Genomic DNA, 144,179 nt, shown 5'->3' with positions numbered 1-144,179 from the left:
GTCACTGGAGAGGTTTCCTGGGATACGTGTTAAGCGAAGGTCATTGCAGTCCACAGTGATAGCCTCTCTGTAGGTGGACTGGGGGGTAAACCACGGCCGGATCTCGCATACACACAGCTGGGGGCACTCATTGCTCTGGAAAGATAGTCCTATTGATACCAGCATCAGGCCAGCAAACACCTGGCCCGGAAGTAAGCAGTCTAACCTCCGTGTAGCCATGCTGGCGTTTGACAGGACGACTGCCCGATGAATTTGGGAGCAAGGACGTTGCAGTCATCAACCAGACCTTCTGCTGATTAGGTTGGTCAGTCCAGCGGCGGAGTTGAAAGGGGGTAAAAATTTACCACAAGACCTTGGAGCCCAAGAGTGATCTGGAAAAGAAAGACAACGCAGATATATGTCATTGTAAAGGAAACAGGGTCTGATCTTATTTTCATAAGTATGTTTTCAGCAACGCTAGAAGCATAGCTCAGTAATAGCAGAGGGCTCTGTCACTGTTTGGTCCAGACTGATGCACGTCAACATCTATCGGATGGATAGTCTGAAATTCTGTACATACATGTATTGTTTTCAGACAACTGATAAAAAACATCATTTGGTGGTGTCTCTTACTCAGCTTTGGTTGAGCATTTGCAGTTTTGAATGAAAGATCTCAGCAACCTTTGAATGTATTGCTAATTTAGCAGCAGCTATTAAAATCAGCAAGTTAACAGTGTTAAGACTAGAACGCTTTATTAATCCTGTGTGGAGAAACTCAAACACACATTAATAAAAAGGAGGTTTCCTCGGTGCACAACATTGAAAACACACTACAACAAAAGAGATAACATCAAAAATATGCTATTTCTGAAAACCACATCTAAAATGTATTATCATTTATTTACATGCTCACTTATTGCAAACATGTTTGGATCAAAGTACATGAGTGTACACTTAGTACTGGATTAGAACGTAATCTTTTATGTTTCTTGAAAATGAAGCAATTACATAAGACAACCAACTGAATAAGAACAACAATTGCATCTCCATTATGAGACCGACTTATGTGCAGCCTCAACAACTTTAAGAAAAGGCAAGTTCAGCTCGTTACAATGCCCGCACAAAACCCTGCAATGAGCGACTTGGAAACAAATCAGACCTCATCGAGGGCTTTCATCTATCCAACAGGCCCAAAAGGACTTGATCATTAGCTTCTCCGAACATCATTAAAACCTGAGATATGTGTATGCGCCAGGCCTCAGAGAAAGCAAAGAAAAAAAGATGTCTTCATTTTTAATACGTCTTCCGCATGCTGAATTTAGGGCAAACATGAAAAAGAAGTTTTCAGCAGGGCTGCGATTCTTTCTGGGATGATTGGGTACAGAAGGAACACGCTCAAAACTTTGAGTAGCATTTTCAAACTCTAATACTTGCAACCACAAAACAGGAGTGGACTGTGTGAGGACGAGCTCAGTGGCTTTGTTCATCCAACACAAATACATCTGCTACACCCTCACAGCAGGAGATCCAGCGTTTGTTCCAGGGAATAAAATGAAGACAGGTTGTACTCATGAATACTGCGTTCGAAAACTCTGCCTGTAAACACATGGGAATCACTGTCATATATTTTGTTTAATGAGGGACGGCAGTACAGGTCGGTCAAGACATTTATGGCTATTTTAATGTTTCATTTAATGTTCCTTTCAAGTCTTTTTAATATATTTGCAATGTTCTGGTATACCCGTTACTTATTTACTATTGTCGCGTGCTGCCACGCGTTGGGATTTCAGTGTTTTTTAGAGGGTTCGCTTTGTGTACTTTCCTTTCCAATTATTTGGGGATATTTATTGGGTTGCACACTCACCTGACATTGTATTGCTTGTGACTATTCAGAAACATGTTGATTGGATGGAGATGGAGATATTTCAATGTGGGGTTTGCAGAAAGTGTGCATCTAGTTCTCTAAAATGATATTTCCCTGACATCTCAGAATGAATTATTATATATTTTTTTAATGCCTAAAATCAAATTCTTACCTTGTCCACTTTGGATAAGGGCCAATGCCATTTGCCTCAGCTGTCTCTGTGTTTGGTGATAATGTATTAATGTTGGCATGCTTACATTTCAAGAGGAGGAACATGGTAACCATGAAACATCAGCATGATGGCACGGTGAAGCATTCTAACACGCTTACAGCAGCCTTAGGCTCTGAGAATCACTGATACAGTGACACTGATACGCTCCGTCTTGTTTGGGGGATTTGGAGAAAACGATGCGTGTCAAATGTCTTTATCTCTTTCATACGAGATATGCGTCAGTCATTCGATTAATCTGTTCACATGCAAATATTGTGTACAGACGTATTGTTTCCATGAAACCGTTTTATCCCTCATCATTGTTTGTTAACAGGATTAAGTTGCCGCCACATCTTGAACAACGGTGTGCATATGCAGTATCCAAAGTCCCGATGCTCAATTCGGTCCTTGAGGAGAAACCCGTCCGGTGCAAACGGCGGCAGCGCGGCGCCACAGCCGTCTCCACCACCGCTTCATGGTCAACACCAGCTTAAGGACATAGCACTTAAGAGGCTTTCAAACAAGAGAGCTGACTAACTCATCTGAAAGCAAACTGCCTGACAACAGCAGCAGGGGGACCGGAGCGGTTTCTGCTCCTCCCGTCCTGGGCGCTCCCTCTGGGGGAAACGGGGGTAGCACAGAATCTTTTCTTTAAGCTGAAGCGCTGTACATTGTGCCAGTCAGGATTAGTGGATGCAGATCCTGAAGTGCAGATAAGCTTGAGGCGGCGTACTGGATTCCAACCCGCAGGACAAAAACAGGTCACGTAAATTAAAAGCAACATATCAGTGCAATCCCAAACACATATATAACGGACCGTTTATTTATTGGAAATCTTAGTACGAAAATCATTTTTGTTGTACTTTTTATCAGTGATTATCTCCAATTTCCAATTAGAAAATATAGAATAATTAATATTATTGACAGTTTTTGAAGTATGTTTGTCAGTGCACCACAGTCATCCTAATCAATTAAAGTTTCTGACATTATTTTCTCCAAAAACAATGTATTTACAGTTACATTTTGTTGGACTGATGAGCGACTGCATTTTCATTGATGATAATTTTCCAAAAGGTCAAACAAAAAGGAAGGACAGAGAATTGAAAATATACAAAATGCAATGGAGCACATTTCTACTCACCATTACATTGTTGGTTCCATTTGCTTTAAAACTAAACAATGCGTTAAGATAAGATGATTTATATTTGTCTTGTTTAGCAAAATAATCTTCACACCACGTCTATAACGTTTGAAGCACAAATGTAACCAAAAGAAGTAAAACGCTAATCTTTTAGGGTTAGAACTCAACGCCGCTCACGTGACTAAAGAACGACTGGTGTTGATGTTTGATGCTCTCGTTGAGCTAATTGTTAGTTAAAACCAGAGGGGTATTTACTGACATTGCAGATAAAAGCAATGAAATCTCTTAAGCTTGTGTTGGCCTCAGACATTATTTCAGGCATCTGACCAAAAACGCGTCGCCAGTGCCGACTGGTATGCGCCGCGCTTTAGGGCTCCTTCCTGCAGCGCACTGTGAACACAAACGAGGTCAATCGTAGATTCTCCCCATTCGGTAAATGCTAACAGCTTTGTCTCTGCTCCTCTTAGTGCACTGTAAGAAGTTTCTGATCCCATTTAATACTCAACGCACAAACTATGACACAATAAATGGGTTAGCTGAAAGAAAAAAAGAAAGCTGCTGTGATGTAACTATGAGCACTAAAAAAACCCCTGACAACATCCTGTTGATGTTTCATCAACAACCGACAGCCGCCTGAGGTCCACTGTGAGCTTCAAACACCAAAGACAGCAAACAGGAATAAAGTCAGAGTTTGTCAGCCGGCGACCTTTGAACCTGTCAAGAGGACCCGTGGAATGACAAACAGCGACCGCTCCACTATGTTTCCATTGGAAAACCATCGGTTAATACGTGTTTCTAAAACAATGCAGTTGGTGAACCAACGGTGCGGCAGACGGCAGGCAGAATAAGTTCGGAGGACTTTGCAGCGTGATGGAAACCAACTGAGAATACGCTTCGTAGTCATTTACAAGCGAGGCATCATTAGCTATTGATCAGAGCTTTTGTATAACGCAGCACAAGGCTTTCAGGAGACCATCGTTTACGGAATTATAGTTGCAAACAATTTGTTGTAAAATGTCTTTTATCTTTTTCTCTGGAAGCAACAGAACAAAAACAGCCTGGGAACAGGCGTTAGTTTTCTGTGCTATTTTGAAAAGTATTTGGCCGGCATTGCTAGTAACTACAGCGATAACTATCAGCAGGTTGCCATTTCAGCACTGAACAGACCTGGCAGCCGTGTGACTGCCCGCTTTCATTGCATGCCTGATTCCTACTGTCGCTCATAGTGGTCCAGCTTGTTAATTAAGTTCAAAGGCATCGCTTCACAAAGATTTGGCCTAAAAATATCAGGTTGCTGATACAGTGTCAACCATTTTCTATGATGATGGTTTACCACAAGGAGCGGGATGAACACAGTTTTCTTATTAAAACAGAGAAAATATCCGGGACAAGTACCAACAAAAAGATATATTTTTAATAATCCAGGTCGTTATGTGTAGGAGGCGCCTGTAAGTCTCCATCTGAACCGCTGTGAACCAAGTACTCTACTGTCCCAGTCTGAGGACACGCCGGCTCAAATCCTTCTTTGACTGCGATAATAACCGAGTGTGACATGAGAAGATGAACATGTGATTTCCACTGGATAACAGGAGTCTTGCATTTGGGATCCCTCGGGCGGTGTAACCCTGACGGTCCCGGTCTGCCTTCAAGCCTCAGTTTACCAAAAATAGCAAAAGCAAATTACAGGTGGAGCAAGTGAGATAAACGACCCCAGGGAGCTCAGGAACACGTCTTGTCACAAACTGAACAAAATAGAGGTGGTAAAAACACTCCAGGATTAGATGGCAGATCAACAACTCAACGAGGGGGAAAACAAGGAGGTTAAATGAAGAGAAAACTCAACCGTTGCTCCTTTATCCGTCTGCATCAACAGCAGAATAAGAAACATTAACTCACATTACAGCCTCCTGGGAGACCGACAGACCGATGAGTCTACAAGTCTACCTTTCCTGTCTGCGTGTGTGTGTGTGTGTGTGTGTGTGTGTGGCTAGATTTACATTAGATGATTGACGTTAGGCTTCTCCTGTAGGTGGAAATGGCTCATTTGGTCATCTGGGTTGTTGAATATACAGCTGCTTGTTTGCCACGATTCTCAAAGTTCACGTTTAACCAACAAGAAGTCTCAGCAGAATTGTACCAATTGTACCAAATTCACCAGATTAAATAAGAACAATATAGATTGCTGGAGCACTTCAGGGTCCAGCACCACGTGCTCTGATGCTGCTTCTGGACCAGATTTGGCTTCACGCTGATACAGCCTCCCTCGTACATTATACGTTTGTCTTCCTACTGCTACAACTTCAAGGTACCAACATACCTGAAGCATTAGCATATAAACTTGCTGATTTGATGGTAAGTGAGACGAATGTCCATCTCATGGAATGCTCCTTGTCCCCAAACAGCTCCTGCTGTCCAACCTCACACAAACTGTCTTTTTCCCAGAACCAAAAAGGTACGGCACAGATGTGCTTCTGAAACATCTGTCTGGGGAAGAAGGCTGAGCAAAGCTGTGGCTTTCCTCCGTGTGGAAGCCAACAGAGGACAAAGGGTTAATGCCTCAGCCCTTCTTGGAGGAATAATGGTGTGAGGCCCAAGGCTGAATAACCCACCCGCCCCCTCGGGACCTAGATGTTGGTGCTGGGGGTGAATCCATTTACCCCCCTCCCCCTTTTCCATGAGCCCTGCTGTCTCCTGACAAACACACACGCCGACACGCCTTTTGTCACAGAGTTTTAATGGACGTGTTGTGTGCCTCGTGTGCAGTGTGTATGTAGACCTACAAACTAGAAACCGCTCAGGTGATCGATCCTTTCATCTGCCTTCACTTTGAGAGAGATTTAGTCTGCTGCTTGTGCTTTCTGAGAAGACAGTTCGACAGACAAGTTTGAGAGAATCTAACAGCCTTTGATCCAATGAGACGGATGAGACGGGTTTGGATCTGGATAAACCTCAAGACGATGAGAAGCAGCCGCACGCAGTGAGATGTTTCCTACTGGGATGCATCTTCTCTGACCCAGAGGTCCACAGCGGAAAGAGGTGTCTCAGCACTTCTTCAAAAGGAGGTCCAAAAAGACTCAGAGTACAAACAACTCCCTTCATCATCCCAACCCTTCCACGGTGTGTCCGCTGGGCCTGAATCTGTCTCCCACCACAAAGGCGCAACAGCTGCAGCGTCGGGGAACCACAATGGACCCCGCGCCCCCCCGCAGAGGGCCCTGCGTCTCAAGAACCCGGCGACTTTCTGCTCGTGCAGGACGGAGGCGACGCGACATCCGCCGAAACGCCTCAACGTGCGACGCGCACGTCGCGCCGCGGCAGATGAACCGCAGCGGATCAAACTTTGTTTCATGTGCAATTCCGTTTTGACGCATTGAAACGGTTCGATGCATTTTGATCAAACGGGTGGAATGTTGTTCTGGGGATTCAGAAGACATTTAAACCAGACCCGAAACAACAACAACAACAACAACAAAAAACAGAGCATGCCCTTGAGTCTGTGCATCTTAATGTATTATCCATGGGGACATATTCACGAAGTGGGACAACCAAATATGCAGCTTATAAAGAAACTTTGGGGGGGGGGACACACGCCTTTCCTCCCCTCAGGTCTCTCACCTTGTTGACATTCCGGTCCGACGTTCCCAAGGTTCGGGTCCTTTATCCAGACATCCACGCCGTGAACACGATCACCGCTAACGGGGCCGTTGGTCTCCTCTCCGATCAGCCGCAGGGCGCCTCGTAGAGACGCATGATCTCGGTGTCGTAGCGCCGCTGTGTCCCACCGCCGTCCTGCTGCTCCTTGTGACGGATGGAGGAGAAAAAATGATGACAAAAAAACACCTGGCGCTGTGCAGACCAGTCAGCTGATCGGCCGGCAGGCGATTGGCTGGGAGCGCCTGTCAGTCACCGGCCACGCAGAGCACCATCTGCTGCGGGCTTGTTGTGATGTGAACAAAGGCAGTGGAGGGCGGAGGGGCGTGGGGAGGAACGGGGGTGGGGGTGGGGAGACTAGGGGGTGGTGCATGGCATCATTGCTCCTACGCGAACCTTAAAGATAATATATTACTTTTCTGATTTGTATTTATGTTTAAAACCAGATAACACAAACCAGAGAAATCTCGTGTGTTATCACGTTTTATTATCCCTCTAGTTATTCTCCTTTAATTTTGCTGCTCATTGAAATTAGCTGTTCAACTTGACACATAGTTTTAGCAAACTGCCAAATAAACACCTACAACAAACCAATTCATGTTGGACCGCCCGACGATCCCATTTCAAATTGTAATTGATCAAAAGAGATGATTTAAACATTCACGGATGAATTGCAGGGCAGTGAGTTTGAAATCAGGAGTCATGCTCATTGTTCATCAATGATTTAATACTATGCGATGCTCTATTGTCTTTCTCCCGTTGCCGGTTGAATAAAAGAAGATATCAGCAAACATCAGTTTCGTGGCCTTGTTAAAAGCTACAGGTAGCATATACAATTAATGCGATGATAGTGGTATTTATACGCTGGAGAAGTATACTCGGTCCATTATAATAAGCAATATAATGCGGTGACCTTTAAATATAATTGCAGCTGTATAGGATCACATTAAACTGGAGCTCCCGCTGAAACGCTACCGGGACCCATTAGCATTCATGCGACCATGTAGGATGACATCTGGAGAGCATTAGTGCTATTTGAAGAATCCATTTGCTCACGGTTGCGTTGAGACAAGGAGATTATGAACCCGGTGATTGGCAGCATAGCACTTGCATCAGCCGAATGCGCTGCCCCTGTTGCTTGTTGCTGCGTCCCAAAGTGCATAGCAACTGCAGCAAAGTGAAAATGAGATGGGGAGTAGAGACCCCTAATGAATATTTGTACTCCAACCCACATCCTCTGGACCTAATCCTGCCTTCAAATCCACCTTCTATTGAACCTTCCTTAACATGTAGTGGAACATCTGCTTTTCTCTTGGCGAAGCCCCATTAGAAAGCTGCATTCACTGCCCTGCAGAATCTGCTTGTCCCAGGAGTGTCTTACACATGGAGACGCCCTCCCCTTACTGCATGTTGTTGAAATGCTGGGAAACTGTCGGCGACTAACACTCTAATTTTACACACATTGTACATTTGAGACATTTGAAAAGGCAGCGACAGGCCAATTTACAGCTGGTTATAGTGGACCCTCGAGCTGTCACAGGCGGCAGCTGTAGGAATGGCTTTTAATTGGTAACGATCGGCGGGGGAAAGGGAGTCAGATGATGTGTGGAGGAACGGGCTGGTGTGTGGAAGGGTGGAGGGTGAATGGAGGTGAGGAGGTGAGGCGGCGTGCGTGGCGGTGGCAGGGCGCAGGATGTATGCAGGTAACTGCACATCAGCATGTATGCAGGTAACTGCTCATCACCATGTATGCAGGTAACTGCATGTATGCAGGTAACTGCGCATCAGCATGTATGCAGGTAACTGCATGTATGCAGGTAACTGCGCATCAGCATGTGTGCAGGTAACTACACATCAGGATGTATGCAGGTAACTGCACATCAGCATGTGTGCAGGTAACTGCGCATCAGCATGTATGCAGGTAACTGCTCAACAGCATGTATGCAGGTAACTGCATGTATGCAGGTAACTGCATGTATGCAGGTAACTGCTCATCAGCATGTATGCAGGTAACTGCTCATCAGCATGTATGCAGGTAACTGCACATCAGCATGTATGCAGGTAACTGCGAATCAGCATATATGCAGGTAACTACACATCAGCATGTATGCAGGTAACTGCGCATCAGCATATATGCAGGTAACTACACATCAGCATGTATGCAGGTAACTGCGAATCAGCATATATGCAGGTAACTACACATCAGCATGTATGCAGGTAACTGCGCATCAGCATATATGCAGGTAACTACACATCAGCATGTATGCAGGTAACTACATACATGCTGGGTTTTGTGATTTTAGAAGTTCCTTATGTCTACATAAATGACAGCACAATGTCAGCTGCAATTCAGCACCACGGACAGCCGCTCACCTGCAGCAGTGTTAGTTTACAGCGCAGCTGAGGGACAACTGATGTCCATTCAAACGCCGAATAGTACACTTGTTTTCCTCATGCACAACCTGGTAAGCACGATATCTTTGTCTTGAATTTGTAGAATAGAATCTTTGACGTCTGATTCCTCTGCCACACCCTTGATCGTGGAGAAACAAACTAACATATCTGTCCACTATACTCAGAAGTCCAAGATCTGAAAATATCCAAGAAACTCAATGGTCCCACAGGGGTTGTGTTTGGGTTTTTAATTTTGAGTCAACACCACATACACCAAAGTGTATTGATACAATAAACACACAATTTAGTCCTGTTTGAGTAACGTCGGCTAAAAACTACACCCAACATTCTCAGGAAATTAAGAATATTTCCACAAATATAGAACAAATCCTCTGCACACTTCCACCTATTATTACAGTTACTGGTCCTTTTTCTCTCTGTTCTCTTCCAGTGGTTTGATCTACTCCTCTTGAGAGGTGCATGCTGGGAAAACAGGAGCCTGCATAACATCTCAAGAGTGTCAGAGAATACTTTTGAATTAGCAGGCAGTGACACATGGCCAGGCGGCGTGCTCGCATCATCACGTGTTCGCCCCCCTTAATCTTCAAAAAGTTACCCTGCTTTGAGTTTTACCTCAGGACTCCAATGGTGGCAAATGAAAACTAAAAACAGCACGGCGTCAGTCAGCCACGGCTTCTTTAAGTCCCTCACACACTCCGTCTTCCACAGAAATCGTCCGTGATGTGAAATCGGTGCTCTTTCTATGTTGCATCTTCTCTTTGAAGTTTGGCAACAACAGTAGCGAACGCGCTAAAACCATTTTGGAGAATCAGTGACTTTGAATCGATTGTGAATGATTCCCTAACCGGGTGTACGGTGCATCACACGACACCCTCTTGTTGTAACAGCTAGCGGATGTCAGGGGGACAGAGGTGGACAATATCTGTGTCCTCATCGATACGTCCTTTGTAGGTGGTGACCTGTCTGATCTCATTTTTTAGTTTGAAAAACCTTTTAATTTTCTTGGCAGTTTATTCGGGTGCTTTCTTTATTGTTCATGTCTCTCCTCTCGTCCCCCCAGGTACGCAGACAATCTGTCCTCAGAGCATTTTGATTGCCTCTGTTAACCTGAGAAGTAAATACTGTGGATTATCAGTTTTTCGGGCATGTCATCTGCTCACCTGATCAGACCGTGTGCACGCTAAGCCTTGAATAACAAAACCAGCTTCAAAAGAGGCTCAGAGTGCCACAAACAAACACATGTTGTGCTCCAAGTGTGTGTGTGTGTGTGTCTCAGTGGAGCGGCAAACTATAATCTCTCCGGAGCTGGATCATGACATGCCAGGTGCAATCAAATGATAGCTTTGTTTTATGGCTCCTCATCGATCAAATGATCCCGTGTGATGGGAACTCTAACGCCGGCTGTGCAAGTTCTCGTTTCAAGGGGAATAAAAAATAAGGATCATATCCCAGTGGAGGCCGGGTGTAAAACAATGGCAGCGTATTGTTTAATATTAGCATTTTCATCCCTAGTCCCCCCCAGCCTCCTGCAGGAGCACAGATGGCTATAAATAGACGGCACCAATCAAATGCTTCTCTTTTTCAGGTGGTGTCGCCTGGGAAACAAGTCGGGGGTGTTGTGTGAGGGTGTGTGAGGGCAGACGCGGGCGAAGCCCAGTCTGATGTGATGTGGCATTTGGCTGGCGAGCCTCCGGCAGGTCAGGCTGTCAGAAGAGCTGATGGTGCCAGGTGATGGTGCTGGTAGGAGACGGGAGCAGACGGAGACGCTTGCCAGCCAGGCCGCCCCCCGCAATTAAATAAATAAGTGCAGATTCCTTCCTCTGATTCGTGTGTACGCTCTGCAGCTTATTAGGAATATTTCTTTCCAATTGCAGGTTCAAATGCACCTCACCAACCAACGTTTCTGTCTTGGGATTTGACTGTTAGACGACGCCGAGGGAGGAGACAGGATGACACGCAGGGACCAATTAGTCCTCTGAGGCCGGGCTGCTGCCACGTGTTACTTTCCCCTGCTGATAATAATCCATCAATGATTGGTTTCATTTATGCTCCAGTAACTTCTGTTTCTTTTACCAGTCCGGTCACATGTTTCTCAATCCCTGCTTAATGTGCCTGTGGTCAGGTGTTCACCTGGAGGAGCCTCCAGAGGAATCAGGTGATGTCACCAAACAACACAGACGTCATTTGAGGCCAATTGCACACAGATGCTTATTATTAATATTATCCTGAGTGAAAACACCTTTTGCAGTGTGAAAGTGAAATAAAAATATCTGATTACCTGCATCTTTTGAGGGTCATGCGTGAAATTAAAGAAACAGAATTAGAAATTGATAATAAATATAAGTTTCAATGTTCAATGACCAAGGGGAAGAATCCACAACGCTGCAATTGGCAAATCTGTGTTAATTTACATCAGAAAAAAATGACAATAAAGCAAAATACAGTTTGAGAAAAGAAGGCAAAACGTTTGCAGTATTAGTGGACCAATTAGTTCAGGACATTTTAAAGTCTCATATGAGGGTTGAAATCCTCTAAATATTCAGTGATAACACTGGAAATCTTTGCCTCCGTGACATACTGGAAGTAATCTAGTGATCTATTTATCTTAATACATCTACACAAGTGATGTCACTTACACACAGTCTGTTTACATCCATCAAGCCAAGACATCATCTTGACCTCAAGAAGCATCGTGGTCGCTGACATCACAGATTGAGAGTGAGAAGGTCAGAGGGAGGATCTGCTGTCAGCTGCCACTCACTCAGCTAATGGTTGCTAAACTAACTGTGGTTGCCAGGCAGATTTGGCAGCTTCCAAATGGTTAAACTCCCTGATCACTTTCACACTTTATCTTTTTTTGTCTTGTTTTCCCCACACCTCCTTCGCCTCCCTCGTAGCAGCATTCTGTAACAGATTTGCGAGGTGTTTCATTCCTCAGTCACATCCCTTTCTGGCGTTCAGTCACGCATCCCAGGCCATAAGTTATGCATATGCACCCATCTACACCTGCATGTAAATACCCACACAGACGTCTACAAACATTGGAAAGAAACCCCGCTCAAGATGAAGAAGCTGAAGAATATCCTTCTCTATCTGCTTGAGGATTTGTGAGCTTTGCAATATGAATAAGCAAACACATAGTAAGAGGGTTTCTCTGGACTCTGTCGACCGTGTGTGACAGCGGCGGGGGAACAATCCAGAATCCGGAGGACTTCCCTCGCTTATCCCCAGAGAGCGTGCAGCCTTTGCATCACTGCAGAAGTGAGTTTACACTACAACATGCGAAAGAACACTGTCGTTGAATATTAATGACATCTGCCTAGCAACCAATCGTGAGTCCTGTGAGGGATGCTGAGCCGAGTTCATCCATTAAATGTCTTTATTCTCACCAATAACGTTCAATCTGCTCTTCTCTCCTGGTGTGTGGCGGAGTGGATGTTCTCATGGGATCGGAGCTCCTGCAGGGTAAAGCTAGGAGTGAAGGTGGCGTGTAACATCCCAGGACGCTCTGGTGGAAACGCTATAAGACTCATATCACGGATCCAGAGCAGAGCTGCAGCCTGAAAGTTTGGAATTGTTCCCACTCGAAATATCCTCTGATTTGTTTTGGTTTCTTTCGTATTATTTCCACTAGATGTTACATAGATCTTCTGCAGCTACGTGTGTGTGCTCATGTGTCTTAGACTTATTGTGTTGTGATTCAAACTGAAATCCTCTTTTGAAACAAATCACGTCCTTAATCCGAGTAATCTGATATCGTGCTAAATGTGATATTCACGCTGCTCAGACTGCAGTTGCTTTGTTTGACACTATTGTGTGACGGTCTTTATACTTTGTTGAACGTGACAATAGATCAACAATCAGCAAGTGAAGAAAAAAATCAAGTTTGAATGCGGAGAACAAGCCTGATCTCATCTTATTGTAAAGAATCTAAAGGCAATAAAATGGCTCCATGAAGTAAATGTCAGATCATGATTTTATTCCAATAATAGACCTGTTCATTTGTTATATCAGAATGATATCACTGCGCGGTGAATAAACGTTTATAATCAATCATTATACTGATATGCTAAATACAGAGAGGACAAAGTCATAGGAAGAGAATCCGAGTGGAGCAAACGTTCCCATTCAAGTCAGTGCAGCGTGACGGTCAGCAACTGAAAACAGCATTTCATTCATATCAGTCAAATAACAGCAGAAAACCGTTCAGTATCTGTTGTACTTCTAGAGTTTCACCCAAACTGTGTACGTCAAGCCTGTAAATACTGTCTGCAGAAGACTACGTTTTAAAAACAGCTTATCAAGTCTCCCTCCAGTTGTCCTTCGCCGCCTGGACATCAGCGTCCTGAGTCTGTGGTCATCAAATGCAGACGGCGTTCATTCTCCCCACGGAGATTTATTCATGTTGTCATTACCGAATCGCCTTCGATGAAAAGATCTTTGGATTAAGACCGAATCGTGACTTCCCTCCTCCTCAGCTCAACAGGACGAGTTAACGGCGTAATGCGAAGGCTGCGTGTTGTATTCGATACACAGCACCTTCTGCCGCCGAGGACGCGTTAAAGGCCACACAAAGGTGGTGATTACACCTGCTGGCCTTGGTGGGGCAGCGCCATGCGCCTCTTTTAAATACATTTGTAAAAGAGGATTGAACGTGTGCTCAGCCCCCCCCCCCCCCCCCACGAGGGGCGCAGACAGCAGGAGCTTAAGGCCGACCTCCCGCGGGTCAAACATGGCGTCTACGGGCCGCGTGGCAGCCGGGTTCACAGCGTGACGTCTCACCACGACTCACTGCTCATTAACAACGGATCATTCTCATGCTCCCAAATACACACTCAGATTTACCCTTTCTGGCTCCTTTTGGGGGTTCACATACTTAATGTAATTAATAATATGATGACCTGCTGATTATCAATGCTGATCCGCTAACTGAGGTCTGCTTACAAAAGCATGAAAAAAGAAGATGTAACAGTCAGCTGTGATTAATTCCTTAAGACATCCTAAAACTCTAATTCTGTAATCATCCATTAACAACCAGGCAATGAGTAATAACTCGCCGCAGAGCTAAACGGTAAAAAGGGGACTTCAATATGTTTTATTCCAGCTGTAATTGATTTGTCTGTTTCACCTATTTTCTCTTTGCTGTTTTTACTTCGTCTCAAACAATCGAAAAGAAACTATGTATACATGAACTTATAATTGCATCAATGTGGTTTATATTCATTTATTTATGTATCAACTGGACTCACAGGCTGTAGCGTGTTGAGCTAGAAGCTAACGGCAGCATGCTAGTGTTTAACACACAAAAACAATGTTCAGCATCAGCTTAGTTAAGTGTGATAATCCTACTGAATTATTACATTTTACTAGATGAAGCCTTTATTCAGTTCATAATGACTGTCTGACATCAGTAATGACATTAGCAGTAACGGTTGTCGCAGACACAAATGGTAAGAAAGGAACACAAAAGCCATAAATGAGCTAAACAGTGAACACACTAACAACGTCTGCTGAGAAATGCATTCATGGAAATGTGTCACGCTTGTGGATGATGAAAACAATGTGTCCCCTCATTCGTGGTTCTACACAGAATTCAAACAGAATCGATTTCTTTCTCCGGGGAACGTTCTTGACTATGAAATTCACACGACGCTGCTTCATAGCAGCCATTGTTTTTATTCACTCGCCATGGAGCAAGGCACTCAACCTAAACTCCTCCAGCGTAGCTGCTCAGTGGCAAACAGATCGGATACTGGGCGGACTGGGCAGCTGCCAGGAGTACGTGTGGAGCACAGCGTCTCCTGAAAAGAGCATTTGTGCTCCGACCACATAACAATGAGCAGCAGCGTTCAGCAGGCCGAGGGTTAAGCTGTGCTGTCGTGAGCTTTCCCAGATGTCGGCACAGAGAAAAACGAAATGGGCTTCATGGGGCAGGAAGGTCTGAGAGTCGGCTGTGGGGTCCAGCTGGGGACTTGTGCAATGGTTTTGCATAAATCGCCACTCTGCGACCAACAAGTGGAACTGATTCCATGTAAAGTCTGGCAGAGTTGAGGCAGAAAAGAGAGGGAGGGGGAGCCGAGAAAGAGGCTCGTGCATTTGCATTCTCCGGCGGAACAGATGGAGCGTCTGTCATCCATATGCATGAGGCCGATCACCTTGACCCTTGTGTGGGACTGTGACCTTGGGCTCAAAGGAGGAGGACGGGACCCGTCTGAGCTGTTTGTGAGCTCTGTGGCTCCAGTATTCCGATGCTGCGACCGACACTGTGGAGGAACGCCGCTGCGCTCCACGCCGGCTGCTTGGTAACGGGGGGGGTCACCGTCACAAAGACACCTCTGTATCCCAACTATCTGTTCTCCAAAAAACAAAATTCTTTACCGAACAAAGATACAGATATTCACTAAGTGTTCTTATGTATTCTACGCCAGCTTTACCAAAACCCCAATGACACCGGTGGTGGAATACTTTTCCATAATTTGGACTCTCTTCGGACATGCCAACAAAGGACAAGGCAGTAGCATCCACTCAATTATACAATTAACCTTTACACCATTGCAGGGAAATTGAAAACAATCACAGTGACAAATGGAACAGAAATGAGTGCAATCCATAATTTAAATGAACCTCCCACAGGGTTCTGCCTTGTTTGCTTCTTCAGTACAAAACGATTTCTCTCTCATGGTGATTGGAATTTAATTTGCACTTTCCAAAGGCCCTTCTGCCTCAGAATGCCAATGAAGGTGACCTTTGCACAAAAAAGATGGGGAGGGAACAGTGACAACGACGCGGTGGAAGGAATGATGAATATCAAAACAGAACATATCGTTTATTCAGTTTATACCTTTTAGGAATGCGTTTAAGATTCTGTTTTCTTCACTTTAGCTTAAGTGTAAAACACACACACACACACACACACACACACACACACACACAACACGAGTCACGTCCATGGACACTCATGTTGGTATTCTTCAGAGTCCTTCACAGATAAAGACCTATAGCGTAGCTCAGAGCGGTTCATCTACCTGCTGCAGTACATCACTGATATTCCAGCCAGGCACCAACACCACATGAGTCCCTGCAGGGATCCACGTGGGGGACGAAACGAACGGACGAAAGCTGGCTGTAAAAACGAGGCCGTGGTGTCGTTGTGAAGAGACGCAGAGCAGGACAGTTTGTCTCCTGCTGAGGCAGCAAACACAAGCTGGCCGATGTGTGTGAGATGGGCTGTCTGGGATATGTTCTTTTGTGGCTTTTCATATGGTCAAAACGTTTGGTAGATATCCGGGATACAAAAATGAGTTTGAAACTAAATTCTTCTGCAGATGTTTGTCGATTAAAAAGTTCCAATTTATAATGTATTTACTCGTCCATTTCTTTCATGGAATATTGTAATGATCTTTTTCTCCTTATATATACTTATTAATGCTACTGTGACAAATAGGATTTTCAATATCTGAATTCAACATACGTGTGTGTGTGTGTGTGAACTCACAGTGTTATTTCTCTTTCAGGTCGTTGTTGATTCGCATCACATCCCCAGAAAGGAGCAAACCACTGACTGACATCCCGTCCTGTCACAGTCACAGGTGCTAAATATCTCCGGCTCGCACGCCGCCATAATCACACAAGTAACGGCCGTAGGAGATGCAAATGGCCTCCTTCAGCACAGGTGGCCTGGGAGAGATACAGCGTGTCCAAGGAAACAAACGGCGATCAGCTTCCTGCAGACAGCAACGTCCTTCTCACTTGTCTTTTGAGGAAGTTGAACATTTCAAACTGTCCCATTAGATTCACTCCTCTCCAAATGAACACTGGCTCTCCACCTGTCATATTCACGTTGGAATCGAAAGCTTCATCTGGTGACTGTTCATTGTATTTGCACATGAAAAAAGAAAGATTGCATTGATGGAAGTAGCTCAAATATACTCAAAATAAGACAAAATACAACCAGCGATTCACAAACTAATGAAATGCTGACATGACGTTATGTACTACAAAAGGACACCACGACGTGCTCAAAATAGCATAAATTAATTAATATGCATACAATATGTCTTTGGAAATTTGAATATCAAAGGGGTCATTTGCATATGAAATGAGAGTGTTTCCTTTACTGATATTAAACCAAAGACGACTGAGGCCCAACTGCACTGTGACTGTGATACAGAATGAAGACGCTGCCGTCCGGCGCCATAACATTGTACACAGAACCAGAACAGGTTTGCATTCTACGGGTCATTTCATTTGATGTGGTTGTGAAAGGTACAAACGATAAGATATGAGTGAAATGTGTTTTGTGCCAAAGGTCTCCATGACATGAGACATGGACTCATGGTGTGTGAAGTACTCAGCAGTGACTGATGCAAACTGCTCTGTATTGTTTGCTGTCTGTTATTATCAGAACACAATGAAATCGATCCGTGAGGGATACATTCCACTAGAGAAGGATCAGGCTGTTTCATGTGAGTTTGCCTCAATAAGCCAGGCGTCTGTTTTCAGGCTCGGGCCGCTCTGGTTGGCTGCTGTGTGTGTTGATTCCCGTGGAGGCATCTCTCTGTAGAATGCTGTCATGGAGGGCGACGTCAGTCCGACGGGAAACGCACAGCGTGGGTCTGTGGCCCGTTGGAGATCCACACAGCTGCTGCTCATTTAGCATTCAGCTGGAGTGCTGCTGGCATCAAGGAGACGTGATGTGTGATTACAGCACATGGTGCTTCACGAGAAGTACATGAACCTTATTTTAACCCCTTGGTGGGCAACATGAAAACGCCACGTGTGAAGATGCTTTCCAGCGAACAAAATGAGTAAACAGAGGAGGCCGAGGCTCGTATGTGAAGCCCCTCACGTCCAGGGTGGAGATGTTAAAAGATGAATTATCGTCCCCCAGCCGCCCCCCATGTGTGAAGAGCGCCGGGCAACCCAGGTGAGCGCGATAGAAGCTGAGGAAAGGAGGTAAACAGACATGTGAGAATCTCAGTCGGTGTTTTGTGCGTGAAGACAACGTTCTGTGCGAGGTGTAATCGTCGGGGGGCGGCCCGGTTTCTCTACGTATTTCATTCACATTTGAATCCAGCTTTCATCCTTGACTGGTCCAGTAATATGTTGGATTCAACATGTGCACTCAGCTTATGATGTGCGAGTGCCGCCCCTGAACACGTCATCACATGTGCGCTTCATCTGTCAGATGACGAGTGTCGTTCACACAGGACTCTCCTCCAGGACGGACCGCTGATACTCAGCAGCCATAACTGCTTCTTCAGGACCCACAATGGTCTGTTAAAACCGGCATCGTCTCCATGGAGACGTGATGGGACAGGCGCTGTAAATCAACGTGAGTAAAAGCTGATCCACATTCGGGATGCTAATTAGCTCTGTCATGACCCGGCTCGAAGGGGATGACAAAACACGGGAGAGACACAATGCAAAGGTGATTTCCAAATATATTTATTTAAGTAAAGTAACTAATCCAAAAGTAAAACAACTATGAGGTGTGTACGTCAGTAGTTTCAGTCATGTCAGTGTGGGTGCTTGATCATGTCGGAGGAATGTTGTGAACCTAAATTAAACGTCAAAAGACACAAAACAAAGGTGCGGACGCTGGCCAGGGAAAACCAGCGACCCTGGCAGGCAGGAACCATGAGCTCTTATACTGCCAGAACGCCCCAGCTGCTCCCAATCCAGTTGATGGCATTACCTCTGGGAAAGACAGTGACGTCATGACATGAGCCAATAGGCAGGGCCGTCACACCCCCCCCCATAAGATCGGTGTCCCAAAGGGAACACCGACACACTACAACAAATAAAGCAGGACTAGTCCCCCTAGAAAAACACTAAAACGAAACTTAAACAATGCTAATAAAAAATAAGCAACTGACCAGAAAAACAAAAATAACCGAATTACTACAAAAAATTTATAAACAAGAAACCCATCACCCTGCCCATGTTCCGCCCCTTCCCCACCTGTCCTCAGCAACTCTGGTACCTGAGAAGCAATTTAAGACAACAGGCACAGCAAGAACAAGTCACGAGCAACATGAAATGGCATAACTCAAATGTAGACCTCCCTTTTCCGAAATACTAATTCAAGGCAACGGAGCACGTGACAACGCATCTGCAATTGTATTATCGGACCCTTTGATATGCCGAATGTCAAGATCATATCCCTGCAGAAACAGAGCCCATCTCATCAATCTCTGATTCGGACATCGCAATGAACGAAGAAAGGTCAGAGGATTATGATCTGTATACACAACAAGTGGTGCACAACCCCCCACATACACTTCAAAATGTTGCAACGCCCAAACCAACGCTAATGCTTCCTTCTCGATAACAGAATAATTAAACTGGTAACCATTGAATTTCCTAGAAAAGAAGCTCACTGGTCTCATTACCCCCTGGTCATCTCCTTGCATCAAGACGGCGCCTGCTCCCACCTGGCTGGCATCAACCTGGAGCAAAAAGGTCCGATCAAAACGCGGTGCTGCCAGAACAGGAGAAGAGCATAGCACAGTTTTAACGTTATCAAAGGCCTGTTGACACTCCACAGACCACACAAACTTTACTCTGGTCTTCAGCAGCTCAGTAAGAGGAAACACCACAGTGGAAAAATTTCTACAAAAAATCCTATAGTATCCCACCAGACCCAGAAACCGCTGCAGCTCTTTTTTGGTGGTGGGCCGTGGAAATTTTTCGATGGCCATAACCTTAACCTGGACTGGGGCTACACGACCTTGCCCAACTACCCGCCCCAGATAAGTAACAGTGGCCCTAGCAAACTCGCACTTTGCTAAATTAATGGTGAGTCGCGCTTCTTCCAAGCGCTCAAACAGCGCCCGAATGCGCTGCAAATGGGAGTGCCACGTGTCACTATAAATCACCAGATCATCCAAATAAACCGAACATCCCTCCAGCCCGGACACAACTCTGTTCATTAATCGCTGGAACGTAGCGGGAGCGTTTCTTAGTCCGAATGGCATGACAGTATACGAATACAGACCCGTTGGTGTAATAAATGCCGAGATCTCCTGAGCCCGCTTGGACAGAGGTACCTGCCAATATCCCTTGAGCAGATCAAATTTACTCACAAACTTGGCGGCACCAACACTGTCAACACAGTCCTCCATTCGCGGCAAAGGGAAAGAATCTGGCTTTGTAACCGAATTTACCTTTCTCATATCTGTACAAAACCGCGGCGTTTTATCCTGCTTCGGTACCAAAATACACGGAGATGCCCAACTGGCATTGGACGGTACAGCAATATTGTTTTCGACCATGTATTTTACTTCAGAGTCCAGATGTTGACGCTTCTCTGGTGACATACGATAGAAACGTTGTTTTATCGGCTGTGCATCTCCCACCTCAATATCGTGCTCCACCCAATCGGTGCGCGAAGGGACATCGCCGAACAGACAGGGAAACTTGCGCACCAAATTAGTGAGCTCACAACGTTTAGACTCCGGTAAATGAGAGAGCAGCCTATCCAAGTTACTCAGAGATTCTGAATTTTTTAAGCGACCACACAGCAGACTGTCATCCGGCTCAGGCACCCCATCCTCATGTATCAGAGCCATTGAACCCACGGCCAGAGCTGGACAAACCCCTTCCTCGGTCTGTCCTGACCCCATACCACGGCTGTAAAACGGTTTCAACAAATTCACGTGACAAAGCTGTTTGGACTTCCTCCGCCCCGGTGTCGCAATAAAGTAGTTCAAATCCGTGATTTTCTCAATTACCGTATATGGACCAGTGTACTTGGCCTGGAAGGGCGAACCTACAATAGGCATCAATGCCAGGACTTGGTCCCCCGGACTGAACTCGCGCCGCTCTGTATGGCGGTCATAATTCCCCTTCATTTTGCTCTGAGACATTTGCAATTTATCGCGTGCTCTACCACCTGCCACGAACAATCGATGCCGAAACCCGTTCACAAAATCGATCAAGTTCTTGGGCGGCTCAGCATCGACCCAATCATCTTTTAACACCGCCAAAGGGCCCCGCACCACATGCCCAAAAACTAGGTCATTTGGACTGAAACCAGTGCCCTCTTGTACGGCCTCCCTCGCAGCCAACATAAGCCATGGGAGCCCCTCTTCCCAGTCTCGATCCAGCTCAGTGCAATAAGCACGCAGGAGAGATTTGAGAGTCTGATGAAATCTCTCCAACGCACCCTGACTCTGCGCATGATAAGCAGATGACTGATTGTGTTTGATGCGCAAACATTTCAACACTTGACCAAACATATGAGAGGAAAAATTTGACCCTTGGTCACTTTGGATAATCTTCGGGATACCGAAAACCGAAATAAACTGAGTCAGAGCCCGCACCACTGCTTTAGTTGTAATGGACCTTAGCGGGTATGCAGCCGGATACCTGGTACTTTGGCACATCACTGTCAATAAATACTTACTGCCAGATTTAGCACACGGCAACGGGCCGACGCAGTCCACAATCAAATATTCAAAAGGTTGGCTTATGGCAGGGATCGGTTGTAGAGGAGCAGACTTCACACGCTGATTTGGTTTTCCCGTCAATTGACACACCTGACATGTTTTAATATATACAGCAACATCTCTTTTCACGCGCGGCCAAAAGAAATGTTTCAAGATGTTTAGATATGTCTTCCTGACCCCAAAATGCCCACTCTCGTCGTGCGCTATTTTAAGCACCAAAGGACGAAATTTAGCCGGCACGACCAACTGGAAAATAGCATCCCCTACACAGTCACTATTCACCCCAATCCATTTCCTAAACAGCAGGCCGTTGCGCAGAAAATAGCCGCTGGCTGCACTTTTTATCTCCGCAGCCGACAACACACGTTCGAACAATTCTTTTAGGGAGAGATCACCGATTTGCTCCTGCAACAACTCGCTCTGTGGCACCGACAGTGGAAAATTGGACAAGGACAGAGTCTCAAAATCCGCATCACCACGCTCCTCATCGGTTAACCCAGGCTCAGCCTTACTCATTGCGCGTGTAACCACACAGGCTGGAAAATCCTCAGGTATCTCAATGGAGCTACAGTCAGGCGTAGTACTAACTGGACAGTGTGTAACAACAGGTGCGGGAGGAACATCATCCCAGATGCGGCCGCCAGCCAAGCCATTTCCCAAAATGAACTGAACCCCCTCGATAGGAAACGCCGGCCGCACTCCCACAGCTACCTCCCCCTGTATTAGCTCACAATCCAGAACCACCCTATGCACAGGCACAGGTAACACAGTCAACCCCATCCCCCGACTGAGGATACGGTCCCCGCTGTCAGTTTCTACGGACAACGGCAGGACGGACTCGATCATATAGGAATCATATGCCCCCGTGTCCCTCAATATCGTAACCGGGACTTTAACATCGCTACCCCCAAGCGACACAAAACCACTTCTGATAAAAGGAGCATATGCCTCCAGAACATCCGGCTCAGAACATCCGACTGACGCACAGCCGGTAACTACCGGAACAGCAGCCGCAGCCGGCTTAACATTAGGATGGCCCCCTCTATGTTTAGACAACCCTGGACAATCCGCCTTCCAATGACCCTTTTCATGACAGTAATTACAGCTTCTACTGCTGTCAAAATTTCTCCGTGAGTGAGACTCGAATCTAACAAAGCCAGGCTTCCTCGAACGCATCTGGTCAGCCGCTACGGTGCTTCGACTGTGTTCACCCCAGCCAGCATCATCGCGGTTGGGCGTGCGCTCTCTCACACCATCCTTATGAAGCAGCACATACTCATCTGCTGACACAGCAGCCTCTGCAGCGGAGGCAACCTTATGTTCATTAATGTAGGTTGCAATCCGACCAGGCAACCTGTTTTTAAACTGCTCCAAAATGACTAATTCACACAAATCATCAAAAGTAGTGATCTCAAGCGCAGCCAGCCAACGTTTAAAATGAGTTGTTAAATCGCGAACAAATTCAACATACGTTTGGCCACTTCTCTTCTCCCAAGCCCGGAACCGTTGGCGATACGCCTCCGGCACCAACTCATAAGCCTTCAGCACGGCAGATTTTATTTTAACATAGCTACCGCTATCAGCCGTGCTCAAAGACGAGTATGCCCCCTGCGCCTTACCGGTGAGTACGCACTGGAGCAGCAGAGCACAGTCTCCATCCGACCAGCCCCTCGCCGTGGAAACACGCTCAAACATCACAAAAAACGAGTCAGGATCCTTCTCATTGAATGGTGGCAACAACCGCAAGTTGTTTATGTCGAAGGGCCGCGCACCGACCCCAGACAGCTGCCGACCTTCACTCTCACCAGCCCACTTATTGTCCTTACCTAGGGACAGACGATAGCTCTCCAGCTCCATCCTTGCCTTCTCGGTCTGCTGGTGGATCATCTCCAGCTCAATTTGTTTTTTAGCGTCCAACTCACACTTGAGTTTTTCATGCTCCATCTGCAACAGGAGAAGCTCTTTCTGTTGCTCAAAAGTCAACCCCTGAGTTTGTGCAGGAACGCATACGACCGGTGGAGACCGGCCAGACGTAAGAACTCCCAGTTCACAAAGTTTTAATTTCAAAGCAGCTTTAATATCGTCTTTACGCCTCCTATCCATCCCAACTACTGAATAATGCTCAGCCAATTCCAATAACTGCTTCTTAGTACAGCTCTCCAAGGCCTCTTCTGACGGGGCTGCCGTGAACGCCTCATATTCAGCCATCGCAACATCAATAGTTTACCCAGAACAGGCAAACAACACCAATCTATGCCAAACAGGACCAGCAAGACAGCGAGGTATCCCCGTGCGCACCAAGATCTCGGTTTGGAGTTTCCCCTCTATCTAACATTAACCCCCTTATCTAAGCTCCCGGCTAGTCTTCATGCAGCGGGCAGTGGTGGGTATTTATGCACCAGAGACCGCTGCCCCGGGGGAGCAACTAGCAAGCCAGCAACTCTCCCAAAGACACGGATATGCTCCCAAGCCAAAGCTTTAACCACTATGCCACCACAACACTACCACGAACCCACGCAACGATCCTAAAAGAGGAACGCTACCAAACCTACAAGGGAAAACTCCGCTCCAGACTTTGATCTCCAGGTACGCTAAGAACACTCACACTTGTCTCCCCGGACGTTGGCATAAACTTAAACAACCGAACCCAAAATAAAACAAGCTCCTCCTGACCCCGCTGAAGGTAAAGGAATCCACACAAACCGATATATAGACAGACTGTGCCAAATCCGATGCTCTCCCTGATCAGTCAGCCCACATGCACTGTAAACTCTCCCCTAATTTACTACGAATACAACCAAATGTTTTACACTCTAGGCAAACTAACCAACGCAACAAGCACGCTCTATCGCAACTTTCCACGTGTGCGCAACCACCGGCACCGACTACAAAAAATCCGTACTTAAAACACCATTGCAGCCAGGCCTACCAAATCACAAGCTCAAGTAACTAAATTTAAACACACTCGACTAAATTGCGCAGACGAACGGCCGGACGAGCCCCCATTTTGTCATGACCCGGCTCGAAGGGGATGACAAAACACGGGAGAGACACAATGCAAAGGTGATTTCCAAATATATTTATTTAAGTAAAGTAACTAATCCAAAAGTAAAACAACTATGAGGTGTGTACGTCAGTAGTTTCAGTCATGTCAGTGTGGGTGCTTGATCATGTCGGAGGAATGTTGTGAACCTAAATTAAACGTCAAAAGACACAAAACAAAGGTGCGGACGCTGGCCAGGGAAAACCAGCGACCCTGGCAGGCAGGAACCATGAGCTCTTATACTGCCAGAACGCCCCAGCTGCTCCCAATCCAGTTGATGGCATTACCTCTGGGAAAGACAGTGACGTCATGACATGAGCCAATAGGCAGGGCCGTCACAGCTCGTAGCAATGAAGCTGCCTGCTGCTGGCTGGGGCCGTATGTCTCCCCACGAGACCTCAGGAGGCTCAGGAGGAGCTCCAGCTTTCTGCTTTCATGGGTCATTTGGCATTTCCCCGGCGGTGTGAGTGAAGAGCACACAGAGGAGGAAGATGACCTCGTGCTGTTTCTCCCATAAGAACACACAAACACAAACACAAGAGTTGGAGGCCTTCAGCTCTCTCATCAGATCCGACCACGACTCTGCGCGTTCTCAAACCACCTTCTCGGCTTCTCGCCAGCAGAGGAAGCAGCTTCGTTCTGATCTCCTCTATCATCTACTTCACTGATAGAGGAGATGTGTTCTGTTAGGCCTTTGATGTCTTCCACTTTGTGTCCCGCTGACGGCTTTGAAAGTCCTCATAGGAGGAAAGAAACAGAGATGAAGCCGACACGATCTGAAGAAGAGCCCAAAAGCAAAAATAGAAAACAGCACTTAACCGAAAAGACGCAAATAGAAAATCAAAAAGCTACGAGACTAAAGTGTGTATAAGGTGTATTTTAGACCATGACGTGTTTTCGCTGTACATGTACTAGTGTCCTTATGAGCCGAAGGAAAAAGAGTCCTCGGTCATGTCGCAGTAGTCATGTGGTGGTGAGGCTGCACTTAAATGCTAAGTGGTAGTTACTCATTTACTTTAGTAGCACTCAGCACAAAGAGCAGCTGCTCATGATGGGAATGTGTGTGGCTGGTGTTTAGTTACATCGATGTCACTTGACACAAGGTTGAGGGATCTTATCGGAGCTCCTCCTCATAACGAATATGGAAAAAATAGATGTTGCCTCACTGTGAAGTGTCTGGTTGTCCCTGTTGAGTTGGCAGAGTTGGACAAGCTTCTCTTGCTGTCTTCTCCTCATTAACCTGGAGATGTTCAGCTCCATTTGATGCTGTAAATGGCGGCTGAGTTAAAGTCATAGATTTCCTGTCAAATGTTGTCTTTGTTCTTTATTCTTCACATGAACGAAGGTGAATACAAGCTTCCTAAACTCAACATCATGCTGAAATGAGATGGTTGCTTCCCGTTTGATTGATTCAATCAAAATAGATTACATTACATTTGTTATATTGTTTCACAGACAAGAGGTTAATATATTTTTTTATGAATCTGCAAAGGCCAACCTCTAGAAAATAATCATATGACATCATTGTCCTAACCAAATCCTAATGGACTTCAAATCTCTGCTTTTCAGTTTTAAATCAGACACTCTATGTATGATATGAACATCTTCAGCAGGCCAATGCATGGTTTAATTAACTAAAAATAAAGCTGTGAAGAACGAAAAGCTGTCAGTGTCAATCATCAAGTCTTAATAATGTTGTTCTACACAAAATCATTGAAGTCATCTGCTAATTTATGCAAAGCAGAGGCAATAAAAGTCAGTGAGGCCGAACATATCGATGCATATGCAAAACAAGTGGAGTCAGTGAACTGCTAGTGGCTTCACTTCATCATCAGGAGCTTCAGATAACACTGTTCCATTCACACTACATCACCGTAACGGCTTCAGATGCAGGGAATCGTCTTTTATTTCCCAAATAAAGAAGAATTCTCAGCTTCTGTCTTTGCTTTACAGCTCATCTTTGTACATAGAAGATACTGACGCGAGCAGAGGGTCAGAGACGTCACTTATCTGAACATCTCAAGCAGACCACTGCTGAATGCATGAATATCCCTTTTTGAATCCACTGGGGGGAATTTTAGAAAGCCAATAAGATCAAAAGGCAGAAAACTCTCACATGGATCTCATATGAGTAACAATGAGAATGAGAATGCAGCCTCACCGAGCGATCAACACGTCCGGACGAGACCGTCTTCACATCAGTTGAGCTGCGTGACAGAAAGGGGGGAGAAAGCCACAGATCTTTGAAGGGGGAACTGATTCCCATCATCCGCACGGATTTCTATCAAACAATCCAGTGGCTTGAAACACGGCGCGATTCATATTTCAAGGGCCGCCTGCACACACACACGGAACACGACACAGATGTGTTATCTGCGTTTGACGTTGACTCTGCATGGACACCTGCCCATTGACGTGTCAATGACGTCGTAGTCAAAGAAGAGACGTCAGGTGTACAAACCCATTGGTGGTAAGACAGCTCTGCTCAGGGGGTCTCGGACTGTGTTGTTATTGGTGGCTGCATGTTTCTAACCAGGAAACATTGTGATTCTTCTTCTACCTTTCATACGTTTTATAGTCTTAAAAGGAAGAACGCATTCACAAGTAGTCCAGGGACTGAGCGGCCGCAGACGAAAACAGGTTCCACCATCTTCATAGACCAGAGAACAACAGATTAAATCATTTTACACGTTTAGCAAGTCTCCAGAGTGATTAAGTGGAACTTGCATTTGTGATAATAATACCAATGTGTTACTATACTAATATGTATATATATATATATATCTATGCAAAGCATAGATATATATATATATATATACATCACACATTAAGAAATTGTGACTCATAATAAAAAGCCTTCCAGTGTCACAGATTTGGATCGAAGCCTTAAATGCATCACTGGAAAGATCTTTTCCAAAGGGAGAACAGAAACTGGCTTAGTTACTGAAGGCTTTTGATCAATGGATTTAAGGCACATTGAGCATCGCACAGAAACATGAATCAGTCTTCTGGTGTTCGATGCGTAAATGGGAATTTGCACGTTGCATTCGTTGCATCCTCATGTCGTGGTCGTTGTGGCTGCAGGGATGTCGCTGCCCCTTTACGTGGTGGCCTGTAAGACAAAGCACTGGGCTCCTTGGTTTTGGCGCCACGAAACGTGAAACATCTGGAGCCGCTGGAGGGGAACTGAAGTGCTCTGAAAGACAACAAAGCTGGAAGCGAGACCAACTGGAGCATTTGATCAATTATTAACGTCACCGACGGCCGGCTGGAACACTCATCACCACTTTGTTTTCCATGAAAACCTGCAGCTTTTGCACATCTATTTTTTGACCCTCAGGTTTGCTGTGACGATTTGGGGTCGGGGGGGTTCAGGTGTTTGATGCAGCGTTTGTGTGTGAATGAGTGTGTGCGTTGAAGCCTTCAAGTAACACACATTTTGTCAAGCTAATTTGTTTTCCGCCCCCACATTGATTGGCACTTGCTCCACTGACTGTCTATCATCTCCATCATCAATATGCACGTGTGACCGCGTGACCTTGAGAGTGCAAACAGACGAGACGACAACTTTCTGACTTGGTTTCCTCGGCACGGTGATCGTTGGTGAACTCATCCACCAGCTGCGTGGAGTTGCATCACCGGGGATTTTGTCACGCTCATCTAATGCGATTTGAGGCTGTGAGTTTAAGGAACTTCTAATGAGAGCAGCGTCTTCACAGCGTGAGCTCCAGTCACATCAAAAAGGCCGTCAGATTTGACTTTGACAAAGTTAAAAAAAGGACCGTTTCAAGTAAGTTGCGCCTGCAACACGTCAACTTCAGAGCAGAGCATATTCTTTATTCATGACCAAAGACGACTGCAACAGCTTACTTATATCTTTTTGAGAAGCTTGCAGGAGATGTGGAGAAGTTATTATTCGGTAATCATGTCATTTCATAACATTGTAACTTTCAATGTTCTGTGTTGACTTTGCATGTTGCGTCTGCGTGGGTCCAGCTAACCTCCACCGATCATCTGGGATGGACTCCAGCATAACGGGTAAGCGTCATAGAAGTTGACCGACTGTCAATCACAGCAATGTGTGTGCATCCATCCTCTAGTGTGCAATCATTCCCTCTGCTGTTAAAGATCAGCCTCCAACGCGTCCTTTGCTCGTCCCGTGTGGGACAAAGACTGTGTGTGTGTCACACTGTGTGTCGTATGGTGTCTGCTCATCATTCTCATCACGTCACCGTGTTGTATCTGTTTTGTTCACATGGATGTGTTTACTGTTTGTTTCCTGTTTAAATAGGAACTACAGTTTCTTTGCACCTGGACAGGGTCATAAAAGCACTTTCATTGCCAGTTCTTCACTACGATGATGCGGCGGTTTTTCCTGAGCTATAAATGATGCACACCTTCCCTTTGCAGTGGTGCTATTTTGCTCCACTGCAGTTTGATGTCGGCTTGCAGAGGTCTGGAGGTGACGGCGCTCCGGGGGGTCGTGGACTCGCTGAGCCTCTCTCCCTGAGGGGGGGGGCTGCTCTCCAAGGGACACTGAGCTCAGGCAACAAAAGGTGACTTTGACGCGTTATTCCACTGTTCTTGTTTCCCATTGACACTCAATGTTGGGTTTTGTGGGCCGTCACCAAGATTTTACCCAAAACTTGGGGAAACTATTAAAAGCTTTTTCATAAAAAATCCACAAAGGGTATTTCTACATCTCCTGATGTTTTTTTAATACATTAACTGCATCATGGCTCCGCTCAGTGATGAAAGGAACATTTAGTCTTTGCCAAATAGAGTTAAGATCTGCAAGTCAGAGAGCGGCTGTGAAGTGGAGCCCACAAATAAAGAAACCTCAGGATCCCAAAATGAAAACCATCATTGTATCACATCTTTTTGTTTTGTCCCTTTTTTTAAGCTTTCGCTGTTTGTGCAGAGAAATGTTGTATAAGAAACCGCCTGAATAAATACACTGGATAATGAGAGAAGTTCTATGACCTGCACTTTAAGAGACGGTAGTTGGTCCGTCAGGTGAAGGTGAGTGTGAGCACACCTGTTTATAGCCTTGATGGTTAGTAGTGCGCTCTAACCCTCATCATCAGGTCTCAACTGGAGAGATTTGAGATGTGCAGCAACAGAACAGAACCCTGAGCCTTCGTTATTGACCCCAGTCCAAACGCCCCCCCCGGTGCGCGGGGACAGTAATCAGATTAGCTGTGGTCTTGAGGAGAACATGTTGTTCTCCATCCCAAGACTTACCCTTCAGCCATCATGTTCATCAGGTGCCATTGTCCCTTATCTCCTTCCCTCAGCGCTCTGCTCTGATGTAATCCCATCACTTCCTGGATGGGTCGGTGTCACCGCCAGAGACCAGGAAACCTCCACCAATGATCTCGATGGCAAACAGCAATTCATCGCCTCCTTTGAACTACAAGTTGTAAAAAACAGTAACTACATGTTTTATCTGAACTCCGTATATTGCTTTTCACATCCAGGGGGGGGGGGGGGGGGGGGGGGGGGGTGCAGATTGCTGTGATAGCTGCCTGAGGAATGCGAGTGTGTAACAGCTTTCAGCGTGTCCTGGTCCGACTCCCCAATGCGATACAGGACACAGGCCGCGATGCACATTCATAACTCACGTTCATCTCAGTCCGGCCCGCGTGTCATTTAGCCGACAGAAAGACCGAGCGGGTTGTGTTCTACTCACCCACCTTCCCTGATACGGACCAGGGGCAGGTTTAAAGGCTGAAGAAACTCTGCAGGCAACACGCAACACATGATGCAGAGCAGCGGGGGGGGGGGCATGCATTTCCTATATCAAGTTTAAAACCATTTGAGCGATAAATGTGACAGCATCAAGTAACAGTAAATGCAAATAGAACATTAAATAATCAAGTAAAAACTAGAATAAAAACATTGGTTGATAAATGTACCGAAAGAAGCTGAAATAACTACAGCCGCCGCTCAGAAGCAGTTAGAGAACATTCACCGAGTTAATATCAGCACCCAACGTCTGAGTGTTTGATCCTGATCCTCTTTGCGTTCTGTTGAAAACCCAGACATGTCTGATAAGCTCAATGCCGCGACCCCCCCCAACACGGCACATTACCCCCCCCCCAACACGGCACATTACCCCCCCCCCAACACGGCACATTACCCCCCCCCCCAACACGGCACATTACCCCCCCCCCCAACACGGCACATTACCCCCCCCCCAACACGGCACATTACCCCCCCCCCCAACATGGCACGTTACCCCCCCCCCCCCCCAACACGGCACATTACCCCCCCCCCAACACGGCACATAACCCCCCCAACACGGTGGACCTCCTGCTGTCTCTTTGTGCGTCATTGAGACTGTGTGTGTTCTTTCCTGTTCTCAACTCATTTACTTCAATCAATGTGCCGCACGTTGCAGGTACCCCTAGTCACCTCTAGTCACCCCTAGTCACCTCTAGTCACCTCTAGTCACCTCTAGTCACCTCTAGTCACCTCTAGTCACTCCTAGTCACCTCTAGTCACCTCTAGTCACCTCTAGTCACTCCTAGTCACCTCTAGTCACCTCTAGTCACCTCTAGTCACTCCTAGTCACCTCTAGTCACCCCTAGTCACCTCTAGTCACCTCTAGTCACTAGTCACCTCTAGTCACTAGTCACCTCTAGTCACCCCTAGTCACCTCTAGTCACCTCTAGTCACCCCTAGTCACCTCTAGTCACCTCTAGTCACCCCTAGTCACCTCTAGACACCCCTAGTCACCTCTAGACACCCCTAGTCACCTCTAGTCACCTCTAGTCACCCCTAGTCACCTCTAGTCACCTCTAGTCACCCCTAGTCACCTCTAGTCACCCCTAGTCACCTCTAGTCACTCCTAGTTACCTCTAGTCACCCCTAGTCACCTCTAGACACCCCTAGTCACCTCTAGTCACCCCTAGTCACTAGTCACCTCTAGTCACCCCTAGTCACCTCTAGTCACCTCTAGTCACCCCTGGTCACCTCTAGTCACTCCTAGTCACCCCTAGTCACCTCTAGTCTCCCCTGGTCACCTCTAGTCACCTCTAGTCACCCCTGGTCACCTCTAGTCACTCCTAGTCACCCCTAGTCACCCCTAGTCACCTCTAGTCACCTCTAGTCAAAGGTAAACCAGGCCAAACTATTAATGACAGACGTGTGTTTCAGGAGACGAGGTGCGTCGCCACACTGAACCTCCCCTCAGGATGCATGTGGACACTCGTGTGTCTCACGTATCCGCTGCTCATAATGAAGCCGTTTAACAGCCGAACTGTGTTGTTCTTTCAACCTCAGCTGCTCGATTTGTCAGTTTCGATCTTTGTCACTTTTTACTCATTTTTCAAGTCAGGAGTGCTGATTGGAAACTGCTGCTCCCTTCAAACAACTACCTGGTTCTGATTGTGTGTTTGGTGTTTATCAGCAGCGCCTGCAAATAGAGGACAATGTCCCTGTTCTGCCCAAAATAAATATAAATTATGAAACGGGGAACCATCCAAGCTGTGTACAGCAAGGATGGGACCGTTACTGAGCAGGAGCTGACCAGGCTCTGGAACACTGAGGAACTCCTGAATGCAGCTACACGCCCTCTTTGGTGGAGGCGGCCTCTTCATTTGTCCTGGTGGAGGTCACTGACGTAGTCAAACATCTCCGCAGTGGTGCCACAGGATTGATGAGATGCTGAACGCGGTTTGGGGGGTTGTCTTGGATGACACGCCTCTTCAACGTTGCGTCTAACCACAAAGCGAAGGTTTTGCACAGATGACTACGTCTCTATTACTAAAGGATGGTGCAAAATCCAAGTTTATGCATAAACAATTCTAATCGCAGCTCTGCGGCGGTTTGTTGTACAACCACTGAAAATCCTGGAGATCAGTTTATTCATGTAGCTTCACAGCAGGGAAGGATGCTTGACATCTTCACTGGAGGAGAGCAACTTTCTGCAACGTTATTTTTTATTTATTTTTGCTCTGATCGTCTTTGTTGTGACATCGATGGCAGAGACACGTTCTCTCCTGCAAATCCGTTTACAAGGAGACGACGGATGAAGGCTGAGGTTGCTGGAGGAAAGCAGCTCATCAGTCCTCCCTCGACCAGGGTGATGGAAGCATGAAGCTGTCATCTTCATTCGCTGTGCTACTTGGTCTCCCCGGCTCCGTCCACTGGATCGGCCTCCTGACAAATGGGATTCCTGCACTGCCGTCGTGTCTACGGATAGTTGCATACATATGTTTACATACATGGATCATACGTATTCATGCTGTGAGACCGTTGCCGTGGTTTTATGGTAAATGTGAACCTTCAGCCAATTAGCAGTTTACATTTCCTACTTTCACAGATCCCCGTTTCACAATTAACACCAACTACTGAGATTTGCAGCAAATGTGTGCAGTGTCTCGTAAGTTCTCAAACCAATAGCAAATGTTTTTAAGTTTGTCCAACTCAACACCATGGTGCTGACATCAGCGCCCCCTCCTGCTCTCATGTCCTTCCAGTGGCTGGAAAAGCTCAATGTGTTGATATCAAGCCGCTTGCCTCGATAAGAGCTTAATGCTTCTGGACCCACGTTTGGTTTCACGGGAGTCGATAAGAAATGAGAACCTGCCTCATCTGCAATCCTTGTGTTCTACCTGCAGGTTGACTGGTGATGGTGGTAAATGGACATGGATTGACGGATGATGATGACATCAGAAGGGTGACGACAGCGCGTGGAAATTCATCTTTACGAGGATAAAAATGCACAGTGACATGAACACAGGAAGACGGATGGACACACACACACACACCTCTTATCTTTATGTTACAGCCATTACTTGGCCAGTGACGGTACAAGCAGAACAATTTGGCTGTTTCATGCGGCGCTGCAGGACGATTGGGGTTAGAAGAACAGCTGTGAAACTCCGATCATAGTGCATCTGTCTCAGGCCACTGCAGCACCTCCTCCACAAAGATACGGACAGTGAGAAAGATTCTCCAGAGAGAATCCGCCACACAGGAAGCTTTTCCTCTCTGGTTCTGGGAGGATCAGGACTGGTTTCCTGGCTGACTGGACGCAGCGCCGTGGATGATCTGGATGAATAATGCAGCGCACTAAGTGGCTGCAGCAGCTCAGCATTCACCAAAGGAGACGAGCATCCTGGTACGCAGGTCCGACGGGCCTCCAGCGTTGCTTCTGGATAAATGGTCCTCTGATGGAGACGGACTCTGAGCTTGTTAAGTGTCTACGGCTGCCTGACTGATGGCAGAGAGATCCATTTGTCCGGGACTCACCGAGCACTTATTGATCCGCACATCTGTCACAATGAACAAGTCCGTCTCACGTTAGCCCGCCTTGTTAAACTGCTTCGTGTGATTTGATCTTCTTACTTCAAGAAGTGTTTTATTCTACATCACAGAACGTTCTAGTCACCCTTCAAACGAGCATCACTCCTCAACGCACTACAAGTCGAGCAGGACAGGGTTGTCTTTGCCTGTTGTGGAGGACGGCACCGACATCTGCTGGACGAAGACCAGACCTGCAAGAGTCAAGACTGAAAGTCCCTGACATCAACGTGAATACACACAAACCAGATATGTGCCTCAGGCTGGACTAGTCCAGGTGGTCCAATCAGTCAAAGAGTCAAAAGATGTCTTTTGCAAGTGTGGCAGCGCCAGAAGAACTTTTGTCAAATTATACGTAAAATAAATAAATTCTAGTTAAAACTAGTTATAAGTTACTCACTGAAATTGTCTCATCTACTTTGTGTGTAAATGTAGGAATACTTAAGAACACGTGGTAGACAATAACATTACAAATAAAATCCCCAAAACACGTTTATTTTGCACTTATTACCCGTTTAGTGTTGTTACTCATGGTCCTGTAGAAGTGTTTACTCTGGTTTATAATCTTGTTTCTGTACGTTACTTTTCCTAAATGTACCCGTTATTGCAAATATGTGTTTAACTTGTCAGTTGCAGCGTACGTGCGTCTTTTAGTCCGAAGGACACGTCGTCTTACTCACTATTCACTTTCTCGTGTTCTCACACATCAGGGCCACCAGCGTCTCGGTCCGCTCGCCGCTGCACAGCTGTTCACATCAGCATCAGCATGGTGACAACAGAGCTTCCTTATTTTACCAACTCGATCCTCTAACACTGATTGAGGGACCAATTTCTAACTTAGTGTCAATTAAACGTTTTACCTCAATTGTCCATTAGAGGAACGAGGCGCAATGTTTAACTAGTCGCTGGGAGAGGACACGTCCCTGTAGCTTTTATATTTGAGCGAGATGCAACTCGTTCTAAACTCAAACGGGAATCTGGACGCTTCCTCCGCCTGCACAGCCAACGAGAGGCCGGCGTTCAGGCGTCCTGACGGACAGCAGCGCTCGTCCCCAAAGCGGCGTCACCGACGTTTACGGGGAATCCAGCCATCAACAAATACACAGAAGAGCCGAACGCCGTTATGTTCTACAGCGTAGTGGGAGATTTATATCACCACAGTCAAACATAAACATGGGGCTTTGCTTTCTGCAGGTTCTCACTAAAAGAACATTTTCTTTACAGAAAACGCAGCAAAGAAATGATACACGACCGCAGGCAAACTGAGGAGGAACCCGGGTTGAACATCTAAGCGTCAGTAACACAGCAGCTGCTGAGATGGTGGCGAGGAGATCAGCAGTCACCCCGTGGCGAGGAGTACATCGTGTGTGCGTTTCTCCTTCCAGGCGATTGGGGACAAATAAAAGCGGCACCGGCCTCCATCAGCTGCTGCTCGTGTCCCACCGTCAACAATCGGCAGCGAGGAACAATCGCCTCCACTTCATCTAAGACTTGATGCAACTAAGAAGTTCATCTTTGTCCATCTGGTAACGGCTCTTCTTCCAGACGTCGCGGAGCTCCAGTAAGGTGGCGCCGATGTCCTTTCCCGACGTGATGCCCAGCCTCCTCAGGTCGTGACCGCTGATGGGGAAGCGGGGGACGGACCACCTGCTGAGCTCGGCCAGCAGCTTCTCCTCACCTTGGTACTTGAGCAGCTCACACACTTTACTTTGGGTGTCCAGCTCCCGGCTCTGAAAACAGGAAACACAGGAATTAAACCACACGATGGGATTGACAGCGCCGACAAACCAGAAAAACGCCGCTGACAGTCGCTCTGCCACTAAATCACATTCCCTTCAAACCGATAAGAACATCGTTACAGAAACAGATCCTTTGTGTTCATGGAAGACGACGTCAACATAATGACACGATGTTATTCCAGTTACTCTGCAGTGTCCTTTTCGTTTGGTTGTGCTGATCCAACTTTCTTTTTCTAACTTATTAAGTTAAATCCAGTGTGATGAAACGTTTGACTGACATCATGTTTTGAGAAACTCTAAATCTTCTTTTTAAAAACACGCACACAAAAATAAAAAAAACAGACAACGTAACGAGGCAGAAACTCACGTCGAAGATGAAGTCGGTGAACGGCTTGAGGCTGTCCGGCTCGTCTTGGCTCCTGCAGAGCTCCTGCCGGTACTTGACCAGGAACAGAGCCAGAGTCTTCTCCTCCCTGGACACCTTCAGCCGGATGTCCATCTTCTCCACCTCCTCCGGGCAGCGGAAGAGAGCCGCCAGGACCGTCATGGGCTTGGGAGAGTGGTCTTTGGCGGCGTTCCACACTCGCTTCATCTCCTCGATGTTGCCATCTGGAGGAAGACCTGAGGAGGGACGAGCAGAGCGCACCTTCAGTTTCAGGCGTGACAAAGAACATTGTACTGTTGAAGGCTGGTTTCCTGGTAGAAGACCTGTGCAGGGACCAAATGCCTGAGGAGAGTTTGATCATCAGGAGCCACTAAATCCTCTCAGTCCACAGCGGACGAACACTAGACTTCACGGGACCACAGAGGTCGAGAAGCAAGATCGCCGTCATTTAGAAACAGTTTAAAATTGGCGGCAACTTCCAGTAGAGGTTTCTGATTCTGGACATTGAGATGTCAATCAGCCAATCAAGGTGTGTGTGTGTGTGTGTATAAAACACTTCAAGCAACCATTGATTGCAAAAGACCTTCCTGAAATTGGTGTTTTTGTTGGCTGCTTGACTACAAAATCATTCAGAGGAAAAACACATTTGTTGTATTGGACCAATCGGTATCACAAAATGAATTTGAACATGAGAAAAAGATAATACGCATTTCTGTTTCTCCCTCTTCATGCTGAGGGGGGTAATGGTCTCCTGGCTCCAGGTTCATGTTCATATTTAAGCTGAAATCGGACCGAGGGTCCTTGTTTTCCTTAAACCTTTTCATGGACCGCCGCTCACCGATGTACTGGGCCACTTCCAGACGGTACATCAGCTCCAGCAGATGAGCGGCATGGTTACCGACAACCATCTTCTTCAGTTCCACCCAGATGCGTTCCCCCGATATGGCTGCGAGTCCCCGGCCGTTCTGCCGGATGGCGGCCAGCGTCTCGGGCTTGTGACCGTCGGGCTCCAGGGCCACTCTGCCGTAGAACCTGGGAGGCAAGTCAGACGTTCAGGTCAAAAAGAAACAATGCTTTAAGTGAGAAACGCCCACCTAAAATAGCGCAGTATCCTCAAGTAGTCCTCTTGGATTCTTTGTTCAGCGCTGCCGACAAAGCGAACTTTGCGGTTCTGCAGGTCCTCGTGTCCTTTGAAATAGTCATATAACGTCCCATCGAGTCCTGTGTGGAAAGGGGAGGAGACCGACACAGCGTGTGACACAAATACATAAACAGAATGAAACGATGTGCACATGCAGGACGCGTCCAGGCACCTAGAAACATGGAGTTGATGGTGAGGTCTCTGCGCTCAGCGTCTTTCTGCCAGTCAGTGGTGAACTCGACCTCCGCATGACGTCCATCGGTCTGGACGTCCACGCGCAACGTGGTCACCTCGAAGTTCTCATTGTGCAGCTACAAATAAATGAAAAAAACAACAACAGTAAAGCAAACACGGAGGAATATCTTCCGCCGCAAACTAAAGACACACCTCTTCAGACTCTACCTCGACTAAAGACTAACAAATTGTAGCACTTTTAACGTCACTCATCTATAGCAAATTGTAAATTGGCTTATTTGAGGAAATTGCACTTTCTGGTTTCTTGTTCTCCCGAGTTTGTACCCTATGGTTGAATGCACTTATTGTACGTCGCTTTGGATAAAAGCGTCAGCTAAATGACATGTAATGTAATGTAATGAATAGCGACACAGCAAAGAGGAATAAATGGCCATTTAATGCTGGAAGACTATTGATCTGCTCATTAGATGAGTTATTTAAATATTCCAGGAAACACACGTAAAGCTTCTTGTTGCTTCTCCCATAATCCATCATGATGGCTGATCCATCACCATCGCAAATCAAGCGTATTGTATTGATCCCAGGTGGACTAAAGGGAGCAGCTACAGTCCTCCTCTTACTCTCGCTGTGATGGTGCCGTGTTTCTCTCCTTTGTTGTTGATCATCCGGATGCCGGCTTGTTGGAACATGCGCTTCATCTCCTCTGGAGTGGCCGTGGTCGCAAAGTCCACATCTTCAGGCCGCTTCCCGGAGAGCAGGTCTCGTACGGCACCGCCGGCGATCCTCAGCTCGTGATCGTGCTTCTCAAAAATCGCTGGAGAACAAACACGCACGTTGACACCAGCTGGAGAACTTTTCACAGGACTGTTTCTGGAGATACGAACAATCTCACTGGATGAATCAAACCGTCACTGTGCAGTTTATAGACATTAACACAGAACATACAGAGAATATCTGATAATAATCCTTCATATGATTTCCTTAAAATCCCTTTGATCAAGATTTGAGTCGAATGGGACATTTAAAGCAGGACCTGGTGATCATGGTGGACAAACGACTGTCAGGTGTCCAGTCATTGCTGTCTCTCACCTGCTAGTTCGTTCAGTCCATCGGAGGACAGAGACTGGAACTCACTGGTCTCCAGCTTCATAGTGAAGAGACTCCTCCAACAGACAGATGTTGTGTCAATCACACGAGGACGCAAGATTCTGCTCCACATCTGCAAACCAAAAACGATCCTGTAACATCGAAGCGGCTCTTCGATGAGTCAGCTCACGTTGCGCCGTTGGTCCGCGTGCACGTGTCACGGTGCTCAGTCATCTTTGAACGTCCGCAGACCAAAGTAGAAGTAACAGACATCACAGACAGAACTAACCTGTTACTTCAAAGGCAAGTAGAATAAGCAGAGAGCACCTTCGTCCCTGTGTCCCCCTCTGCTCCGAGCGAAACTCTTACAAGGAAGCGTTTTACATCACGTGCTGTTACTGACCAACCGCGTGAGGGTTCGTCCGGCGGTGGGCGGGGCTTTAAACGAGATGGTGGTGGCTTCTCGCGAGACTTGCTCCTGGCTGCGGCTTTCCGGCTCTCGGCTCTCGACTGACAGAAGCAAACGGAACGGCAGGAAATGGCCAAAGTGGAGCTGACGCCGCTGAGAGCGTGGGACGACTTCTACCCCGGCCCGGACCGGTTCGCCAAGCCGGACGGCAAAGATTTGGCCAAATGGAACAACAGAGTTGTCAACAACCTGCTTTACTATCAGACTAATTATTTGGCTCTGGCCGTCGGTGTTTTCCTCGTTGTGGGGTAAGTTACTTAAAGTCACCGCATGTCGGTCCTGGTTCGGCGGCTCTCGCCTACATTTCCTCTTGTTTACGTTCCGGTTGATTTCACCTTTCGTGTTCGTTACTATTGTCCTGTTGATCAACTTGGATGTCGCCTTAAAAGGATTAAAGATAAAGACGCAGACTGTCCTGTTTGTGTCCCTCACGTAGAAAGACTTGTCAATATAAAAGTGCTGAACACAATGAGATGTACAGAACATGGAAGCGCGTTGAATGAACCCATGTTCGGCCCGGACTCCACAGGCCTGAAGTGCACGTTTTGACCCCAGGCCGAACCCGTCTGTTATCCCCACTTCACCATCATCAGCGGCCTGTTTCCAGCCCTCTGATGACGTCGTTGCCATGGTCACGTGTGTGCAGTCAGCTGTTGAGTGTGTTGGCTCATTTCTCACAGTCCATATTGAGTCAGGACACTAAACCAAAGGGACTGAACTTTGTTACGTTAGTTTAGTTTATTTGGACGTGTCGGCACATTCACGTGTGTTTGATACCCAGAGGAACAAAATAATCAATATGCAGTCACAGGTAAGAGGAATCACCACGTGTGCTACAGTGCGTCACCAGCACGGAGGCAGACAAACATTTAAAAAGAGGCAAGAGCAAAAACGTGGACCACAAATTGCATTAGAAAAATGCCAGTTATATTTTTAGTTGCAATAGTGTCGTTTGTCACCGGCCGCACTGCGGAGTTCATTTCAGAGGTTTTGTGCTTTTCGTGTTTTAGAAAATAACTTTTTTTCACGCAGAGGTTTCCTGTGTTTTGCGTCTTGTTGTTGTCCAAACCACGTCTGACCACTTGAGGGAGCCAGTGACCACACACACACACACACACACACACACACACACACACACACACACACACACACACACACACACACACACACAGGCTCCTGAAGTGGCCCCTGTGCTTCCATGTTGCAGGTTCCTGAACCCCCTGGGGATGTTCACAGCGATGGCCGTGGTGTCGGCCGTCTTCCTGGCTTCCGTGTGGGCCGCAGAGAACCGATCCGTGATCAGCAACTTCAAGAGGAACAATCCCACGGCCTTCGTGATCGCCGTCATGGTGACCAGCTACATGTTGATCTCCATGCTGGGGAGCGTCATGGTGTTCATGACGGCCATCACTTTACCTCTGGCTTGTGAGTTCACGTGACACTGTGGAAGGTCATTTAAGCATTAAATATAATTCCTACCTGTTGCTGCAATTTAGCTCCTGGCAAAAAGAAGTAAAGAGACTAATATGAAACTAACCAGCTCAATAAATGTTTTAATGCAAAATTAGATGCATAGTTATCTTAGTATTGTGAAATGAAGCTTTGGCTACACAGTTCTTTCTAAATCAATAAAACATGTTTTGGACTGAACTCTTTCAGAGCTTCAAAGACTTGAACTCACGTTGACTTGAACAAAGGTTTATAGTTTTGTTTTTGCCAAGATGTTTAAAACATTAACTGTCTCTTTTCGCGTCTGCTTTTGCAGTGATATTTGCACACGCCTCCTTTCGCCTCCGCAACATGAAGAACAAACTGGAGAACAAGATGGAGGGAGCCGGGCTGAAGAGGTCCCCCATGGGCATTCTGCTGGAGGCCCTGGGTCAGCAGGAGGAGAACTTTCTAAAGATCCAGGGCCTCCTGGAGGGAAAACTGAAGGAGTGAATGGACTTTGTCCTCTCGCGTCTTCTTCCTTTGAACGAACATCCAACAAGATCCAGAGTTTGTTTCATATACAGTGTGTGTGTGTGTGTGTGTGTGTGTGTTTCCCTCAGGGTATCGGTCACTCCCCTCAGAACCTGCCTGGGCACTATTGACAGACGTTTCAGCTACGCAGTGTGCGAGTGTTCATGTGGAACACATCTGGATACACCAGCCCCCCCCCCCACTCGCACATGTGTTGCTTTGAAAGAAAGAATAAAGAAGCCAACGGCCGACACGCATGTGTTGCGGGGCTGGACTGTGAAGTTTTTTGAATAATATCTCTTGTTTCCAATGACTGAAGTATGCTGTTGAATAAACCGCACAAAGAGAAAGACGTGCTCTTCTTCTTTAAATACGCGTGACCCCGGACGCTGACCCCCGGGTCCGTATCTGAAAAGAAGGTTCAAAGGATGCGAGGTCTTAACCTTCGGCCATCAGTATCCCTCCTGTCCCTCGTGGCTGTTTAATGTTGACAAGGCTGATGGATTGACTGAGTTTGCTTTGCTCTTGCGGCCGATGCCAATCGATGGGCTGCAGTAGATGATAGAGAGCTGCACAGTGACGGAGTGGATTCATCTGCTGTCGTTCACCTCCAAGAACCCAGATAGCTGCTGCGTCAGCGTCTTCCAGCTGCTTTTCTTATTGGATTCCATTTGGAATGAAGTGCAGATAATGAGAATCCACGTGGAACAGAGTGTCCTGTAATTTGGTTCTGTGGCAGCGTGCAGATTGGGAGACCACATGATAAAGATGACTGCCAATAAAAAGACTAATCACTGTTTTTTGCTTTGGTTCTCCAAAAGGATTTAAACTTGCCCCGGCAAACTCGGGCGTGACAGTTTAAGCGTGAGCTGAGCTGCAGCCCCCCGGCCCCCCCGTGCTACAGTAGTGATTTATGGCCTCTACCGCGTTGCCTCATCTCCATCCATATTGTGCAACTTGGAAGCAGTGAACCGGAGCGCTGGTAGCAATAAACTCAAGTAAAGTCTTGTCTCCAAGGACACAGTGGAGAGCCTTGTTCAGATGCAGCTGCTGTCAGGATCCAAGTGACACGTGTGCTCCGACCCCCCGACCCCCCGACAGGTGCCTGATTTCTCCTGGACAGACTGGAATTCCAGGAGAGGAAGCCTCAAACACACCCAACAACACTGCAGTCAACACTACTTGGCCCCCGTTGTCATTGTGAAACAATTATTGTTGTTTGCAAAAGTAACCAGGTAACGTGACACAAAAACAAACCTGTGTAACGAGCTGCACGAGCTGCTAAGGAACGCCGTGCCGCTGACTAACCATATCGGTTTAGATTCCACCACGAAAAACAAGCACGAGGAGTCATTCCGTCTAATGGGCTGCTTCATGTTGTTGGTGGTGCACGATGCACGCAGCTCGCTGCCTCTGGGCTCACCTGCTTTCAGGTCATGCTTCACCCTTCGGTTTGCATGAGAGGCCTCGTTTTTATCCCACCTCGCTTCATAAGTCCAACCAGCCTTTCAGCGAGCAGATGCTGCTGCTCAAGCCTCCGCTGCAGCTGATCATGTGACACGTTAAGGGGTTGGGCTGTGACCTCTGCGGTATTGTAGTCCAATGCTTGCATTCTCTCCACTGACCAGCAGGGGGCAACTCTTCGTTGCAAAAATACGTCTGAAATGCATCTAAACCTTTCTGGCTTGATTCATACGATAGTAAGCATGAAGTTCTGCTCGGCGCCATATGCAGCGTCTCCGTATAACTCCTCTGCACTCTCCACAATCACAATAACTTCTGTTCGTTGGTTGCAAAAAAAACAACATGGCGACGGCCACAATCCAACATGGCAGCCAGGAAATTGTTAGCTGAAGACTTCAGTCCAGAAACAAACGAGGGACACCGAGATGACAACACCCAGTTCTAAAATTGCATCCGTGGTCCTTCCACGTTCTCAAGTTGATTCATATTACCGGAGCAAAGAAAACAATCTGGATTGATCTTATTTAGAGTCTAATAAATGATACAGGATACGGTCATGAGTCATTTAAGTCTATGGGGAGAAGTCAGGTGGTGGAGCTGGAGACGAGCACTACACCTTCTGACCATCGTGTAGCATCGGCTTCAAAAGCCCGGGGGGCTCCTTCCCAACGCTGGACCGAAGGTCATTGTACGAGCTCACGTGAGCGCTCAGCTAATCCAACTATTCACCCTGAATGACTTGTTGGATGGAGGCAAGTGTGCTGATCCTGGAGAAGGCCTAACGCGATTTATAGGCACTTTAATCTCAGCCTGTTGTCCTGTGAGGGGGCTGATCTGTGGGGGCTGTTTAATATGGTCCATAGCTTAGCATCAATGTGGACAACAACATGTTCATTTCATCACCGTATTGACAAAACAGCCTACAAACACTTTTGAAGGACCAGCGTAACTCCGGAGCGCTGAGGGGACGGCACGAGGGTCCCGTCTAGAGTCCGCTTTGTCCTTCAGGGCTTCTGTGGAACACGACGACGTACTTACATGAGATTCTCCGTCGGCCACTTGAACCCTCGGAACACGCACTTCCTTTAATAACCGGGAAGGAACACAAGCAGCTGCAGAATTAGTGTCGTTCTTCATTCTGCGTTAGATGAGGGGCCCATTGTTGATGTGGTCCAGTGTCAGCTGGAGCAGCCGGCCTGATGTCTGTCTGCAGCTGTGTGGAGACACACACACGCACACACGGGAAGCTGGTCCTCGTCGTGGCCTTCACGGAGCAGAGGAAGGACAAATGTGTCCAGGAAAGGAGGTGAAGGGTTACTGTACAAGGTGGGGTTGATGGGGGCAGGTTTTACAACCCGATGCCGTCGGGGAGGGTTGGGTGTTCTGAGCACTAGCTTGTGGTTCACAGAAGAACAGGTTTCCCCATAATGGGTGTGACTGGTTGGGTGGGTTTTTTTAAGGACCAGCAGAGGGACGGAGCAGACGAGGGTCTCTGAAAGTGAGACGTACCCGTAACTGTCCAACTACAATGCGCCGCATTGGAGAACATAGTCACGTGTTCCACTTTATCAAACCATCATTATAAACGTTCAAGTACCTAATTTAACAGATTGAGTTAAATCCGGTTTCCCTCCGAGATTTAAAAGTGTATTTACTGTTCTCATGGATAGTTATGACTCACAAACTGAACAAATGATTCAAAAGCTGATTTCTTTTTTTATTCAAACAAATCAATTTTACAATTACTAAGACCCAGCTTAACGTCAGTTGCTCACTATATATTACATGCTTTTCAAATACAAAAAATCGCTCTAAAAAAGACACAACCAGTGTATTTACAATACCAACATTTACAAACCGCTTCTCTTTTGAGAGAAACTGAGCACCACTCCATGATTTCCAGCATGGACAAAATAACCATGTGACAATAAAATATTAAAAACAGGAATTCTGCCTTCCTGCAGGACAGTTGAGATGTGGCAGTGACATCAACGTTTGTGACTTAGGTAATACTCAAACTGTGACAGGATTTTGGCTCAATTGTATTGTAAGTACTGACAGACGGAATACTTTGTAAATGCTGATCAAGAGTTCTCTGTTGTAGCTACGAGCTCCGCTGTGGTAAAACTGCGGGACGTTGCAGGAAGGAGCCGTCGATCGGAAGTTGAATTCTTCATTGTCTGATAACTCTTTAAAGTCTAATCCTTCATGGTTACAGTGCTCATACAAGCGCGTGGGGCACAGCTTAGTTCCGCGTGGCCCACGATGCTCTCAGAGACGTCCCGGTCCGTGGGCCCGATACCACAGCAGGTCCCGGTGTACTTTCAGAGCGCCAGCGCCACAAACACTGGCAATCCGGCAACGAGGACGCTCCCCGGCGCGTTCTGTTAAGACCACGTGGTGGTGGCTCGGTTTGGGGGACTGGGATTCCTTTACAGTCAAGTTCCTTCTTTCTTTGGATCCTCGTGTGAAGACAAACAGGTAAGTGCAGTTTAAGGCACAATGACAAGTTGTCACGGTGAAGAACAAATGCAGCCCGTCAACAGGCAGGCAGCTACACGATTGTTCCCGGCTTTGAGTCCTCGTTCCAGCAAATCTGATCCTCCAGCTGCAGGTCAGTGTGCATTTGGTGGCCAATGAGCGAGTCCATTTGGCCGACGTCTCTGTTGGATCTGTAACAAACACCAGATGAAAGGAGGTGAGACAAGGAGGCAGAGGGACGGCAGCGGGCGACTTATCAGCTTAGTAGTGCGGAGCTCAGGAACCCAAACGAAGCAGACGGACATCACGTGCTTAGTTACCTCCTGTGTTTCAGGCACCTTAATATCAATCGTTTCACAAAAAGGTCCATCCAGGGTCATTCTCACCCAACAACAAAGCAGATGCACACAGACAAACATTTCTCCTCTGCGCTCTCCCACCACCGCCAGACACCCAGAGTACAGAAGCCCGGAGCAATGTGAGATGATTGGGAGCTCTCTGTTAGTCCCTGACACGTATACGTTTCTTTAAGACACACCACCATCACCATGTTAACCGTGTGGCAAAGTTTACATTCTCATCTCTCACCCTTTCTTCTGCGCTGCGACTGTTAATTGGGGGAAGCGGGGTTAATTTTTCCTGGTCAGTAGCATAGGCAACAGCCCCACACCTCTCTAAAGGCTGCGCGGGGCGCGCCATCTTATCACGGCTCCGCCACTCAAACTCTGTGGGACATCTGTGCATGAGAGGAGGGCAAAGGTCATGGGTGAGTGGCAGCGAGTCTCAGCACGAAGACACACAGCAGAGGCAAACAAACGGGGCAGAGGAATGGACCACTGGATGACGTGACGCCAGGCGTGTTTTCATTTTAAGAAGCCATGCAGTTACTACATCATACATGACGAGGAAAGAAAGACGAGTCAAACAGCTCAAAACTTCACTTCAAAACATCCAGCAGCAGCCGACGGCGTCACGCTGCACACTGACGGAAGCAAACGCACAGGCTCCGCTCTGTACTTACTATGAACTACCTTTAGCAAAGGACACGTGATTGAGCCTGAGCCCTCTGGAGGATTGAGGCTGTGCAGGACTGGAGGCCACCTGCCTCACCCGACACCCGGGGGAGTAGGCGGAGGTGGGAGGGGGGGCTGAAGGGGGAGAACTAGCAGGGAAAATGGCACAGCGCCTCCGGCCGTCGGGGCTGAGCCAGGGGCTCATAAAGGTCTCAGAGGCACCATATCTATGAGAAAGCAGGGGCCAGTGTGGTTAAGGAGAGGAAGCAGTCTTAAGCTCTGACCGCTGCACAGATCCTTCAACCCTGCAGCCGAGCCGGCGTTAGAAGAAAAGGTAACAAAAAAGGCCATCAGGGGCCGCAGTAAAGGGAAGAACAGAAGCCGGTGGCAGGTTCCTTCTAGGTAATTAAACAGTGTGCTTAGGTCGGGATAAGTAGGATCAGGGAGGGGCCTAATGGATGGCTTTGTTTTCTCACCTGTGGTGGGCGGAGTGGGTGTAGGGGGTTGTGCTGTAGGCGTAGGACTGCGGCGCGTGCACAGGCATGTTGTATTCCGACATACCGCTACAAACACTCATGGTGCCTTGCCAGTTCACGCTGGACGACACTGAAGACACTGGAGGAGGAGAAGAAGTCGTCAGCAACCGGCCCGCCAACATGCGAAACCAGGGAAAACCACCAGGCACCAGAGCCTGTAGCACGGGGGGCGGTGGTCTCACCCGAGTAGGAGATGTTCCGGCTGCTGTGCGGCGCGGCCGTGGTCTGGTAGCCCAGGCTCTGCTGGGAGCCTCTGTCGTAGTCGTAGTTGTACGCGGGCTGCCTCTGAGCGGCGTTGCGATGGTACCAGCCTCTCAAGTGCTCGGCCACCATCTCCTTCTGGACGGCGTGCTCGTTGGCGCGTGGCGCCGGGCGGCTCCTGGGTGGCCTCAGCGTGGCGTACGGGTTCTGGGACATGCCGTCCAACTCGTCGGCGGCGTAGTGGCCGTGGTACGCCGCGGGCACGTGGCGGTACGAGGGATTGAGGCTGTAGTGTCCTTGCATCTCATTGTTGTACATGTAGTCTCGGTCGGGGTACGGCTCCGGCTCCTGGTAAGTGCGGTAGCCCGTCACGCAGTAGGCGGTTGTGGTGGGTCTGCCCCGCGGCTGGGAGGCGTGGCAACGGGTATCCGGCTGAGCCAGGTTGGGCATGCTGCCCGTGTTGGCGTACACGTTCCGGTGGCGTCCGCGAGCCCGGCGCCGGTGCGCGGGGTTGCCGGGGACGCTGTACTCGGCGCTGGAGTGGCTCGTGTAGGAGGAGCCGTCGTTGAGGACCTCGGTGCTGTTGCTGCGTCGGGCCGGGGCCATGGTGAACGTTGGCACGGGGGGTCCGGTCTCTGTGGCGAGCTGAGACTGGGACTCCAGACTGCCGCTGCGCTGGCGGAAGAGTTGCGGCTCATCCTCCAATCCTCTAAAAAACACATTCAAAGCCACATGTAAAGGCACGGCTTGTGGAGCACAGCGGGCGGTCAGTGGTCGGGTCCTACCTGAGCTGGCTGCTGCTGTAGGCGTTGCGGGTGAGGAGGGGCGTGGGGGGCATGCTGCGGGCGTCACGTGGCTGCCTGGAAGCCGCTTTGAGCGGGCTGCTGTGGCTCGATAAGGCGTCGCAGTGACCGTAGTGGAGCGCTTCCTGTTGGCCATAATTTAACCTGAAACAAACAAAGGGTTTAGGAACAACGGTTTCTCTTTCGGGCAGAGCTCGTTATTCAGATGAACACCAGCACGGTTTCCCTTTCTCGCAACACATGAGGAAAACAGCCAGGCTTCGCTTGTAAGCATCACTTTACGAGCTTTACGGCTGTTTAAAGTGAGATGAAGTGAACAGCCATTCAGGAGCTCCTTCTCTTCTGGGCTCTCTGCTTGGAAGGGTCTTCACAGGCAGCGACATGTTCTTTTCCATCTATTTTTAAAGTTGGTGTGGTGGGCTGATAAGAGCGAGATTGTCGGAGAGGCAGGATAAGGAGGGAGGAGACTGGCAGGAATGCAGCTCTGGATCGACTCTACAGGTCTGTACTAGCTCTGTGCTTAGCGTGTCTACAAAAACAACTGTCAGACACACACTGAAAACCTATTTATGAATCCATGTCACGGGTCGGTGCTCGCTGTACCTGCTGTCTGCATGCTGGTCGCTGGCAGAGCCCCGCTCGTTGTTGTAGTGGACGTCCAGAGCATCAGCGTGGTGGGGGTGCGGGGAATACGGAACCGATGTGGACCACTGCCTCTGGGAAATGGGCTCATCATCTGGGAGATAAAATGGATTGCTTGGTTTAGATTGCATCCAAAATGCAGCCAATGGGGGAGCAAGCACACGCACCCGGTATGACTGGGCACTTACCATCATCCAGAGTGAGGCTGTCAGATAGAGAGCTGAGGTCCGAAAGCTTCACATCGTCTGGTAACAGAAGAGAGAAAACCCTCAGAGACACATCACATATTCCACTTCCATAGAAAGCGACAGACTTTTTAATCCACTGCCACTGATAAATAAAGCTCACTTCTTAAAACGTAATATCAAGCTTTCATTTGTGGATGTCATGTACCTGCTAAGATCAGTGAGGCTCTCTGGGTGGGTTTCTTTCCTTTCTTGATCCTGTAGTCGTTGATCTCGTTCTCGATCTCCTCAAGCTTCCTCGCCGCATCCAGGCAGTTGTTTCTCCTCTTTTTCTTCACCGTCTTGCAGAGGTCGCCCTCGTTGGATAACTTCATGGCAGCTTCCACGATCTTCTGCTGCAAGGCGAACCTGCTCTCCAGATTCCTTAGATGTGGGTCCTGCAGAGGGACGCACAACGCGCGGTTAGCAGGGACAGAGACAAATCCTGTCAGCTGCAACATTATGAGCAGAGAAGCAGACAAAGAATTCAGTAAACTCATTTCTGAGGACAGAGTCACATTTAAAATGTGATTCATCATTTTCCCAATTGACTTGCAGATGGAAACCCAACAAATGTTTCATGCAGAGCATTATGCAACGTCAGCCTCAAACTACACTTTAAGCCTCTTAAGCCTCAATTCAAAAAGCCACATGATCAAAATGGTCTCCAGGTAAACAAACACAGTGTTGTTTTCCCCCAGTGTAACCTCCATGATTACATAACAGATCCCGCCATACTAACGTCGTCATAGGGGAAAAGGTCATCCAGCTTGAAGGCCGTCCCGACACGCCGCCGTACGTGAGGTGCCTTCTCCCCTGTGGCCAACGGATAGTCGCCAGGCAACCTGCCCGTGAGCTCCTGCAAATGAGAACCACATCGGACAGGCAGCTTAGAAAAGGGGACATTTTTTCTTTGCAAAGCAACAGAAAAAGAGGAATAACTCACGGCTTCTTTCATGCAGATCTTCTTCAGCTCCTCAATTTTCTGCGCCAGTTGGTCTTGAAGGTGTTTCTCTTTCTTTTTCAACTCGGCAACCTTCTCCTTCTTCTGCTCGTCGCTGACTTCAGAGTCCGCGGAACCTGCAATGAGTGCACATCTGATTAACTGGGAATTAAAGCAATCAATCATCCCGCGTCATTCTGATGTGGAGCACCAGCCATTTGCAGATTGGCTGTCTGCTCACCGGCTGAGATGAGGCTGCCGTTGCTGGCCATGATGAGCCGGTCTCTGCTCTCAATGGTGGACAGCTTGGCGATCCGCGGGGCGCTGATCTCTGTGAGGTCCATGGCGATGTCTCCTGAGCTCCTGGTTGTGGACACGTTTGACTGTAAAGAGGGAGGCGGGGGGGGGTTGTAAGTGACCGTTTCATGTTAGAAAATAAACGGTCTTGACTCGATTCAAATATTAGCGGCGGCTTCATTTGCATGCTGCGTACTCCGAGCGCGCCCTGCTCTCTCATCAATCAGTGCGAGCTCTATTCCTGGATGAACGCTGACACACCATCTGCCTTTAAGGGAGACAGAGGCGAAATAACCTCATTTGACTGCAGCCACACGCTCATCCATCTCCGCCACGAAGCGCGCACACAACACACAACTCAGCAAATAGCGTCAAACACAACGCGGGATATTCTGGTAACTTTCAACACCGGGACAAGGACAAGAACACGCAGTGCCTTTTCCTATTTCTTATCAACAAGCTTTGGGTTGAACGTGTTATTCTTAAACCACAATGGAGAAATAGCCAGAATATAACTCGTTCTACCTGCTACATCGGCAGAATGATGAAAATACTCAATTAAAGCCATCGAACCGGGTGTGAGCTCAGCCAACTGAGGACACGATCATTTCTCAACACGAGGCACAAGACCTACTTGCATCAAACCTGGTGACCCATCACATCCCTTTATTTACACAAGTCACGGCATGGATCAGGCAGTGCATCACATGATGATTTGTCACCATCACACCATGCTGTGACCCTTTTACACAGAAAGTGTGTTCATATTGGAACGGGAAGTGAAAGACGGGAGCTCCATTAGGTTCCGATCTGTCTAAAGGCTCATTCTGCAGCCCGGTGAGAACACGGAGAGTATGAAGCAGAGTTGGCTTGCTGAGAAGGAAGTAGAGTGAATCTGTGAAGGGAAACACTCACTTTGCTGGTCTTCCTGTCCAGGTAGAACTGGTGCTGGCTGATTGCCATCACCCAGATGGTTTTAATCAGAGAGTGGCTGGCATACCATGTGTGAATAACCAGACCGGTCTGCCCGAATGTTCGCCTGGTCACTGTTCTTCTGGAGAGGAGAACAAGACAAACGTTCAGTGCTGATCCAAGAAGCAACTGTTCAGCAGCTGCATACAAACAGTAAACGGTTAAAGGTGGATTAAAAAGGCTTTAATTAAGATTAACAAAAATGTGTGTCCATTTCAAGATTAAAAAAGACGATTAAGGTAATTGGCCAATTCAATTTGTGGGTCTGTGTGATAATATAGTGAAGAGCAACAAACTCAAGCTCCTTTTAAAAGGGATTTAACATCAGCTTTGGGGTTCAGTGCCACGTTAAAGCTTGTGTGAGGGGCAGAGGTCTTTAGCAACCATACAGTAATAAAGTGGACATTATAGACTCATTTGACAGAAAAGTTACAGCTGTTAACATGGAGTCTGCTATACTCATTTTTTACAGGGAACAGTAAACACATCTGTTAAGATCAGTTAAGGTAAATGAAGCAGTTTGCCTTCTCTGACCTGTGAGGGTCGTTTACTTCTACAGCAAATTTCTTCTCTCGGAAATACAAATTCTCCAACTGCTTCCAGTGGTACAGCTGTGGAAACGGGGGGGGGGGGGGGGGGGGGGGGGGGGAGTAGAGCGGCATGACACATCAGTGATCGAACACACAGACATCATCAGCATTCAACCAGAACAGATTCCATCAGTTCACTCAGAATAGATGTTCTTTCTTGGAACATCAGTGATACGACTGAAGCTGAAGCGGCCAGCCGGTAACACCGGTGCTGTCATAATGCTGCCACCACTGCATGGAGCAAAACTGTGCCGGGCGGCGGAAGAAACATTTGCTCCACTCATACTGGGCGCACTGAGCAGATCTGTGAACAATTCTCTTTGCTCGCTTTGGGGAGAAAGAACTTGATTAATGCCTTTCCCCATACATCTCTATAAGGACACAAGGTTATGGATCAGGAACCCGGAGACAAAACAGATCTCCACGTCCACTTAGGACAAACATATTTGCTGGGCAGATTCTGTAATAAGCAAACCAACTGTAACACATCACAAAGCTTCCTGTCACACAGTGACAGCGCCTGTGCATCCACATCCCACAGAGCAGGGACACCATTAAGGAGCAAAAACAAACGGCTGAACAGGTAACGGTTGGACACAATGGAAAGGCTTACCGTCAGGGACCTTTACTGCTTCTCAAATCCCTGAGGAATTTCTCTCAGGTCTGAATTGAATCTCTTTGACTTTCCCACCGGACCAGCGCTTCCCCGAACAAAACGCTCTACTGTCTGTTCCCAGGGAGCCGGATAGGTGTTGCAAGAGTTTCAGCTGAGCGGGTCACGCCCCTTTCACCAGCCCCGCCTCCTGTGACATCACATACGGACAGAGATCTCATGCTGCCTTCAAGGCTCTCCCCCTCCCTCCTACACAGCTCGCTTCCTTTTCAGTCGGACCAGATGAGCAGGTTGTCCACAAGTATTTGCAGGGCGAGGTTTTTGCCTCCTTTCATCACTGCCCCACTTCCAGTCACTCGCAGATAAGTCATCAATCCCGCACAGATCCAGAGTACTCCAGTTCCATCTGGGACATTCTGTGTTTTTCATATTGTAAACACCACACAAAGCGCTGCTGTGAGGCTGGATCTACTGTGACAATCTCGCCCAGCAGGGCGACCTGTTACTGTGCTCAATCATTAATAGCAGGGGTCTCGCTTTTCTTTCATGTGGCAAAGGGCAAGAAGAAAATACTGTGCACTATGACAACAAGCCACATGTTTACCTGTCCATTCACTTTGATAGGAAGCTTCCATTTCAGACAAATTGTAAATGTTTCTTTTACTTTGAAGATATCCCACTACTATCCATGACAGAGATAAATGACAGAGTTGGATTAATAATCAAAGAAGAACTACATTATCTTTATAATTGCAGGCATCACATCGTCAGGCTACAAGTAAAATGCAAAGCATGATACTGGATGAACAATGGGAACCCTCCGGCCAGCAGGACACTTCCAAAAAGCTCTCCCCACCGCAGGCGGGACCTCATGCCAATTCACACCCTGTAGTCGCAACCACCAGCATCATTTACATGGTAACAACAGATGTGCAACAAAGGCCTATTGGGACGGTAAACACTCTTTTTCTTCCTCTGAGAGAAACCGTGTGCCAGAACTTACATGGAGCTGCAACAGGACTCGCCTGTGACTTCAGGCCAAAGTATGTGACACACCTCAGAGTCCCGTCAAAGAGCAGCTTCAACTCCTCACGGGTATTTTTTTAGTTCCTGATCTCTCATACGAACTGTCATCCGTGTTCAATGTACATTTACAACTTGTTTTTAAAAGTCAGACCGAATGTTCAACATTCCAGAAGTGTTACTTTAGTGTAGAGATGTATTCCCTTCTCCAAAGAGGTTGTCAACCTGAAAGTGCAACACTGGAGGAATCATTATGCACACGAGCAGCTTGACTTACTCTGCAGCTACGCAAAGCGGTGACTCATCAGTTTGACTCTTACGCAGGGAAAACAACAGCAGCCATTTTCTAAAAGCAGCAAACACGACAGACAAATACTGCACTCAAATTTGAGTGAAAAAATGTTGTTTTTGCCAAACATGTTGCTACGGGGGGTTGGAAGTAAACCAGAAACGCCAGCTCACACCCACAACCCAAACCCCCCCAGGGGCGCAATGTCTCGCATGGATGAAAATGTGTCAGGCGGCTCGGAGTTACTCGCCACACCTTCAGATAACACGTCACCTCCATCGAGCAGAACTGTACGTTTCCTCAGCGTGACGCATCGCTGCAAGTTGTGAGAACGTGACAAGACGACCACACGGAATGTGCGTTTGATAAAACAAAAAATGGATCGGGTGGAGGAAGAGTTCAGTTTTTATTTCAAAGTATTTACATGAAACTAAGACAGTTCTTTCATGTCTCTATTACCCACAAGCAGTTTTATTTTGCTTCAGCTGTCTCATCATATGTGCAGCACATATGACCTGAGACCTGCATGAGGTCTCACTGGGAGGGACACCAGAGTGCTGATTGATTCAGGAAGAACGGAGTGTGGACCAGCCAGCGGCTTCCATCGTACATACGTTGCTCACATGAAATACTTTAACTCATCCTCTCCTTACAGAATACTTCTGTTTGTTTTGTTCTCTGCCCTTTGTCTGCTTACATACACTACATGAAGACACGTCATGGAAATAACAGTATTCATATTACTAAATGTGAATAGCACTTTCCTTTTACAGGGCAGGCAGAGTGGGCTTTTGAGTGCTAATGTTGTGTTAATGCATTAAGGATTTTTCAATTAATGAAAAATGTAGAAAAATAAAAATGACACAACTTTAAACTCCTGACTTCCCGCTAGCTTCACCTCTACACAGAGAATTGTTCTGCATGGTTTGATCAATTGTGTTCCCTCCAAGACACACAGACAGGTAGATTAACATAATGACGGCAGCATGCGGAGAAGGGATGGGTGAATACAAGAGGCTCCAGACACAGAGGACACCCTGAGAGGCAGACGCAAAGGAGCCACACATTTCCAAGCATCAGTAGGTGAGTAAACCGTATAAGGAAACAATTCTCTATCAAAAACACTCACCGAAACCCGGTATCGGTCCCCCAGCTCCAAACGCCCACCCACCTGGCTGGCACAGTGCCAGAGGTCTGCTGCTTCCCACAGAGGACATAATTACACCTTCCCAAGGAGGGTCGGGACAGACGTAGCCATTAAGGCCACGCTGCAACAGCACACTCTGCTAAGTCAAAAGGTCTGCCATGCAGCTACAGCCACTGAAAGACGCTGGAGACAAACACTTGTTTGGGACATTATCACGTTACACAAACATTGAGCTTGAGTACAAAGTACAAACTCAAAAAGGTAGTGCTGCAGGGAACCGAAAGGGGCGGGACATAATAGTAAAACTCAACGGTTTTTATACACAAGTACCTGCGATAAATGGTATTTCACATTACTTTCATAGTACCCAAACCTCTGTTGTGTCCACTCCGCTTTAAACTTAACGCGATAACCTGCGACGTGCTCTATTTGCTCGTATGCCTACAGCCTTGACTGCACGTAGCACATACTGATACTCCAACACGTTTTCCCATCCGTCTTCCTCGTGGTCCTGACTGACATGGGAACCAGGGTCTTCCTTTACAGTGTGGATGGATCATTAACCAGCTAACGAGAGGCACGGTTAGAAAATAGTTATAAAATAGAGAAGCTGTAAAAAAAGAAGCCAGCCTACCTTCCTCGGCTTCAGTTTATCCTGCAAATCGTACTGACCGATGCCCTTGTAGCTGACTCCCAGCCACCATGGCAGTCCCTGCTTATCCTGCAAGAAAGCACACGCACAAATCAGACCACCGCTCACTACAGGCAGCTTTATTGGAAAGAGTTGAAAAAAGAAGAAGAGGCGTGTTACCAAAGCAATTATCCCATTAGGGTCACAACAATAGCAACAAAAGAAGAGATTAAATACAATGAAGGCCTTTGAATCTGTGTGAGCCTGACTGAGTCATTTTAACACCCCTGTTTGATCTCCTCAGACACCTTGATTTAATAAGGCTTGGTTGAGAAAGTTGCAGGAAACAAGTAAAGGTGAGGTTACTAAATGTGCTGCGGTGCTTTACTGGATTTCTTTTTTAATTCAAGGAGGAATTCTGAAAAATGAAATGAAGATGACATCAAGTTAAGCTACTTCATGACTCGGGGCACCACTGTTACCTTCACTGGGTAATAATGGACTCCGTACGTCGGCAGGGACTCCACGAGGGCCAGATACCTTTGGAGAAGAAGGGAACAGGTTAACAAGATCTCCATTTACACTTCATCACGGTCAACGGGTGGCTGTTTAACCGCAGATGGAGCGGGCTTTAAGCGGCAGTCATTGAGAAGCCAAAGCAGTTTGCAGCGGCAGGCCGATTTGTTTCGGGTGCCTGACGGATGGAGAGTTCATTGATCGGTTCAAGGGCACAAATCAACCCCACAGTAAATGACCCTCGCTTGCTCGGAGTTACAATACAAAGAAAGCACACGGGAGGACCGACTCCCTCCCAAGGCTGGGCGCCTAGTCGACGAGCACCTCCTGGCGTGCTGACAACAGCCACCCGGTGCAGACGCATGAGGTTAAACAGGAGGCGCTGGAGAACTGGTTCATCGCTTTTGGGCGACACAGGTGATCCTAAAAGAAATAGTAGTTGTTCTGAACTTACTGCACAATGGCTTGTCCTCTGGTCAGTCCCTTCAGTTTCGTGTAGTGTTCAATCACTTTGTCCTCACTGCAAACGGATATATATAAAAAAATGTAATGAATAATCCATCAAGTGTTTTCCATTCCAGCCAAAGAGGGATTGTGAGAGGGCTCTTTCTTTGACACACATTCTGTCTGCTCATGCAGAAAATGCCGTCTGGCCCACTGGCCCGCGGATGGCTCTGATCTACCTCTCCTGCAAATGCATCCCATTTACTCGCCACTGCAATCATCCCCTTTAATACCATAGCGAGACTGCAAACCGACTGCGGCTTAACAGACAAAGAGACAGAGACTGAGAAAGATGGATGTGTTCATGTGTGCCAAAAAAAAGATTTCAATTTGGATGTTAAACTGAACGTAGCTGCTGCCGCAGCATCGGGTGACCATTTAGCCAGATGAAGAGGGGACAAGCAGAGGAGAAGACACAAGAAAAAGCAGTGAGTGTGGATTAAAGAGACGGACAACAATCCTTTAGATAGCCAGCGGCTCCACGTGTGCTTGCAGGGGCTAATGGGCAAACATAATTAACAACTCAGGCATTAAATAGTTACCCCATCAGAGGCAAAACCGGACCGCTATCTTGACACTCAAGGCTGCTGTGCTGGGGAATTTGCTGCTTTGTGCAACCAAGTGGCAATGACCACAGAGGCTATTTACATGTGAATTGTGACGCATATCTCGTGGAGGAAGGGATTGACTCACCAGAAATTGAGAGACGGGTGCTCCCTCAAGACTCTGGTGGGCAGAACTGGGAGCTGCTTCAGGTCTGATCTGGCCGTGTCAGCACTGACAAGAAAAATAATCATGAACAGACATTAAGAAACGGCTAATGCATTCCTTCAACAACAAAAAGTCATTTTTTACACTCACCATGGTGTAGCTAACTACTAGCTGCCCTATACGATGACAATGTCTGCATTTAGACATCTATCATAACCTGCAATGCACTGAAACGAGTGTTTTAAACCAGTATACTGAAGGAAAGTGAAGGTAGAATCTCAACTCAAAGTCTAAAAATGTGTAGAGGACATTTGCCCCTGTTCTTATTTTCACAGGGAGGTTTACTCTTCTCCCTTCAGGCAGGACAGGGATAATTCACGCTTTCAAACCTTTAGAAAGGAGCAGTGTCAGGATATGATTTTCATCTTTCTTATCTATAAATAGTAGTACTACTTGCCAAGACTAAACTTGAGCTTCACTCATGTCTTGCCAGACATCGCTTATAAAAACACATGCAGGGCCTTTAAATCACAGGAAGCCTTTTAAAGAGGCCGAGCACGAGATCTGAGAAATCAAAGCCATGTCATGCAGGTTCTCAGCAGTGATAAACTCCTCCCGTTGACTCTCTACTACTTTATATTGATTCACACCATGACAGATGCAACTGGTCCCCATTGGTTTCACTCGCAAACTCTGCCAAAATCCGTAAGTACTAAACAGAGAAACTGGCCATCCTATCGGTTCAGACAAACTGTGCTGTTCGTCACCAGGTATTCAATAGTGAACCATGGGTACTCGTACAGGATCTACAGTTTCAGCTGGACAAAAAGGACCGGCCAGCCCACGGAGACCTGGACAAAAGCCAATCACGAGCACTTGGCAGCCTCTCCCTGTGTTGCAAAGCATTGGAGCCCCATCACAGTGACAAACCTGCCGGGAGCCTCGGAGACAAACTCAAATGTGTAAGTCAGACTGTACATGATGTGGACTCGGAGAACATCCTCCATCTATAACAACAACCCCAACGGAACTAACATTGGATGAGTTATGGCCAATGGCTATTTGCCTTGGACACCAACTGAAGTGCTGTTCTTTTGAACAGCCGCTGACATGGTACCACAGGACCATAATGATTCAGGTAAGTGAGGCAGCTTACCAAACAAACACAAAGCTGAGCCGCTGTAAGGCCAGAGGCACTTGAACCGCTCTTCCCTGTAACTACCTCTCCTGGGTTCTGACTGGGTTCTGCTGCCGCGGCACTTTGCTTGGGGTTTGATGGCGTGCGTTTTACGGCTGGGGCCTGGCGTTGTCTGGGTGATCTACTCCACAGTCACGTTGCCCCGTCAGCAATCTGGAATTCATTACCACGTCGGTTATCTGCAGCGCGGGGGCCATTCCAGCAGCCGGCCCAGCGTGGGGGGGTGATCATACTCACGTGTCAGCTATTCTGCGCGGCTGAGACGTGGTGACTATGGAAGGAGCACAATGAGAGGGCCGGTTGCTGTGAATGAGCCACTAACTACAGGCTACACCTGCACACTGTCCGGGAGGAACGTTGGTCAATGTAAACATCTGAACACACATTGTGTTATCAGTTGCTTTAAAGTAACAGGAGTCAACTCATAGTGGCAGAGGCAATGACTCCAACTCACTTTTGAAGTCAATGACAAGTACAAAATAAAACCCCTTGGTCGGTTAGTTTTAAAACTGACAAGACAACAATTCATTTAGGATTTCCTACACTTTTCTGCAAACTCTTTCATTAGCGAGGAGTTTTAATTCATGGCAATCGGCTGTGGATTAAACCTGCAGGTGGTGTGATTCAGTACTGCAAGATGCTATCCAACAGCGAGCCAGGGGATTTCTGATACGAGCACAATGCGAAACCTGATGGCGCTTTATTCAAAGCACAGCAGGGGGGGTTGGCCCACAGCACCACAATAACAGTGAGTCCTCTTGACGCCAAGTTGTCTACCATTGGACAGTGGGTCTTGGCTCATCCCTCTTAAGGCAGCCAACTGTAGGAGGAGGAGGTCTCCATAACTCCTTTGCAGATAATCTCACTGCTCCAGAGCCCTTTGCTGATACAGCGTGGAGGAGACACTTTTATATTATATGCTTTATGAGGGGATTTACTGGGCCTTTTCTCTCAAAGAAGTAGTTAAACGGACATTGCAGACAGGGAATGAGAAAATGCTTCCACGGGACAGCGGGGGATACATTTCTACGATAACAGTGTTACATCTTCGGGCCCTTAGTACACTCAACTAAATACAGTTTGAGAAAAACAACTTGACTGAGAGTAATTTAAAATCTACTGTCTGGATAACATCGTGGAATGAGCAAGGAGAAAGTATAATCTGTGCGAATACAGACGAAAACAGCTTGATCTGGACACACTCCCATCTACACGGATTCTTCCAGATTTGTTGGCAGCTTGTCTTTTATTGTGCTTTCAAAGTAAGAACAAAGTGCAGCCTATCCTTACACCCACATGAGTTGAAAGATCAGACCTCGGACTGCACTTTAGCCGTGTAGCTTCAAATCAAAACATCCAGGAAATAAAACTACAAAATCTGCAAAGTAATTAATGTGCATCGGATCAATGAGGACTAATAATCGGGTGGGTCAATGAGGAGGAGCAAACAAAGCCTGTGTGTGATTTTGCAAGAGAAGAAAAAGCAATAGTTTGACGAGAGGTCGAACTGCATTTTCCGCACTGCACGCACGGCCATTCAAACCATAGTAGGGCCGATCCTCACAGAGCACAAATCTTTGTGTCCACATAATGGACGGACAGAGGGAGAGCGGTGGGACAACACACAGGTTGTGCTGCTTTAACCTGCTCAGTCACCAACTCGGACAGTGTTTACTAATCACAGCCAGCGCCCTTCACCCCTACGGACAGCAAATAAAAGAAACATACCTTATCAGCAGGTCGAGCCCATGAGGGAACGCCACACAATGACCACATTGTCTCCACTAGTGCACAGATTATCCAGGTACATATTCTCCCCCCAGCATCCCCTGGGACGTGATGTCCAAATATGTTTTTCAAATGCGTGACATTTAAAAGAACTGCCTTTGAACGGCTTGGTTGAAGTGTGTCTACCTCGATGGTCCACATTGTGACAAAGAACAAGTGTTTGGATTTTAAAAGAACCGTGTGGACCACGTGGATGGCAGCAGGCCAGCCGGGTTCACTTCAATGTCACATCAGAAGGGAATTATTGACTCTGGGAAGTAACAGTGAAAATAAAATCTGGCAGTCAAGTTGAACATTAACTGCATGTACAGTCGAGGTTTGTGGGCTGAACACTGACCAAACACTCGATAACCAGAAGCTGCTTCCTTTCCACAGATCAGAAACAAACCCGGTTTGTGAAGTTAGCGTTCAACTGCGCGACTTTACGAAAAGGCGAAAGGATGACGAACATGTTTTGAAAATGGTATAACATGGAACTTTACATTAAAACAAACAGAAAAGGCATAGCATGTTGTACCTGACGTGTATTTACACCGCTATTTCTTTCCAGCTAATTGACCCTGAACTGCTCAGCGTAAACACGTAAGAAATGACTGACTGCTCGGTGTTGAGGCAAAAACCCTTTAACGTTAGTTAACATGCGGTTTTGCGTTTTAATGATAATTGATAACTTCTTACCTGGTATATTCTCCTTTGGCCTCCTTAAAAGATAAGATAGCGCAGTTAGTAAGAGCACTAAGAGAAAATGCGAGACTTCAAAAGCACCCAATAAGTTCACAGTTATGCTAATGTTAGCTAACGTTAACCCGGGGCAACACGGGGATAACGTAGCACCACAACACAATTAAACACGTTTTAATTGCTCTAATAGCTCGAGTTAACACAACGTCAAAACAAGTAGGTATAAAATAAAATAGATTTAACAATAGCCGACGTAAGCAGGAGACAAGTGTTTTCAAATGTTACGTGACCAACCGTCTTCATTCACGTTTGCGGTGAGTGACAAAATATCGAGTAACTCTTCCTTACCTGCAATGCGAACGCGGCTAACTTGAAAACATGTTCACTTTCCACTTCGATGGTCTCCTGTTGTAATTAAAACAATAGGTAAAATGAACGGGGTCTGTACGCTCGTACAAAATGCAGTCCGACCGAAACACTTGACTTGAGGGAGAATCTCCCCGTCCCGTACCTCTCCGTCCCACCGTTACCGACCGAACCAATGCCGCGGGGGGCAATGCGGAGTGTGAAACTCTCCGGGAAGTGTGTTTAATCCAGCGGCTCGGCACCCGAGTCAGCATTACGCTTTTACTAACCGACAAAACACACAGTGGTGCTTGGAGAGGCACGTTGAAGATCCTGCCTGAAGCTACAGCCCCCCTCAGTAAAGTGGTACGGTCCGAAAGCAGGTTCAACAGTCTCCGTCTCCCGGGGCGACCGTCTGCTCTCCCCGCGAAAGAAACGGCACTGAAAGGTCTGATCACATGCTGCGTTCACGTGCCTCTCGTGCAGTTCAAAAAGTCTCAGATGCAACTGTAACAACTATAACATTGTTTAGAGAAAACACTTAGTAGTCAGTCGTCCTGCTATAATTCCCACGTGAATGATTGAATTTAACGTTTGCACTCTATTGGGACATAATCAATTCTTAACAAATTACCCTCAAACGCCAAAACACAATTCTATGTAAATGATAACCTGATATTTTACCTTTTCGCTACCCTATGACCACAGTGTAGGGTATTTTAAATAAAATTCCCAAACACTGCATTCAATATTAATATATTTCTTAAATGACGGTAAAATTTTAGGCAAAACAGTAAAATGTCCAACAGTATTTGAAAGCAGCATACGTGAAAACCGTTGGATTTGTAATATGCAGAGCTTCAGTTTTTCACAATGTAAATGATAAAAAGACTTGTATTTCCTCAAATAAATAGTAAGAAAAGTAAATACTGGATACTCAACATTACATGTGCACAATACAAGTATAGAGATAACATAGGCCAGTTTAGGCCATGATGTTTGAAAAAAAGAAAAGCCTGTTTGGAAATGAACAATGTACACAATGCATGTGTAATATAGAGGTAATGTTATATGATGAAACACTATCATCATCTGACCTAGAACCTCTAGCAGAATAAAGTCTTATTAGTCTTTGGTAAATCAAGAATGATGGCAGATTGATAGTTCGATTAGACATCTTAAGATAGCAAATAATTGCGTTAAATGATCTGGACCTCTACGTCAGGTCGAATTTGGTTACAAGGATAACAACAATGTATATCCCATGAGAGTTTATCAGAAAAGAAATGTTTAAAACCACTTACATTAAACACTAAAGATTTAGCGTTCAGGAAGAACAGCTCCACTGTTGTGTTTTCTTTCAAGAAGGTGATTTTCTCAATATAAAACCTGTAAAGAGTTTGTTTTATGGGGGGTCAGCAAAGCTCACTCAAGGTACAATATCAATGCAACACAGACTTCATTGTGTCAAACACAGTTCAGCAATCACACAGCAAACCAGTGCAAACTGGTTCCATTACTGCCACCTGCTGGTGGGGACAAGTCCTTCAGGCCATTTAGCTCAAAAATACCAACCAGCTTCATATCAGGACTTTATTACTCACAACAGTCTCATATATCAAATATTGACATTTCCAATCATGAGTATAGGCCGACGTTTTTAATAAAGCTGTATTTTGTATTAAGCCTTGGCAGGGAGAGCACTCACCTCACCAGGAACCTGAGTTCTGCAGGCCCTGACGTCTTGGAGAAGTCATGATCCAAGACCTTACGATCCAGCTGGAGCCAGTTACTCTGGCCACTGGTCAGGGGGAGAAGAGCAAATCATGTGTTGGAATACTGCTATTGTACATTGCACTCTTTGCTCATAAAATGCCAATAGTATTGTTAAATGCACGTACGTGTCATCTATGAAGCTCAAACCAAAGTATTCTTTCTCCTTCAGGTTAAAATGTGAGGCCACCAGATCTAACAGCTCACGGGACAACAGCCTTGGCTGGAAAGTTTGTATTAAGACACATGAGATCAGTTTAGATTTGTATGTTAAAATGTATCCGGCATGCCATGAGGTTTAAAACTTTGGTCGGCAGGAACCTCTACCTGAACCAGCAGCTCCAGCTTCCTGCCATCGAGGAGGTGAACCTGACACAGTCGGCCCTCGGTCATCTAGAGGAGGAGGGACAACATTAGACAATTCCTGCAAAGTAACACAGTAAGTGCCAAAGCAGATCCTCGCCACTCGAAGCCGTGCATGCTTCATCTATTTTAGCCCAGGGAATAAAATGTGTTTGTGTTGAAAGAATGAGAGGATCCGTTAAGCGTCCATATGGGATGTAACCTCTATAACATCAAAGGCATTGCACGCAATTATCCGTTTTTGAAAGAAAAAAAGTGCACCGGGAAATTCAGCCATAAATCGGCTCTTTATAGCAGCACCGTGAGCCATAAACAAAGACTGCAAAGTGTCTCCACACATGCTATTGTCTTTCTCGCCCACATATCCTTCCTCCGCCGCAACGCTGGTCTGATGTGAAAAACTCTGAATTGTCAACATCCAACGTGTCCCTCAGCCGGTAAGAAACAAAACCAAAGGACAATGAAGTCCTGGTACAGGACTTTAATTGACTTCCCGCTGCTTTGTTTAAGCTGAATGGCTTCATGATTCATTCCGTTGCAGTCAGCAGATCTGCCTTTAATTGCAGGACAAATATTATTCTGGTGATGCATATTTGTCATATTTCAGTGTGTGAAAGCTATTGTTTTACAATATTCTAATTGTGTTTTTAGAAATTCAGATGAAGTGGTGTCCGTATAATCTATTTTAGTGCTGCGGGAAAAACGTTACAAAATGACAGAAATAATTTAGGAAATCGTATGTAATGTAGCAATTTGGATTTCTGTGTCTGCGTTCCTAAAGTTGGTTCCTTATGCATTAGTCACCATAAGAGATGGGCAAGCAGTCTGAACCCGCCTCCTGCCGAGGCGATAAGCTGCTGCTCGAGTGCCGGAGCAGCAAAACCCTGCGTGACTTGTGTTTGAAAAAGTAACTAATGGTATTTTTCCACATCAGTGGTAATAATCTACTAACTCACCACATGATGAGGCAACTCAGGTCATAGTTAAAGCCACTATATGCATTTTGTATCCTTGACTCTGGCGTCCCCTGGAGGCAATATCAAAAGTAGACATCGGCAGATAATATTTGGCTTAAAGCATCTCCACAAGCTTTTAAAAAACAATAAAAACACTTATTCAATTAGTAAACTCTACAAGATGCTTTACAATAATATTGGAGAGTTAAATATGCCTTTTATTGGATGAGAGATTAGCATTAGTACAGTCAGAAAAAAGGGTCTTGGTTGTACTATAAAAAAAGGGGGCGATCTTATTCCATCATTCTGAGAACGTTATCCTGACACTGACTTTTCATCTGGGTGACGTGGGGAGGAACCTGAACGGTCTGTTGTTGATACCCAGGAATGTGTCCGGGACGCCCTTTTCTGTTTCTGAGACTTCAGAGCAAAACATGTGGTATCCAAATGTTTGGCCTCTGCGTTGGAAAGTGAGGGTCCCGTTGGCGTTTGGCGTGACCGTAGTATGGAGGGACGCGCCCTGGCGTGGCGATGAGCCTCACTCTGTACTGGGACACATTGTTCTCTGCACCACAACAGAGCGGCTGTCTCACGTCTACACCACACAAACTGCTTCTCCTTCGACGCCCCGAACCACAGAGTGATGTACGGTTCTGTCCTGATGGGGGAGATGAACCGGCTACGTGTTCCATCGTTTAATCTGGGATTAATCACTGAAGGAGCCCTTTCACTGTTGTGACGGTCCAGTGGCACAGACATAAAACATAAAGGGACAAAGGCCTCCAGTTATCAGTCTATCAAGCTCACAGCCAGCCAACCGATTTCAGATTCACCTTCAAGATCTGTGCACATTTCTCCAAATCCAAATCTCCTTCCCTGAACACTCAATCCCGCTTCAAAGAATTCCAAAAACCTCAAATGAATTCTTAAAAAAATGAGAATCTACCGTTAAATATAAGCCGCTATAGTTTTCAAAGACACCTTTATCCACTTTATCCCTCGGACCAGCTGAGGAGAGACCTTCACAGGTCCCAGATGATGAAAAGAAAAGGTCGCGACGGTGTCAACGAGGTCAACGAGGTCAACCCTCTTAAGCTCTGTCAGGCCTCGGTGGTGTCCGTCTGGACGTGACCCCTCCAGCCACACCGACCTGTCCCCCCCCCTGCATTCCATTCTGCGTCACACCTTTACTCCGCCAGATGTCAGAGGGACATTTTTCATCTATAGATACAACACATTTACAAATAAAACACATGATTCGTTTAAAAGTACGTAAGGCCGTTAAAAGTTATACCGGTATGTATCTATGTATCTATGTATCTATAACATGCATGACACAGAACTCTATTGGAGTATTTGTCTTTTTATAGAGTAGCATTGCAACTTCAATACAGGTTGTGAATCCTTCTTCCACTAAAGATTACAGTTAACAATCAGAAATCATCAGAAAAGGGAAAGCAGATTAAACAGATGTAGTATTTGTGGTACTTCGTAGAACTCACTCATTGAGAGAGCTGATCTGTATATTCTCATCTATCTTAAATTAGTCAGTATTTACAGATTTTCTTTTACGTCATTGCTTTTGTAATTTTGAGACGATGAATAAAAAAAACAAAGTGCAAAGACGTGCAGGCGGGGGTCTGGGAGAAAGCAAAGAACACGAGTAGCAAACGCAGCGACGGCGATCAGGTGCTGCAGCAACAAAGCACTTCATGGAAAGTTCTCCTCATGGTTCTGACAGCGAGATCAAACGGCGCACGCTGCTTTTCTAATGACGTCCATGTGTGTCGGGGAGAGACCCTCGTTAAGAGTAAACAGGCACGGTGACTCACACAAACAAACACAAACAAACACATGCATACACTAATGAGCCAGACGACTCGCTCAACTCTTGAAGGGAGGTTACGGCCAATCAAAGCCATAAAAACGCAATGGGTGATTATAGAAATCCATGTGTGGCTCACTAATTAATCCCACATGTTAAAGCTGCTGTATTTAAACTGCATCCATGTCATACCTGGTAGCACTTTCCAATCCCGAACCAGGCTTCTAGTAAGCGTCTGCACGGCATCAGCCCCCGACTGTACCACCTCCTCAGGGTCTGATGCGCCACGCTCCAGACCAGCTGGCTGCTCGACGCCACCACGTCTTCCATCCCGCGAATGATGCGCACCGCCATGGCGTCCCACCTTTTCTACTGACGGCGGCTCACGGCTCGGGAACCCGGAGAGAGGAGGATCCGCGGAGCCCTTTGCAGCTAGACTCCACCAACACACATGGTCCACTATGTCTCCCCAGCTGACGTGATGTCAGTGAGAGTCGGCGCTCCGGAGAGGCTGGAGCAGCGTGCTTCAGGCTCGGTCCTGGGCCCCGGTCCAAAACACTGCCTCATAGTAAAGGGGGGGCCGGGGAGGGCAGGACGGAACCACAAGGCTCCCTCGTATACACAAAAACACAACAACACTCTTAAACTTTGAGTGACTTCATTTTTAATTTGTCGTTGGATTTCAGCTCGCATTTCAAATTCATTGTCTGCAAATGTGTCTGGTACAAATGTGTCTGAGCTGTGGGGGCAACTTCTTGAGGAGGCCAGACATCTCCACCCATCCCATCATATTCTGCAGCAACACTCAAAACAATTAGTCCCGTTTGGATGCAGAACTGACCAAAAGTGAAACCGCAGGGGGAAGAAACATTCAGAGGAGGCTTCGATGTCAGAACGGGAGGCTTCAGACTCGCGACCAGACGTCTTCCTTTGCACAGCTGCCACCAATAAACAAACGTTCCACGCGGGCCGAACACCTGATTCCGATCAACAGGTCTGAGAATACTGAGAAGAGCGATGCAGAGAGGAGAAGACTCTCAGCGGGAACAGCATCCCGCTGGGGGTCCAAATGAGGCTCCTTCATTGACTCGTCTCAGTGGAGGATTCGACTGTCAATAATCCCCCAAAACAGGGCAAAGGCAGATCATGCGTGACCCTTTCTGCCTCCTCTGCTATCATTGCAGAGGCATTACCCAAAGATAATGTACACAAACACGTGACCCGAGCTGTAGTGCACCATTGCAGGCAGGGAACGGACCGGGCTGAGCAGAGGCACCTTCCGTGTGTGTGTGTGTGTGTGTGTGTGTGTGTGTGTGTGTGCGCTCTCAAAGAAGGAGTTCTGAAACACGCTCATCTGCTTGGTTGCCAAGATCAGAGGAGAAATTCACAAGGTTTACAGCAACATGGGGCAAAGGTCAAAAAGAGACACTAGCAGGAGTGAAATCAGTGAAATGAAATATTCTACAAACTAAAACTAGACTATCTAAGCTTTAAGGTACGAGAGGCCGTTCTGCAGCGTCGATAATGTACAAGTAAACAAACACACAATAGTGTACAAGGACGCTCACTCCTGACTAAACAACAATGTCTTTAATTCTTCTTTTTCTAGCAAGTCAGCCAGATTCTCTGGAAATACATTCCACGTGGTCTATGAGGGCATGAAAATCTCTTACAGAATATGTAATAAATATGTGCTGGCAAGAAAAAGAAAAACGATGTGCAGAGTGACACCAGCAATAACACCGACGAAGCAAATGTGCTATAAGACGTTCGTTCCTTTGTGTGCAGAAAATGATCCAACAGGATTAAGTACTATTGGTGCTGTAATCCACTGCAAGAACTGGATCCATTTTTTATAAAATGGGATTCATCAGAGACCCGTTGTGAAGGTGTACAGAGTGATGAACATGGACGGATGCCCCCGGCAGCTGCACATGCAGTTGTAAAAAATATAAATATTAGTTGCCAATATTCCACTTCCATGATGTATTTATTCCATTTAGAAATAAGCAATTCACTTTAAAGTAAGATTTTTAAAAGAGCTGTGAAATGCAGTCTGTGCAGTGAGGGGTAAAAACACTATAACACTAATATAACATGTTCTATTTCCATGTGAGGGAACAGACACACGGACACGTATTCCAACGCCCGCAGGCAGCAGATGATCCCAGTATATTTGGGGGGGGGTGAAGATGTGGGAAGAGGCAACGGCCTCGTCTACCATCAATCCGTGGGAGTGTTCGCTCAGAGAGAGCCTCCCATGGGGGGGATCAACCAGCTGAGGCCCCGCAGCCTCAAGTCGTCTGTTTAGTATGAATCACCATCACGCATTCCTTGCTACAAAAACTGCTTTTTGTATTCCAGTGGAACACGCAGTACATGTCATAGCGCACATGTGAGGGGGGGGGGGCACTGCTGTCTCCCCCAGACACGCAGCAACAAGCATTCGTTTGGGTTTGTGTCTTTGTCATTTGACACTGAGCACCAACCTTGTGTGTCGAGTAGAAGAGCTGCTGAATCCTGCGCTCTGTTCTCTCATCTTGTGTCCGTTTCTATTCTCTGTGCAACAGAACTGAAACGTCAAGTGATGCTCCTCCTTCGCTCTGTCACTATCAACAACCCGCGTCATATAGACATGAAGATTTGATTTGTTGTTGGTTTTTGAATATTGATTCTTGCAGCTTTAGGCATTTTTCTCTGACTTTATACTGACTTTCCCACCTTTAAACTCTGAAGCCAAAGCAGCTGTGCTGTAATATTCTTTAGTGTATATATATCTATATATATATATGGGGGGTAAAGTGCTCGACCACACAGACGTGGTTCATTGTAACGCAGTATACACTGCTGCTGTCTCCGTCCTCCCTCTGACTGTAAACACCATGACCTCACGCCGCAGTCCGTCACCCCCCATGAAGTCACTCCCGTTCTGTGCTCACTTAAAGGCTCATTCTTTCCCTCTCTGATGCACAATCATTGGCAGTGGCTGACATGTTGCTCAGCAGCAGGGCTCCTTCACAGCCAGCAGATGGAGAAACCGAGGGGGTCACGAGCCCCCCGGGACTGAAAAGGGGAAATACGTTAAGTTCTGGGAATGGATTAGTAAATGATGCTGCCTGAAGAGGTTTCCTATTATCTTCATGCCAATGTCCTGCCCTTTGCCCCCCAGCAGACCGACCTGACTCAGAATAGGAATGAAGACCGGCAGGCTGCTACGAGTCATTGTTAATGGGCCGGAATCTACAAGGCGGGAACGACGAGGGCAGCAGAGGTCGTCACAGTTCACCTCAGGATGGGACACAATTAGCATGTACAGTGAGCCTCCGTGGAGCGCGGAGGACAGCTGTCACCCCCCCACACACACACACACACACATATTACAACGCGCTGGCCTCACAGGACCCCGTCTGCTCGCTTGTTGTACTTGCAGACGGTGATTCCCGGTCAGAGAGGGAGCAGGTGGACACGGCTGTCAGAAAGCATGACGGCCGTGAGGGTGATTTGTTCTCATACATCATAGATGAATAGATTACGTCCATAAAACATGAGAAACGGCCGCCTCAGCTCATGTGCAGAGCATGTCCCACATTTCTATGTAGCAGGCTTTGCTTCTGCAGGCTTCATGTAGGAGTAGCCATGAAATAAAATATTATGGCTTTTGTGTGTTTTGGCCCTCGGTACTTCTCTACACACATGATTTGACACAAAAATAACTATATTTGCTTTCAATATATCTGACCTGAGGTCGTCTGAGCTGCCATTATATATCTGTGACAGACAGAATGTGTCGTAAAAAAAAGAAATAATCACAAGACATCTTAATTGCAGCCAATCAACACCTTGTGATGGAGCTCCATCATTTGGCAAATGGACGGCGAGACAGAAAACCCGTTTGTGTGTCTCGGCGGTACAGCCCAGCGTTGTGAGGCCAGGCGGGGGGGCAGTGGAGGAGGCGAGGCTGCTGCCCTCCACCCAAAGGCTCGGGGGCCCGCTGGAGGCCGCAGGGCAGACCATGTGTGCGTTATAAACCAGATGCCATGGAGAGGAGGGGGGTTCAGAAGCCACGGGAGGAAGACAGCAAAACGTTGCCCCGCGGGGCCGCGGGTGCTCAGACTTGTCCAGACATTTCTTAGGAGGAGCACAAAGAGCCTGTCATTGGTTTTCAATATCATAGCCCAGTGATGGAAAGTATGAATGGCCACTGTGAGCATCTCCACCGGCGTGCAAAGGAAACAAAGAGAAAGCGAGGGAGATGGAGCAGAGCAGGGGGAGGGGAGGAGACACCACCCGTGGGGGGGCTTTAATGAGCCCTGAGGCGGAGGAAGGGGGGCGGAATTATTGCGAGGAGAAAGGAAGAAAAAAGCGATGGTTTGGAATCGGCCGGTCTCAGTATTAAACGGATATTGTCTCTGAGAGGGAATAAATAAAAAGAGGGCAGTCTGAGATTGAGGAGAGATTTGAAAAGGAACTCCCATGTTTATGATTAATGACTTTAATAAATGATGTGTCATGTGAAAGACCATAGTAGTGCACTCACAGTTCACTGAAGAACTGCACGAAGCTGGTTTTATTCATATCGAGTCTGGTATAAATGCATACGATTTATAACCATTGACGAAAACACCAGGGATTTAAAACCATAATCCGTTTCATTTCTATCCATAATTGCAAAAGGGGCCTCAGGGAGACTGTGTGAGGCCCAAAGAAAATACTTCTATGGCGGTGGAAGGAGTTCCCAGCTTCCACTGCACCTCATCCCTCAGCTGAATGAGGGTCTGTGAGATGATTAGTGGAGCTTTCAGCTAAATTACAACACTGTTGAGTCCGTGTGGTTAAAAACACACTTCTCCATGTGTTGCCTCACAATAAAAGGTATACAAGATTGTGGTTCCTCACTTTGGTTGGTAACACGGTGCATATTGGCTCTTTGTAGAACACAACTGAGGAAATTGGTTTGATGTGATTATAGAAATTGTTCCCTTCACGCATGTTAAGGGCTAAAAGGGTTTTAGCCCCCTTCAATTATACCAATGCATTTACACGCTGTACAGACACACTGAGGTGTCTGAATCCATTTGATATCTGCATGTAGATTGTGTACAGTAATGAGACCCTCTCACTCTCAATCCAATTTACTGACTTGATAACCAGATGAGAAACGGCCGTATCTGGCCAGACAGCAGACAGATCCCATGTGATCGGGTTACACTGCATGTTGAAAACTGCACTTAGTCAACGTGATGTGTTGACACACTGCACAGACAGACTTCCATAAACCACCAAAAAGGCCAAACAACTCTATTTCTGTCCTGCTGTGTGTGCACACTCAGACTGCAGCTCGGTGCTGGGAGTCAATCCGGGATTTATCTTTTAGTAGAAGGGACCTGGAAACAGAGCATCTGCTCCTGCTGTACTGCTGCTGGAACCTCTAATTCACTACTTTTACTGTGACTACACATGAGATACTCTGGAACAGCTGCTGCACTGCAGATGGAAAACTCTCTCTGCTTCAATATTTTAGCACTTTGAAAAGTAGGTGAAGATCCAACAAAAGAGGCAGAAAACAACTGGTTATATAAGTCAAACCTGCACTTGTCTAACTTCTATATATCACTTATTAATTCTCTTTCAGTGGCGAGGTGACAGTAGTTTGAGACCGTCTGCATGCAGATCATTGTTACCCACACGCTCTATTAACAGTATCAACAGGGAACGGCAATAAGTTCATTTTAACCATCCCAGTGGATCATCTGTCATCTGGACGGTTAAATCACGGAATGAGCCACATAATAATATATATATATAATGTAATATAATGTCAAGCAAAAAAGGTCCCGTTTCAAATGATAGTTTCAAACTAGATGTTTGCATAAGGAAGAAGAATTTATGACGAGCACCGTCAGTGAAACCACAACCCAAAGAGAGATGGACTCATTGAGAACGGGTGGAGAAGAGATGAGTCGGGTCCACCCACTCAACAGGAAACAGCGTTTGGGGGGGTTTGAGAGTATATCCACAGAAGTCCTCCCCCCCACCGAGCCCCCCTCACCCCCCTGGCTCTGTACACGTGAAGAGGCCGCCGAGCTCCATCGATCGCGGTGGATCCGAGGCTGTGGGGAACGTCTGCTCGATTTTTGACATCATGTACCTTTCCTGTTTGTGCCTAAGAGGCTAATAATAGCAGCTTTCATCCAGACCCCCCCCCCCCCAGTGGAGGGGGTCTCATTCCGTTCACCATTCAGCTCTCAAACAGACCCTCAACATCGTCACTACAAAGCTCTGCTGTTGTCTGTGTGTTCTGTGTTGTTAAAGAGGAAAATGGATTATAATAAATATGGAGAGGCAGATGGATGGATAGAAGCAGCATAATTACAGTGACCCCCCCCCCACACACACACCCACTTCTCCCTCTTTCCAAACCCTCGCCGGCAGCAGCACGGGCGGAGGAAAAGGTGGTGGATGGTATGCTTTGTTGTGGTTTTCATTTTCTCGGCCTTCAAGCCATTACATCCCAGATCCACACGAGGAGGAGGAGCGCTGCGTCTCTACGGCCCCGGGTTGTGGATGAACCCACCAGGAAGCCGGTGCCCCCCCCGCTCAGATCTGTCTCACACCTGCAGCAGTGCAGCATATTTAGATTTAGACGGTGAACAGTCAGGTTAACAATGTTGACGGTCAGGAACAATTCTGGGAATATTCAAAGGGAAAAACTTTCGATGTGGCAGATGAACATGTATTAGCTGGAATTCAATAACGTTGTCATTTAAACAGTCGTCACAAATGATGATGTTTAACCAGCGCTGACGTTCCCGCGGCGTCACTCTGAAGGGCCCGGGTCAATAACCACTGACACACATGGGGGACCAATGAATCCATCCATAATCCATAATTCATGAGCTGCTGTTTGAGGGAAATCTGTCCATCCGTAAGGAGATCGAAATGATTCGAAACCACAGGAGTCACCAGCTCACAGATATTCTCCTGGCTCATGTTGTTTGTAGAAATCTGACAAAGAGTTACCACAAAAACAAAATGATCACACAGATCGCACACAAGACAACATAACTCGCGTAAAAGAGCTTTTTGCAAAATGAAAGCGGCTTGTTTGGTGATGTGTGTGTTGTTAATGAGGAGCTGAAGGCCAGACGCTTTGCTTCACTCAGGATGTCCTGTCTGACAGGACGCAGCCGACATGAAACAAGGAAGAGAGCAGCGCCTGAACTCTGCACAGCGATTCCTGTTGACACAACAGTCGGCGGTGATTATGTTACCGAAGGACCCGGAAGCACAGGGGACATTTACAGCTCGCTTTATGGAGTCCTTTCTCTGACTTGGACGGAGCTGGATTGATTTCCCCGGCTCGTCTATTGATTACTGACGACCCACAAACACAGAATCTAGAAAGACCTCCAGCGGCTGACGGCAAAGGGGAGTTAATCATCGCTCTCACCCGAATGTTCATCAGCTGAGCTGTTAAACAATTTTGGAGTTGAACTGAGATTTCCTGCACTCTGCTTCTTAAACGTGCATTGCTCTTTGTTTTAATTTGACAGCCCACTAAAGTGATGATAAATGTTTTTACATTTGGTTTCATCACGTTGATAAAAGTAGTGTTTAACTTGTGAGGATCACTTTGTTACTGGTTTCATCTTTGTCAGCGGAGTATCTGTTGTCAAACCAGTCCATCAGGAACTGGTTTCCAGGCTGAATCCCACGTGACGACGGTATCGCATGGCCCAACTGACGCGGAGACGCTCATAATAAAGACGTGTGGGAAACAAGAAGACAAATGCTGACAAACGACCTTCTACACAAAACAGGGGCTTTGGGGAGAGTTGGGAGCTGCTGGACTCCTCGGGTCACACTGGGTCCGCTGGACGTGGCTTTAATGCGCTTTGCCCTCAGAAGGACGAGGTCGTTAATGGACCCCGATTGGCAGACTGCTCGTATCCGCGCCGGCGTTGGAATATTCGGTGGCGGTTAATAGCTTTATTGAATTGGAAGCGCTGACCCCATTAAAAGCAGCTGAACATCCCAGAAGCACCGTCAACACAAAGCAGCAGCGCTGCCGTTGCAATTTCTCCCCCCCTCTCCCTCCCCCCCCTCTCTCCCCTCCCTCCCCCCTCTCTCTCCCCCTCTCCCTCCCCCCTCTCTCTCCCCCCCTCTCTCCGCCAGAAAGAGAGACGGCACATGTTGCTCTCATTAGGCACAAATTGGATATCACCTAAACCAGAGCTGTGCCTTTGTTCTGTCTCACTCACACCACTGGTGTCACTGGTTGTCCTTGTGTGTGTCCTTATGTTTTTATATATTTATGTATGCATGCTCTGTATCAAAGTATTTGTTATTTGCTGACCCCCGGCACACACACACACACGCACACACACACGCACACGCACACGCACGCACACACACACACGCACACACACACACACGCACACACGCACGCACACACACACACACACACACACGCACACACACACACAGGCTATCTGTGCTGCCCTGCCGGCTCCCCATTGTTGGTCTGGTCCAGGAAGCAGGATATTCCACAGAGGAGACCAGCTGACCATCGAGCCACAACAGAAAGAGGATTCAGCTTTAGTTTAATAACAGAACATAATGCGCCTCTATCATCACATCGGCCCGGTGCTCTCGCACAACTCAAATATACGTTTGCCAACAGGTCAACAGGTCAACGCACGTGCTGACGTCCTCGCAGCAGAAGTGTCAAATAAAAGACGCTCGGCGGCCTGTTGACACATTTCTACTCAAAACAGAGCAAACTGAGTGTGGACGGTGGAGAAGAATGAGCACAGGACACACATGACATCACATGACATCACATGAGATCACATGAGATCACATTAGATCACATTAGATCACAGGTCATTTAGCTTTTATCCAAAGCGACTTACATGACATTTTAAAGCCATGGGGAGCATTTAGAGGACAGGTGTCTCAGGGACACTTCCACATGACAACACATGACAACATGAACTGTGGTGCCTGTTATGTGTGTGTCTGTGTGTCCTTCTTACTTGTATCATCTGTTTACCCCGTTTGTATTGTCACTGCTTTCATTGCCTCTTCTAAAGGGCTCAAAACCACGTGTTTTATTATCTTTATGATTAAAATAGCGCATTTAAAGTAGTAGTGACTGTAGAAGCACCAAACATGTTGAAGTGACGGACGATGATGAAACGTCTCCCACCTCGTGTCTTTTGTTGTGGTCGGGTCGCTCCCACTTCTTGTCCGTGTCCTCAGCCGGCGGCGGGTCCCAGAGACGCGTCCCCCTCCGGGTGTCCCCTCACCACATGGTCAGTGACGACGAAGAACAGGAGAACGGTGCAGAGTCGGTTCTGTTCGGTTCGTCCGCAAAGTGCAGGAAGCGATCCGCTTCCATCAGAGCCGCGTGTCAGCGCCCATCCGTGCACACAGACTCACTCACTCCTCCCCCTCTCCCCCTCTCCTCCCCCCCTCCTCCCCTCCGCGGATCCGGGCCGGGACAGATGACAGCGTCCCTCCGCCGGGCGGCGCGCGCCCTGCTGTCGGTGCGAATCCATTCAGTGCTGAAATGTGACCGTGGAGCCTTTGTAACCAGCGCTCATCCTGCAGTTGTGTTGTTATCTGCTCGTTGTAATGAGAGACGTATCATTGGCTTGGTGAAATGCGTTTGGACATAAGTTTGAGATGGAGAAAGGGACCAGCATCATTCACGTTGAGATTCACTTCTGTGATTCAGCAAACTAGTGACATACAGAACAAGGACAGCAGAACATTCCTCAGAAAACGATTTATATCAAAAGGAGCAATTATCACTTGACTTTAAAACCCTACCGAGCATCAATAATCATTCTTTATTTCAGGGGTTTCCCTCCCATGGTTCTCGTCAGTCGACAGACGGAGAGATGAGCTTGTGAATGTTTAGCATCCGATGTTCCCTCAGGAGTCAATGTTGGATTCAATTCAATTCATCAGTTGACCTGAAACAGGACTCGGCGTGCTGGACGTGTAAGTAGGCCAATGTGTGCTAACGCGTTATCTCATCAAATGGTCCAACGTCGATGCTGTTGTTCGTGACCCCCCTATATCTATAGCAATCCTATATCTATAACAATCCTACATCTATAACAATCCTATATCTATAGCAATCCTATATCTATAACAATCCTATATCTATAACAATCCTATATCTATAACAATCCTATATCTATAACAATCCTACATCTATAGCAATCCTATATCTATAGCAATCCTACATCTATAGCAATCCTATATCTATAGCAATCCTACATCTATAGCAATCCTACATCTATAGCAATCCTATATCTATAGCAATCCTATATCTATAGCAATCCTATATCTATAGCAATCCTATATCTATAGCAATCCTGTATCTATAGCAATCCTGCATCTATAGCAATCCTGCATCTATAACAATCCTATATCTATAGCAATCCTATATCTATAGCAATCCTGTATCTATAGCAATCCTGCATCTATAGCAATCCTGCATCTATAACAATCCTATATCTATAACAATCCTACATCTATAGCAATCCTATATCTATAGCAATCCTATATCTATAGCAATCCTACATCTATAGCAATCCTACATCTATAGCAATCCTATATCTATAGCAATCCTACATCTATAACAATCCTACATCTATAGCAATCCTATATCTATAGCAATCCTATATCTATAACAATCCTATATCTATAGCAATCCTACATCTATAGCAATCCTATATCTATAACAATCCTACATCTATAACAATCCTACATCTATAGCAATCCTATATCTATAGCAATCCTATATCTATAACAATCCTACATCTATAGCAATCCTATATCTATAGCAATCCTATATCTATAGCAATCCTACATCTATAGCAATCCTATATCTATAGCAATCCTATATCTATAGCAATCCTACATCTATAGCAATCCTATATCTATAGCAATCCTACATCTATAGCAATCCTACATCTATAGCAATCCTACATCTATAGCAATCCTATATCTATAGCAATCCTACATCTATAACAATCCTACATCTATAGCAATCCTATATCTATAGCAATCCTATATCTATAACAATCCTATATCTATAGCAATCCTACATCTATAGCAATCCTATATCTATAACAATCCTACATCTATAACAATCCTACATCTATAGCAATCCTATATCTATAGCAATCCTATATCTATAACAATCCTACATCTATAGCAATCCTATATCTATAGCAATCCTATATCTATAGCAATCCTACATCTATAGCAATCCTATATCTATAGCAATCCTATATCTATAGCAATCCTACATCTATAACAATCCTACATCTATAACAATCCTATATCTATAGCAATCCTATATCTATAACAATCCTATATCTATAACAATCCTATATCTATAACAATCCTATATCTATAACAATCCTACATCTATAGCAATCCTATATCTATAGCAATCCTACATCTATAGCAATCCTATATCTATAGCAATCCTACATCTATAGCAATCCTACATCTATAGCAATCCTATATCTATAGCAATCCTATATCTATAGCAATCCTATATCTATAGCAATCCTATATCTATAGCAATCCTGTATCTATAGCAATCCTGCATCTATAGCAATCCTGCATCTATAACAATCCTATATCTATAGCAATCCTATATCTATAGCAATCCTGCATCTATAGCAATCCTGCATCTATAGCAATCCTGCATCTATAACAATCCTATATCTATAACAATCCTACATCTATAGCAATCCTATATCTATAGCAATCCTATATCTATAGCAATCCTACATCTATAGCAATCCTACATCTATAGCAATCCTATATCTATAGCAATCCTACATCTATAACAATCCTACATCTATAGCAATCCTATATCTATAGCAATCCTATATCTATAACAATCCTATATCTATAGCAATCCTACATCTATAGCAATCCTATATCTATAACAATCCTATATCTATAACAATCCTACATCTATAGCAATCCTATATCTATAGCAATCCTATATCTATAACAATCCTACATCTATAGCAATCCTATATCTATAGCAATCCTATATCTATAGCAATCCTACATCTATAGCAATCCTATATCTATAGCAATCCTATATCTATAGCAATCCTACATCTATAGCAATCCTATATCTATAGCAATCCTACATCTATAGCAATCCTACATCTATAGCAATCCTACATCTATAGCAATCCTATATCTATAACAATCCTACATCTATAGCAATCCTATATCTATAGCAATCCTATATCTATAACAATCCTATATCTATAGCAATCCTACATCTATAGCAATCCTATATCTATAACAATCCTACATCTATAACAATCCTACATCTATAGCAATCCTATATCTATAGCAATCCTATATCTATAACAATCCTACATCTATAGCAATCCTATATCTATAGCAATCCTATATCTATAGCAATCCTACATCTATAGCAATCCTATATCTATAGCAATCCTATATCTATAGCAATCCTACATCTATAGCAATCCTATATCTATAGCAATCCTACATCTATAGCAATCCTACATCTATAGCAATCCTACATCTATAACAATCCTATATCTATAACAATCCTACATCTATAACAATCCTACATCTATAGCAATCCTGCATCTATAACAATCCTATATCTATAACAATCCTATATCTATAACAATCCTACATCTATAGCAATCCTACATCTATAGCAATCCTATATCTATAGCAATCCTACATCTATAGCAATCCTGCATCTATAACAATCCTATATCTATAACAATCCTATATCTATAGCAATCCTACATCTATAGCAATCCTGTATCTATAACAATCCTATATCTCGCAACCCTGTAGCGCTGTTGTCATGATCCTTGGGAGCATCTCAAATTTCGATGTATGTTTTCCAGTGCCTCCACGTAGGGGAAGGAAAGGAGGGCCCCACCGGGGGGGCCGCTGACAGGCTGAACAATGGAAAAGCTCAGCAGACACGGCGAAGCGGGGAAATGGGAGGAATGAAACGGTGCCATTATGCAGCAGCTGAAACGCCGTCGTGGGAAGAGGTGACGCTTCATCTCAGCTGGGCAACAAACAGAAAGCTTCAACAAACAGAAAGCTTCAACAAACAGAAAGCTTCAAGAAAGATGAATCTCCAATTCAAGGCAAAGGTTGAGTGTGACACTAAATGCTCTCCTTGAAGTGTGAAGGAGTGACTGCAGGCTCCGACCCCCCCCCCCCCCCCCCCCCCGTTTGAGAGGATTTCTGGGAGCCTGTGATTAGGGAACCCCCCCCCCACACACACACACACACACACACACACACACACACACACACACACAATCCTGGCCTCAGCTGCTGGTGAGATTAGCCCACCAGCGACTGATGACACTTCACAGAAGCTTTGTTCTTATTATGATAATATAAGAGACACAGCGTTGAAATACTGGACTTTTTGGAAAATGAATTTGATTTATAACACAAAAATACAGGAAAATGATCCAAATGATCCAACGTACTGACATTTATCCGCAAGAAGCTCGCAGTTAGATTAGATCTCAGGAGGTTAAGAAAATGTTGAGGTCATTGAATTAACGAAACACGAAACGAAACCAAAGATGTGCAGCTCAAGTTGAACACAACGGGATCGGGGGGAGCTTTGTTTGTGCAGAGGGAGGAAACGATGAATTTTAAGTACAAGGGGATTATCTTGTGCTTTGGAACAGATGTTAACATGGAGTCCACCCTCCTGACTGACACACCGTCCCAGTCATTGGCCCATTGTCAACCTGCATCCTGTCCTCTGACTCTCCAGTTGTCCCCGCTCCCCCGGACAGATTAACTCAACACCCCCCATGGAACTGAACTGAACTGGTAATGTCATCTTCTTTTATGTTTTAACTTGCGTGCTCTCCTTTTAAAACAAGCTGTGTGCATTCATGGAGGGCTTCTCATAAACAAAGGCTGCATGACAACATGAAGAATAAGTGAGCAGTGACCCGTCCATCCCTCCTCATCCTGCACCAGACCTCCAAGCAGGTCAGCTGTTGTGCTGTCCTCTTACCACCAGTCTCCATAGTTTGGCCATTTCACTCCCTCTTTAGTATTTTCCAGGTCATGGTGAATGAATTAAGTAGTTATCTTCACCATGTGTCCCCCCCCCCCCCCCCCCCCCTTATCATAGTACAAATGATGACCTTTCTCTTGACAAACTGGGGGCTTAGAGTCATGGGTCGATATGTAAACCAACAAGCGGGTAATATAACCCTTTATACACTATATGCATGTGTGCAGGAACAAATCACAATCAGATGCCACGACGAAGACGTCGGGTCTCCTTGGAGTAAAAGCTTCTTCATCTCAGTGCTAGATATTAAAAAATCAATACTCAAGAAGTTCTTCTGTGAAAACCATCCATTCGTTCCTGCGAGGGCTTATCTTCAAAACAATGAACCTACAATATTCAGCTCAGTCAAAAAAACACAAGCTATGTGATAAAAAAGCTCCACAAATATGACTAATACTACAAATAATAATACGAATTCTTGGAGCCTCTAATCTAAATAATTACGTTAATCATTTAGTTCCATCTATATGTTGTAATCTGAGTCTGGATAATGATGATAATGTTCCGCTCTAATCCTCTGGTGTTTTTCGGGAATGTGTCATTTGTGGAGCAGGACGTTGAATGTGTGCGTTGTGTCTCCTCACGTTGTCGTGGTGTAATTAGGTTATCAGCTAACGGGCAGACTGCACGTGGGCCTACAGTACCGAGACGTGTGGTTTCTACAGAATCCACCATCAAAAGCTAATGTGATCACAGCGGTGGAGCATCGAATGATCGGGACGCAGCTGGAAAGACGTCAGACGTCGTCAGGAAGCCGAGGAAGTGAAACCAACCAGCAGACAAGAGAAGATGCTCTGCTCACATTTCTCTGCCTTTTGGCCCAAATTACTTTTCATCGTTAAATCTGTCTTCATATTTATTGAATACTGGCATTTCAGATATTACTAAACAAGTACTTCACCAGATATATTTAATATTAGACTTCTTCTTATGTAACTTTGTCTCCATATAAATGCCCTGAATCCTACTTCACATAATATATATATTATAATATAATAATATATATAATATATTGAGGGAAGTGAGCAGTATAATGGGTGGAATATGGCCTTCAGCGTGTGGAGAAGATGTGTAATCCTGTAGCTTTGACCCTTTCAGGCCTCTTATTAATATGAGAAATGCACGCGTATCAAAGGAACATGTTGCCTCATATTAATTAGTCACAATAAAACAAATAAAAAAGTACTCTCTTGTATATTTTTCCCATAAGTTGGAAATAAAACGTTTTGGTTCCATTTCCTACATGAACATGTACTTTCATCGTTCGTGGAGAAATAAAGTGAACATGAGGTTTCGTTGGGATCTCCTCCTCTTTGTGTTTGAGGCCCTCTGGTGGACGTTGTCAGTGACGCATGAAGGAACCTTGGAAACGCTGATCAGGGTTTTCACCTACGTGATAGTTTATCTGCTGCAAGCTACAAGTCACATCTACAAAACTTAGCAGCCATCATTACTTTTCTAATGCTTTATTTTCCTATTTCATAACATTTGCTGTCCATCATGCTACACACACGCCCTGCAGACATGGCTGACTACGAGATGAACTGCTGTGACATTCGGAGTGCGCAGCATGTGACTGACCCATAAACAATAACATACACTGTGTCCAAATGTAACTCACATCTATTGTATGGTTTCTTTATGCTCAGTCAAAGAACACAGCCGATTAAAACAGACAACAACTGTTTCATTGACGTCATACATACGAACGATAATCCAATCTGACAGTGTGGAGCTTTTCAACCAAGTCTCAAGGCAGTTTATAAAATAGTCACGAAATGTAAATCTTGTGATTCGTGTACGTGGGTTTGTTTAAAAAGGTTCTTTTTTATGGCAGACACTCAAATATATATGCATACAAAAGAGAATGCAACAGTCAGACTATTCATCGCGTTACCACGACAACATCAAAAATATGATGTATTCATTCTTACTTTTTACTCCCGAGTAAAAGGCGTGAAGCACCTTTAAGGAGAAGATAAACATAAATAAATAGTAATTTAGCTGTTTTTCCACACTGTTGGTTCGATTGGTTCGGTGTAGACATTTATCTTCGGGTTAAACGGAGTGTCTTCCCCTTGATGTGGCACGAAGGAAAATGCTGCAACTCAGGAGGTACAATGACTAATAATTACTGGTGTGCTTGCTGCAAACAATGTGCTGACATTGTGCAAATGTTGACAATGGAAAATCAATTAGCATCGTTTGGTTGCAGACACGCAAATTCCCAAATTAAGCAGAAATTTCTTGTACTCAAAGTGCACAAAGCAAAGTGGTCCGGTGAATGGATCAGGACTAGTGGTTCTGTTCTGTCTGAACCCAAAAGGCAACGTTGACTTGGTTCAAATTACTTTTGCTTTTCTTTCTTTTTCCAGCCTAACAAAGTATGAGGCGAATTAAAGGCAGTAGGACTAAATGTCCCACCACATACTGCCCGGTGCTCCCGGTGGTCTCACGTGTTTCTGTCAGATTGTGTTGGTGATCTGGGGGGCAACAGTTACAGGTTTTTGGATAATGTAATATAACAGAAACATGGATAGAAACAGGGAGAGAAGGTCGGGGGACCTCACAGCAGACAGAAGACACTGAGACATCTGTTGAATAAGTACAAACGAAACATTCTATTCATTTTGCTTTCTATTTCTAGTGATCACAGCGTTTTGGTTTTGGACAAACGGCGTCTGTGTCACTTATGAATTACAACACAACACGACCAGATACACATACAGCATCAAAGCCGAGCTAGTGGGATTCTTCATGCTACCGTCATTTTACCTAAACGTGTCAGTCAATCCCACAAGGTCCAGCTCAATGGATTGTGTGTCCTCAACAGGGTCTGAGTGGGAGCAAAATACTTCCTGAGACCCTGATTTGGTCTCATTTCCCGAATCTTGTCTTATTCACACAGATTTGGTCCTATTTAGGATTGTTGCGAGGATACCTTTGGCCACGGGTTGGACCTAAAATGACATTATTAGTGGTTATTTCTCCACCACACATTGATGTGATATATTATTTATATTATAACATTAAGTATTATCTGCACTATTCTGCATAACACCCTTGAATAACTCATTATCCTGGGGGGAGAACACACAATGTTGCTTTGAATGTTGCTTTTGTCCGCTGACAACTACCCTTGTAATCATTTGCATCCTTGCGTATCAAATAGCAAAAATGAATTTCCACGCTTCAGACGACTGTGAAGCAGAGCGACACACAGCGAGTCCCATAACACAAACCAGGTCTAATGGTTTAGAAAATGAAGAAGCAGGTGGACGTGCTGCTGTAAAAAGGTTTTGGACTATTACTGCCATGTGGAACCCTTTGTGGTTATTCAGTCTGTCAACTCACACGTCCAGGAGGAAGCTGATGAAACGTCCTTGGAAAGAAAGCGCAAATTTTAGAGTCAGGTTTCAGAATGGAAACGGCTGAATCACGACATGTGCTTCCTGTTTAAGGCTGCTGTGCTACATTTAGAAAATTCAAGCTGGAAGAGGAGACGGAGTTTAGGACGTCACAGTGCATTTCTCCACCAGTAGGGTGTTTGCAGCGCAGTCAAGGATCGAAATGCACATAACCACTGCTGAGTGCTTCAGAGCTGCAGCATCCCTGTGCAACAATATGTGAAAGCTCAGCAGATACAGGAGCATCAGTATGAACGGTGCTTTTCACTTTTAGTGCCGTTACTCCGGAGTTCTTCACCGTGATGTTAATATTCTAAAATCACAGGTTATTGTACAAGAAGATTGTTAGCGAATTACACGTTGAAAATGTGTTAGTAGAGATGAGGACGTTTGGCTTTTATGCAACATTTAAAAACGTAACATTGTGGTAGTGGAAGACGTGAGGCCACAGCCAGGAGACAATAAGGCTGCTAGAGACGCTTATTCACTTAGAACATTACAACTGTACGTTACATACAATTGTTGATTGAATATGTACATTCAAAGTTTCAGGTGCAAGAAGCTAACGTTAGCCTGACTTTCCAAAGATCTAAAAAAAGGTCAACGCAGTCACAGCAGAGCTAGTTAACGTAGCGATGTAGCTAAAGCACGGAGGTTCTGTTTAGTTTCATTATGGTTTCATTTATTTTCCACGTGATAAAAACAAAAGAATTTATTCATCCAAAAAGGTAAATGATAACTTTATCATGACGTCTTCAAAAGTAAGCTTGTGAAACGTAATATTGGACAGACTGGAATACAAACAGTAGTTTGAAGAAGATGTTTTCACAGAAATACAAAATCAATATTAGAAAGTGAATTATGAGCATACATCATTAAAACTGCTAATGCCAAGCTCCTATAAATACACCGACTATGATGTTGGTAATGTTTCGTTGTTCATACTTCTGTTGTTCCTTCAAACCGATTGTGGAGAGACGGCTTTCTTGTCTTGTTCTCCAGACATGATCTCCACAGTTGATAAATGGATTTCTACCATTCAAACTGCATTTGAAACGTCCCTTTAGTCGTTTGCGTCATTGGGATCTTTTACAATGTTTGTCGGTGTGTGAAACATTGTTGGACACTGGGAACAGATGACAGACGACCCGGATACGTTTCCTATCAAACATTTAGTGTTCAGACTCTTTCCTTCCAGCTCTAATGTTTCATAATCAAAGGCTCATTTAGCTGCAATGAATGGAGATAGTGTGCCAGATAACTACTCCACTGCTCGTCCTCCTTCCCTAAACCCACATGTTCGATTAAAGCACAGAACACATCTGGGACTCGTCATCGTGTCAACTTGCAAGTGAGACATTATTGTGTCACACCAGGAAGTCCTGAAATCCTGGAGCGCTTTAAAAAGACCTTATTCCTCAAACCACAAACCAATGGTGAGGTGGGAGCCGTTGGATCACTCATCTAAATGAAAAGGTAAGAAAGCTGCTTCATCCTTATTCTCAGCCTCGTGCCTCTTTGCTTTTTTTGTTATTTGACTGGCGCGTCGTGCTCGAGCTTTCAACATTTCCACATCGTAACGATTGGCGACGCATCAGCAGTGTGTGTGAGCGACTCATGCGCGCTAACGCGTTTCTAGAGGCTCTCAGATGCTGACGGAGGAGAATTGCCTTCAACACAACGAATAGATGCTTGGAGCAGAAGTCAGTGGCACTAAAGGCTTTCCTGTCTTCACTTACTGAGTTAAAAAGTTTCAACATACGATGACATGATTGACACCATTCGTGGGTCAAAGCTCTTAAATGAGGAAATGGCAAACATTATTAATTCAGTGTTCGACAATGAGCAGTGGACAGTGAACACAGCAGGGTACTGGGTATGTGCACCTATGGTGATGGAAATAACGAGACTTAATTTGGTTCCACAGGGACGGGCAAAATATGTCTAAGAGGGCCGTACTGACTTATGTAAAGTACACAAAGAGCCACACATTGGACAATATCATGGTACTCTGAGGATACGATATTCACATAAAACTACCGACTTCAACGCAGCATCAACCTCTTGTGCACCAAATTGTCAAACCACTGCAAACATCACGTTGCATAACGTCATGAACATGGACACTCTGCTTCACAGTTATGCAACATTTACCTTCAGAGCTGTAAAAACAAAACCAATCACAAACAAATAGCGTCATATTTATGAATGAGATCATTTTATGAACTGCTGTTACCTCGGTAAGTGTGACATTCTATTTCACTCAAACCGTTGTACCATTGCAGAACAGACTTACATGACAAAATGATGAAAAGATTTAGTGACCAACAAACAATGACCTTTTCTGGATAAATACATGGATTCCCTTTCCCCAAATTCCTGTTGTGTAACTGTGAAGCAGACCTGTGAGAATGAATTATCCCCGTGAGATATTCATGAGCGACACCATTTGTCACGGACAGCATGGCCTCCCCGCCCAATGCAGCCTGACGGGAACAATAGCGGCGCTCAAACCCTCTCTGCAAACTCTGGCGTCACGTCTGATGTTGAAATGCGCAGCAGACGACAGATGATCTGCGGCGTGACTTCAGTTCATCACAGCCAAGCTCGGTGTGTCCATTGTCCACGGGGAGCCCAACAGAACCAGCGTCCTCGCCGCTCACGCTGCAGCAAAAGACACGGTTGAGGCTTTGCCAGAGTTGTGGCGATGTGGAGATGTGTTCTTCACACATCATCCATACTTAGTTTTGAATTGGAAGTGAATGATATATTTCCTCCAAGTGAGGAACCGTGTTGAATCATATGAGCAGATGGTGACTCACCGCATTCGTCTCTACTTCTTCTTCTTGGGACCAGTTGTGCAGAGACTCGGGTCTCCACACATATATTCAGTCTTGCATGGATATTATTATTGTTAATTAACAAATTAACAACATTGGTTCTAGCGTGAAGCTTGGACAGGTGCAAGGAAACTTGTATTTGGAGATTTGGATGAGAATACTTTTATCATCTGAGTTGATTAAATATAAGGCTTAAGGATCAGGATCATGGATCAGGGGAAGACAGCTAGCTTGGATCTGTCCAAAGATGTTTTTAAAACAGCTCCTCTAAAGCTTTAATAGATTTTTTTCATAGTAATTAATCAATAGTAAGTGCATCAAAGTCAATCCTGTCAAACATAGAACATAAAATCAAAAAACTCTATGAACACCTCTTTAGACTTTTATAGGATTCAAGTCACGCACAAGAATCCTTTCAAGAAACAGGTGCAGATTTCTGTGAACCAATCAAGATATCAGGTAAAAGAAGAAGGAAGAAAGATCGTGCCGTTGCCACTGGCGACGTTGAAGCGATCCACAGAACAGGGCTGGATTTGACCTGCCAGCCTAATTAGTGCGATTATCGCACGGCTGCACAAGCTGAGCGGATTGGAAGTGCTTTTATCAAAAGGATCATTTTCTCAGGGAATTCCTCATGCCGACAGCGTGTGCGCCGCCAGATCCATTCCGCTTTGGGATGTGCAGGTGCTGTCCGCTCCAATATGCTACAAATTTCAAAGGATGAACCCAGTGTATTATTGCACATGAGTAAAGTTATTCACTGCATTGAGTTTGCCAAGAGGCACACGGGTACTACCTCGGACATACAGCACAGCAGCCGGAGTGTGTCTGGTGGCACATAAGAAACCAAACCAAACCAGGTCTGATGTTACCAAACACATTTGGCCACTGAAGGGCGGCTAATCAACAGCATTAACCATTGATGTAACATCTGTCCAGCTGGGGATTTGCCTTTCTTTCACCAACAAAAGAGGACCAAACACAAAGACACAACATTGTGATTGTTATATACAGCAATGGATCAAATGGCTCTTTGTCTGTGAAAGATGCAGTGGATCTGAACCTGCAAAAACTTTGACCGGAAGCATTGTCGGACGAATAAAAAGAGCCAGCAGGATACCCAGCAGTTAAAATGCTGAGCTCTGCACAAAATTCTATTCAGGCTGCACACGGTGGTGTGTACATGCGTAGATAAGATAACAATGTACAGTTGCCCGCCTATGGTGCACGTACGTGTGCGCATGAACGCATCTCACACCATCATTAAAAGAACTATAACACCTTCACAGACGAGTCTCTGAATACCTCATATTGCTCACGGCTCAAAAAAATCCCACCTTGCCATGCACAGTGTTCACAGCAGCACATTATTCGCCTGGTCTACTGAACTCCTCCCTCTCCCTCTTTGCCCTTGGGTGGGCTGGCGTCCACAGCGCTGCCCCGGACCTTCACGGCCTCCACAAGAGGCCCCAGAGCTCCCGCCCATTACCGGCCATGACGTCACAGGTTTGTGTCCAAAACCAGCCGACGTTTGCCCATCGGCAGGGTCAAGAGCGCGAGGAGGAGCGGGAGAGGAGGACCAGGAGCCTTTTGTACCACCGCACCCATCACACCTCCAGCGTCCATGTCAAGCGTCCCCGCGGCTGGCTCATGGAGGTCCTGAAGGTAAGTCCACCAACACACCGGTAGAAGCGGTCGCCGTGAGGAGAAGAGGGGGAATATTCAGCAAGGGACATGGCGGTGGAGCCTCGGCTATTCCAAACCAAATTATGCATTTTCCATATTCTTCAAGCAGCAAACTGAGCATGATGATGGACTTTGGCTTCAGAATGTCTGTCTGCGTTTCTCTGCAAGTGAACTATGTTAAATCTGTTTGGCATTTAACCCATTTAATCCTATTTCCTCCACTGCGCTGACATGTTTTCATTCATTTCATTCCTGGTACGACCGAAGGGACCCTGAAAACACGAGAATACGATGAGAAAATGCGCTTTGGAGGGAGAACGCTGCCCTTCTTATAGAAATAAAAACTCTATCATTGGATTATTAAGATGGTTCCAGGAATGACTTTTTTTAACCCCTCAGGAATTTCAAACTATGAATGTTGGTCAAGTGTCTGCCTGCGTTCTGTAAGGGAAGCGTGAGGTTTCTGCGGTTGAGTGACAGCTCGTTTTAGGTCACCAGTTGTCTCTGTAGAACCATTTTTATCTTCTCTTTGCGCAGTAACATAATCCTTTAGAACTGAACCCCATCGAGTTACTTCAGTGTGAAAATCACATCCTGTCAGTGTCCCCTGACATGTGTGACCCTTTTCACGTGGGTTCGTTTGTATGCGCTCGACCTGGAAGTTGGTTTTGCTGTTGATGGGAAAAGCAATATTTGATTTGTTCTTAAAATAGGCCTGTTAAACAATAGCTATGTCTTGGAAAAATGCTTTCTTGAGTCCATACAGCAATTCCTGTTTCTTGGGAAAATACTTTTTAACCTGTCTTTGGATTATCAAAGACCCCCTAAACCCCCCAGCTGTGCAGCCAAGACAGCTAAGAGGTACCAGCAGACTTACTGGACCATGAAAGTGAAAACACAGCGCTCAGATGGGGCTGTCCAAAAGGGGAGAGGGACCTTAATTAGCCAAGTTACCTCTGACCTCTGTGAGAATGAAGTGAAAAAAGAACTTTCATCTCACACTGAACTCATGAATCAGCACCAGACGACCGTTTGATTCCTGCCCTCATTTAGGAAAGAAACTATGTCATCAAATCTCATCTCAATTGATCAAACATCAGCCTCAATAGTAGAAACATTTAGCAAAACTAGTCAGACGCTCAGTTCAGAAGCTGTTCTGCTTCATTTTTATAGAATAACATATTAATGTTGTCAGAAATAAATATATATATAACTCTAAATGAATGAAAGGAAAAAAACTAAAGTCTAAAGTCTGTCCATGTTTTACAACGATGTAACACGTGTCCCTTATGAAGACCCTTCAGAATCGATAATGTCGCTTCATTACAAACTGCACAGCACAGTTAGTCCGAGTGGTTTTTGTGTTGGTTCCAACTTGGTGTGTGACCTTTCCTGGGACCCTGCGACCTGACCTCGTCCGTATTGTACTGATGTTCCATATCAGGACTCCAGAGAAGTTTGACGTGTGTGTGAATCACCAGATGTCATTACCTGCTTAACCCCTCTGAGAGCTATTAGTAGTTAAAGGTGCTACATCTGAAATCCAGAACGATATATTGTGAGATTTGCGTCCACGTGGATCGGAAAAGGTCTCACAGGACAAAATGTTGAAACAACGGACTCGTCAGTTCTGTTCATACAACAGATGAGACGTCCCGTTATGCAGCGAGCTCGTGTCTTGTTTCCATACTTTTGGGTCGGCGTTCTGCGTGCAGCCAGTATCAGACAGATGGATCTATGCGCCAAATCTAGTTTGTAATTCTTAAAAGGTATTTGATCGAAGAGAGTCCAAATATTTCATGGCCCAGAACAACCCTGCCTTTAATACCAGATCATCAGATTCATCTCCATGTGCAGTTGTTTGTGGCTCGCACTGACCTTTTCCCCAAACTACAGGCACATTGAGCTGAATAATGCCACGTCTGTGTGCTCTTTGATTTTCATTACTAGACTCGGAGTCCTGAAGTGAGCTGTTTGTTTCATAGACTCGTCAGACTAAACCTAGAGCTCTGTTCTTAGTGTCTAGAAGGCAGTAGATTCTTCAAGATAACGTTCAGGAAGTTTTTAAAAAACACCTCAACAATCTCTTAGTAGTTTGTCTCTTAATGGAGCAATTGTATTCTGTTTTGTAACATAGCACTTCATCTCCAGGACATGGTGGTGCCACTGTGCAGATACCTTCACTGCTCACATGTTTGGTACCTTTACAGTTTCAGTGTTGGAGCTCAGGCCGTTGCGTAGCCGCTCACCAGACTCCATTACGAGGCTGCGTGTGTTTATATTGCTGCCAAATGAAGCTGTTGTTTGTCACGTATGTGTTCCTAATCCCACAGAGACCGGACAATGGGCCTCATTCTTGGAATCGGATGTTAAACACACTGTGGCCGCGGGGCAGGAGGCAGAGAAGACCTCTATTGTTCCAGGCTCCTCTTCTTGATTGGGTGGCTGCTCTTTATCCAGAGGAGTGTTACTAAGGGCATTAGGCAAAAATCTCAGCCCACCCACTAGTCTCCACAGGCTCAAAGTAGAGCAGCAGCTCAAGGATGAGTCTCTGAATTCCTTCACTTCCCCCGTCTCACCCTTTTGGGACAATCAAATGGAAGAGCTGATAAACGCTGTGATCAAATTCCCCCCCCGGTCCCTGTTATGTCATCTGGCTCCACCCGGACCGGGCCCAGTCTGTGACTTTAAGCTCCTTACAGAAGGCCTCTGTCCCGCCCCGCTAGCCAGAACGATAAGGCCGGCATGTCCCCGAAGGTTTGATTCAAGTGATATTTGAGAGGAGATTTAAGTGTTTTATCTTTGAACCCTCACTGGCGCAGATACTTTGCGAGATGGGTTGAGTTACCACATCTGAGCCGGCACCAGGGATTGTTCTGCTTGTGACGTTCGGAGTTGCCCACGCTCACTTTTAGGCCTTCGGAGACCCCCTGAGTGCAAACAGAGGTCATTCTCTCCACTTTCAAAATAAAAGCGGCATGGTGCTGTTTCTTAACCCCCAGATGGGGAGAAAAAACTGAATTCTATTTCTGAAAAAATGTAAAATCTCTAAATTGTCCTACTTTTGCTTAAAATGAGGTTTTTGGACCTTAGCATGTAAAAACGTGGATGAAAGTTGCTAATGAATTGTTAATAATTGATCAAATACTGTGCCCAAGTGCATCAATGACCTCTAAGGAATATAAAGGGTGTGAAATCAAGGTTACTCATGGTTGATTTAATACGGCCTTTGCTTTTAGAATAAAAAGGCATCAATAATCGTTTAGAATTGCTAAAATAATAAGAATTCTCCTTATTAGCATGTAACACATGGTCTTCTAAGTACCTTTATTTAATTGAGATGGATTTCTAAAATACATTTTTGAGGTTACGTTCTTGCTTTGTTAATTACTACTTGAAAACACATTTAAACCTGTTTTTGCCCATTTTCCTACTTTCCTGCTGTAATTTATTCATAATATCTAGAATGTTCTGGATATTATGACTTAAAAAAGTGAGACCAGGCGATCTGTTAAAAAGTGGATTGAAGGCAGAATGAAACTGCTTTGTGATCACGTGCAGTTATTTGTATTTCGGGCCGAGACCACTTTACAAAAGCAAAACCCATTTCTATGTGTGGGCTCTTATCGTTTACAAGTGAGGTTACAAATGTCAAGACTCTGCATGAAATCAGCCGCAAGTGAATAATTGAATTATTGTTTTCATCGTCGTGAAAGAGGCTGATTGTCACTTCCGAGCTTATTGTTGACCTCATAAAAGTAATGAGGCTGGATTCACTGATGGATTTACTGGGATCCGAACAAACTCCGCGTGCGATTCAAAACCAGCCCTCAAAACAAAGCAAAGAAACGCCTTTTCCCTCCTTTAAGGGTTTACTGCTTCAACCCGAGTCCAACCACCAGCGTCTGGGTGCAGCTTGTTGATACAAAACTGCTTTTGACCATCATGGAAATCACAAACTAGAGACAACAGATTGAACTGAAACTACTTTCTTACGTTAAGGAATCGATTGAGTTGAATATGTTTCTTCTCACTCCCACTTGTTGAAGTATTGTAAGTAAACTCAATGGCACTGATAAGTTGGCTTGCTTTAGATGTACATGAAGAACTGTCATCTTTTCGCATTAGAGGAACTTAATTAGGATTTTTGGCAGCACAGGCTGAGCTTCTTATTGGCCACTGTAAAAATGTGTTCTAATGTCACATGTTCTGACACTGATATCTCTATTGGTACCAAAGGTTTTTGCTGATTTGCAAGAACATTTTTCTTACATATGAAGTTGACTTGGTCTCTTCTTTGTCTTAATCTTGAGTTTTTATAGTAGATAGAATCAATTTGCTCTGCCGCTAATCTAATAAATCCATATCTTGCTGTAAACGTAATCATTCCTAGACATGAAGTATAAATGAAATACATACTGGTTTAAATTCATCTGTTTGCGCCTGTAGATTCTGATAAGCAGAAACTAAATACCAAGAACACAGTAAAATCGAACAAGTTCATACTTAATGGTAATGACTTCCCATACATCCTACTAACAATACAGAGAGCATGTCACGCAGGTTTTAGTCAAGCTATATAGTTCAATTCTCAAGCATTCCCGTGTTCTGGGGCCTGGTTTCATTGTGCAGACATTAAATGTTTTAATGTGTTTATTTCTTCTTTCATTTGCTAAATCAATGAGAGCAAAAGCACTTTTGAACGACTGCCCCTTCATGTAAAGGAGTAAAGTTAAGCGAGGAGGGCTGAGATTGGACAGCACACAGTCATGAGTTAAGGAATCATTGTCTGTATATTTTACTATAATCAGGCGCCTGGTTTATCGTTGTCCTCCTTTGATGTAAAAGAAGAGTCCACTTCTCAACAAGCTGCTTTCATGAAAATGCCTCCAAGTGTGGCTTGTTACCAAGGACGTAAGAAAGATGGGAGGTATGAATGGATCTGTTTCTTCAGTGGTCAAAGAGTGACGACTATCTCTCCAAAGGTTACTGGTCCTCAAGGCGTCTCAAACATGGACCCACGTGCTCTCCTTGAGAAGGTAATAAACCTCTGTCTCACCATGAATAACGTGCGAGCTCGGCTGCCTGCAGGGTTAAATGAGATAGTTCATTCTCAACCCAAAGGTTTGTCTGAAGGAAAAGCCCACGCTGTGGAGGGGGGCAAAGAAAAGCTCCACTATGTGTTTACAAAGATCCCTTTCTGTGCCTCATATCGTACAGGGCTGCGTGCAGCCAGAGGCCCTTCGCATGTGTTCACCTCTGCTGCTCCTGGACGGGTTGCTCTGTGCCCGAGCAGCGTGACGCGGGATGCAGACGCAGGCCGTCCACTGAATTAGCCGCCAAGCTGATGAGGCAGCTCAATTCCTTGGATGGACGTTTCTTTCTGGGGCTTCAGAACTATTCAACATCATCGCATGAGCTCTCGTCAGTCAACTAACCTGTTTGCTTTGCTTGTAATAGCAGATTCTCATCATCAGATTTGGTGACAAAATGTGAATCGAAGTGAAGCCAATTTTATTCATATAGCTCGATACCACAAATTTGCCTGAGGGGGTTCCGTAAATAAACGGAAGTGCTGTAGCTGAGTGCATTATTAATACACAGCACTGTGGCATTATACTCCACAGTTGAACCGGCACAAATTGTGAAGGAATTTGGTGTGACACCAAAGTTATTCCTCCGGAGAGCTTTAAAAAGCTACAAGTATTGTTTTGCCGGAAGAAATTATTAGTCCAATGCAGCTGTTACACAACAAACTGCTTTCAGATCATTTAAGATTATTCTACATTTTCTCATTTCATGTTTCAAAACCTGTGAATCCCCCTGCTGAGGACAGAAAACCAAACCAAAGTCACTTACTTTACTCTTTACTCTACAGTGCAGTGATGCACAGACAAAGAAGCCGATTCTTCTACAAAAGAGTGAATCTGCTTCAACCGCAGACATTATTGTGTGTCATTGACCAACACACAACCGCCTCTGAACATCCAAAATGTGAACTAAATCATTTGTTTGGGTCCTACTTTATTGACCAATTTATTCCCAACTGGGATTTTTTGTTTTACATTTCATGAGATAAATATATTTCTGAATATAAAATAAGCTGTAGAATACTTTCTTCCAACCGGACGCGTTGCACACCAGCATTCATTGTCAACAGTTCAACTGTGGTTCACTTTTACAGTCACAATGGCATAATAAGTCCACCTGCAATGAGATAGTATTTTACATACACTATTACAGTGAACTCTGAGACGGTGCGTATCTTTAATGAACTCAACTATTAAAGACTGCGCGGACCGTAGAGGCCGTAACGGTTAGAGGAGAAAAGCAACAGGGTTGTTTGGGATTTGGCAGTTCTTGGGATGAAACTTACTGTTATATGATTTCCTCGAGGCTCGTTCTAGTCTGTTCTTTGTGCATGTTACACAGCATTTGAAGGGGATCGTGTCATTGGATCGGTCCCGGCCTGTTTGCAACGGTGACTGTTCTACGATGCCTGCAACCTTTTCCACAAGTCAATCACCTCGCGCTTCCAGAGCAACTGATTCACAAAAACAAAAGCCATAAATAGGCATCAGCAAGAGAAAAACAGTCAGTTTCTTTGTTTGCCCCTTTGTTTTTTACTTGACATTAACAGTCACTATTTTTCTAAATTTTCATTGGAAAACCGGACAATGAGACGGTGTCTCCTCCACACGATTGCACCACCACACATTCATTCATTCAGGTGGTGTTGTGTTGATAACGTCAAATTCGGAGCCTATTTTCAGCTCCACTCTCCACCAGCGGTCCCCAACCGCTTTTTAACTCACGGACCATTTTCATGTCAGACGATATTTTGCCGCCGGTCTTGAAGGTGTGGCGGATAAACGCGACTCCTCAGGACGTCTTTTCCCTTCTCACAGAGAAGCTCTCCAAAGATGTTTGTTTTTTGCCCATTTTTAGTTTTGCAGCAAATATCGTCCGTGACCGAGACGAGCATCTTGAAATGTGACAGCAGGTACAAGCGCTGTAATTGGGAGAGTCATTTTTTAAAATATATACTTTTTGTTAGTTATTTTCAGCAGGTTCTGAAATGTTGAATCCATCCCGTCTGGCATCAAGCGTTATGGCAAAGTCATTTACATTTACATGACATTTGATTGGTCACATCACCCCAGTCGCGCCTCCATATTTGTTTTAGAGTTTATTTTAAGATTTGACTAAACATTTTCCCCGTATCGGGATGGCCCCTGAATATATAGAGGAAATATTGACCTCCTGTGAGCCAGTTGGCAGCATTAGACACTCGGTGGGCTCCTTGTGGCTAAAAACTAAAGGGGGCCGTGATTTGGAAGAACCTGCCAGAGGACACGAGGCAGAGATACGGCAGAAATCTCTTTAATCTCTTTACAACACATTTTTGTAGACTTAGTCTTTTATGTGACGCCGTCCCGTTTTTATTTCCTGTTACTATACTTTAACAGCTCTCTGTTGAAACGTTGATGCAGACGTCCTCTCTTCTCGGCGCTGCCAGGAAGTAAACAGGTCATGTGACCATTTATACTTAACATGTGACAATTTGTCTGTAGATCCTTCATTATCTAAATATTTCCTTGACAAACATTGATATATTCATTCACTAACACATTTAGACGGTACAACAGAAAAGCTTTTTTTTTGATACGTGAAGCCGACGTGAGCTGGACAAGCGCTTACCTAAATACTTTAATCCAAACTTTACCACTAAGCCTGGAATTCAAACATTTCACCTTCGTTACTCTGCCAATGGGACTGTACAGCAACTGAGACGGCAAATGAAATCAACCCCGAATCCCAAAAATTCATAATAAATTCACAATTTAATACGGCTAGTTTTTAGCGATACAATGGTGTCAATTGTGTTCCCGGGGCTCAGAACAAATAATGTTTTATACCAGATGAGCAGAACTAATGATTAAACGTTAGTTAGCCTTGAGCAAGCGTCGAGTCACAGGCCACTGGACAATCAGTCAAAAGGCTTCTTTGTGAGCAGTAGGTGGTGACGTCAAATGGGCTCTATGAAGAAAAAAATCATAGTTAAAGTGGAAAAACAAAGCAGTGGGAGGACGAGTCTCAGTGTCCTCCTCCACCCCTTAACTTGCATAACTAATGAGCCGATAAGTCTGGATAAATTGAGCGGGACCAGTGACGCCTCGCAGAGTTTCACATGCTAGCTTGCTGGTCAGAGGCAACAAGATAAAGGGACTATTTTTATCTCAAATATTTTTATCAATTGATAATCAAATAAGATGTTGGAAATGCTTGAATACAGCCATTATCAGGTGAGGGCTCATTTTGTTTTTGCTGTTATCGTGAGAAAAGAAAATGGGTAAAAAGAATCTGAAGATGCTGACATTGAATTATTTTGTTTTGACTGTAACGCTCCATGTAGGAATCAACACTTGCTGAAATGTTCCAGTACAACAGAGAAGATTTTAATATCGCTGCATGAGTTGTTTAGGGGCTGCGTGGACGCAAAGAACATGTGATAGTTCTGCACTTAACCGCAGAGAGAACACCTTGGATTGGCAGTTTTACTGTAACAGAGATGCAGCTCAACTTGAATATTTGGATTCACAACAGTAAAATCACCAAAGCAAAAGTAGTTTTCTAAATATCACGACCTGTTTAGAAAATCCACTGTTCCTGTTTCGTGTAAAAGTCCTACAGTGGTTGATAGAAGGAAGAAATGCCGGGTTGCAATGATTGCGTCGTGCTCACGTAGGTGCAGTCCCACCTGGAGAACCCCAACAAGTACCACATCCAGCAGGCTCAGCGGCAGCAGGTGAGGCAGTATCTGTCCACCAGCCTGGGGGGCAAAGCCGGCAGCCAGTGCCCCGGCCAGCCGCCCGAGCACGGCATGCCGCCCGGGCACGGCAGCAGTGCCCCCAACAGTCCCATGGCCCTGCTCACCCTCAGCTCCAACTGTGAGAAAGAGGTACGCCCGCCGCTTCAGACGGGACTACATTCAGACACCAACGCGCCGCGGGTATTCACGCTGCCGGTTTCTGTCCCACACAGATGGACGACGTCATCGATGACATTATAAGCTTGGAGTCGAGTTATAATGATGATGTTCTCGGCCTTATGGACCCGGGACTCCAGATGAACAACCCGGTAAAGACAAAATGATAAATGGATTATTGTGAAGATTACTGTATCTGTAATATGTATAAGTATCTGTGTTTGAATTGAATTTGAATACAAAACATACTGTGTCTTTACAGTGAAGTCGTGTCTTTGATACTCTGTAGCTCCCTGTGTCTGGGAACCTTCTCGATGTGTACGGCAGCCAAGGGCTTCCCCTGCCGGGCCTCGCTATCAGCAGCTCCTGTCCAAGCAACATCAAGAGAGAGTACCCAGGTAAATCACTAACATCTCTCCTCCAGTTCAGTGCTTCTTCTTCTCACTGCTTTCTCTGTCCTCAATGTAATCTGCATTCATTTAGCTGCAAACGATACGATGAGTGCTGTCCATCAGACGAAGGAATTGTTCCAATATCAGTTTAAGTGTCTGATTCTCAGAAAGTCAGATCTCATTTAGGCGTACACCAAGAAAAGTTAGTTAGTTTTATTTATCCAAGATAAAATCATACTGTAAATTATTCTGTTAAAAGGGGAAATCATCTCAGTTTTCAGTGGATTGTATAAGAGGACATTTCATTACATTACATGTCATTTAGCTGACGCTTTTATCCAAAGCGACTTACAATAAGGACAGCATTGATCTATTGTGTGTAATTTGGAAACATCCTGATTACGTGATTCCATTGTTTGCCAAATAATTCCTCCAGCTCCTGGAATGAAGCAAGTGCTGGACAAGTCTGATACCTGTGGCATGTATGAAAACTACCAGAGGCAGGAGGGCTTCCCTGTAGGTAAGCACAGAAGAACAGAGAGCGCGTGTGTGTCCGTCAAAATTCTAGTGGACAAAAAATAGTTGCTATTAGGATTTTATTCACTTTATATATCTTGAAGTTAAAGAGTAACGTTTTCTTGTTGCTTCACAGAGGCTGAAGTCCGGGCTCTCGCTAAAGAGAGGCAGAAAAAAGACAACCACAACTTAAGTGAGTCAATCTGTACACAATCATCAGAAGGATGAAGTCATTCTAGCAGAATGAGGTCGCACACGTTTCAACAAGTTAAATAGTTTTTTTGACGAAATACTGTTTTCAACTTTTTTTGCAAATATTAGCTTCCACTGGCTGCTTTTCAAATGATATTCCCAATAGCATTGGAGAAAATTCAGACATAAATAAATACATTTGTAAAAACAAGTTGATTTATTTGTAAAATTAGCCTCAGTCATAGTTAACGTTTGTGTATGACAAATTCCAGTTGAACGGAGACGGAGATTCAACATCAACGATCGCATCAAAGAACTGGGAACCTTGATACCGAAGTCAAACGATCCGTAAGTGCGCTTTGCATTCCTTTGTGTGCAGGGACACATCTATTCAGATGCTCAGAGGGGCTGTAAAGAGTCCTGTGCTCTTTTGGTCAGCTGGTCAGCTGACTCTGACTGTAGACCTCTTGTCTCCTGGATACCCCAGAGACATGCGCTGGAATAAGGGCACCATTCTCAAAGCCTCGGTGGACTACATCAGGAGGCTGCAGCGGGAGCAGCAGAGAGCCAAGGAGCTCGAGTGCCGACAGAGGAAGGTGGAGCACGCAAACCGCCATCTGCTGCTTCGTATACAGGTGGGTCATTTGTCTTTGGTGGAGCAAAAAAGTACAGTAACTGCAGCCCACTTGTATTCCTCTATTTCTTCAGTGCAGTTGTGGTCTATCCATATTAATATTATACACTGCCAACTATTATTGGATGAATTAGAAGGAAATTCTGTACACTTTGATGTCTCCCCACAAGATGAATCATTACCATTTTTGTGTTCAACTGACTAATTCTGTTGTCAGCATTCAACAGACAACTTTTCAGTCAATTCCACATCTCTGTAAACGTTTGACTTGGCTCAAAAAGGCTGCGTAGATAAAGTACACCGAGGGGCAGTTGAGTGTCTGCAGTGCGCTCGTACTCATAAAATGAATTATTTATTATACATGTAGGCATTACTGCTTACACGAAATAACATACATGCTAGCACACACTCGCACCATTATACTGTATTATGAATGGCATCAGTAGTATGTTTGTATGCATTTTCGACTAAGAGTGCAAAGTCTGGCGATTTGACTGCATCCTGAAGTAGTGCAGGGGTGCTGAGGTCGGATAAGGCCTGATGCATGAAGGGAGTCGCTGGAATCCACTGATGAGGCACATGACTGACGGGTGGAGGCGGGTCACTTTTATTCTGAAATGAGCAGCAGCAGCAGACAGGAGAACGTTTTATAAGTTTGACTGGTTAACTTAAAGTGAGACAAAGATTCTTCAGACTCTACCTCGACTAAAGACTAACAAATTGTAGCACTTAAATTGTACTTGTAACGTCACTCATCTATAGCAAATTGTAAATTGGCTTATTTGAGGAAATTGCACTTTCTTGTTTCTTGTTCTCCTGAGTTTGTACCCTATGGTTAAATGCACTTATTGTACGTCGCTTTGGATAAAAGCATCCGCTAAATGACACGTAATGTAATGTAATGGAGAACTTACATCATGTTAGCATTGTCTCAGTGAGCATGTTAGCATGCTGACGTTCGCCTTTAGCTCAAAGGACTCACAGATGGAGGAAAAATACCTTTCGCAGTGTAGGAGTATGTTTTATATAATCATATTTTGTATTTTCCTATTGACCTCTAGGAGTTGGAAATCCAGGCCCGTGCCCATGGTCTTACAGTGGTGTCCTCCTCGCCTGTCTGCACATCGGATTTGATGGGCCGATCCATTAAACAGGAGCCCGTCATTGGCGACTGCCCCGTGGAGCTGTACCAACACAGCTCGGGCCCAGACATGTCCCCTCCCACCACGCTGGACCTCAACAACGGCACCATCACCTTCGATCATGTTTCTGCAGACGGCGGGGACGCTGGTCCCTATGGAAACTCCAGGACATGTAACTTGAAGGATTTGGTGAGGGACACCCTGTCGCCGATGTCCCCAAGTGATCCCCTGCTGTCCTCGATGTCCCCAGAAGGCTCCAACGCTAGCAGCCTCCACAGTTCCAGCTCGAGTATGGATGAGAAGGAGCATGGCTGTTAGCACGCTGACACTTCCCATCACATCAATGACGTCCTCAACACTAAGTGGATCAGTTATTTCATAAACACTTTATTCATCTTAAATCCATATTTTTCTTAAATTTTGTTACGAATTCATTGCTGATCCACAATGTTCAAAATAATTGTACAGCTTTACTATTCTTTTGATCTTGGATTCTGTATAAAAATAAATGAATATATTGGCTGCAAGGTGACGAATATGACGACAATCTGCTCTCAAAGGTCAAACGACTTTAAGGTTTATTTTTGTCTTCCAGTAAGACTAGGGTTAGGTAATATTTGTAATATTTGTCCCAAATGTTAAAAAGGAGTAAAAGTCCAAACACAATACAGCATAATAGTTTCTTTGTAATGAATGTGAAATAACAATTAGAAATAAAGACACTGGTTTTTATTTGAGGGTTTTTAATTGGACCAAACTGTATTAACTATTCATATTTCTGCATCAGGGGTGTATTCAGAGGGAACTCTTATTTCTTTTAGTTTGGACCAAAGTTGTTGATGCCATTTTACATTTTGTTGCTAATGCTTTGTTATCTCTTGCTATTATTGTAAATATGTCATGAACAACATGATGATATATTGTATATAGTGCCAGTGTTTTATCCGTCAGTCTTGTGTGTGACGGATGTTTTTTATGTCACATTTCTTGTGCAGAATGCAGCATACAAAGTGTCAAATAACTTGTATTGTTTCCTTGCTGTTAAGTATTTATCCTTCACATAGAAACATTGTAAATAAAGCGTATTCTTGAAATATTTACCATTTATAATAATTTATTGCCACATTTCTCTGAGACAGAACACGCTTTCTTAGCAGGAAAGACTTCAACACTGGACGTAACAGAATGTTTTGGGGGCTTTTCTTATTATTAACGTACTCTTCAGTACAGAAGAATAAGAAGTTGAAGACAGACGTTTGTAGCAATGTTCTGGCAACCTATCTTGAGTGAGTTCGGTCATTACGTGCTGAGACAGGCTGCAGGACACAGGGACAGCGAATGGATGGCTAATGTAGAACACCGTCTCTACAGGGGACCTGGAGTTAACACACAGTGATTTATTGCTGCAATAAAGTCTGAGTACGAGCAGTGCGTCATCGTGGCTTCTTAAATGTGCCATGATTACAATACTGGTCTGCATGGAAATTGTTGTAATGTCATATTCTTTGCTTCAAATATTTTACCTTTATAAATCATCATGTTTTCAATTGTTCTGTTTTAACAATAAATGGCTATATTACATTTATTTGTAGTATAATTTAAAAAGCGTAGCAGTACACTGTAACAAATTGCTGTAAACATACGGTGCATTTCTAACGGTATCTTACAGTATGTCGTAATAACTGTAACATACAGTTAAGTTTCCATCCCTTGCTTGTAAATTAACGGCCAATGTCATGAATAAACAGTTAAAGCTGTCAATTTACAATAATAGCAGACTACCGTAATTCAACTGCATGTTACATATATTTTATGAAGTGGTGGAAATACACATACAAGTGCAGTGAATCACAATCCATCTACATCCGTTGTAGGTTCATGTGTGGAAGCAACTGAAACACAGATCCTGTAAGTCATCATAATGGGATAGTATGTCATGAGATACGATTATGACTGACTTACAGGACATGCCTATACATGCAGCTGTCACTTTTATCCACTTTTACCGCCCATGGTTTGACATCATTTTAAGTCAAGTAATTGGGGATTAGGTGTCTTGCTCTGGGACACTTCGACTTGGCACAGGGAGCAGCCAGGATTCAAACCGCCAACCTTGTGCTGCACAGCACACCCTCCCTATCCCATGCGCCGCCTTCCCTGTCGTGGCTGAAATGTACAGATTATAAATATTTGTATTATTCAAAGTGTTCATTGCCTAAAAGTCATTTGAGTGTTAATCGTGACCGACTGCTCCTGAACGTGACGTCAGACGTAATCTCAGTTCATCCAGAACACCTGAGCTGTTCAACCTGGGAGTTTCTCATTGGCTCGTCTCTCCAAGTAACGTTGGAAAGTGTTATTTGCCTTCATGATTAACATTCTCTTTCCTTACATCTTGTTGTCTTCCCCATCTTTGTAATTTGAATATTTGACCAATGACAGTGTTTCTAAATATTTAATTTTGGTTTGTTTTACAGAGGCACTGAATTAGGGACGCCAGCCGTCTGCTGCGGTCAATTGAAAGTGTTCCATAGCGTATTGCTGCAGTTAGTTTATCTTGTTCTTAATGATTTATTTTTTCATTATTGTATACAAGCGGCATATTTTATGTTTTGTTCAGGGTTACAAATGTCTAACATTTTTTGTCTTAAAGGCATCTAATTAACTCCAACCACTATGACCGAAATTAGTTTGGTTGTCTTTCTTTAATTTGTGGGGAATTAAATGCAAAAGTATACGGTTATAAGTTAACGGTAACACTTTGGTATTTATAACAAAAAAACAGTAATCGCATGGTAACAAACTGTAATCCAATATACAACAACATACCGTAAATTACGGTGGGGCACTGTAAATAAAACAGTAAATTGCTAGCGTCGACTGCCAGTACATTGCAGTTAATTCAGTCAAATTCGTTCAAGTTTCCGGTAACATATAGTAATCAATTTTACGGTAACAGTGTTAAAACCATTTACGGTATTATACCGTAAAATAGCAGTAAATTCCTGGCGTCCTTGCTGCCAGTAAAATACCGTTGATTTACGGTGACATTTTTTTGAGTGTATTATTAATGAAAGAAGACCACACTGTTATTTGCAAGTGCTCAGAATGGATTAATGTGTCCAAACCGTAGATATAGATTAGGAGATTATCAGGTGTTTCTAAATGTTTATTTGACTACATCCTTATGAACAATTAATCAGATTTTTATGTATTTTTTTATCAAATTGAGAATAGAATAATCTAAATATCTTAACTTCTACTGCATAAAGCCAATATGGTTGTTGAAAAGCACCTCATTTCTTTTGGGATGTATATGTACATTTTTAGCCTACACTTACATCTGAAGGTAGGGATGTTCAAACCAAAGTATTAAACAAGCCTTGGTGCTAAATTACCGGAGTATTGACATGTCTTGACATTACTGGTGTTGTTATTAGCACTCTGAAAAACGTTGTCATGCAGCAGCAAGCATTTGCCCATCTTCCGTCGGGCTGAGCTCCTCCTACAGCCTCCACACACTGCAGCCCACTGGAGGCCCCTACAGCCTTCACGCACTGCAGCCCACTGGAGGCCCCTACAGCCTCCACGCACTGCAGCCCACTGGAGGCCCCTACAGCCTTCACGCACTGCAGCCCACTGGAGGCCCCTACAGCCTCCACGCACTGCAGCCCACTGGAGGCCCCTACAGCCTCCACGCACTGCAGCCCACTGGAGGCCCCTACAGCCTCCACGCACTGCAGCCCACTGGAGGCCCCTACAGCCTCCACACACTGCAGCCCACTGGAGGCCCCTACAGCCTCCACGCACTGCAGCCCACTGGAGGCCCCCACAGCCTCCACACACTGCAGCCCACTGGAGGCCCCCACAGCCTCCACGCACTGCAGCCCACTGGAGGCCTCCACGCACTGCAGCCCACTGGAGGCCCCTACAGCCTCCACGCACTGCAGCCCACTAGAGGCCCCTACAGCCTCCACGCACTGCAGCCCACTGGAGGCCCCTACAGCCTCCACGCACTGCAGCCCACTGGAGCCCACTGGAGGCCCCTACAGCCTCCACGCACTGCAGCCCACTGGAGGCCCCTACAGCCTCCACGCACTGAAGCTCACTGGAGGCCCCTACAGCCTCCACGCACTGAAGCTCACTGGAGGCCCCTACAGCCTCCACACACTGCAGCCCACTGGAGGCCCCTACAGCCTCCACGCACTGCAGCCCACTGGAGGCCCCCACAACCTCCACACACTGCAGCCCACTGGAGGCCCCCACAGCCTCCACACACTGCAGCCCACTGCAGGCCCCTACAGCCTCCACACACTGCAGCCCACTGGAGGCCCCTACAGCCTCCACACACTGCAGCCCACTGGAGGCCCCTACAGCGACCACGCACTGCTGCCCACTGGAGGCCCCTACAGCCTCCACGCACTGCTGCCCACTGGAGGCCCCTACAGCCTCCACGCACTGCTGCCCACTGGAGGCCCCTACAGCCTCCACGCACTGCAGCCCACTGGAGGCCCCTACAGCCTCCACGCACTGCCGCCCACTGGAGGCCCCTACAGCCTCCACACACTGCAGCCCACTGGAGGCCCCTACAGCCTCCACACACTGCAGCCCACTGCAGGCCCCCACAGCCTCCACACACTGCAGCCCACTGCAGGCCCCCACAGCCTCCACACACTGCAGCCCACTGGAGGCCCCCACAGCCTCCACACACTGCAGCCCACTGGAGGCCCCTAAAGCCTCCACACACTGCAGCCCACTGGAGGCCCCTGCAGCCCACTGGAGGCCCCTACAGCCTCCACACACTGCAGCCCACTGGAGGCCCCTACAGCCTTCACACTAGGCCTTTGTTGAAATGCGCATTCAAGTTTAATAACTTGACGTTACGTTACGTCAGACTCATTTGTGAGCAGTTTGGCCTTTGCCTTGTTGTTTAAAAGCAGAAACAAAATAGCATTGAAAGAAAATAGATGAAAGTAGGAGAATGTCAGCGACAACTTACTAAAACACAAGGACATGATTTGATAACTGAACAAATCTTTAATGAGGATGGTTTCAAATAGACTTCAGAGACTTGTAGGTGTAGTAGTTGGTAAGTTGCTGGTTACAAGTGTTGGGGTTTTAAGTAGAAGTGAATGTCTATATATAGTTTACTTCCATCTGATTGTGCTGCTTTGAAACACTTAAAGATTCATGTTGCTATTGTGACAATTTGCTGACAAGTGAGAGCTGCCTGCCTGTAGCACTGCTAATGAGGTTATCTTGATGCCATGAAGTGAAAATACATAATATTCATACAATTCGAAGATTAACTACAAGTACTACTACGCGTACAAAACCAGAATTGGATCTTATACACCTACAGTACATACAAAATGTAAAAACTGTGGTAATCTCAGGTTAGTCAGTTGCTGTCAGAGGGGCCGCTCAGCTCATCACACCATTTCACAAAAGCTTTGTGCAGGATCTCACAAGGTGTGTCATTAGAAATTTCTGCAACGACAGAAAGGAGAGCAAAAGAAAATGCTTTAAATACAATATTAATATATTAGTTGCATACAAATCATAACTATGTCAAATTAATCTTAAATTGGTTGTCCTTTATTAAAACCCAGCCTGGTGCCTCTTTTATGAGGTGAAAACACACCAGCAATAGTTCTCCAACCAGCCCTACCATGACCAGTTAAAGTGATCCTTACCCGCTTTCCCAAGACCAACCGGCAGAGGCATCCTGACCAGGCCTCCCGAATGCTTCAGCCTATCCTGCAGAGACTTCTGTATGAGCTCCATGGTAAACGCTGCATGCCAGACCGGAAGCTCCAGGCCCAGCATGCAGCTTATGATCCGTTGCTTTTCGTCTTCTGTCAACAGGCCGCGCTCTCTGGACACGTAAACCATGTACGACATATCGACGTTCACTGCCTCCCCGTGCAGCAGAGATGGGAGAACGTTCTGCATTCAAAAGAGATGGTGTGAGCATGTGGATATTTGCCCTGAGAATAGAATGGCCACCTTATTCCTGCAAGTTTTACGGACTTACACAGAATCAAATACATACAATATGCCTCATATAGTGTTGAGCCAGGTTTGCCATGAGGCATCATTACCATTTCTAATGCTGGGCTGATGAGATGGCCAAAGTCAACCAGTCTGTCCAGGTCATCCTCCCACAGGTTGGGGGCGAGCTCCTCCAGCATGGTTACAATGGCTATACGAGTCGCCTGCGATGCCGCCTGTAAGCAGTGGTTTCCGTACACGCTGTTGTCGGCCTGGAATTTAGTGTCTAGCAGCATGCGGCCGTGCGTCTCGAGAAGCTCAAAGAGGCCTCTGTGTTTCATCAGGGCCATCTGCAGGAGCACAAAGGAGGAATGGATGAGCAACCCAAACACAAGCAAATAAGGCTACGTCACATAACTTCACTTCTAGATTAGTGGCTTTAAAACTGCCACGACATTCTCCCCCCGCCCCCCGCCGAATACCAGTGCTTGGTATGTGGCCCGGTTTGCTTCAAGCTAAAACGCTCTGGTTTCACCTGTAGCACTAGTTTTGTTCGTGGCAGGGAGGCGTCCGTTTCTGCTCGTCGCATGAACACATTTCTTCTCTTCCATGTTCACAGCAGATGTTAGTAAAATGCACACGTGGTCTCATTTTAATAAGAACTTACTAACAATGTTTGTTAAGAAACTTGCGTAGGTAAAGTACAGAACCTTTCCCCCACCACACGCCCAGTGGTCTGCTGGGTCAGAGCCACGGGCAATAATAGTGCTTTTATCGCTGTGAAGCAGTTCATATTTACGGTTATCGACTTTTCGGGTAAAGATTCCACATTCAGGGACTTTGACGTACCTTCAACATTTCCGCCAGCCCGTTGGAGATGTGTCGTCGGGGAACCGTTTGCATGAAGGACAGGTCGAGGAAGGCTGCGGCTGGTGGAATGTAGGCGCCCAGCTTGTTCTTGCAATTTGCAAAGTTAACCCCCGTCTTGGCCCCCACGCTGGCATCGATGTAGGAGAGCAGTGTGGTCGGGACCCTGATGTACGGAGTGCGTCTTCGGTAGAGGGAGGCGGCCAGGCCCACTATGTCCAGGCACACGCCGCCACCAATGGCGATAATGGGCTCCGTGCGGCGGTCAAGGGAGAAGTTGTTGATCTCCTCCAGGATCTTCAAGGCCATTTTCATGGATTTGTTCTCCTCAGTGGTGGGTAAAGACAAGATCTTGTACAGAACATTGTTAGCCTCTAAATATGCAGTGATCTTTGTACCGTAGATTGTGTAGACTTCTTGGTCAACGACCAGGAAGCGTTTGATTGGCTTGTTTGATTTTTGAATGTCGTCCAGCTGCCGCGGGTCGGTGATGTGGCCCAGCAGGAGCGTGTCGTTGCTCGGGTCCAGCAAGTGCCGAGTCTCAGTGACTTTGTAGGTGAACACAATGGGGCTGACCACCGTCCAACTGGCGCCCTGCTCTGTGATGCTCTCATAGCTGCCACAAAAACACATGAACAAAGTAATCATGATGTTGGCACGAGTAACACTTGATGTCATGTGTACATTTTGTGTGTACTTTGTGCTCTTCACACACCAGTTCATTATCACAAAACTAATGCAGTTTAGTACAACACTGATGTTACTGAAATCTTTAAAAAGATTTCCCATTTCTGGAGACTGAATATAATGAAGGTACAAACATACACCAGACGCACAGAATGGGGAGATCAACAGTGTGTTATGATTATTTTTGGCATTATGATCAGTGTCAGAAGGCTTTTTTTCTTACATGGCAGTACTTTTGTTTGTTGCATTCCCGTCTCTTCATCTTAATCCAACACCTTTTAGTTTCCTTAGGTCACACACAACAGTACTTGGAATAGTCACGCCAACAACTAGTTCTAACCCAACTCCTACATGTATGGACTGATCTTAAGCCAAACACACCTTTCGAAGTGTTGATTGACAGCTAAATTAATTTCCCTGAAGATGGAGTACTTTTTCATTCCTTTCAAGGTGACAGAACTGCTACTTGTGACAGCAAGTCACAGGTCCAACTCCACTCATTGATACGCCCGAGGCTCTTGAGCACGGAGCAGAAAAGTATCAGTAAGGTGCAGCAGAGAAGCAGCGTTTCTTGTTTGACCACATAATGATTGATAATTATAATGGCTCCAATCAGCAAAATATCCAACCAACAGCCTTTTATATGTGTTTGAACTTTAAACAAAGGTGATGCGTTTCTACTAGTTGGCACAGTGGTGCAATGCATTTTGGCTCAAATAAGGATAACAGAATTAATGTTTTTTGACAGAGAAGAATTATGGGAGTGATGTAAAATGATGTACAGTGCCAAAAATGAGAGGTGTCCAACCTCTAAGGATCAGAGGTCAAGCAGGGTGGATGGCTCCACAGAATGGGACGTTGAACCTGGAGACCCCGGTTCAAAGGCTTTCTACTAGCAGGTTAATTAGTTGCCACAAGGCAACTTTCCTCAACTACAACCACAACATCAACTAAGTAGTTTAGTCAGATTTTTCCCCCGGACAGCATCTTACAACATCACAAGAGCTCCAACCACAGGTATGTTAAAATATAAGGAAGCTACTAAAGCGATAGATTTTAATCTCAACTTCTGTATGCCTGAATACAATATTATTATTGAATGCAATAATTTGTATAGAAACCACTTGTACTGTGCTTTTAACTACTGTATATCAATCCAGAGTATTTGTTGCAGTCTAATTTCATAAAGATCTGTCTTATGTCAAATATTGAGCCTTGCTTGTTACTTATTTTTAATCAAATAATGCTAAAGATTACTGTAATACTCACATTTTTGCAGCCGAAACACAGTCAGCTGTGTCCTTATTGACCTTGTGTCCCAGTTTACACTTCCACGTACCCATGACGCGCACTAAACTAAACTCAGTTTTCTTTTCTTTGGAATCGTTCCCTTTAAGATGGCCTTTTCCCATTATCGTGGTGGTAAGTGGACCTAACAGGGCTGAACAGAAGCAGCCACAGCGTTGATGTGAAGCGCACCATAGGACTCTTTAAGTAGTGTGTAACTGTTAGAGAATGCCCCCTGGCCAAGGGAGGAGCATCGCCGTCCGTCTGCCTCCCACGTGCACCGACTTATACAAGTTTTGTGTAACTGTGAGGTAACACCTGCTCTTCTGACTGACGAATCAGGCTGTGAGTATCGTCTTAAATAACTTGCTATGCATAAAACAAAGACATATACATATATACATATACACATATATATATATACATATCTTTAATTGGTTTTTATTTGAAGTTGTTTCTTTTCTTCATCTTGCCCTTTTGTTTTTAACCTCTCTTTCTCTCTCAGAATTGGTGATAAGCAGCTATTACATCTTTCACCATTCCTATTGCCAAATAAAGTCACTATTTAAGTGTTCTTTTCCTGATAACAAATCCTAGACCACACAACATATAAAAATTCTATATTCATCTTAATGAAGCTCAAAAGGCGTCCGGAAACCCGTACTATCCATGGTTCAATCTGCCACAGTCACGTGACATGCAACCTTTTGTGTGTGCAGCAACCGAAGGGCCTGTTCTCTGGCACAGCATTCCCTCCCAGCCGACGACTGACTGATTGTTGTGCTGTCTGTCCCACTTACAGTGCTGTCAAAAATAAATACCAACAACCGGGGCCTCAAAGGTATCATAGCGCTGAGCTTTCATACGGTGCTTTAAATACCTCCACAGAGAGACATCAGGTGCAGACCTGAGATCAGGTACATGGCTGGACTGTATCACGCTACGCAGTTGAGTTTGGTTTGAGTCCATTCATTGAGGACGGCTTCAATCAAGAATTCAACAATATTATAATGCTATTTTAACATGCGTCGTTCTAGATTTCTCTTCTTCAATCACATGCAAACGCACAGAGGTCATGCAGTGAGAAGAACATCGATTTCTGGGTCTTCAGGCGCTGCAACAGTTGTTCCCAGACTTAAAACTTTACTGTGCGTTTGCTACCAAACTTAACTGTTCATTTCTTCACTCATAGCCAATCCTGTCTCTCTCAAACGCACCTATTATTTGCGTCAACACCCTCCAGGTATTGGATTGAATCACATAAAGAGGAAAACTGGGCCCCTCTTTGATGCATTTTAACTAAAGAAAGTCGTCTCCATGACATGCCTCACCTTGCAGCTTGTGAGGGGCAACAAATACATCACGGCCTGAGGCGAATTCTTGCAGCCCTTTGACATTGTTTGGTTAAATAATCGTTCAGTGCCATGCAACGTTCCTGCGGATCACCTGGGTGGAGAAGTGCTCCCTGTGAATAAGAAGTATGTTCAGACGCGTCGTGTCGAACAAAATGACCTGTTTTGATCAAAGTGATTCACACTGTGAGAGTTTAAAAAAGGTTTCTAACACTGTGCAGACCCACACCAGCAAACGGCAGTCTGCATATTCTAAGCTACAACTATTTTATTTTGGTTCAACAGTTAAAAAGGGATTGAATTGAACAGTTTATTGTTCCAGTTAAATATTGATTGCAAAACAAGTCGGAAAAAATATGGAAGTACAGGTGTGTAATGAGTTTTTTGGAAATGCAACTCTTCTCTTTTTGGATTTACTATTTTCCCATAATAAATATGTGGTAAATTCCACATCTTTCTTTTCATCCCTTCATTTACATATACAAAATGAATGAATGAATCCCACACCCCCACCCCCTGTGTGTAATCCACGGTTCTCCTTCCCTTGCATGTTCCTGCATGTGTCCACTTGTTAGCAAACTGTTAGGAGGTTACAGGTAAACACTGGCAACAGGCAGTAGAAATGCTCCCAATGTCACATCATAGTATAGTACAGTGTAGTACAGTATTGTATACTATACTGTATTATATACTATACTGTATACTGTATATACTATGCAGTATAGTATAATGTAGTATAATAGAACAATGTAGCGCTGAGATGAATGGAGGTAATAGTTTGAATGAAACTTCCCCACCTTAATTCGGCTGACGGTGTCGTAACCGTAACTCTCTCACGTGCTTTTTTTTCACCTGTTGTGTAAGCCACAAGCCACGCCCCCTTTACGCAAGGCTCTGCATAGCAGTGGTGATATAACCAAAAGTCTGCCACCACGTTGCAGGCGACTTGCACCGCGGCCGACAGGTGCCCGAGATCGTCCCGCCCATACGCGCGCGCCACGATGTCCGAAAAAGGTACGTGATATTACTCCATTACGGCCCGGGGAGGCTCATGGAGCCGTGCGTCCGTGCGTCCGTCCTGGTCCGCGTCACCACGAGACGCGAATGAAATACGGACCGCGATGTAAAAAGTCCATAACGTGACACGCGCGTCTTTGTGTGTGAACGTGGTTTAATGCGGGTGAATGGCGCGCACGGTTAAGATACGCACGTCACATTTAGGTTCATATATTGTGGCATGATTTGTTTTTTATTACACGTGATCGGTTTCAGTAAAAAGTCACAGACCAAAACCTTTAGAAAATGGTGTTATTATAATGCATGTCTCCTCGCCTACATCCCCTGGAGCTGCTCTAGACTGAATAACTTCATGCCCCCCCCCCCCCAGTTCCCGACACCCCGCTGGAGGTCCTCGTGCATCTCCTGACCAGAGCTAAGGAAGCGGCCGAGGCGAGCGGCGCGGTGCCGGAGGAGGTGACGCGCCCGCTGCAGAAGGCTCTGGACATCGCCAGCGGCCTGGACGTCTACCTGGAGACCATGAGCACACAGCAAAGTGAACCTCTGGCAGAGCTCTACAAGTATGTGCTGCCCTCCTGCACCTGTCACTCAAAAATGCTGCGTGTGGGATTGGATGTGTTAATATTGTCTTTCACTGTCTCTCATTGCAGTAAAACCGTCTCCCATGACTGGGATCAAGTGCACAAGGAGGGCAAAACTAAATTCCGCCTTCCTAAGGAGTGCATCACTGGACATGTTGAAGGTTTGTCACTGACATGCTCGCCTCCACACGGTCGTTATTTACCGTGTTTTCATCTGTTTGGATCATTGCTGTCGGATGTGTGTGTCTGTTTTTTTTCTTTGTGCCAGGCCAGACCTTGAAGATGCTGATCCACATGAGTCAAGCTAAGCGGGTTCTAGAGATCGGGATGTTCACCGGCTACGGCGCGCTGTCCATGGCCGAAGGTCTCCCCGAGGACGGCTGCTTAGTCGCCTGCGAGCTGGAGCCGTATCTCAAAGACTTCGCTCAGCCCATTTTTGACAAGTCTCCACATGGCAGGAAGATCACTGTGAGGACGGGGTCCGCCATGGACACCCTGAGGGTGAGACCATCATTTAATAATGCTTTAGGAAACGCAGAGGAGCATCTTGCTGTAATGAATGTCTTGCAGTGGTAGATGGGTTGTGTTATTTAGGGTGCTTTGCATAAGGACAGAAGGCCGGTTAACACGGACTCTTCTTTCCATGTGTGCGTGTTAATAAGTTAACATGCTGCGGGGCACACAGACGGTTTTTAATAACTTTTAGTCTCCTCCAGGAATTGGCTGCCGCAGGTGAGCAGTTTGACGTGGTCTTCATTGATGCTGACAAGGACAATTACATCAATTACTACAACTTCATCCTGGACAACAATCTGGTGACATTGCGAGGGGTCATATGTGTCGATAACTCGCTGTTCAAAGCCAAGGTTTATCTGAAAGACACAACGGACAGCAATGGACTGGCGCTCAGAAAGTTCAACCAGTTTGTGTGTGAGGACCCACGTGTTGAGCAGGTACATTTCACACGTGCTCACATATGCGTGTTTGTGCCTGCTGCTTTTTTGGGGTTTTGTAACAATGTCCTTCTTGTGTCAAAGGTCATTATCCCTCTGAGAGACGGCATCAGCGTTATCCGTCGGGTATCTACGGCCTCCGAGTGTGCAAGGACACAGGTACTGTTTGGATAACCCCAGTGACCGAACCTCCACGAATCCGCGGGATCAAACGTGATTGCGCCATCGCTGCGATCGCCTCGCTCTCACTGAACCGCTCTGCTTATCGCGTCTCTTTGTGCGCAGAGTAAAATAACAGACGACGAGGTTTTCCGCGGGGTCAAGGGGCTCCCCATTCTCCATCGGCTGCGTCTCGATGGAAAGGTGGCCTACGTGACCGGCGCCGGGCAGGGCATAGGCCGCGCCTTCGCCCATGCCCTGGGGGAGGCCGGCGCCAAAGTGGCCGTGGTGGACCGGGACCAAGATAAAGCCGAGGCGGTGGCGAAAGAGCTCCTCCTCAAAGGTGAAGAGGAAGCTGTGCTGATGCAACCGACGCAGGCTTAAAGGGGCCAGTGGGCCCTTTAAGCCTAAAGGGGCCCTTCACATTTTTACGCTAGCTGAAGGTCACCGGGGTCGCGCTTGGGAAGGTAGTGGGAAGCTCACTGAGAGAATAGTGATCACTGCTTCAAACAATACTTACCGAAACCCAAAGGGATTCAGTTCACGCTCATTGTCAGATACGAAGAACCACTCTCACATTAGACATTTTGGAAACTGACCATATTTGTCATTTCCTAAACAAAAAATCAACTATTAAAATATTGATTAATGAAGATGCAGCTCGTGCATTTTGTCTCTCCTAAAATAAAATACTACCTAGTTAGTTTGGTGTGACTTCTACTGTGTATTTTCTGTATTAGTATTAAGCTCCAGCTTCCTTTGTGAAGCATAATTCAATTCCCTTTGAAGTTATGTCATTTTAACAAACTTAATTAACAAAACTTTGAAAAGTGAAGTACCTTTTTCACAAAGAAAACATGATTTATGGCAAATGGACCCGGCGTTCTGCTTCTACAGTATATTTAATTGACACTACAGCCGAATCAGGGAGTGCATCATTAAATGATTGGTTCAGATGCGGTTGTGTATGATGAAGACCTACAAGTGGTGATACTGTACATGTCAACATGTACATACAACAACTGTCAATCTCATGACTCCTGAAGGAAAATGAGTGTATTCATTTCCACGTGGAACCGGTGAACGCCGTCCGTCTGCCCTGACAGACGGGCAGATGGACGGCGTTCGGTCCTCTCGGTACTCAGGCAGTAGTTGGTGGAACAGCAGCACCTCCTCAGTCCCGATGTGCGTCCATGCAGACGGGGTCTGTTCACTTGCGTTAAGTGTGCGTGTGCTCAGGACCCACCAGCAGGTGGCAGCACACTAAAGCGTAAACTACTGTTCCTCTCAACCCACCGAAAATCTCTTCCCCAAGAAACAATCAATGCAAAACGTTTTGAATAGTATTTATTATAACAACTTTTTTCACACGTCACCAACGACATTCTCATTTATCAAATCAACCTGTAAAATGTTGCTTGTGTCCTGCACAAGATGTCCACCGTAACTCTAACGGGCCCACGTGTTTTGGGATACAGGCAGCAACGCCGTCGCAATCACAGCCGACATCAGCAGGTCGGAGGACGTTCAGAGGATGATTGACAGCATTGTCTCCAGATGGGGGTCAATCGACGTCGCCTGCAACAACGCCGGCATCAACATGAACTCTGCCAGTGAAGACACCAGCCTGGAGGAGTGGGACCAAACCTTCAACGTCAACCTGAGGGGGACCTTCATGTGCTGTCAGGTGGGTCAGCAGCTGTGGAACGCACACCGGTACACTTGTGCATGGATCACTTATTTAAGGTATATTTTGGTTTGTTGCTGAAATTATTTTACGGAACTTTAACAAGCAACGACTTCTAATGTAAAAAGTGTGTGGGATTTGTTATTTATCTGATTCTAGTTATTAAAACACATGTGTGTCTCTAGTCCAATACAGCTTTTAAATGGTATTTGTAGCTTTAGAAGTGGCATCATTTTCTTAATACACAAAGGATCAATTAATGCTTTTCTTCATCATTGAAGCAAACTCACTGCTCAGCAGGCAAAAATGATGCAAAACCACAGAGCTCCATGTTTATTCCTATTTACATAATTACATTTAGTTCTGTATGAATAATGGAGAGTTAGATGGAATTAGTAATCATAGATATTATTATTTATAAAAAAACAATTCTGCCAGAGAAACTGTGCATAAGGAAGCAAATTGATAACGTTTGTTTGTGTCAGAACTTGTTAAAGTGCAACCTATTTACCTTTAAGATTTAGCTGCTCTGTCGAGACTAAAATGTATTCTAAACTAAGTGTGTGTGTGTGTGTGTGTGTCTAAGGGTGGTTAAACCACTTTTGTGTCTCAAAGGGTGAGCGAGTTGTCTTGTGTTGCTCCGGCTTACGGCAGCACATCACACGTGTTTAATGTGCCTCTTCCCCCTGAATCCTCGCCTTAGGCAGCAGGTCGAGTGATGTTGAAGCGAGGATACGGCAAGATTATCAACACGGCCTCTATGGCCAGTCTAATAGGTGAGTTCTATTCCCCCACCTTCTCCCTGGAGCCCCTCGTGTCTGCTTTTAATCTCTCCGTTTCGCGTGGAGGGTTTGGTCGAGAGGGGGAGGGAGAGGAAGAGGGCAGCGATCAAATGAAATAGTTTTTATCCAGCGACAGTCGTCAGAACTGACTTTGGACCATTACATTAGTTGAAAAGAGGAAAAATTATGTTATATATATATATATATATATATATATATTGATAATTTAGAATGACCTTTCACCCCAGTTAACTGTTGTATGGTGATGCACAGCAGGGGAGTGTCTGTGATTGCGTCTTGCACCGGCGCTTTTGCATCATAATAAACATCCTGTCTCCGCGGAGCCGTCTGCAGGATGTGGAACCTGACGTCCATCTTGGGAGGGTTGTGTTCCTGTGCCCGCGGCCTTGTTTGAACAGACTCTCAGAGTTTAGAGCGAGCCCCAGAAAGAGCCTCTGATGTCCCCTCCACCCCCCTCCGATCCAACAGGTTCCTCCAGAGGAACATCGACACGTTATCAGCTGTCAATTCGCCAGTAAACCGCGGCGCCATATGGGCCATGCTGGTAAATAGGCCTGATCCATTACTCACATTACGTACAGTCCTTCAGGAATTTGCTTTATTGGTCCGGACATCTGTTATAATATTGTCATAATGTGTAATCAGACAGGACCTGTAGAAACCGTAAATGCCCAATTAAATGACGCTTTTTGTCCGTCTGTTGGTGTGTGTGTGTGTGGGGTGGGGGGGTTGCACACAAACACACACTTCAACAGACGGACAAAAGTTGAAGTGTGTGTTTGTGTGCAACCCCCCCACCCCACACACACACACACACACACACACACACACACACACACAATACCATCGAACACCAATTCTGTTTGTCTCTGAATAACCGCCGGCAGCACAAAGCCCCCCTGAAAGGCAGAATCCTGTGCATGCGATCACAGTCGGCTGCGCGGTGACCTTACACGGGGATCGTGTCACCTGCGGATCTCGGCGCCATCGCAGCGTCCGTTACAGCGTCCGTTACAGCGGCCACGCCATCCTGGGAAACCAGTGCATCATTTGAACTCTGCAGGAATTCAAACGGAGAGGCGTGCCTGATAGAGAGGATGTTTTCTCCCCCTTGAAATGGGCAATAAGCAGCGGGGTGAATGTTAAAGAGGGCTTTGGAGATCGCTCTCCCTCTGCCGCCCTTTTCCCTTCTCGGGGATTACTGCTCTTTAAGACGTGCGAAAAACATCAATGCGGGTTTATTTAAAGGATGAAGGCATTTTCTGAATGGTATTTTGGGGCCGTATCACCAGGTCTGGAGCGAGGATTAGTGCTGTTAGGCGTTTTGAGCTGTGTTTCCTGTCCTGATAAGTCGGATTTCACCTTCAATCTGCGTGTAAGCCCTGGGCTCCGCTCCTCTGAGGTCCCGGCCTCCCCTTATCCAGCCCGGCCCAACCTTCCAATCCTCCGCCGTCTCCGCTCCACGCACCACCCCCCCACGGAGCAGCTGCCCCACACTTTTATTTTATTTTTTTACATACATTACTTATTTCTCCCTTTCTTCATCCAAATAATGTGCGCGGGCCTCCCCCCCCCAGGAAGGCTTCCTGCCTCTGCGCAGCTGGCCGGTATTCATCATCCCGGCGTCACACTGAAGCCATTTGGCAGTCAGATCGGCGGGTGACGAGGTTAACTACTAAAGTTGTATGTAACTCGGAGCGCTCCTCGTGATGATTAATCAACCAGCAGAAAATGAGCCCCTGTCCCGTTGTCCCATGCAGCGTGCAGCATCTGTGATGGTCAAGGCAAACAAATGGCTCCATCTTTTGTTGCTGAGGACGGAGCATAACTGGACATTATGAGCAATTTATTTTCCGTGACTTTGTCCTCGAGTCCCCAGCAGCTAATGGAGGAGCTTTTTATGAGGATCCACAAGAAACCGCAGGAGATGCAAATACAATGTGTGTCTTCTCAGTTATAATTAAATTACTCCTTAAAAATAAAATGTCTTTATAAATGACCACCTGAGAACTGTGCACTCCATTGTTAACAAACTGTGCGTTTAGGGTAACGGGTTCTCTTTACCGCCCTGCAGTCCCCCACCCGCAGAAGCAGCTGTCCTACAACACGTCCAAGGCGGGAGTGGTCAAACTGACTCAGACGCTGGGCGCCGAGTGGATGGACAGAGGAGTTCGTGTCAACTGCATCTCACCGTGAGTGGCGTCTTCTCTTCTGCCAAAAACCACAGCGTTGTGGGGAAATTGTGCTGCCAAAAGCAAAGTGGTGATTAGAGCGTTTGCTTTGCCGTAAAGAGCCGCGTTTGAGGACGATGCACCAACTTAAGTCCTCAAACAAAACACGCGCGCTTAATTAGATGACGTCTTGAGGGATGAATCAACCAAACACTTGCTCTAATTGTTCTTTTCAATTAGGGAATCAAATTTGCAACCTCACTCCAACAATAGCGCCTTGTTTGTCTATGAAGCTGAGCAGGGGGGAGTGTGTGTGTGTGTGTGTGTGTGTGTGTCACAGCCATCCCTGAGTAAATCCGTACGGTGGCACCAAGCAAGCAAGCCAGGCCCCGTCACAGCCGAGAACAAAGCCCCCGCACACCCGCTCCCCTTTATTTATCAGCTGCTTGTTTGCTCATTTTAATTTGCAGAGAAGTAATTGTCTCTTTCTTTAACCCCCCCCCCCAATAACCCCCCCTCCCCTCTCTCGCTAACCAGTCGTCTCAATGGGCCGCTGATTTCTTTGAAGTGACAATCGGTAAATATGCAAAAAAAAAGGGGGGGGGGGGGGCGACACAATTAGCGCTCCTGAGGTTGACTAGAGCCCGATTCCTTTGGCAACTTTAGCCGCGGCCGCGATAAGCTGCATTATCTATAAAATTGGCTGAGGGAAAACAGCACCTCCGATTGCCAGCAAAGGTTCCAGATAACAGGGCAGCTGAAGAGAAATATAATTGAGGTGGAATACGTTAACCAAGGTGTCGCACGCTACTTGGAAGTGCTAATTTAGTGAAATGTTGGAATTCCATATCAAGGCGGCAGGATGCGGCGCAGTGATTTGGGCCTTGCGGCTTGTAGTCACTGTCACGGAGTCAGAAGTCGTCTCGTAATGGGCGCAGGCTGCCGTGGTGACATGTGTATTCCACTGTGAGCTTTGATACCTCATTCATTGTAGAAAGGGGGAGAAATGCATTCATGTATTCGTCTCGACGCCGGTGCAGCCACAAAACACCTGTTCTCTTCTAAATCCCACCTAAATACTGTATCGACATCAGAGGAGCTCAGGCACGTTTCAATCACCAGTGGCGTGTAGTAAGTGCGTAACCGAAGGCTGTGACAGCCGGGGGCTCTGCGATGTGCCGGCAAACCCCGTCAGAGATGCCACGCCTTTTCTTCAAAGTGTAATTGCCTTTGTTTTTGTCACTAAAGTGGTGGCTCTGAAATAACGCTGGGTTCTGAGCGGTGATGCCTTCTCGTCTCATTGTGTGCGTTTTGTTTTTCTCCCCCATCCTCTCTCTCTTTTCAGGGGGATTGTTGACACCCCTCTCATCCACTCGGAGAGCCTGAGGCCTCTGGTGCAGCGCTGGCTGTCAGATATCCCTGCTGGTAGACTGGCTCAAGTGACAGACCTGCAAGCTGCAGTGGTCTACTTGGCATCTGACGCCTCCGACTACATGACAGGGCATAACTTAGTCATAGAGGGTGGGCAAAGTCTGTGGTAGAGGGGGGCAGATGGAGAGATGAAACTTTTCTTCTGTTTGCTTAGTGTCTGGAATAGGCGGCACTGGGAGTATTTCCCTTTGGTACGTTCACATCCGTCTGTGCTGGATTCTCTTGTTAAAATCTGTATTGTGATGCGATAACTGCTGCTGTGTACAGAAGCAAAGCCCCCCCCTTCTGTTGGACCTCATTTGGGTTTAATCCCCTTTGAATTGTGCCATGATTCAGATATAAGAAGTTTGCAACGTCATACATTTGTCGTAGCGTCATTTAGATTTGCGTGGAACCTTTAAGTGAATCTGTCGTCCCAGCGACGCACATCGCACACCTCATGTGCATCGCCTCAAAAGGGATCAAATCATTATTTGTCTACCAGACCTTTTTCTCCCAAAAGCCTGTCCCATGTTGGTCCAACGGAACGGAGGTATCTTCACCTTTCTGTAGCTGCGTTCTTCTGTCACGTGTTCATGGCGTGAACATTTGAGTGCATCATGTCAAATAGAAGAAAGACGCACAATGAAAATCACTGTGAAAAACTCTACCTGTTTCTTGAAAGGTGTCATTAGTTTTGTTATCATTATTTTATAGTTCCAATGCTGTAACAATCAAAACACTTTTGGTAAATGTTAATTTTGTGTTAAACATCATGAATATACATTGTCCAGGTTGTTGTTTTTTCATATCACGCTGTCATACAAAAATGTGTTTTGAAGCAGTTGCAGTTTTCTACTAAGATGAACCAAGATGCAGGTCCTTTGGATGTGTACATGCACAGGTGGAACGTGTAACTGACCAAATAAACGGGAACAAATCAGCTGCAGAGTTTGCTACTTGTTGTCATTTCAGCCCCACGCGGGTCGGCTCCCCGGTGACCAGCCGGCGAGCAGGATGCCGCGGAGTTGCATTGTGCCCTTTGACCCTCAGCTTGTGTACCGTGTGCAGGATTTACAGCCTCCCGGGCCGCCGCTCTCCGGCTCTTTCTTGTCAAATGGTCCCAGGCAAGTGGTGCTTGTGAGCGCCATCTTAATTGCTCCATTAACAGTTTTTGCGCTGAAAAACAATACTTGAAGGCGAGGTCAGCCGAGGACGGGACCACAGACACTGTAATTATACGAAAAGTAGCGGCCAATTAGCGCCCTCTGCAAAGTGACACTGTTGCTGTTTATGAGCAACTTCAGCTTCTCACTGTTAGTGACCGGTTGCTGATTTACATAATTGAGGGATTGGTCATTAATGGGAATGGCGCGTGAGAGGATCCCATTAAGATATGGAGTGAGATCTGATCATCTCTTCTGCTCTGTGCTATTTATCTCCGGCTGCATTGGCACATTAGAAATTATTGGGATTCTTATCCTCATACTTGACGGCAGAGTATCAAAGTTTGCCGCAGCGCGTTCATGGAAGGTCTTGTTCTCACAAAGGCAGATTGTCTTGTTTTCGGGCCGTTGGGCCGTCTTGCCACTGAGGGGCAGTATGAAGACAGGCAGCAGACAAAAGGGTCACGTGTTACAATAAGAGCTTATCACATTATTTGCTACCATCTAAATGTAATAACGGTTAACTTGGTCTTACGTGCATGATATGAATATGTTCACCTCCAATTCCAGTGTGCAAACAGCTCAAAGTGAGAAACAAATCAAAGAGATGGTGAATAAAAACATTTTCAATTAAAAGTGGTTTGATAGGGCACAGTTACATTTCAAATGCATAAAATGTGAGTTAAATCGTTTTTCATGAGGAGATACGAGTAGCCTTTGGAGGCCGGAGACAATGAAGTGCAAAGAGGAATCTATAACACTATAAATGATCAATTCCAAAATGTATTTGCATCTATGGACCAGTTAACATCCTTGTGATTTTTCATTTATTTTAATAGTAGCTGCAAATAAAGTCTACTGGAAGGGATGAAAACTGTTATGTTTTTCACGATATTACGGAGACCTTGTTTTCCTTTATAATTATATAAAAAGGACCACATCCATAGTTTCTGCAGCAGAATGTGATATCCCCTCGAATGCCATGCAGTGGGCTGCTTCATGAAGTGTAAGTAATCTTGGATCTATTATTTATGACCTCCTTTTGCCACCATTACACTGCCGAGCGGGACTGCGTTGTACGAAGCGCTGTTGTGCCAAACAGTTCTCCCACAGAGAAATAAAGGGCGCTGGCGACCTCACACGTTGATAGATGCTCGGCATAAAACATTTCACAGCAGCAGGCGTTCGGGGGGGGAACCGGCACAGTGAGGCAATGTGCTGCTGAGCGGCCAAAAGGACACACGGGTTGATGGAAGACATACTAACATTTGACAATATCAGTACACTCTTATTGATGGATCAGGGCGTCCTGTTACACCTTCTCAGCGAGGCGTTTGAGGATGAAATGTTACACCTTATAAATGGAGTTGAGGCCCCTAATGCTATTGTCTAAAGTAGGACGGTGCAAAAGGAAAACGTCAACATTTATCTTCCAATAAGGGCTGACGTTCCTGTGCGAACTTCTAAATGATTCAATTTCACTGATTTACCTCATGAAAAATTTGATCGTCATTTTGCTTCAAAACAAAAATTGAAACCTCTTAAACCCGCAGCTTGTCCAATAGAAGAAAACCCGCTCAAACAACAAACCTAAAATAAATCTGAGCTGCTCCTTAACCGTCGATGGAGATCTGGCCTTTGAAATGTAAGAAGCTAACGACTAACAATCAGTTGTAAGTGAATTTCAGAGGCGATGATGACACCGAATGTCTTTCACTGAGTGGTCTCTTGGTTGTGGGTCTGGGTCACAAAGGGATAGTTATGGACAGGCTTTGCCATAGTGTGCTGTTTATGGTGAAATATGTAGTGTGACTGTGTGGAGTGTGTAAGGGGCCGGGTTTGATCCGCGTTACAGCAAATACAGACAGATGGTTCAATTAAAATCAAAAGATTTCAAATTCTAGAACAAACCCAGTGAAGTGACAGTGTGAATCACAAACAGAAACGTCCACTTGAATAGAGCCTCTATGGGTGAGACTGATTGGCTGAGACCGCCGCAAACGGTCACATTGCAATAACTTTTGGGCAAAATCAGAATCCAAGTTTGACTCGCGGAAAGAGTTCATTAAGCTCTCAAAATATCTGCCAGAGAGCCTCAAACACTGAACCATTGGACGGTGGGACAGAACCGAACCCTCACGAAGTCTGTGGCGCCTTCATGTCACCTGACCCCTGAACATTTAGAACCAGCTGGTCTGTTGGCGGACTCACTTTATTCACTGGAATATTATCTTATGTGACTTCGCTCTGTTTAGAACAAACATATTTTGACTTGATTGAAGACTTATTTTGCTGACAGACCCTGTTTGGGCACGAGGACTTCCTCACATAAGACCTGTCAAAATGTAACACAACTGTAACTGTTCGTCCAAGACACAAACCTTAAACACTGTAAAACAAATGATTTCAATGTCTATTTCTTTGAGTTAATCCTCCTTATAGAGGCACCATCTATTGATGGCGTTTCACTGTGATCACGAGAGGTTGCATCAAGCGGCAAGTCAGAAAAGCCTTTCGTGGTCTCGTGTGACTGTGTGTGTGTGTGTGTGTGTGTGTGTGTTATCTCATGTGTTATTCATTGGAAGCTGTTTATCTGTTTGCTGTCCTCGTGCTCCGCGCTGCCTTCACGTGGGCTCACGTGTACTCGCCCGCTTGCCGATGAACACAAGCGTAGTGACTTTGTCAAGCTGCATTATCAGGAAAAACACCATTTCTTTGAAGGCCAGTGTGTGTTTCACCTACTTTACTTATGTTCCCTTTTAGCTTTTTGGCTTTAAAACGCAGTATTTGTTCATCATTGAATCAGACCTGATGTGTTTTGCTGTAATTGTTTGCCGTGACTGAAATAACACAGATGTGTTCCTGCCACATTGCCTTGATTTCACTGTTTGTATGAGATGTGATACTGGTGCTTTTCTCAAACATGATTATGATTGGTTTTATTTTCAAAGATGCTTCTTACGACATCTCGAGAGGTGTCCAAAAAAGAATCCAAATGTCCACATCCGGTATCACGCTGTAAACGCATCAGGCTTTTATTCACCGTTAATACGAAGCCGGGGAAACATTGCACTCCGAGTTCTCTAATTACAATTCAGCTAATGTGTTATTCGCCCCCATGTGGGATTACTTTCATCTCTCCCATTAAGATGCACATTTTGTTTGGATACTCAAATTACAATTCCCATATTAAATCGGACTGTGCAAAAGGCATTGATCACAGCCTCGATAGCTGCACTCCAACTTTGATTTAATTTGCACTTCCATTAATATCTATGAGACGTCCGATTGTCGTCTTGGGCATATTGATGGTATTGTAAGCCCTGCCTCCATATAATGTTCCCCAGCGGCTATGAGGAAACGTTACAGAGAATTAGGCCGAGAAGCCGGCTCAGTGGAACTGGCACTGCAGTCTGAAATTCATTCCTCTAATAAATAGAGAGGGCGGATAGAAAGCAAGAATCCTAAGCGCAATTTCTCTCTCCCTCTCAACACAAACACAGAAGAAAGTCCGTCACTTCAGGCCGAGGGGAGATGACTGTTACTCACCTGCTTCCTATTAAGACGGCCTTGTCTTCCAAATAGAAAAGCAGTCCCCTTCTGCCTGTCCATCCTGTACGTCTCCATACTGAGCGACTAGGACACATGCGTCCCTCCTGATCATCATAACAATGAGAATCCACCCAAAATCTCATTAAAACCTTCAGAACGGAGCAGAATGAACATCGTTTGAAGAGAACACAATACAGTCGTAGACTCATTGTGAAGCTGCGATGAGTGTCAAGCCGCGCTGATTTGGTACGTTGATTAATGAAGTGCCAACCGAGTATATGTACTGTTGCCTTCCTTTGTCGGAGCCCCGACACGCTGTTCTCTGCGGGGAAAACACCGCTGGAGCCCAGAGACCCGAGTTATGTGGTAATTAATGCAATGATGGAGATGAAAATAGCTGTTGTGGCGAACCCTAAAAACGACAAAGGAGAGCGCGTGAACCCGGGAGGAGGACGCCGCGTTGTCAGGTGGCCGCCATCGGAGTCTCTGGAACAAATATGTTTCACTCCAGACACCTGGAGCTTCTTCAGAGGGGGGCACCATTCTAACAAGAACAAAAGGGGGGGGGGGCACGGCTTCTCCCACCAGTGATTCATCTGCGGGTCATTAAAAAACTCGTCTTTGGAAAGCGTTGTGCTGCTCAGGTGGCGGAGCCTGTGCGGGTGGGGCGGGGGGGACACCTCGTAAATAAAGGGCCGCTGCATTTCAAATGCCATAAATAGGGGGGCACCTAAGGACCTCGCATGATTGCAGACATCTAATCATTTAATTTATGCCTTTCTAGAGGAGCCCTCATTAACATTGGAGTAGCACTCGTCTGTCTGAGGATCCGTCCCAAGGCTGCATCGCTCCCAGACCGAACCTGCAATCTATTTGGGCAACGCAGCATGGCTACACGCTCAGCGAGCCCCCCCCCCAATGTCACAAGAGAGACACAGCGTGCAGCTCTCGTAACTCAGCGTGTGATTTGTGATCCAGTGATTGTGTTGCTGTTAACGCAGGGGCCCTTTGACAAAGTTAAAGTGGTATTCTGTAGGTCACGGTGCGTCTCTGCTGACTGTCGAGACGGATCGTCGGAGCTTTTCCCGTCCGGACCGAAGGAGCCTCTGGGACGGACATCTTCAGCCCTTTTGATGAGGACAAGCAAAGCTTGTGATGTTTATTTTGGAAGACTGTCTGAAGTCTTTGTCAGCGCTGCGATGCTGTAACACACCTCAGCGTCTGCACGGCAGATGCGTGCGCGACAGAAACTCAATAATAATTGGCGTGGATCGCTTCTGACACGTGCTGCTTGCTGACAGCTGCTTTGTTCTATGGTCAGATTTCATATTTAACACATCAAAGAGTTGAGATACTTCACACTCGGCTCAGGACTGATAGCGAGTCTGACACGTTGCTGTTTGAAGAGGAGAGAGTTGCTCAGGCAGAGAATAAAGTAAAGTGGAGTTATTTTTTGGGGGGCTTTCCTGCCAGATAAATGGAGTTACACTCGGGGCTCTTTCACAAGCAGCGCGGTAAACATCATGGCGGAGGTTTTATGTTTACAGTGACGATGAAAGAATTATTGGCAGGAAATTCCTGCAGCATGAAAGCATTCTTAAAAACAGTCCCTACGCGATCGCTGTGCACGGAGCGCATGTGGTGGATTTCACAGCTGAGGTGGACACGGTGGAGGTGATTCCTTCTTGCTGAACCCTGATCGTATCACCTTTTGTCCAAATAAATCCCATCAGGCTCGTCATGTTTGGAGCAGAAACACAAACACAAGTGGAATTTTAGGGAATAGTTTTATCTGCGGCAACATGACCATCATTTGTCATCATGACCCGCTAACCAGCTTGATTAGTATTTAAGTATTATAGCGCATTAAGTACATCCCAGGACCCCAAGGCCAAGAATTACAAGAAATCCCCTGTGTAGTATTTCACTCACCAAGTTCAAGTTGTGGAAAGCTACTCCAGCAGAGTTTAGCGTTCAGCATGACTTGAACATCAGCAGCTCTGTCCTAAACCCCACGGCCAACGTTACCTAGATACAGAGTTACGCTTGCCAAGCACGCAGGTCAACGCTCCTAGAAGCCCCCTCGTCCGTGTTATTAATTGTGTGGAACATATGAAGCAGCTTTATATTACGCAACCATGCAGAATAATGTTAAAATGGAATAATATGTCTACGTCTTCTCCTTGGATCATTATCTGCATGGTCATAGTGTGGATTTCTTGCACAGGATATGCAGCGCTAGCTTCAGTCTTTACGCGTCAATGATCATATTTGAGACAGCTTCTACGGTTGTATTATTCTCGCAGGAGTAAACCATGACGGTTAAAGGGTCCCGGGTATTTAACCTAGTGTCACGGTGTACGTTCTTGGGGGGTACCGGAATGGGCAGGACACGGCGGGTTCGGTGGACAACCCTTTTATTTGGTTTCCGTCTCTCTCGCTCGTTCTGCGGCTCTCTCTCTCCTCCCGATCGCTCTTACTGCATTTTAAATAACTAAACCAGCACCATCAATACACATTCAGCTCAGCTGAGGCCAATTGCCTCCACCGGGCCCCGTTCCCTGGGCCACGCCCCCCTCTCTCCCGCCACCACACCGGGTCACGTGGCTTTCCGTAGCATCAGCTATCAAATGTGCCTGTGACAGTTATCGTCGCCATTCAAAGACTTCGGTTTTCCTCCGTTGTTGTTTTTTAGTATTAAATCACCGTAGATGAAGCGAGCGAATGGAAGCTTCACGGGTTAAATGAGCCTTGGACAGATCCTGAGTCAGCGTGGCTCTCATGGGGTCATCGGGGGCCCCGATGGAGAGTGATGTGATCAGTATCCTCATCAGTAGACCTGAAACACCCCCAATTTATAGGGTGAGGAGAAGCCAGGCGGGGGCCCATAAAAGTCACCACCTTTCGAGATGCGGAAGCAGTGGGGGGGACAATCTCTTCTCAATAGGCAGCATTCAGCATCATTTTAATGTCTCTAACAAGAACACAATAAATTGTTCCTCATTATTCAGTAATTAACTCCAATGCGCCGAGTCCCCATCCCCCTGCATCACGCTCTAAATCACCCCCCGCCTCCCCTCCTGCTGCACAGCGCTTTAATTTCCTCTGTGCTGTGGGGGGTGGGGGTGAGAGAAGGTGGAGGGGGGGGGGGGGGGCACACACAGCTTGATGCACTCCATCATCCCCTTGCCACCCTTCCGACCCCCCCGAGCCAAACAAACCTCCATCCTCCGCCCTCCCAGCCGCCAAGCCGGCTCCTCCATCACTGCGTGCTCTCGCTGCAGGACGCCACGCGGTCAAAGGAGGAAGAAAAGTCACCTGAGCTCCGGTCACGTCCCAGCGAGATGGTGATGTCCCATCAAGGCATCAACACCCGCCCACGGCCCTGCTCGCTGTCTTTTTGCAGGGCTTTCCCCTCCTCTGCTCTTAATTGTTAAAATTAGGTCATTAATTGGAGGCCGAGTCAAATCACCTGTCATTTCAGCTGGGAATCATCCGCTGATTGACAGGTATCATACAAACCCGCCCAGGGGCCGGTTTTTTCTCCCTCTTTCGGCGCCCGCTGGGAGCTCCCTTTGTGCGCTGGCAGTCGCCGCCCACGGGCGCACAACTCACTTTACTTCTTTCTAGCAGAGATTAGGTGGGTAGTCTTGGGTGACACACATCCACGCGCGTGGCCCAAATATAGATTCCAGAGAGTCAGTGGTGTCAGGCGCAATTCCAGGAGGATGTTGTGGTTCGTTCATAACGCCCCTGACCTAATTGAGGATGATGCTCACAGACGCTACTTCGCTCTACGAGAGTGAGGTCAGGTTCATTTGAGGGGCTAATTGTGAAATTGGCATGTAAACTAGGACAATAGAACAAATGACAAAAAAATGAGGACGAATTGCAAATTTCTGGATGGATTTTTAATAATTGTCGACGTCCCGCTGGTAGTCTGACAATAACCACGGACCTGGACTTGTTTTGTAATGTTCAGTGTCTTCTAATGTCATCATTCGGTTGCACTAAATGATATTTTGGCCATGACCGTGTTGTGCACTTGGGTGTGACTCCAAATGGGAAACAAATGCATCAGATATTTGAAGTGACGTCAAGCTGAATACGTCCAGTCTTCATCTTGTGACAGCTACACAGAGAGCGCTACTCTCACACACTTAGAAATGCTCCATTTGCTGAAGAAAAATCACTGGGAAAATGTTAGAAATATTAACACAAAAAGACCATTAGAAAAAGAAAAAAAAACAGTCTTGAATTATTCTGAAGGCACGATGCTACGCGAAGCTTCGGGACCCTTTTTCCACGCTGGATCTTGAGGAACGCTTCATACGACGCTGACAAACCCGCTGTTTGAAATAAAAATTCTCTAAACACATGGCATTAATATTTAATGGGGCTGCTTCCTCGGGAGGCCACTCTGGGCTGCAGCGCCGAGCCTGACGGGAGACAGAATTAGTTCTGTGTGCTGTGAAGGAAGAGCGGCCGCGCACTAATGAAGCGATCAGGGCCTGAACTCTGAAGAAACCTCATATCCGATTAGCGAGCAGAGATGCATGTAAACACGGCGAAGCAGCGCGCCGTTAGATCGCTTTGCTAATGCGAGTCTTGTGTCACCAAACACAACAGCGGAGGAGCAGTGTTTTGAAGTGTCCTCGCTGGCAACAACACATCTAATCGTTTCAGTACTACGGCTGTTTTTTTTTAAGCTCTGCACAAGTGCTTTGAATTAAGGCCGCACACTAGCATGCGAGCGCTCGGGTTAACGCCGTCGCCCGAGCAGCTGTTTTGGTGAATGCGGCTGTTGTGCGGCAGTGAAAACCACCTGACCTTGTCCACATGCGCCCGGGGCCCGAGATGGGGCCAAATGTGAGCCTGGGCCGGTGAAGGACGGGCCATTTGGATGTTATTAAAAAAGAAAGCCCACGCTACTCCCAACACCATCAGGTGATTTGAAAGAGATCCAGCGAGTTTAAGACGTGCAGATGTTTTCGCTTCAGAGCTGGCATCTGTTTATACAGACGCGCTTTATGTTCGAAAAACCACAAAGGACCCCCGATAGGTTTTATGGAGCAGTATTAGCTCGAGCACTCAGCTTTGTAATTGTGCTGCAGCAGGTAATGAGGAAATTGGTCACAAGCGGCGTTCCCTGCAGATGTAACCTGCAACGTACCATTTTGCACAGCATGTGTTGCCTGAGCTGCTGTGTGCGGCTTTCAGAAGGTCCGTCACAGTTCAGAGCCTAATACTACAATTACTACAAATACTACATTCAGATAAACGCTAACAAATAGAGGGACATATTCTTCAGATGCTATCTTGTTTTTCTAAACCGTAGTTTTCATTGAATAGCAGCACTGAAGCGGCGGCTCAGAGTTCAGTCGCTGATGATTTCCTCGTGAATTCAGACTAATCCCTGTTTGTTCTGTGCGACTAAACTTTTAACGCAAGTGATCAAAGTTTTGTAATTAAAAGACAGAGGATTTGCATTATTTCTTTGCAGCTGCCTCTATCAGAAAATTCTGCACATGCAAACTACTAAATAAGACTAGTGTCAAGGCCCAGTTCTTAAGCTCGTACAAAAGGATATTGACTAAAATGTTCTGTCATCAGGACCAATACACAGTATATTAATGAACGATAGCAAACGTGACAGAATCAAGACTATTATTTACCTTTAATCCACCATGTGTTGGTGTCAGTAGAGGAAACTAATCATTTGGTTTATAAATAATAATATATCACATATCTAAAAGGAAGACAGTGACAGGCATCTTGGTTTGGAGACTTTCTGAAATCTAATAATACAGTTTAAAGTGTAAAACAATACTGTGAAAATATCAACAGACTCCGGGTTTGGTTTCTTACCACAGGTTATCTACAGTAAACGTCAGCTCTGCTGCAAATAACAGCTCACAATATGTTGACTTTATTCAGACTCTATAGGTTTTTTTTTCACAGACAGGACTCTTTTCTTTTCACTCATTTTTGAGACTGAAGCAATGACAGAGGTTGATGCAAAAGAGTATCATGCTTCTTTTGACGCCTGCATTATAAAACTAGTGGTGATTGTCGGGCATTATTAGCTAAAAGTGAACACATGATGTTAACTGGTTAGCTTCAGTATGTTTTAACAACATATATTTACTTGTTAAGGTAATGATATCAGGCTCAGCTTGAGCTTATCGCCCTGAACAAGTCCACATAATTACATTTAAACAGGTTTAAGGATGCACACTAATTCTTTTTATTGACTCACAAGATGCCCTTCAGATTGTAGGATTTAATGTGTAACTGAAACGGCTCCCATGTGCCCAAAGGGAGCCGCCGTGGAAACACGTGCACAGAAGCAGCTCCTTCTCTGGTAAAACGCGATGCTGACGGGGATTCTAAGCTGAGTGAAACATTCTTTTTGCCATTATATTCCATGTCCGTCAATAGTTGCCACCATCTGCTACGCAATGGACAAATGACATCCATGTCAAGTCCATGAAGTCCCAGCTGTGAGTGCAAACAAATAAAGAAATAAAAGCCCCTTCAAAGAAATAGGGTATTTATTGTGACCGACAACCTTAATTATCTGCAGCAAGGTCCTGGTCCACACAGAAATATATATATATATATATATATATATATATATATATATATATATATAATGAAATTCCCCATGCAGTTCAGATCTAGCTCGCTTAGCTTAGCTCGTTGTATAACCGTGTGAACAGGAGAACTACACATTAATAGCCCCCTTGTTTGTAGAGTTACTCTTCACATGGGATGGCAGAAAACAAATGTTTGGAGATGGGAGATCACCCGGTAACTGTGTGCTGTGCGCCTCGGCTCTCATGCTGACCTCTCTGGGAAACGGATGACGCTTAAGTACAATGTTGTCCTGTGTGCTGTTCTCCCGCCGACACGGCAACCGTGCTCCCGTGTCCATTTCCCATTATGTGACAAGGACATATTTCAGACTGAAGTGTTCCAAACTGTGATCTACCACTCGAGAGAACTGTCTTTGAGAACAGAGGGCGAGCGGAGCGGCAAGGACGAGTGTCCTACAAATGCCACATCCAACCGCTCCTGTGCTTCCAGTGGCACTTGATCTGAAATAGGCGCGTTCAACAGGGGACAGGCTTCAAGCTTTTTTTCCTCCGCACTTCAGAAAGACTATCATGTTTCTGCCGGAGTGCTTGTTGTTCTGCCCGCGTGTCAACAGAGCAGCGCGGGCCTCCGGGCCGACGCCTTGTTTGCCAGGACGGCGCTCCTCTGCTGCATGGTGGGTTGCAACTGTGCGATTGAAATTCGAGACAGTCCATTAGTCGCTCTGCTAAGGCATTCAGTGCTTCGGCATCTACAGTAACAGGCAACAGCGAGGTGGCACATGGAGAAAGGTTCGTTCACCAGAGGGGGTTCGGGACGCGGATGCTAATCAAGCGACACATTCTTAAATAACACTGACTTGGGGTCTGTTGCACAAACACAGGTCACATGCACACACAGATGGTTAAGATATACATTTATTGATACTTTGTAACAAAGGGTGCACGTTACGGCTTGGATTTGATTGTCTCAGCAATCATCCACTTCCCATGAGATGAATCAACCAGTTCCTTGTCACGATGGCCGATGTGTTGATTTCCCCGCTAGTGATAGCAGAGCTCAGACGCCTCCATAGCCAACTCCAAGCAGTCGCCTGCGTCCTGACAGCAAGGGAACAGACCGCAGTCGCAGTCATCGTCCTCGCCGGGCGAAGACTCCGTGGTGGTGGCGACCTGACTGTAGTCGGGGCAGCAGCGAGCGGCGAGGATCATGTCATAGAACCGGCAGAAGAGACAGTCCAGAACAACTCCTGCACAGTCAACTGAGGGAGACACATGCACTCAGTTATGGGACAGAATAAATAAAATGTGTAGTTTGTTTGTGCCTCTCCTCTTCACACATTTGCAATGACCTATTGGAGAAAATGGAGGATGAATTGTGTTTAAACTATTATCTTGAGACATGAATCACCTGAGGTGCTCGAACATTTTAAAAGCCTTTGCTTCCTTTATGCATAATTTAGGAAATCGTGCGTTGATCCCTCACAGAGAGACAAGGCAGGGAGCTGTTTGGAGAAATAATCAATTATACGTAATTATAATCTTGTGTATGTTACCAGGAGCTGCTGGAAGTCGCCTTGTGGTCGCAGCGAAACAACGTGCTGTGTGTGTTTGCCGAATAGTGCTCCCACAGGTCCTATGAAGCATGAGATCATCAAACCACCATGAACAGCTACTCAGTGACGACATGGAGGGGAAAGACCTCGCGGGTTAGACGCTACAACTCGCTACATTTCTCATGGAGCTGGAAACAGAACATCACACTGATTTGTGGATCTTTTGTGATGTTATGATGAGAGATGTGTATGAAAATGATTAATGATAAATATCTACTTATTACTTATTATCTTAAGTATTATATTCCCACATATGGAATTCAAATTCACAATGCAACTGTTTGGCAGAAGGCGGTTACACTTCTCTCACCTGTAGTGGATTTTCACAATGCATTCTATCCGTTCGTGTACTTTTTTCACTGCAGGCGTTTTAAGGTAATATGTATTTGTATTGCTCGCACGCTGTTGCTGAAACGCTTCATCACTTATGCTTCTGCATCTATAGCAGCGAGTTCTTTGCTGGTGTTTTTTGCTGTAGTTTCAGTTTCTAAATTATTCACCCATTTTCATAATTGATTACATGGGCTGTATTTAAGCATTCTCAGAGCTTGGTGGGGCATGCAGCTTGTAATTTGTCAGATTTTCTATTCTGTCTGTGGCATTATTATTATTCTGCATATTAGTCATCGTTTATTTCATCAAAGCAATGTTTGGATGAAAAAGTTAATTTCAGTACAGTTTTACTGAGGACTCCACACTAGAATTGTCCTGTGGATTATTAATTATTATTAATTAACAGCTGTGTGAGGGCCTCGGATGTGTGTGATGAAGTGCTGACCTCCCTGGTTGCTGTGCTGAGAAGAAGACAGAGAGTCTGTTGTGGATGAGCTTCTGGAGGAGGACCTCCTCAGGTGCATCTTCAGAGAGACCAGAGGGGGGGAAGAGCCTTCACACTCCCGAGGGTCTGTGTTTCTAGAAGGCCGCCTGTCGCTTTCTAGCCTTTCTGTCCGAGAGACGAAAGGTTAATGAAACAGACACATAAGGTACATTTTGATTGAGCACGTGACACCAGAAGGAGCTGAGAGGCTTTGAGATTAAGACGCACTTCACTCCTCCAATGCAACACAAAACAGGATGATAGGAAGTAATACAATATGTGACAACAGGATACGCCACAATACCAAGACCGAACAATATGATACAATATGAAACAAAACACGCTGATGCAATACAACAAGACAGAGATACGCCACAAGACACAACACAACATCTCATGACAAGATAAAACACCTTTCGTTTGACAGCCAACACCTGAATCGATGAAACAGGTGAGAATGACAAGATACAACACGATGCGTTACATTATGGTTCAAAAGATCTGAGGCTCAACAATAAAAAATATACAGTGCATCCGGAAAGTGTTCACAGCGCTTCACTTTTCCCACATTTTGTTATGTTACAGCCTTATTCCAAAATGGATTAAATTCATTATTTTCCTCATCATTCTACACACAACGACCGATAACGACAAAGTGAAAACTGTTTGTTGCAAATGTTTCCAAATCTGTTAAAAATAAAGAACGAAAACATAAAAAGTGCATAAGTATTCACAGCCTTTGCCGTGACACTAGAGATGTAGCTCAGGTGCTTCCTGTTTCAACTGATCATCCTTCAGATGTTTCTACAACTTGATTGGAGTCCACTTGTGCTAAATTCAGTTGATTGGACGTGATTGAGAAAGGCACACACCTGTCGATATAAGGTATCACAGCTGACATATCAGAGCATAAACCAAGCCATGAAGGAATTATCTGTAGACCTCCGAGACAGAATTGTATCGAGGCACAGATCTGGCGACGGGTACAGAAAGATTTCTGCAGCATTGAAAGTCCCAACGAGCACAGTGGCCTCCATCATCCGGAAATGGAAGAAGTTTGGAACCACCAGGACTCTTCCTAGAGTCGGCCGCCCAGCCAGACTGAGCGATGGGGGGAGAAGGGCCTTAGTCAGGGAGGTGACCAGGAACCCCATGGTCACTCTGACAGAGCTCCAGTTCTATGAAGAGAGGAGAACCTTCCAGAAGGACAACCATCTCTGCAGCACTCCACAAATCAGGCCTGTTTGGTAGAGAGGCCAGACGGAAGCCATCCTCAGTGAAAAGCACATGACAGCCCGCCTGAAGGACCCTCAGACCATGAGAAACATAATGATCTGGTCTGATGAGACAAAGATTGAACTCTTTGGCCTGAATGCCAAGCGTCATGTCTGGAGGAAACCAGGCGCTGCTCATCACCTGGCCAATACCATCCCTACAGTGAAGCATGGTGGTGGCATCATGCTGTGGAGATGTTTTTCAGCGGGAGGAACTGGGAGACGAGTCAGGATTGAGGGAAAGATGAAGGCATTAATGTACAGAGGCAACAAAGTCTACTTTGTTGTGCTTCAACAAAGTATTGAGCAAAGGCTGTGAATACTTATGTACATGTGATGTTTTCATTCTTTATTTTTAACAGATTTCCAAAAAACAGTTTTTACTTTGTCATAATGGGTTGTTGTGTAGAACAACAATCCATTTTGGAATAAGGCTGTAACATAACAAAATGTGGAAAAAGTGAAGCCCTGTGAATACTTTCCGGATGCACTAAACCAACATAATACTTAATATTTTGTTTTCTATAAAACAAGCTCATTCAGACACAAAGCATTTAAAAAACTTTGCAATAGAAGGCACATTCCAATTATATTATTTTTTTATTAGTAGTGTGACGGAGCAACACACACACACACACACACACACACACACACACACAGAAAACGAGAAGCAGGTGTAGTGATTGACAACCTCTGGCTCATGATTGCAGGCAATCAGCCTGATGGGAGGGGCTTAGCATGTTTAAGAGAACGTCCTCGTGGCACGAGGTGAAGGAGGGTTTTGTTTGACGTGTGGCCGTGACTTTTTGGTTTATTTCTTTTGTTTGCTTTTTATTTTGGCCAAGTCTCCTTATTACTATAATGTTATCGCTCTTTCACAGAAGAATAACAAAAATAAAAACGCACCGCCCACGACTACGACTACGCCATTGTTGTGACACTCAGCAAGGACTGAGAGTGAACCCCGTCACAAGTAGATTAAGAAGTTTCCAATGAGAGAGGTGGTTGCTGTGGATGTTCAGCAGCAGCACATTTCTTTCTGGCTGTTCATTTAGATGATCTGCATGCAGACGCATCTGCTGAGGAACATCTACTGTCCAGCATCAGTGTCTTTGGGAGCTCGTCGCAGGCTGCAGGCTGCAGGCTGTCCTTTGTCTGTTAAAGTCGAGGTGTGTCGCTTCACACTTAATATAATAATCTCTCGGCAATAATCTCTCCCGTTTGATTGTATCAACACATTTATTATTATTTAAACTCAAGAGCTTAAATTGTTGTATTTTATTGTGGGGAAACTCAGTTTTTACAAGTTGAATAATCTAAATAATTGATTTAAAAATAGGTAACTTGGTTAAAGTCAGACCTCATTTGTTTACCTGCAAACAGGAAACTTTTAGAGTTCGAGAGTTAGAAACGATTGCTGGAGAACCGTTCATTACCTCCGGACACAAATGGACCAGTGGAGCTCGTGAAGCTTCACGATGTGTTCGAGTTCCAGCACCTCAGGGGGCTTTTTCCACAGCTTCTGAAACAGCTGATGAGAAGTTTGAGTAAATTCATAAAACCTACAATGGTTACACCACAAAATGTACCGTCTGTTCCTGAAGACCCAAATTAGCTGAAATTGGATTGTGGAAATTTAGTGTAATAGAGTAGATCTATTTGTTAACATCTGATAAAAAAAATATATGAATGAAGAATAACTATTTACTTTCCACCACCTATTGAAAATGAATTATTCACCATTCCATTTGCTGTTTTACTTAACATTTAATTCTCGCTGATTTATTCACTCTCGACACTTTTGGAAAGTCGAATAAACTATATGCCTCTTGCCTAAAAAGAGAGAAACAAATGGACCTCGCTCACGGCTGTATTGGTCGTTTTTAAGGATTTTATTAGCTGTTTTATAATACGTACAGGATTACAAAGTTCATATATCCTCCTGTGTTCTCACTTTCATTGTCAGCGTAAGGTTTTCCAATTATCTCTCATTGGAATTGTGTCATTTCTCAGTGATTGGATCAGAACGAGGTTTGCACGTTGAAGCTGAGAGGCCACAAGATGCTCTCTGATTATCAAATGAATTGAGTCAGAAGTGCGGATGTTTTAAATCAACCTGCGCACTTGGATTTTCAGGACAGCCGAAGCACGTAACATAAAACCTCCTCGCAACTTAACCAGCGAATGTAAGCAAGCGCCTGCTGCACGAATGTGACTTGCTTGGGAAATAGTTCTGTAACTGTGCAACTTATGAATATTTTCTTTGTGCACAACATTCGAAGAGTAAGAAGAGATGTGAATTTGCTTCGGATGACACGGACGTCTACACGTTATCACACCAGAGATTTCCAAGAAGCACGATGACTGAAGCACATTGACTCACCTCCTCTCACCCTCCCTTTGTCTGTCACGTCGGCTCTCAGAGTCATTTCATCTGCCATCTGCTCCATTGCATCACAAATAAAAAATGCACCTCTTATGACAATCCTGATGATCTCAGATCAAAAATATGAGTCTGCACACAGACGGAGTTCACCTCCAACCACGGTGATACCGGGCTCGTGTCTTCATGCACCCGTCTGCTCTCGGAATCTGTGTTTTCACGCAACAGTCTCTCCTCGCAGGGCTGTGAGGTGTTTACCCCAGCGAAGAATTATCGCTTCCATTGCAACGGGTCCATTTGGCCCGCGGCCCGCTGTACTGTAAGCCTCTCCGACGTTCCAACCACGTTGGCAAAAACCCTGCAGATCCGCTGCAATCACAGCATCGCCAGGACAAAGTCAGCAGCGTTTTATTAGGCAGAGATAATTCCCTCTATGAAGGGATTATGAAGCCAAGGGCAAGTGCACAGCATCACGTAGTAAACCGGAACTTTCACTGTAAACTGCAATTCCTTTTAAAAATGCATCATCAAGCAATCAGGACACTCCATGAAGAGATTTTGTGATGTTATATGGGATAAAATACAGAGTATGTTAAATACATGTCAGATTATTGCAGAGAAAAGACAACATAGTGCACATTGGGATCAACAGTCGCTCATGCAGACACATGTGAGGTTTCACTCCCTCCGGGCTGTGATTGTGTGAACATATGCACGAGGCAGCCAGTGCCAGTTTGTTTGTTGGGGCGAAACATGCGGTGAAACACGGCCAGCGAGCTGCATTCAAATTCCTCCCAATACAAGCCAACCAATTTACTCTAATTAGGCTCAACGCTAGAGTTGCATTTTAATAGACGCCCCGCTGTGTTTGCATATGTTTAGAGAACAAGAGCCATGCTAATTGAAAAATTAAGATGTGAGCGTATTTGTCTACCCGGCTCCTAATACGCTGCACTCCCAACTCCTGATTCCTTCTGTCCGGCTCCCTTGGAAGGTGTGGTTGTTGTGGTGTAATGAATTCACTGTGACGGAGAAAAGACAGGCCGACATTGTGCCTTTTTTTGGTTTTTGAAGTGGTGACGCAATAACTGTTCCCACTCTGCGGCCTCGTTGGCTTTTTCACTGACGCGGCAGGTTTCTTGTGTCATTGGTCAACGTCAATCACGGCGTCGGGGAGGTTCGGCGGGTCGCGCGGTTAATTTGGCGCACATGGAAATGTGCTCTCTGCGGAACGAGCCGCCGCGGCCCGGAGTCTCCGGGAAAGTCACAGCGGCTGACACGGCGCCCCATTAGAGCGTTCCCTAATGTGGAGGGAAGTGACAGCCCGAGATCAAGTTCAGGTACACGTTACATACACTTTGTCTTAAGTGACAGCTGTCCGACCCCCTTCGCTGCACTTACGCTGCACTCCATTATTTACAGTTGTAAACAGCTACACGTCCAATCGGCTGTGTTTACGGGCGCTTTGCTTCCTCTTATCAGTTCCCAAATCTTTGGGATCTTGCATGTTGTTAAGTGGAGCCACCAGAAATATTAACCATCATCAATCATTTGAACCACACTGCAGAGTCCTGCATGATCCAATTTGGAATTGGTCTTTGCACGTGTATCTCTACTAATGTATCCATGTGTCTATGCATGTGGAGTAAGACATTTAGCTTGTTGTTGGTCTCATTTAAAGGCCAACATCTCCCACGCAGCTCAAGTCTCTTTGGGACAATGAGTTGTACCGTCAAAGGGTTAAAAAAGCAAACTGTTGTTTAGGTTAAAGGTCATTGGGAACCTTTTTATTACAGTAAATGAATATTGTAATGCACATGAAGGCAGATTTGTCCTCATTAGATGAAATAACATGTTGGATCCCCTTTGTTTAGAACACTGTATATTTGGACCAAGGCAATTTGGGGTAGAATTTTCCTCATTTCTTTTTTAATAACCAATAACATCAAGTTTTACCATTCTAGTATTTTCAAGTAGGTTGAATAAAATAACATGATATATTCAATGAAATACTGCACTGAAACGGATGCTTCATGTTGCTTCGTGATCAACCTGAAACCTGCGAAGGTCTTACAGGAAGTATAGTTCCTCCAATGCCACCTTGGAAGGACAGCTTAACATTTACTCGTGGCAGATGTTCCGTGGGACTAAATGGAAATGATGACACTTTTTTTTGTTTCAGTAAAATGTCTTCGTTTGTTGAACATGCTGGTGGTGCAGAGGTCCCCTTTGCCCCTTAATGAGTTCCACAGAGAATAAATGTCACGCTTGGCTGTGGTGATGAGAGCAGACTCCCATGTCACCTTGAGGCTGCCGAAGACAAAGAGAAGACAACTCTTGATGTCATATATTCGCTCCGTCCCTTTACAACCGGTTAACCCTGGTGGACCGAGTCCCCGTCTCATTGTCCTCAGAAACATGAAAGGCAAATGGAACATTTGACGGATGGGTGGAATAAACATTTGAAGTATTGGATACATGTTAAATACGCCTACAGTTGCTAGTATTACTACTAAATCATTAGAACAAGTCATTTATATTATATTTGTTTTATATTATATTTTCCTAAAAATGTTCCCAACATTTTTGCTGTATTTTCACTAAAAAATAACGTAATAATAGTGCACATATTTAAGTCTTCAAATAGATTTAATGTGCTCAACTGATTGTCAAATGATTTCATTTAGATCAGCGAAATGAATAAATATGAATATAAATAAATGAATGCTGCATAACATTTCCAAGGGTTCTCTGCGTCGCCCGAATAAAACCATCTGTTTTCACTTCTAGCATTTGGTGAACTTTATGGCAAAGGAGATAGAAATTGCTTCCGATGGCGATTTGCTTATAAGATCAGGGAATAATCCTGAAATATCACCTCTGAGCCGGATACAATATGGAATCTAAGAATTCCCTTGCTGATGGTCCACCTGCTCTACTCTGGTGAAAGACATCCAGCCAGCTCTCATTAACTAACGGAGCAGATTGTTCTGATCCACTTAGTGTGCCGGGGCAGAACTCACCTTGTGTGCTCCGGGGAGAGTTTCCGCTCAACCCATTAAAAACACAATAATTCATTTCCAACATAATTCTGCTCTAATTGAACATGTCATGTTAGATTTGATCTGTAAGGACACCTGCCTGGCTTATGACAGCGGAGCGAGGAGGAGGAGGGAGAAACTCCCACTGCTTGTCACAAAGTGAAGAAAGCGCCGTTTCCAAATTAAGATTGCAGATAAATGACCTTACAAAGCAAAGGAAATCAAAGAAGTATGGGAATGGGGTAAATTGGATTCTTTGGCGTCTAACAGTATATAACTTAAACCAACGGGGGATTCTCTCCACGCTGGAGGAAGGAAGCGTTTCCTAAGGCAACGGTCCCACGCGGGACCCCCTGATGATCCATGGGGTGTTCGTAAAAAGCCTTGAAGTTATTCAAGGCTAAATAGATTTTTTTTCTATTAACATTTAGGGTGTATTGCTCTGATTTCAGAGCTCCTATACTGGTTTCAGGCCATCTTCATTTTACACAGTCAATATTCTGTATTTAAATTGCATGGCTCTGCTAATGTCTGGGGCCCAACTATTGATGTCAACAATGATCACACAATGACGAAAGGTCAAATCCACGGAGTAATGAGCTTTGTGAAATAATACTAATAATAAACAAGAGCGATTTGATATTCAACCTTATTTTAGCATCGGATGAAAGAAGAATTGGTATTAATCAGTTGGAGGCAGCAGATCGACGCTGAGTTGACATCTTGCCAACACACAGGTGCAAATGACAAAAATAAGGATCCACTTCTGAAAGGGAAAATGTTAATTTCCCAAATGATTAGATTCCAGACGATTACATACATCCTAAATGCTTAGAGTATTAAGTGGCACAGGAAATATATTGTGCATAATAATGATACACCTGAGCTTTACTTTGCTCTTCATGCTGAACTTATTTGCACAAAATGAACAGTCCTGCAGCTCCATGCAGGCATCATGACAAATACCCATTATTACGGAGCAATTTGTTCCTTCGGATAATCAATGTTGGCACTGACTCCATCCCTGCTCCACGGGCTAAATGCCTGAATTGATCATTGATGCTTTCTCACCAATAAGCAGTTTAAAATGACTAATTGGGTGGTGCTCGGAGTAGCCAGGGCTTTTTGCTATTAGTGTAATGATGATATGACATCAGACGTTTTCTGTAACGCATTGTCTTGTTGTTATTGGGCAAGACGGATTATGATTGGCTTTCGGCAGTGCACATTATGAGATGCTCCTTAAGTAGCATTCATAAAGCAAAGCTCCTTGCTGTGTCAGAGTGATAATAAGCGCAGTGATTCATCTGTACTTTAGGAGTCAAGGGGAGCACCGTGTCAGACCTGTATTTCCGTTTATTTGTCCTTGCTGGACCACATCAGACGCAAAGCTGATATGCTGCCTCTGTTTTTGTCATTTTATCTATTCTCATTACTGTCATTACTAGAGACTCGGATACGTCTCATTACAAGGGTAATTGGGACAAACATAAAATCTGTGTGCCCCCCCTTCCCTTTAGGTTGGATATCTTTCAAATGCTCAAAGTAGATAACCGCTGTGTTCGGTCCACAACAGCTGTTAATATTTCATAATCATACAGCTTTATTCCCACTGATGTCGTTCTGACTTTGTTTATTTTGATGGCGTTTTAAAATGGAAAATTAAAATCAAATGAACTGTTTCTGGCAGCCTGGATGTGCAGCACGGCTCTCTGCCACGCACACGCATGTGAAGGCACACGCACGCTCAGCACAGGCGCACACGCTTTCATGTTGAGCCGGCGCCAACTTCTCATGTCATTTCATTGTTAGCCGGTCCTCTTTTCTGTCGAAGCCCCATGAAGTCTTCTCCTTCTACAACTTAGTTCCTCAGCCAAATATTGACTTTGGGATCTGATTATTAAGCAATTTCCACAAAACTTCAAATTACTATCTGAACAATTATTTTAAAGGCGTTACAAGACCCAGTAGACCCCCAAGGTCCTGAAACTGATTATGCAAAAAGATAATTGCTATGAAGATTTAAAAAAGAATGAAATTGGTTTGACAAACCTATAAGTTGTTAACTACTGCTCAGTGCAAAAGAATACATTTGCTGACAAGGCCACAAAGAACCGGAGCCGTGTGGGCTTTTCCCAGTGTGCTCAGGTGGGCGGGAGGTATCGCTCTCTTTATTATCACTGCTAATGGCGTTCCAGATCCGTCCTCAATTATGCAGGACGAGATGAACTATTAATTAATAATTCTTCTGATGGATGAATTGTGCCGCGTTCAGCAGACGGGTGCTTCTTAGAGATGAGAGGGGACACGGATGGAGGCCGTTGACCAACAGGGGCCCCGTTTATGGATGCTTGAGCTTTATCTCAGCTTGACACAGTATTATGTTCCCCGTCCGCCTGCTCAAACCGTGATTTACTGTTTGTGAAGACAATGTTGCATAATTTGTGTTTTAAGAAAATATATTAATCCTTCTTCGTGCTGCACAAAGTGGTTCTTTTTTCCCCTCCCAGATTAAACGTGCACCGCTTGAAAAATGGCACATCCTCAAAGTACTTCTGAGCAAAGGCTGAGTTGTATAATTTTCCCATAAGCTCAGAGTGTTTAAGTGTAGAAAGGAGGAATGATATGGCTATGAATGGCTTCCTTAATAGTGAGATCACTTCCCAGAACAAAAGAAGGTGGGCCGGCGGCGCGCTGGGGAGTGCGGACGCAGGCTGGATTGGCCGTTTCCGTGGCCTCCATTAAGGTCGCGCACTGCGCCGCAGAGTGCATGAGTGACACCGCGGCCAAGACGAATGGGGCACTCTCCCACAGACCTCGTTAAGCCTGAAACCGCCGCAAAAATAATAGTTATTAAATTAATTGCAGTCATAATCTCGTAAAATATGTGTCAAGAAATTATGTGCAGTTCGATTAACACATAACATGGGTGTCAGATCTGCAATAAAAGCCTGATCAATAAAACAATAACCATGTTGTTAAAAGCAGTCATTGAAAGGTGTAGCTGGCCGTTGGCTGCAGGGGTGAGCAACCCTTTTAATATGAACGGATTTCATCTTTCCGCCGTGTCACCTAAATCACCTCAATGTTTGTGTATACAATTAAAATAAGATAATAAATTGGAGCAACGGATGGATTGTGAACGCTCCCGTCGACCTCATACATCAGGCGTTGTCAGCGGCCCAGAAAATGCATGTCTAACAATCTGTTGATTACAGCAGAGGCCCCGCCGAGGGGGCCGATGACAGTTGCAGGATACATTATTTTAACATATTGTTATGTCTAAATCGATAAGTTTCAAACGAGCGCTAACGACTGCTATTAATTCAACTTTCAGAATCTTTTATTAGAAAAGTTAGCACTTGTGTGCTTGATTTAGTGAATGCTTTATTATTTCACTTTGTCAGCCGTGACCATTATGCCCAAACGACTGGTCTTTTATCTTAAAAAGAAATGAGGCGAGGCAGAGTTTATTTGCAGTGCGGCGGCGACGATAACGCGTCCGTTGAAGGGCCTATTTGTTTTAAAGCCTTGGAGGAGGAACCGGGATGGTTCTTGATACAATTTTCCTGCCTCTAAACCGTATTGAACTCATCCTCCCCCCCGAATTCTTTCTTGCAATTTGGCCCTTGAGATGTTATTATTTTTTATCAGTGTGTTTATATGAAATCATTCCAGTGGGTTTGTCAATTTGGAAATGAAATTGTCTGTGAAAAGGGAATCATTCCGATTGGAAATTAATGGCATTGCAATTAAAACTCTGGAGTTACAGTATTTGGTAACAATTATGATAATGACTCTAGCTGGAGGTGTGAATTTCACAGGCTGTGTGTGTGTGTGTGTGTGTGTGTGTGTGTGTGTGGGGGGGGGGGGGGGGGGTCGAGTGTCGTGTAAAAATACGCCTCCCGCAGCTTCTTCTAATAGAGCAACGGCACTCCGGCTTCCTTCCAGTGCTGAACGCAGATGAACCGACTGCTCTCCAGCTGACGGGACGCGTCCCACATCGTGCTGCAGTGATGGAGACGTTCATCAGCTCACTAATGAGCAGCAGACACAACGTGCCGTTTGTCTACTCGTGATCAATGCGCTGGATCAAAGCAGAGGGCCGGAGCGTCCCTGTGAGAGTTTCGTTTTTCTTTCATCCAAGTTGGATGATCAGTGGGCGGGTTTGCATTCAGGTATGAAACCTTGAATCAGACTGGCTCCTTATTCAATTGAGCATTGAGCAGATGTGCAGATGAGGGATAAACGCTTACTGTGTAGGTCTGATTTACTGTAACAGGGCCGTTAGCATCACACGGATTCACTCCACTAAAAGCTGGTTTGACTCTTTGGACTTTAAAGATCTGAGATAGTTACATGTTTAGTTTGCCGACATAATGAACACAAATGGCTTTTTGTGCAATTTTCCAAACGGGGCAGATGGGAAGGAGACTGGCAGGCCTCCAGGGTTTGGAGCGTAGGCCTCATTTTGTCTTTATTTCCCTGGCTAGCTTTAAAATAAAGAATAAAACAGAAGGAAACCGCTGGCTGTGATCCGTCACGGTCAAACCATCAGCACCCTTAAAGGTCACAAATGAACACGTCTGGTTTGTTTAATCCATCAGGAACAGACGGAAAGTCCAGCAAAATGACACGTTAGCTGAAAGCTAAATATCGCCTCTTATTTGATTTTAAACTCAATTCGGCATGCAGTCCTCGTCTTCCTATCTGTCCAACTTAAACCAAAAGAGGTGTTTGTGAGCTTCAGACGTGCTGATAGGCTCATTTTATTTATTGTCAACAGGGATGTACAACAAAGTGCATCATGTTCTAACATTTTAATACAGCAGAAAAATCCGTATGCGAAGCTTAACAGAAACACGGCGATTCCTTCAATGAGCAGGACCTCTCATCATGAACTTATAATGGACACTCTGGATGCAGCTCGGTTGTTCTGCCACATTCAGAGTACGCCATTAAAATGACGAGTGCACTCTCGTCTCCGATTTCAAACAAGAATCACTCAACGTTTGAGTCTCCCACTGAAAGTCGCATTACGGTTTAAGTGCAAAGGCCAGCGTCGCATCCTGGAGGTTACTTAGCGAGATTTTAAGGATAGACCTGCCACACAGTATTTAGATCCAAACCTTTCAAAGTTCAAACGCATTATAATGTAATAAGCTTTTTGGTTGGAGATCAAAAGCTGTTTAAGCGACATGCGATCCACCAGAAGGACGGGACGCTGAGCCCT

At 45.5% G+C, this 144,179-nt stretch overlaps 7 protein-coding genes across 20 annotated transcripts in view; 3 read left to right on the top strand and 4 right to left on the bottom strand.

Annotated features, from left to right (window-relative positions):
- The window catches only part of lrrn1 (leucine rich repeat neuronal 1), a 9,938-nt gene extending 2,776 nt beyond the window's left edge, over nt 1-7,162 (bottom strand). Inside the window, exons 1-2 of the mRNA XM_040204452.2 lie at nt 6,811-7,162; nt 1-371 (exon numbers count right to left, since the gene is read on the bottom strand). The exon at nt 1-371 is cut by the window's left edge and continues 2,776 nt beyond it. Of these exons, the coding sequence (XP_040060386.1) occupies nt 1-219 (219 nt within the window). The 5' untranslated portion in view covers nt 220-371; nt 6,811-7,162. The remainder of the gene's footprint in view (nt 372-6,810) is intronic.
- Nucleotides 7,163-35,189: 28,027 nt separating this feature from the next.
- trnt1 (tRNA nucleotidyl transferase, CCA-adding, 1) lies at nt 35,190-39,037 on the bottom strand. The gene is made up of 8 exons (XM_040202828.2): nt 38,904-39,037; nt 38,618-38,747; nt 38,149-38,342; nt 37,506-37,644; nt 37,287-37,413; nt 37,031-37,224; nt 36,175-36,428; nt 35,190-35,798 (listed from the first exon to the last, which is right to left on the bottom strand). The coding sequence occupies exons 2-8, from the start codon at nt 38,745-38,747 to the stop codon at nt 35,553-35,555; spliced, it is 1,284 nt and encodes a 427-aa protein (XP_040058762.2). The 5' UTR covers nt 38,904-39,037; the 3' UTR covers nt 35,190-35,552.
- Nucleotides 39,038-39,152: 115 nt separating this feature from the next.
- arl6ip5a (ADP-ribosylation factor-like 6 interacting protein 5a) lies at nt 39,153-41,395 on the top strand. The gene is made up of 3 exons (XM_040202829.2): nt 39,153-39,331; nt 40,291-40,508; nt 40,849-41,395. The coding sequence occupies exons 1-3, from the start codon at nt 39,153-39,155 to the stop codon at nt 41,022-41,024; spliced, it is 573 nt and encodes a 190-aa protein (XP_040058763.1). The 3' UTR covers nt 41,025-41,395.
- A 2,810-nt stretch (nt 41,396-44,205) lies between these two features.
- Nucleotides 44,206-75,215, bottom strand: frmd4ba (FERM domain containing 4Ba). 13 transcript variants are annotated; one of them, XR_013453245.1, is made up of 25 exons: nt 74,786-75,065; nt 62,758-62,823; nt 62,559-62,653; nt 62,366-62,458; nt 61,962-62,046; nt 60,661-60,717; nt 60,310-60,332; nt 56,628-56,711; nt 55,885-55,950; nt 55,397-55,454; nt 54,918-55,004; nt 51,156-51,232; nt 50,565-50,703; nt 49,594-49,735; nt 49,356-49,489; nt 49,152-49,268; nt 48,579-48,807; nt 48,374-48,430; nt 48,147-48,279; nt 47,526-47,687; nt 46,722-47,449; nt 46,480-46,618; nt 46,012-46,230; nt 45,579-45,726; nt 44,206-45,181 (listed from the first exon to the last, which is right to left on the bottom strand). XR_013453245.1 is itself a non-coding variant. In XM_078092449.1 (24 exons), exons 2-24 carry the CDS (start codon nt 62,821-62,823, stop codon nt 45,125-45,127), a joined length of 2,976 nt encoding a protein of 991 aa, XP_077948575.1. In that variant the 5' UTR covers nt 74,786-75,215; the 3' UTR covers nt 44,206-45,124. The 13 variants fall into 13 exon arrangements, 9 of the variants coding, with proteins under 9 accessions (XP_077948575.1, XP_077948574.1, XP_077948571.1 ...); XR_013453246.1 differs by having other exon boundaries at nt 50,565-50,700; XR_013453244.1 differs by lacking the exon at nt 74,786-75,065 and adding an exon at nt 65,767-66,028 and having other exon boundaries at nt 50,565-50,700.
- Nucleotides 75,216-87,395: 12,180 nt separating this feature from the next.
- Nucleotides 87,396-100,633, top strand: mitfa (melanocyte inducing transcription factor a). Of its 2 annotated transcripts, none has more exons than XM_040205141.2 (9): nt 87,396-87,647; nt 96,418-96,630; nt 96,714-96,809; nt 96,947-97,055; nt 97,486-97,569; nt 97,702-97,758; nt 98,030-98,105; nt 98,245-98,392; nt 99,453-100,633. In XM_040205141.2, exons 1-9 carry the CDS (start codon nt 87,477-87,479, stop codon nt 99,849-99,851), a joined length of 1,353 nt encoding a protein of 450 aa, XP_040061075.2. In that variant the 5' UTR covers nt 87,396-87,476; the 3' UTR covers nt 99,852-100,633. The 2 variants fall into 2 exon arrangements, with proteins under 2 accessions (XP_040061075.2, XP_040061074.2); XM_040205140.2 differs by lacking the exon at nt 87,396-87,647 and adding an exon at nt 95,825-95,974.
- Nucleotides 100,634-104,550: 3,917 nt separating this feature from the next.
- Nucleotides 104,551-108,508, bottom strand: eevs (2-epi-5-epi-valiolone synthase). Its single transcript, XM_040204808.2, has 5 exons — nt 108,351-108,508; nt 106,377-107,010; nt 105,638-105,877; nt 105,230-105,482; nt 104,551-105,023 (listed from the first exon to the last, which is right to left on the bottom strand). Exons 1-5 carry the CDS (start codon nt 108,491-108,493, stop codon nt 104,935-104,937), a joined length of 1,359 nt encoding a protein of 452 aa, XP_040060742.2. The 5' UTR covers nt 108,494-108,508; the 3' UTR covers nt 104,551-104,934.
- An 81-nt stretch (nt 108,509-108,589) lies between these two features.
- LOC120835675 (uncharacterized) lies at nt 108,590-119,444 on the top strand. The gene is made up of 12 exons (XM_040204807.2): nt 108,590-108,713; nt 110,662-110,734; nt 111,108-111,297; nt 111,388-111,479; nt 111,587-111,819; nt 112,035-112,271; nt 112,356-112,430; nt 112,557-112,773; nt 113,909-114,117; nt 114,821-114,893; nt 116,995-117,112; nt 118,437-119,444. Exons 2-12 carry the CDS (start codon nt 110,722-110,724, stop codon nt 118,630-118,632), a joined length of 1,653 nt encoding a protein of 550 aa, XP_040060741.2. The 5' UTR covers nt 108,590-108,713; nt 110,662-110,721; the 3' UTR covers nt 118,633-119,444.
- The last annotated feature ends 24,735 nt before the right edge of the window (nt 119,445-144,179 follow it).

The sequence above is a fragment of the Gasterosteus aculeatus genome, chromosome 17 (genome assembly GCF_964276395.1).
Source record: "Gasterosteus aculeatus chromosome 17, fGasAcu3.hap1.1, whole genome shotgun sequence".
Classification (NCBI taxonomy): Eukaryota; Metazoa; Chordata; class Actinopteri; order Perciformes; family Gasterosteidae; genus Gasterosteus; species Gasterosteus aculeatus.
Note: the sequence above shows the minus strand (reverse complement) of the source record. Positions and strands in the feature narration are given on the sequence as shown.

Excerpts from the sequence above, each read along its gene's own strand:
- trnt1 (XM_040202828.2), bottom strand. The coding sequence starts at position 38,747 with ATGTGGAGCAGAATCTTGCGTCCTCGTGTGATTGACACAACATCTGTC. Across the intron at positions 37,414-37,505 it reads CATCAACTCCATGTTTCTAG|GACTCGATGGGACGTTATAT; the intron begins GTGCCTGGACGC and ends CTTTCCACACAG. Across the intron at positions 35,799-36,174 it reads TCACCGACTTCATCTTCGAC|AGCCGGGAGCTGGACACCCA; the intron begins GTGAGTTTCTGC and ends TCCTGTTTTCAG.
- arl6ip5a (XM_040202829.2), top strand. The coding sequence starts at position 39,153 with ATGGCCAAAGTGGAGCTGACGCCGCTGAGAGCGTGGGACGACTTCTAC. Across the intron at positions 39,332-40,290 it reads GGTGTTTTCCTCGTTGTGGG|GTTCCTGAACCCCCTGGGGA; the intron begins GTAAGTTACTTA and ends TCCATGTTGCAG. Across the intron at positions 40,509-40,848 it reads CATCACTTTACCTCTGGCTT|TGATATTTGCACACGCCTCC; the intron begins GTGAGTTCACGT and ends CTGCTTTTGCAG.
- frmd4ba (XM_040202824.2), bottom strand. The coding sequence starts at position 65,928 with ATGGCGGTGCGCATCATTCGCGGGATGGAAGACGTGGTGGCGTCGAGC. Across the intron at positions 62,047-62,365 it reads GAACTCAGGTTCCTGGTGAG|GTTTTATATTGAGAAAATCA; the intron begins GTGAGTGCTCTC and ends AACTCTTTACAG. Across the intron at positions 55,455-55,884 it reads AGAGGACAAGCCATTGTGCA|GTATCTGGCCCTCGTGGAGT; the intron begins GTAAGTTCAGAA and ends TCTTCTCCAAAG.
- mitfa (XM_040205141.2), top strand. The coding sequence starts at position 87,477 with ATGACGTCACAGGTTTGTGTCCAAAACCAGCCGACGTTTGCCCATCGG. Across the intron at positions 96,810-96,946 it reads GACTCCAGATGAACAACCCG|CTCCCTGTGTCTGGGAACCT; the intron begins GTAAAGACAAAA and ends GATACTCTGTAG. Across the intron at positions 98,106-98,244 it reads ATACCGAAGTCAAACGATCC|AGACATGCGCTGGAATAAGG; the intron begins GTAAGTGCGCTT and ends TGGATACCCCAG.
- eevs (XM_040204808.2), bottom strand. The coding sequence starts at position 108,493 with ATGGGAAAAGGCCATCTTAAAGGGAACGATTCCAAAGAAAAGAAAACT. Across the intron at positions 105,483-105,637 it reads TCAGCCCAGCATTAGAAATG|AACGTTCTCCCATCTCTGCT; the intron begins GTAATGATGCCT and ends TTTTGAATGCAG. Across the intron at positions 105,024-105,229 it reads GGTTGGTCTTGGGAAAGCGG|AAATTTCTAATGACACACCT; the intron begins GTAAGGATCACT and ends CTGTCGTTGCAG.
- LOC120835675 (XM_040204807.2), top strand. Across the intron at positions 114,118-114,820 it reads GGACCTTCATGTGCTGTCAG|GCAGCAGGTCGAGTGATGTT; the intron begins GTGGGTCAGCAG and ends TCCTCGCCTTAG. Across the intron at positions 117,113-118,436 it reads CGTGTCAACTGCATCTCACC|GGGGATTGTTGACACCCCTC; the intron begins GTGAGTGGCGTC and ends CTCTCTTTTCAG.